The sequence below is a fragment of the Heterocephalus glaber genome, unplaced genomic scaffold (assembly GCF_053883595.1).
Source record: "Heterocephalus glaber isolate CG9 unplaced genomic scaffold, H.glaber_assembly_v1.0 deba00001531, whole genome shotgun sequence".
Lineage (NCBI taxonomy): Eukaryota > Metazoa > Chordata > Mammalia > Rodentia > Bathyergidae > Heterocephalus > Heterocephalus glaber.
The window spans coordinates 24,475,313-24,590,272 of record NW_028258329.1 but is presented as its reverse complement, the minus strand read 5'-3'; the positions used below and the strand labels follow the sequence as shown (position 1 = coordinate 24,590,272).

At 40.7% G+C, this 114,960-nt stretch overlaps 1 long non-coding RNA gene and 2 pseudogenes across 1 annotated transcript; 2 read left to right on the top strand and 1 right to left on the bottom strand.

Moving 5' to 3' along the window:
- The first annotated feature begins 17,295 nt into the window (after positions 1–17,295).
- Positions 17,296–21,890, top strand: LOC147824915 (speckle-type POZ protein pseudogene; annotated as a pseudogene).
- A 10,935-nt stretch (positions 21,891–32,825) lies between these two features.
- LOC110347468 (uncharacterized) lies at positions 32,826–50,488 on the bottom strand. The gene is made up of 3 exons (XR_015441801.1): positions 50,324–50,488; positions 43,732–43,800; positions 32,826–43,592 (listed from the first exon to the last, which is right to left on the bottom strand). It is a non-coding gene; the product is annotated as an uncharacterized LOC110347468 (long non-coding RNA).
- An 86-nt stretch (positions 50,489–50,574) lies between these two features.
- On the top strand, positions 50,575–74,642 carry LOC147824914 (speckle-type POZ protein pseudogene; annotated as a pseudogene).
- The last annotated feature ends 40,318 nt before the right edge of the window (positions 74,643–114,960 follow it).

Here is a 114,960-nt window from a genome sequence, read left to right as displayed (position 1 = left end):
AAGTAGTACCCAATGTTTTGTTATGAATCATATGTATTTATTTAATATAAATGTTTTCATTACATTATACAAAAAACAAGTCTCATGACAATGGTTAAAATGGTTGCAAGAAAGACAGAAGGTACACTGGGTAGAAAATGTTTTACCCATTATCAAAAAGTCTTTGTTTAATGAGGACTCTGTAGAGCTTTAAACATTATGAATTGCACTTCCATGGAATGTGAATAGAATTCAATATCATCTTTGTTTATTTTGGCATCTTTATTAAGACTTTAGTAGACATAAAACTTTTTGTACAATAATATTTCAGAGCCGGGGACTTAGCTCAGTGGCACCATGCCTGCCTTGCAAGTGCAAGGTTGTGAGTTCAATCCCTGGTACCAAAAAATAAATAAAATAAATAAAAATAAGGGCTGGGGATTTAGCTCAGTGGTTCTGCCCCCTGCCTTGCAAGTGCAAGGTCCCGAGTTCAATCCCCGGTACAAAAAAAAAAAAAAAAAAAAAATTTCAGGAAGTGTAGAGCCTATTTGGGAAGACAAGGACTGGACTCAATTCTATGACCTTTAACATGCCTCTCAGTACTCTTTTAACTGAAGCATTTGTCTGTAATTCTACTCTCCTCTGCCCCCTTTGATCTTTCTCAGGTCAAGGTCTGATGACTTGAATCTCTCCTCTGTGGTCTGGTATTTCTCTCTTTCTCCATTTATTTACCAGAGAAAAATCATTTGTCATTTGATTTTTTCCATGTCCACAGTTTAATCCCACCTTCATTACAGCCCGTATTATGAAGTACCTTAGTCTATGTTCATCTGCCTTTGCATTTAAATATTGAACAGTAAAGAAATAATCTGGTTTATTTCTATCACCCATGAAAGCTTTTTAAGGTCCTAGCACAGGAACTATTGTAGAATAAATGCTTGAGTGCTGTATCAAATTTATTAGGAATGCACAATATTGGGGAGAAAAATGGTTGCACTTGATAGAACAATGACACAGTGCATGCTACATGGCCTGTATGCAACCTTCCTAAATGTGTTCACATCCTGAATATTCTACAATGTGAAAACTGAGGCACAGCAAAAATGTCACTGTCCAAATGGACAAAGCTGTCTCCAGATTCATGCTGATGTCCATAGATAAGGAGACTATGGCACATAGTCCAGAAAACCCCCCAAACAGTTCTGCCCAATCAGAGATAATGTCAAGGGGAAGGTGAGGACTGTGTTTTTCTCTTAAGGCATCTGTGCCTAATCATTTTCTTGTAGTGAGTCTCAGTTTTTCCTACTGTTATGTGAGGTTGACCAAATGACCGCTATCAGATATGACATGATATTAGGTCCTTCTTGGGATTTTAAGTATCCAAAGAACCAAACTCCTGCTTTGGTCAGAAAAGAAAAGTGTCACCATTGAGACCTGGGGAAGTTCTTTCTCTAGCCTAATGTCTGTCTCTTTTCATAGAAAGAGAAACCCAGGGAAAGCAACAAGAAATTGATTTTGAAGATGGTGTATAGAGTCTCCATCAATAACAAATCATTGCATTCTGCTTTCCACGGACAAAAAGAATTAGGTGTGTAAGGATCCTCCATGATACTGCCTAATACCCACCTCCACTCCATACCTGAACCTGGGTCCTTGGTGCTTTTGCTGTCTGGTCTCTGTGCTCCTGAATTATTAATAAATTATGAGTTCATAGACCAACTTTTTATTGACCAACAAATTGCATTTCCCTCTCAGGCCTTTGACAGATTTTTGTGGATGTGAGGAAATACATCACACACACACACACACACACACACACACACACATATTAGTAACAGGGATTGAACATGGGACCTTGCACTTGCAAGGCAGGTGGCAGAACCACTGAGTTAAATCCCTGGCCCCCTGGGCATATTCTGTTTTGCCTTAAATCCATTAATATAGCAGTAGAGGACTATCTAAAACTTAGAGAAATCACAATGAAATCCCCCTTATTCCACCTAGCATGGCCATCAACCTGAATGGTGCTGAAACATTTTACGAGGCTTCTACAGGCACAAGAAGGATAAAATTTTCAGAGCCTTCCTGCTCCTTCGTGATCTACATTCTGACAATAGTTAATGATGCCTTCTGTTCTGGCCCAGTATACCCACATGCCTTTCGTTCAGATTGCTTTCTCTGGCATCAATGTGGGTTTTTTTAGCATTGCCTAGAAAATTCCTTTGTGTAATTCAAGCTCTTCCAAATAAAATGCCACCTCTTTCATTGAAGTGGTTAGTTTCACTCTCCTTTCTTTCACGTTCTCACAGCATCTTGTCCTGTTTTCCCATAATGTCACCACTGTGAGTTTTATGCTCATTTGTTTTGGAAATATTGTACCTGCTGAGAAACAGTATGAACTAAGAACAAAGCTCCTTTCTGCCTTCAGCTTCTCAGGGCTCAGATTGAGAAATTCTCTTATGCTGAGCATGAAAGCTTGGAACAAAGTGTGATAAAGTAAGCCAGGTGTCCATAGAGGTTCAGTAATGTTGAAAAACCATACCAAAGAGTGAGAGAATGTGTCTGGAATGGTAATGTTTAAATGAGACCTGAAGCATGTGTATTTATGATTCGTGTGAAGTAGTGACATGGAGAATTAATTTCCAGATAGACGAGAAAGCATGTGAATTTTTGGATACATGCAGATGGAACTGTCATGATGCTACACATTCAGGGTTATTAGAGTATTATCCCTGAAAGCACGGTCATACACATCTTCACGTTACTGTGGATGGTCTTCTTGGGTTCTTCTGTAACCACTCCTACAAGTGAAATTGGTAATTAATAAAGGAGGGCTCCATCAGCTTTCAAAATAGTGTGTAACATGACTCCAGGGGTCTGTACCGATGGGTTTCTTTTTTAAGCATGTGTCCATGGCCAGATGCCTGTTGGAATTGTTCGTTCTGCCTGCATGGAGGAGAATGGAGATACATAAGGACTTCAGACTGTAAGCTCTGCATGCCCAGTAGTTTCCTCTTCACAGGTTGGAATTTTCCACCTTTCAACACTAATATTCCTGGAAGGAAAATATTATGTGGAGTCATGTGATAATCTTGTTTACAATTGGTTGGCTAGAGAGATGTACAGGATATTTGTAAAGCACACTTCTAGGTATGTCTGGTTGAGTCATGGTAGTGTGACCTGATGGACCAAATCTGGCTCCTGGACCCGCCTCTGAGGCTCCTTCCCTACTCTCTGGTTCCTGGCTTTCATAAAGTAGTTACTCTTTTTCTCCAATTGTGTTTACCATGATGTTTCTGCATTGGAAGAAGTCAAACCCAGACTGCAATCTCTGAAACTATTGGACATTCTTGTTATTGTTGTGTTTGCAGGACTGGAGACCAAAGGACAGGCCTTGCCTATGCTAGGCAAGCGCTGTATTATTGAGCACCGGCGCCCCCGCCCCCCGGTCGCATATTTGTGTTGAGGTTTGGGGATATTCTGGGTTTGGTTGTGCTTTCAAGAGAGGGTCTCATTATATAGTCCAGGCTAGCCTCCAACTCACTCTCCTCCTGCTTCAGCCCCCACAATTGCTGGGATTGCAGGCTTGCGCCACCACATCCAGCTTTTGAGTTTCATGCATATGCCAATTTTTTTTCCTGTCAACTCATGTGTGGCGCTCATTAAGAGATATGTGAAACTCTCGCTCCACCTAGAGCCTAAATCTGTCAACGCGGCAGTGGTTCCTCCCTCCCAGCCTTCTAGGCGTGGCTGAGACACAGCAGGCACTGTGTAAGGGAGCTGACGCAGCAGCGCAGCCCAGTGGCGCCATCAGATGGTGCAGGCAGGAAACCCTTGTAAGTCTTGCAAAGTGGGAGGGAACAGAAGTTTTCGAGGTGGCTGTGGTTTCTTTCTCTCCACGGTAGCGTGGACACAAGCATAGCGTGCTGTGGTGGACTTTTCAGAGAGGTGATGCCCTCCACGCTTTTGCCAAAGAGCTCATCCTGAGCAAAATCAAGGAGTTAACTCCAAAGTCGGGCAAAATTTGCTCTCTGCCTGCAACCTTTAGTCCTTGGCTGGCAAGAAGGGGTCAGTCAAGCTAGAGTTTCGTACTGGCTAATGAGCATATTTTTCTGTGCTTGTTTCTTCTCTTTAGATTCTCTTCATTTTTTAATGGTAGGTCTTATATCTTATATCCTAATTAAAGTAATTTATTATTTCTAGACGCTCTCTTGGCAGATCTATGGGATTGTTTACATTATCAGGTTGGTGATAGGCTGTTTTATTTGTTCCTTTTCAGTTTGGTTTTCTTATTGCACTGGCCAAAATCTCCAATGCAGTATTGAGTAGGAGTGGTAAGAGCAGATTTCCTTGCATTCTTGTCTTAGGGGGAAAACTTTCCATCTTTTACCATTGGGTAATATTGGTTGTAGGTATTTTTGGTAGATGCCCTTTATCAGGTTATGGATGTTTCCCCCTTTTTTTGTATTTGATGATTTTTCATCATGAATGCTATCAGATTTTTCCCGTTGCTATTTCTGCATCCCTTAAGACAATTATCTGTTTCTTCTTTAGATTCGTTGAAATGCCATGGAGTGTGTGGTGCATGTAGGGTTCCTACTGCAGATTGTAAAAAGAATTTATCAATAATATAATACAGGAAAATATAGGAAATATTATAAATAATATAGGAAAAGAATCAAGACACAGCAAGAGAGCAGGAGAAGAGTCTGAGAGAGAGGACCGCACCCTGAGGGTGAAATGCTGAGATTTTTATATTTGATTTTAATGTGATGAGGGGATCTTTTAGCATCATCTATCCCAGGAATGCTTGCATCAGGTCACAGTGGTCCATCCGTCTCAGTCCTAAGGATAGCAGGCACTGTTTGAAGACCGACATAATATTTTTGTATGACAGGGTCCTTGCCCTTGGCGTTGCTAGAAGCAGTCCTCTGTAAAACTGACAAATATGTAAAGATTGACTAGTTAGTGGTCAAGAGGATCAGAATAACATATATAAATATATTATATTGGGATGAGGAGAGATGGGATTAAGATGGGTTAGGCAATTAGATCACTAGGAGAGTATGCATAGTTTTTATGTGTAGCTTACCAGGTAGAAATTTGTTTCTACGACTAGCTCACCCCTCAGCCACATGCAGTGTAGCTCTAAAGAAACACTGGTAAAATAACCATGATTCTCCACAGCATGGTGAACTCCATTGATTAGTTTTCAAATGCTGATCTACCTGATATTGTTAGGATAATTCCCACTTGGTCATTGTGTATTCTTTTTTATATTGCTAGATTCAATTTATTAAATTTTTAAGAGTTTTCACATCTATTTTTCTGACGGATATTGGTCTGTAGTTTAAATTTTCTGGGAACTTTTTGTCTTTTTAAAAAATCAAGATCTTGATGTGCAGTTCAGGCTGGATTTGAGTTCACTATGTAGCTCAAGCTGTTCTCAAACTCAGAATAATCCTCCTGCCTCAGCCTTTCAAGTGCTGAGATAACAGGCCTGTGCCCCCACAACCAGATATTTGTCTTAATTTTTTAAAACCGAGTAATATTTTTTTAAAAAACACTGAGTAATATTAGGATGAGTTGGAAACTATTTCCTCCTCTTAAACATTTTATAAGACTTTGTGTAAAACTGGTATCATTCCTTCCTTAAATGTTTGGTAAAATTCACTAGTGAAAGCATTTGAACTTGAAGTTAATGGGGAGGTTTACCTTGTTTAATTTATTTAATAGGTATGTTGCTTTTTAGCATATCAATTTCTTATGCGATCTTTGGTAGTTTTTTTCTTTCAGGAAATGTATTCATTTTATCAAAGTTATTGAATTTATTGGGCTTAAATTGTTTATAATCTTCCCTCATCCCCTTGGCTTTTTAAAGTCTGTAGAGTCTTTGTGACATCTCAGTTGTCAGTTTTAAAACATATTCCTTTGTTGGCATGGAAAATACTTTCTTTGAATCCACTTAATTTCACTCAAATTTGTTTTGTGGCTCAGATTATGCATCTGTCTTTGAAAATATTCTTTCTAAGTATTCAGTTGGAGAAGAGGAAAGGGATGAGTGGAGGGAGGAAAAGAGGGTGAAATTAATCAAAGTATACACTAATTAAAAATCATATTCTTCAACGTGTATTTGAAACTAGTTGATATTGTTCTGTTGTTGTGGAGTGACTTGTAAAATTTTCTTTTTTTCTATTAAATTATTATTATTTTTTTAAGCATTCATATGGGGACATTTATAGACTGTGCCCATTCTTTTTTTTTTCCCCCCATTAACTTTATTGGTACATTTTAGGTATAAAATACAGTTACATTCATCATTGGGATCTTGTACCATTACATGAGTCTCTTGGTTCTTATTTTTTTTCCTCTTCCCTTGCCCTCCCTTCACCCCCTCCACCCTTCCCTATTTGCAAAGACCTTGTTTCCATTTTTTTCCTCTTCTCATATTTTTTTGCTTTCCCTTTTTTCCCTTCCCCTACCCCTCCCAATTCCCCTGCTCTTTTAGACCTTTTCTTCCTGTTACACAATATCAGTTATACATTTTTAAAATTACAATATTAAGATCTAGGAGACATTACCATAGATTTTGCAGAATTTAAAAGGATATAGAAAGCATATTACAAAAATCTTTTTTGAAATAAATTTGACAACTTCTAAGAAGTAACTTAGAAGACAAATTAATGAAACTAACTCTGGAGGAAATATAAAATTTGAATAGCACCTATTAAAGAAAGTATATTCCTAGCTTGAAAACCTACCTATATGACAAGAGCAGGCTCATACACATTTTAACTGATAAATTATATCAAACATTTAAAGCAGAAAAAAGAAGGAATACTTCTCCCCTCATTTTAGGAACTCAACATTGTGCTAATCCTAAAACTGGATAAAGATAATAGAAGAAAAAAGTATGAACATAGATAGAAATTTGTTTAACAAAACAAACTCTTAGAAGTCAGATCTGGCAGTATGTAGAAAGTGGTTTTATTTTATTTTATTTATTTATTTTGGTACCAGGGATCGAACTCGGGTCCTTGCACTTGCGCAGTAGGCAGCGAAATCACTGAGCTAAATCCCCAGCCCAAGAGAGTGGTTTTATTATAGGGATGGCAGTGTTGGTTCAGCACTGGAAGATCCACCCCCAAAAGTCATCATTTTAACAGAGGAAAGGAGAAAGCCATATGATCCTGTCACTAGTTGGAGAAAGAGTATTGGACTAAATTCTACAGCTGTTCATGGTAAAAGCTATCAGGAGACTAGAAGTAGAACAGAGCCTTCTCAACAGATCAAAGACATGTACTCCATACTTCCAACGAAAACTCCTTCTATGAATGGAGATGATACAATGCTTTCTCCCTAAAGTGGGGAACAAGGGCATATATGCCTACTCTTCATCTGTCCATTAGACTTTGAAACATAGGTCTAAACCAAAATAGTCTGGCAATAAAATGACACAACTAGGATAGGATTGGCACGGCAGGAGCAAAATCTTTATAAGTAGATGAAATGATCATCTACAGGGAAAATACTAAGAAATCTCTAGGAGCCCCTAGAACTTGTACTTGAATTTAGCAGGATTAGAAAACACAAGGTATGTATAAAAATTCAGGTCTGTGTGTACTTGCTATAAATGAAGAACTGGATATTGAAATTTTAAAGTTATGTAGGAGTACAAAGGACCCAGAAAAGCCAAAAACAAAAACAAAAACAAAAACAAAAACAGTGTTGGAAGACGTTTAGCACCCAATTTTAAGACTTCTTCTAAAGCTACAGTAATCAAGGCAGTGTGGGTGTAAGGAAAGACATATAGATCATTTGAATAAAACAGAGAATCTAGAAATAGAACCACACATATATGGTCTACTGAGTTTTGCAAGATTATTTAACATTAGCATTTTATAGAATATAAACTCGATTCAAGAGCCGAGGAAGAGATAGTGTCTTCAGCAAATGGCACTAGAACACCTGGTATCCGCATATAAAAAATTAACCTCAACCCTTGTTTTCCATACATGAAAATAACTTGAAGGGATCTATAAACCTAAATAAGAAAGCCTAAAAGTGTAAAACTTTAAGAAGAAATTATAAGGGAAAATATTTATGAATTCAGGGTAGGCAAGAACTACCTAGGATACAAAAAACATGATGTATAAAAGAAAAAAATTGATAAATGAGATTCCATCAAAATTTAGAATTTAAATGACATCATTAAAATGAAAAGTAGTCCTTAAACAGACCATTTTTACAATGAATATAACCTATGAGCAGAATATATAAAGAATTCTTAGAGCTCATTAATAGACAACCCAATTAAAATGTAGACATAAGAAGATGATAAATAGCCAGTATAGCACAAGGAATGGTGTGCAATTCTAGAATCAGAAAAATACTAATCAGTACAATAATAAGATTGAATTATACACTCATTAGGGAGATGAAGTCAAAAGTTTTAAAAGCCTTGTCATGACTTTTTCTTTTTGTTGGATTCTTCCCCTTTCCGTTTAATTTGTCAATTAATGGATTCATTCTGCTGGGTTTCCTGGGGTTGTGATCCTCATTGTCTTTTCCTAGGGTATTGTCTAAAATTTTTTGGAGTGCCAGTTTGGTATTCATGACGTTCTTGAAGTGCTCTTTGTCATGAAAGTATCATATTTCTCCATCAATTTTGAAAGATAGTTTTGCAGGGTACATCAGTCTGGGTTGGAGGCTGTTTTCCTTTAGGGCTTGAAATACATCACTCCAAGCTCTTCTTGCCTTGAGGGTTTGCATTGAGAAGTCTGCTGTGATTCTGATAGGCTTTCCTTTGTATGTGATTTGTTTCTTTTCTCTCACTGTGTGTAGAATTTTATTCTTCTGTTGGATTTCTGGAGTCCTAACTATTATATGCCTATGTGTAGATTTTTTTTGATTACGGCTACCTGGAGTCCTATATGCCTCACTTATCTGTATGTCAAGTTCTTTTCCCTCCTTGGGAAGTTTTCTGCCATCACTTCTAGAAGTGAAGAGTTTTTTTATGTCATCTGCACTCTCTCCTCTTTCTTCATTGACTCCAATCAGTCTTATGTTATTCTTCTTTGCATCGTCTAGCAGCTAGCTGCTGGATTGATTTCTCATGTTCCCTTACAATTTTAAAGCAATTTTTCTTTTCCTGGTCACTAATTGCAATCTTATCTTCTATATGTGAAATTCTATCCTCACATTGGTTTATTCTGCTGTGCAGACTTTCCATGGAGTTTTTAATCTCTTGGAAATCTGTTTGTATCTGTTTTATGGATTCCATTTGTTTCCTATGTTGGGATTCCATCATGTTCCTCAGATTCTCTATTTTTTTATCTGTGTCCTCTCTAGATTTATTAATCATGTCTTGCACCATGCGCAAAATCTTTGCTGTTATCTGAGTAATTATTTCTGATTTCATTTTTCCCAGATCCTCTTTTGTTGCCAGTTCAGAGAGTCCAGGTGGTTGAGTATCAGAGTGTTCCATCTCGTTTCCCTTTGGGGTTGCTGTAGGTGATCTGGAAGTCTGTTTTTGAGGCTTGTTTATGTGTCTTCTCATTTCCACGGGGGGAGGGGTGTGCTTCTGGTGCCCACATGGCTCACCTTCTCTGCCCTAGGAGCTTGGGATGGCAGTGGGGGAGCTTCCTTCCGAGTGCTGGGACCAGCTCACCTTCTCTGCCCTAGGAGCCTGGGATGGAGACAGGGGAGCTTCCTTCCGTGTGCTGGGATCCGCTCACCTTCTTGGCCCTAGGAGCCTGGGATGGCAGCAGGGGAGCTTCCTTCTGGGTGCTGGGACTGGCTGAGCTTCACTGCCCTAGGAGCCTGGGATGGAGGCGGGGAGCTTCCTTCCGGGTGCTGGGACCGGCTGAGCTTCTCTCAACTGTGCCCATTCTTAAGGTTCATATATATAGCTCTGTAGGGAATGGGGAAGGGGATGTTACCAGGACTTCTGCCTTGGGTCCTGGCCTCCTGTGAGTCACCACAGCACAAGGCCTTTTTCTTTTCTTCTTCTTTTTTTTTTTTTTTTTGGTACCGGGGATCGAACTCGGGTCCTTGCGCTTGTGCAGGAGGCAGCGAAACCACTGAGCTAAATCCCCAGCCCCTTTAAAGTAAACTACTTTTTTTTTTTTTTTTGGTACTGGGGATCGAACTCGGGACCTTGTGCTTGTGAGGCAGGCGACAGAACCACTGAGCTAAATCCCTGGCCTCCTTTTTCTATTAAATTAAAAGAGGAGCCAGGTGTGGTGGCACATGCCTATAATCACAGCACTTGGGAGACTGAGGCAGGAGGATTGAGGCCAGCCTGGGATATGTAGTGAGTTCAGTGCCACCCTGAACTACATAACAAGACCCTGCCTCCAAAACAAAACAAAACAAAAAGCAAAAAAGAGGGATATTGAAATCTCTTACTATAATTGTGTATTTTTCCATTTTATGTCTATCAGGGTCTCTCTCTCTCTCTCTCTCCTGCTTCTTCTTTTCAGGTGCATAATGTCTAGGGATGTTATGAGCTTATGGTGAATGGACACTTTTCTCATGAAATGACGTGTTTCTACTAAGATAGTCTTTGCTCAAAAATCTGCTTTGCCTTTTTCTAATATTATCACTCCAGCTGCCCTGATTAGTGTTAGTGTTGCATCAGGCAGGTGGTCTTTGAGGGGCTAGGGGCCTTCAATGACCTCCTCTCTCCCCCGACCCCCGGTATTTCTGGATGCCTCACCTCCACTCTGGTGAAGAATAGGGAAGTGAGTCAGAGCCAAATGCACCCAGCAGAGAATGAGGAACTCAGCCTCCCCAAAGCAGAGGTTGGAAGTGAAAGTAATGTGAGGCAAAAGTTTATTTATAAGGTTGTGAATGCAAGGAACAGCTGCCAGACAGGAAGCAAATTTCCCAAAGGTCAGAGGACCACAGTATTCATAATTATAGGGGTATGCTGTTTTCTAAAAATAACTGTTTCACTGATTGTACAGCAATCAGGGTCTTAGCCTTTGTTTCTGGGTTGAGGAAAGGTCAGGGGGCTAAGGGGCACATAGTGAGTACATGTAATAATTACACAAAAGCTAGCTTCCTCAAGTACATAGCATACAAAAAGCTTGTGGTAAGTACATAACCATCAGCCACCCAGGTCATGTCCTCTACCATCCCTACCTACACTCCCTTCTAATTGTCCCTACATAAGCATCTACTCTTTTAGCTAAATTTGTGCTTTCATAATCAAGTGGATTCTCTGTTTACTTAAGTATAGAAAGAATCATGGAAATACAACAGTATTAAGCAAAGACTACAATAAAAATTATTCATGGCACAAACAATTATGACAAATCTAGTAGGTATTCCTTGTTTAACAACAGAGTTATGGTCCTGTGACTAGGTCATTAATTGAATTGGTTGCTAAATGAGGACTTGTATAGAGTATGTATATTTCAATATTCAGAACAAAGACATAGTCAAAGGAAACTGGATAACTTTGCTTTTATTTGCATAACTTTGACATCCAGAACTGTAATGTAAAACAGAACATAAAGCTACACTACTGTACTGTACAGCACACTCAGCAAAAAGTACCACACTGTATAAACAAGGTGCACTGTCCAAAAAAAGACACTGAGGCTCTATAAACAAGGTGTACAGAACTGTATTTTTAAAAGACAGTTGTAAGTCCAAGTGGTGAGTCATAAGCCTGAACAGCACCCCTCAGTTGCAGGTCTCAATAGTCATTAAACAGGTAGATCATTGAAAGAGGAATATCTGTAGTGCATACTAAAGTGGGTAGATGTTTGAAGAGAAATGGGTGACTTATGTAGTCTCAAAGAAGCTCCCAATGATACCTATTAATTCCAAAGGAGAAAATAGTAACTGTATTGCAGAACCCTGTGAAACACCACCATAAACAAGATATCAATAGTGATAGCACCAGTAATAGAAGTTAGTGACGCTATGTATGTCTTCACACAGCATGTGGGGGAGGGCACTTTATCTCTGGGATGTCCTTGCCAAAATGTATAACCCTACTGTAATAAGAGAAAACTGGACAGACCAAAGGGGATGCTCTATCAAAAGATAAAGAAAGACCAAAGAAAAGTTAGACTACGGGAGGCTTAGAGGCCATGACAAGTAGAGATAATGTGGGGTCCCAGATTGGAATCTGGAAAAAAAAAAGGATCATTAGTGGGAAAACAGATGAAATCCAAATGAATCTTCCGTGTAGTAATGTTGTATAAATGTCAGTTTCCTAATTTTAATTTTTTTTGTCATAGGTATGGTTAGAAGCTAGGTGAAGGGTTTACAGGAAATTTACACTATTTTTCCAGCATTTGCCTAACTCTAAAATTATTTCAAAGGAAAAGTTTAAGATAAAACTAATACGTAAAGTGTTCTGTGTAGACAGCATAGTTGGATGTTGTGGGGATATTTTTGATCCCCTGTGATAATCTCTGCCTTTTAATTGACTGGTAACATGGTTTTATTTATTTATTTAGCAAATTAATTTTATTGGTACATTTTAGGTATACAATATAATGACATTCATCATTGGAAATCTGCACCTTTGCATAATCTCTCTTGGTTCTTATTTTTTCCCCCTCCCCCTGCCCTCCCTTCAACCCCTCCATCCCTCCCTATTTACAAAGACTTTGTTTCCATTGTTTCATTTTCTCATATTAATTCCATTCCCTTCTTTCCTTTCCCCTACCCCTACCCCTCCCATTTCCCCTTCCCCTTTGCCCCTTTTCTTTCTATTTCATATTATCTTTATATCCTATAGTCCTTATTTGCACTTTCAGTTTCTCACACTGGAGAAATTATTCGGCATTTACACGTGTGTCATATTTATTTCACTTAAGAGTATTGCCTCAATAACTGTCTCTAATTTCTCATTTTTTATGGCTGAGTAGTACTCCATTTTATTTAAAAAACCACATTTTCTTTATCCACTCTGTAGTTGATGGGCAATTGGGCTGCTTCTAAGTTGTAGGTATTACAAATTGTGCTGCTATGTACATGGGTGCACATATATCACTGCAGTATGATTCTTTTTAATTCTTTTGGTAAGATCCCCAGCAGGGGAATAGCTGGGTCAAATGGTACCTCTAGTCCTAGTTCTTTGAGGTATCTCCATACTGATTTCCACAGTGGTTACACCAGTCTACACTCCCACCAGTAGTGGAGCAGTGTTCCTTTTTCCCCACAGCCTACCAGCATTTGTTATTGGTTGATTTCATGATAGCAGCCATTCTTTGTGGGGTGAGGTGGAATCTCGGCTTCACACTCACAGCTTTACACACTGCCCTCTCGGGGACACACTGCCTGGCCTCCCATGCCTTCTGAAATCTGGGTGGAAGCCTTCTGACCCCACAAATCTTGCATTCTGCATGTGCCTTAAACCAGCACCACGTGGATGATGCCAAGGTCTGCTGCCAGGTGAAGCAGTAGCTAATCTCCCTCTCCCTTGGCTGTAGGGGTTCAGTGCCTGGATGGCTGAGCACTTTGAATCCAGTTCTGAGCAACAAATTCTTTGGACCACCACTATTCTGGAACAGGGTGCTCTGGGGCTTTCTTCTCAAAGCAAAATCTTTCACTTCTGCAATTTTGAGGCTGCAAAGGGTGGAGTCCTGTTTCTTGAGATGCCCTCAAGGCATCTTTTCTATTCTCCTGTTCCTACTCAGCAATCAAGATCTACTCTGCTCTATCTTTGCAGTCCACAGTTTTATTGGAGCTTAGTTTCTGGCCAAACTCAAAACATTTTAAATCATTCTGCTGGGCTCTTTGCTTGATTCTCAACATAAATCTGGCTAAAAGCCCTCAGCAGCAGCCATGCCACCACCTCAACATTAGAGTGCTGTGTAATTTTTTCTGCCACATTATAGTCCAGCCCCCTTAATCTCAGTCTCAGGCAAAGTCTCTGGACACGAGCAAAATGCAAACAAACTTTCTGCCGAGGCATAACACACATTGTCTGGAGTCCAACAGCCAATGAATGTAGTCCTTCTTTCCAGCAGAAACTTCCCAAGCCTGGTCTTTACCAGAAGAATTTCTATCAGCATTCTGGTCTTTTGAGAATTTCTAGCAGCATTCTGGTCTTTTGAGCTCTGACCAGAATCTCCCATCAAGTATAGCCTGAGGAATTCCAGCTCTACTTTTCCAGCTGGCATCTCTGAATTGTTTCAAACTCTTCCCACAAGTCAGCTCCAAAGGCTCCTAAACCACATGGCCAGGTATATTTACAGCAATGACCCTACTTCTCTGGTACCAAATTATGGCTTAATTACTTTTCTTGTTGCTGAGACAAAATACTCAACACCCACAAGTTAAGGTAGGAAAGGTTTATTTAGCTGACAGTTTGTAGAGGCTTCAGTCCATAGTCAGCTGGCTCCAAGCCAGGGTGGCATGACAGACAGGCACCATCGAGAAGAAACAGTTCATGGTAAGCAGAATATAGCAAGGCAACAAGGGACTGTAACAAACAGCGTGGAGGGATGAGACCACCTGAGCAGGCTAATGAAAGTAAAGTGGTACAGACTTTATTCACCTTGGCAGAGGTGTACTGACATCAAGCAAGAGGCTGCCAGCCCCAAACAAAAAAAGGTAGGAAGCTTTATAGGGTATTGGAAGAGAGGTCTGGCATGTCTATCCCATGGGGTATCCATAGGGGTCAGAGCAAATATTTGTGGTCGGATCCATGTAGTGATCGAGGCAGATATATGGATATTTTCAGGTGACTTGGCATCGAAAAGTTGCTGTACATTATAGTTACCTCTATGTGGGGAACATCCCATCCTGTGTTCTGTGTTCTATCTGTTCTGAAATGGCATGGCATCGGGTGGAGACATTACCTGCATCAGCTGCCTGTTTTGTTGGGGTTTTTTTTGTGTGTATCTTGTCAGACTATAACTTGGAATTAAAGAACATATTCATTAACCATTTCATGACCAGGTCAATCCCAACAGGGACAACCACAGCTCTTTCTACTCCTTATATCTTATCCAGGCTACTTAGGATGGGTAGCACTCACACCCTTAATCCTAGTGCCCTTGATCCTAGCATTGCACCATGAATCAATCCCAGGGTCACATATTCTAGATCCAGCCACCCCTGAAAAAGCCCCACCTGTGACTGCATAAGGCTTTAGGGGGACATCTAAACACAAGCCATAACAGGGTTTGTCCATAGGAAGTGCTCCTCTGTTGCTGGAAGCAGATCCCCTTTTCTTCTTCTAATGTCTGTGGGATCTCCAGTTCTCTTATTTGATTCCTGGTATTGCTAATTTGCGTTTCTCTTACCCCCCGGCCCCCATTTAGTTAGATCTTTATCAATTTTACAGATCTTTTTAAAAAGAAGCAGCTTTTCTACTCAACTGATTTCCAAAACTGTCACTTACTATCTTTGTTTTGTCTTAGTTATTTTTCTCATTGCTGAGACAAAATGCCAAACACCCAAAATTAAAGAAGGAAAAATTTACTGTAGCTCACAGTTTGGAGAGGTTTCAGTTCATAGTTGCCTGGCTCCAAGGCAGAGTGGCATGGCAAAGGAGAGAAAGTACACAGCAGGAAGAAGGCAGCAAGACAGCAAGGCAATAAGCATCAAAGTGGCGAAGCAGCAAGCAGCAAACTTCAACAGCAGCCCTCTTTCTGTTCCTTCTGTTTTATCCAGGCTACATGCCCTTAGGGTGGGTAGCACTCACACCCAGGGTGGTTCCCACTATCCACACCCAGAACTAGGTCAAACCAATCAGTGGACTAATCTAGTAACCACACACCCTTAATCTCAGCATCACACACTTAATCCCAGCATCACACACACTCTAGATTCAGCCACCTCTGAAAAGCTCCACCTATGACAGTATGAGGGTTTTGGGGGACATCTAGATACAAGCCATAATGTTTCCATGATCTAATTTCCTTTTTCTACTACTGGGAGTTGAACCCAGGGCTTTCTCATCAAGCCACAACCCCAGCCCTTTAAAAAATTCTTTATTTTGAGACAGGGTCTCATTGAGTTGTTAAATTGCTCAGTTTAGGTTTAAACTTGGAAGCCTCCTGAGTGCTGAGACTACAGTCACGTGTCACCATGGCTAGCTTTCCCCCTCTAATTTTGTGTGTGTGTGTCACAATCGAACTCAGGACCTTGCACTTTCGAGTCAGGCAGTGGCACCACTGAGCTAAATCCCCAGACCCCTCTAATTTTTTTTAAAGTGTAATCTTACACATTTTAACCTAGACTTTTCTTCTTTTCTAATGTAAGAGTATAAAGCTATAATGTTCTCTCCTACGCACTTATTTAACTGTATTCTGTAGTTTTTGATATCTTTTTTAAATCTTTGACTTCAAAACATGTTTCAGTTTCCTTTATAATTACCTCTTTGACCTCTGAGTTACTTAGAAGAGCAATGTTTAATTTCAAAATATTTGGGACTTTCACAGCTATTTTTTGTTATCAATTTCTAATTTAATGATGATAACATACTCTGTATGATTTCAATCTAAGTTTATTGAAGTTTGTTTTATGACCCAGAATAAAAATGAGATATTCTGTACACTCAAAAAAGTTGCACTTTTTGGAGCACTCTGTAAATATCAAGTACTTCAGGTTGTTTGATGATGTTATTCCAATCTTCTATACACTAACTGATTCTTTGATCTAGTTTTTCAGTGTTGTAATTATCTACTATAATTGTTGATGTTTCTCATTTCCCTTTCAGTTTTTGCTTCATATATAACAAACCCTTACTCTTAGGACTATTATATCTTCTTAATGTTGTGACCTCTTAATTATCATAAAATGTCTCACTGAGCATTGTGGGATACTCCTGTACTCCCAGCACTCAGGATGCCGAGGCAGGAGGATCACTGCAAGTTGGAACTCAGCCTGGGCTACATAGTGAGTTTAAGATCAGCCTGAACTACCTAGCAAGACCCCGACTCAAAAATTAACAAAAAGTCCCATACATTTTATAATTAGCACATTTGAACATACGCGATTTCTTATAACAAAACTATAGTAGATAGGTCCATGAGATTTCTCATAACAAACATATAGAGCACACATAGTCTTCAGATTAAAGATAACGTTTTCTAAGAGATAATAAAGTTCTTTTGCAGGGTTAAACATCAGAATATCTCAGATAAATTTCTTATAAACAAACTAGTCAGGACTCAATTTCATGATGACAATGTATAAGATGAGTAAGAAAGGATATTTGTCCTAACCTAGCAAGTGTTAATCTTAGTGTCTTTGAAACGAAAATGGCCTGGGTTATGCTGATTTTTATGACAAGATATAATGCTTAATGCATTGTTTTCTCAGAAGACTTATGTCAATTTTTCTCCATTCTCTCAACAGGTGAATATTTCTTTAACACGATACAATATATTTACCTCAGTTCCCCAAATTAACATCATGCCTACTGGAAAAAATCTAGAGCTATTCTATTAAAGAAAGAAATGAGGTAAGAGTGTTTTCTGTCATTATCATTAAATATCTTTACTGAAAGTACTAGCCAGTGCAACTAGATATGGCAAAGTAGAGGTAGAAAACTTGGAAAGAAGTGGGTAAAACTCTCACTATTTCAATGATATGATACTTCAGCTCTTTAGTTTTAGAAACTAAAGAATTTGGCGGGCCGGGGATCTAGCTCAGTGGTTTTGCCGCCTGCTGCACAAGCACAACACAAGGACTTGAGTTTGATCCCCGGTTCCAAAACAAAAAACAAAAACAAAAATAGAGTTTTTGGGCCAGGGATTTAGCTCAGTGGTTTCACTGCCTGCTGCGCAAGTGCAAGCACCCAAGTTCGATCCCCGGTACCAAAAAACTAAAAACTTAAAAAAAAAAAAAGAATTTGGCAAGTTAGTAAGGCAATGAAATAAAATAGTAATATGAAGAAAATGACCCTCTCACTTATAAACAATCTACCATGGATAATAAATCCATTCAGATTAGCCAGTTATAGGCCACTGCTGAAAGACAGCCTGGATATGGTGAACTGGATCCTGATGCTATTGAGTGCATCTCTCAAAGTGGACATTTTCAGACTTCAAATACTCCTTACAGATAGCCTTGTGGTCAGACCTCCTCTTTCTACCACCTAACCCTGCCCTGCTTCCATAGAAATTCAGAAGTAGAGTAGCTGGACATGGTGGCCATACCTATAATCCCAGCACTCCAGAGGCTGAGGCAGGATGATTACTGTGAATTCAAGGCCAGCCTGGACTACATAGCAAGACCTTGATTAAAAAATACTACATAAGTAGATAGATAGATAGATAGATAGATAAGAAATTCAGAAGTAGCAAAACAGACCCTTTCTTTAAATATATAGAAAAGACAGGTGGTGTGATATTTAACTGATTCTATCAATTTGAGTCTAGACACCTAACTAAATTGGATCAGCGCAGGGTGGGAAGACCCACCCTAGGGTGGATTGTTGCCTGAAAGGTATAAAAGGGAAGCCAAGAAGGAAGAGTTGCTTCTGTTTCTTTCGAGGAGATTCAGTCTTAACCTGTATCTTGGACGTATCTCCTGACTTCCAGCACAGACCATTTCTCCTCCTGATGCTCACACGGGATGCAGCATTGAGGGCCAGGCTTTTAAGTGGGTCTTTTGGGTCTCCAGTGTGCTGACGGCCCTTTTGCACTAACCCACATTTGACCCTTTGGGCAGCCACTATAAGTCAATCTTGTAAATTCTTATATATTTGTATATTTTGCATTAAATCTGTTTCTCTAGTAAGCACTGACTGATGTAGGTAGGGATGTTTCAGGTAGGGTACTTTGGGGTACAAGAAACAGAATCCCTGATTTAGGCTGACTTAGCAAAGATAAAAATAGTTATTGAGCCCTTGCACGAGCAGCACTATTTTAGCTTACTTAATCTTTATGATATTTCTATTAGAAAATAATAAAGACAACTATTAGAAATCCCTATGAGATGTTCAGATAGATGGTGAGCTCCAGGAATGATGTCACCAAGGACATCTTTGTGTCACTTTTAGCTGTCTTCAACTAAGACAAGCTTCCTTTTCCCTTAGCTATAGTTCTTTGGCTGCTGTTCTTCACTGCATGGTGACAGACCTGTGTCAGTGAGGGCAAGGGCCCAAATCAAGAAATCTTCTAGAAGGCTTGCTGTGAATGCTGAGTATGCAAATAAGGGACCCAGATCCCTCCCTTCCCAACTTTAGTTGCTCCCTGGTCCCCTGTTCTGGCCTCAAAAAAATGCAGCAGTATTCACTGAAGAGGCTGGAGCGGGGAAGAGGACCTACCAGTCCTGGTTGCATTCTTATTGGAGTGGAGAATGGTGTTTTGATAGCTCCAGAGGACACTGGAAAAAAACTGTCCCAATCCATTGTGGTGCAAGGGGGAGCAAAGGGCAGAAAGGCGGAGGGACAGACAGTTGCTGGATAAGTCACAACCTCCTATGGTCAGAGCAGGGACAAAAGAGAGACAGTCACTTTGGGTCAGATCCTCAGCAAAGCCTCTACCCTTTCATGCTCCAAGCTCCTTGTAGGGGAAAATATGCTGCTATAGGCTGAAGATGGAGCTGGAAAAATGAGCTTAGTAAGACCCATATCACAAGGGTCTCAATAATTTTTCAGTGGGCACCATTTCTCTGAAGGATACTCTAGTTACATGTGTCACAGCCTTGGACTGCTTTGGAATCTTAATGGCAATGGGCAGGTATTGTTAGAAAACCTGGTGACCGAGCCAGGCAGGGTGGCACATTTCTCTAATCCCAACATTCTTGGAGGTTTAGGCAGGAGGACTGCAAGTTTCAGCTGAACCTAAGCAGTCTAGTGAGTTAGTGGGGCTCTATCTCTAAAAAAAAAAAGACTGGAGTCAGTGTGAAGGCCCAGAGTTCAGTCTCCAGTATCAGCAAAAAGCAAAACAAAATCCACTGTAGTTTAACATCACCAAAAAGATTTTCCTTTTTTTTGTTTTGGAGACAGGGTCTTGCTGTGTAGTTGAGCCTAGCCTTGAACTTACAGCACCTCCTGCCTCAGCCTCCTGAGTGCAGAGATTACAGGCATGCACCACCATGCTTGGGAAAAAGGAAACTTTTTAAAGGAGATATTTCTCCCAGTGATTGACAAATTACTCAGATGCTTCTGATATACTAGCAAGTCTTGGTAAAGCAAGTTCTAAATAATTCTTTTTTTAAAAATCTACAAATTAGGCTGTCTGCCTCCTGACTGCGATGCCACCCTTCCTGTCTTGGAGCTGCTAACTGGACTGAAATCTCTACAAATTGGTGACGAAAGAACAGAAATCTTTGTCGTGTGATTTTGGAGACCCTGTTTAACTTGCAAACTGGCGATGTCGAGATTTCCAAGCACTCCACCTCCGGCAGAAATGTCAAATGGCCCTGTAGCTGAGACCTGGTGCAATACACAGATCAAAGTAGTGAAATTCTCCTACCTCTGGACCATTGATAACATTAGCTTTTGCCTAGATGAAATGAGTGGAAACATTCAAAGTTCAACCTTTTCATCTGGAGCTAATGATGAACTGAAATGGCGTTTAGGAGCAAACCCGAAATCGCTCCATGAAGAAAGCAAGGGTTACCTATCCTTTTACTTGTTACTGCTCAGGTGTCCAAAGAGGGAAGTTTGGGTAAAATTCAAATTCTCCATTCTGAATGCCAAGGGAGAGGAAATCGAAGGTATGGAGAGTGGACGAGCTTGTAGATTTGTGCAAGGCAAAGGCTGGGGACTCAGAAGATTCATCGGTAGAGATTTTCTTTGGAGTAAGGCCAAAGAGCTTCTCCCTGATGACAAGCTTACCCTCTTCTGCGAGATGAACATGGTACAAGATTCTGTCAACATTTCTGGCCAGAATACCATGAATGTGGTAAAGGTTCCTAAGTGCCGGTTGGCAGATGAGCTAGGAGGGCTGTGGGAGAATTCCCGGCTCACAGACTGCTGCTTGTGTGTGGCTGGCCAGGAATTTCAGGCTCACAAAGCAATCTTAGCAGCCCGTTCTCCAGTTTTTAATGCCATGTTTGAACGTGAAATGGAGAAGAGCAAAAAGAATCGAGTTGAGATCAGTGATGTGGAGCCTGAAGTTTTTAAGGAAATGATGCGGTTCATTTACACTGGGAAGGCACCAAATCTTGACAGAATGGCACACGATCTGCTGGCAGCTGCTGACAAGTATGCCCTGGAGCGCCTGAAGGTCATGTGTGAGGACTCGCTCTGCAGCAACCTCTCTGTGGAGAATGCCTCGGAGATCCTCATCCTGGCTGACCTCCACAGTGCAGATCACTTGAAAACCCAGGCAGTGGATTTCATCACCTATCATGTTTCCGACATCCTGGAGACCTCCGGGTGGAAGTCCCTCGTGGCGTCACACCCTCACTTGGTGGCCGAAGCCTATCACTTTCTGGCTTCAGTGAAGTGTCCTTTCCTGGGGCCCCCATGCAAGCGCCTGAAGCAGTCCTAAGATCCCACCTGTCCTAAGACTCCATTTATTTTCCCAAAGTGGCAGCCACTGTTGGTCCTACTGAACACTGGGTAGACAGGGCAATCTGAAGCTTTCACTTGGCTGTGGGGAAAGACTGCATTGTGGCCCTGTAGGGATAGATGGGACCCCCTTGGTAAAGCCAGAAAAAAGACACTGGCCTTTAGAATTTAGGAGAAGAGTAACTTCTTCAATGTCCTGAGAATGTAATTTATAGGCAATCAGCCATCTTGCTTTTGTGACATTGTCCACCCTAATTGTTGCAATATTGAACCCAAACCCCGGGCAGGGAGAGAGACCAACCAATGGGGTGGGACTGCCCTCAGACGGAGGGACCACAATCGCAACCCCATATATATAGGACCCCTGGCCTTCCTCAATGGTCACTGAGCCCATTTCTCCAGTGGCTTTGTATCTCTCCCTCTCTTTTTTTTTTCTGTAAATAAACTCTACTCTTGCTTTGCACTCTTGTCTGACTCCTCTTCCTCTTTCTATGTTGGAGAGAGAGACAAGCCTGGGAAAATTTGAGGGTGGGCTGGAGACCCAGACCCACCCAGAGATGCCACATCCCAGACTTTAAAATGGCACTATGTGGGCCGGGGATTAATCTCAGTGGTTCTGGCACCTGCCGCGCAAGCACAAGGTCCCGAGTTCGATCCCTGGTACCAAAGTCAAAACCAAAAAAAAACCAAATAAAAAATGGCACTAAATAACTTAGGGGATGGGGGAAGAGAAGGGCCCAGCACTTGGGGCTGCTGGACCAAAAGAAAACTCTGTTGCATTTCCATGCTCCCTTTGGCCTGGGTGAGTCTGACACTAGGGTGCAGTCTAGGTACCAGACCAGCACATCCCAGCAGTGGTACTGGGAGAAACTGCCTGCCTCTTGACAGGGAAGACTCCCCCTCCACCAGGTGCCTGGAGCAAAAGAGAGGGAAAAAAGAAAAAGATCAGTTTTAAGAGAAGGGAAAAGGAAAGAAGAAAGATTCTTTGCAGAATCAGTTTGTGGATTCCAGGAGTGTTTATGTTGAAAGAAACAAATTTTAGTCCTTCCAACTGTGCTAAAACTTGGATGTTTGAGAAAATGTCTTATCACCATACTAGTATCAGAAGAGCTCTCACTGTTAGCACTTAGTGCTTGCAAGAGCAGAATATACCCTTTTATGCCCTCATTAGTAAGAAGTGACAAGTGAAAGTAAAAGGGGAAGATGAGTGTTCTGATGGCCGTAGCTTTTGCAAAATTCTCTATTGGTGTTGAAAACCGGAAAAAATAATTCACCCAGAATTCATATGTCTTGACAATAACTATGTGAAGGACCCTAGTTAGCAAGACAGACTCCATATTGCTGCTTGACCCACCTGCCTGCCCTTTAGATGAACTCAGAAGGAGGAAGCTTAGAAACCTCCTCCCCCTAGAAGGTCCCTTTAGAAATAACAATTAATCAACTATTGTTTTACAAATGTTCTAACAGCAGGACATTCCGCTTCTGTACCCTTTGCTTGCTTTGCTAGTTCTATCCCATAGGGGGGCCTAGAAACTGTTGGCCTCAAAGGTATATAAAACGTGTTTGTCAACCCCCAGTCGAGGCTCCAGGCCGATGTTCGGCTTGGGTCCCGGCCGGTAATAGACTCCTGTGTGGATTTAATATTGGCCTCTGGTTGGTTCTCTCTCGCTGGGTGTAACATTATGGTTCTTAAATAGTGTAGGAAATGTTTTGGGGGGCATTTTCCCCTTCTGGTTTTATTTCTCTTTCCTTCCCTTTTCTTTAAAAAACCCCAGAATACAACAACAACAACAACAACAACAACAACACCCAAAAAGCAAACAAGCAAAGAAAACAAAATGGAACACACAAAACAAAAGTGAAGAGAAGAAAAATGGAAATTTTATCATTAAATGCTGTGTGGAAAAAAAATTGCAGCCCAGATTGCTCAGCTGTCCATACCTTACTCACTGCCTATGTAGGAGCCAGCTCTCTTCCTTCTGATCACCCCCTCCTCCTGCAGGGGAGAACTTCCAAACGTTAATTTTTCTTTGTGAAAATGTAAATAATTACTATTTTTTAAAAAAATCTACAAATTAAAAAATACAGGGTTCAATCCTTAGCACAAACAAACAAACAAACAAAAACCTGACAAATTAAAAAATTCCTCCTGGTGAAAGAAATGGAGCAGAGTGGATTAGAGACTTCCGAGAATATGTAGAGCCAGGGGAAGACTTCTCAGCTTCTTCTCAGAGTACAGGTATGTGTCACAGCGTCTCAGGGTCAAGTGGGTCTTTCCTTTCATTTTTTAAAAAACAGAATTAAAACTAAAGCACAAATTTACGGCAAGAAAAGCTTTAATTGCAAAGCTAGAGGGAAGCCAGGAAAGGTTGGTGGCTGGAGGGGGTACACTGTGATGCGGGGGCCAGATTGGCCCACTTGCAAGGGGGGAGGCCAGCTTTCAAGTCTTAGCGGGTGGGCTGGGGTGCACTGGGGGTACATCCAGACTAAAAACCATAGCACTCTGAGTGAAAGTGACCAGTGCATCAAACTCTGATAGTGTTCTTAGCATATTCTATGGTGTGGTGCCACATTTATGTTGGTGTGCAAAATCCAACAATTGATTATGTTCCTTTTGATAGACCTAAGATAATTTTTTCATAATTTTAATAGCCATACCTAACGTAAGCTTCAACTTTCATATCATCATAATACCCAAATCACATATTTTCTGCCCTTCCTTAGATGTTTTTATGTTTTGAATAGTCTTTAGAATATGATCACTTGGTTGTATTTCAGTTCTGTAAATTTTGAGATTTCTAACATCCAAAGCTGTACTTTCTTATGCAAAATGGAATGCAAATAGTACTCCTGTATAATGTGAAATGAGTTTTCTCCTATACAGCTCCTTTTACAAAAATAGGCAGCTGCACACACAAACATATACACAAAGACATAAAGTGTAGTTGGTCTGAAAAAACTCTAGCTCCTTAACTCCACTTTTGAACAAAAAGGTGGAGGGAAATTTACACTATTCATGAAACTGAATAAATGCTTTTATTTGGTACCTTGAAAGCTCCTCCTTCCATGGAGAGAAAGGTAGGTGCTGCAGGAAAATCTTGAACTGTTTTCCATGTAATTCTCTTTCCACACAAATGCCTGGTAAGCCAGGCTTCTGGCATGACTGATCGATGGTGATGGTGGGAAACTGCTGCTTCCACCTCCAGGCCCACCCCGAGAGGTACTGTTACAGTTGAACAGGCCAAAACTAGTCCAGGTTCTTGTGCAGGACAAGGAAAGAATTGCCAAGCATATACCTCATACTAAGTGGTAAGTAGCTATGTGACTCCAGGTGCCTGCCATTCTGTCTCTCACTGGTGTCAATGATCTGTCACCTTGGGCATCACAACCTCCTAAGTTTAAATGTGGAAATCAGTAGGGTGGTATTGTGTTTATAGTTAAATGAAGGAAAGGGAATGGCTCCATCCACTTCCCTGTTTCTAACTGTACTACCACCACTACCAACACCTGGGCCTCCTGGAAGCTAGTTTGTGTGTCTGTTTTATTAAACTATTGAAAAAAGTAACGGGATGCCTTCACTTGTAGCTCAAGGATGAGTGGCACGCCACATTGGATAACACAGACCTATTTGGTGTCTTAGCAGAGCCTCTTTGGACCTGTGGTGAGGCCACTACAGGCCTTCCAAGCGCAGTTGGTGGCTTCTTTGCTAAAAAGGACTGTAAATTCATAAGAAATGCTTGTTCATCTTCTGCCATAATTTTTTTCTTATGCATGAACATTCAAACGGGTGATATCTTCAATATTATCTTCTGCTCTTAATGTTTGAAAAACAGCCCCACATAACCTGGACCACCACAGACAGAGACAGTCCTTTCCTGGAGATGGGACCATCCCTCAGCCATAAGGATTCCAGAGCTGACACCAGGCTGAGATAATGACATCAGTACATTTCTTCGGGGCATTCATACTTCAATTTGACGAAATTGAGAACAAGGGCATTGGGAGCAAGAGCGCAGGGAGCATACCTGTGGGAGGGGGCGCGCTGGGAGCATGCGCGTGGGAGGGGTCGCGCTTGGCCACTGGAATGCCCCTCCCCTCTAACGGTGGCCCTTAACAGTACCCCTAAGGCCAGCGAGCTAGTCCTGAGGCTGCGCCCTGGAGTGACCCACGGCCTCTTAATAGAGACTGGGAGAAAATGGCCCAGCACAAGAGGAAGAAGCGCGAAGAGGCGCGTCCGGAGCCCATCCCGCGCCTGGGGAGCCCGAGGCTGAGGAGGACCCTTGCGGAAGGAGGTCCCGGGAGCCCAGACCGCCTCGCGGGCTCCTGCCCTGCGTCCTGGCTGCCTCTCTTGGACGGACATGATGTTGCTCTCTATGTGGAACAGACGGTATGTTCCTGGGCATTGATACCTATTCACTGCCATCTTGCTGTAGAGTAAAATAGCTAGAATTGTAGACTTTTAAAAATCTAAGCACTGGAAGGTTTTTCCTTCTCCATTTATAGCCCCTGTTTTCTGTAGCTTGAGAGAGAACTCCAATGTTGCTGTCTCAGTGAAACCATTTGTGAGCTAGGCCTTTGATTAGGCAGCTGCTGACACGAATGGGGATGTGGATGAATGTATCTAATGCAACTTACCGTCTTGGTTTCCACCGTGTGTCGGTTGGCTGGTGTCCTGGTGTGAGAACGAGTCTGCACGTGTGGTATGGTGATGATGCATGAGGAGTCCCGTGTAGATTTTACCAACTGTGTAATGATGCCCACAGACACATTCCTTAGTCAGAACCAACATGGCTTGGAAACCATTTTCCCAAATCCAAGCTTCAGCACTCTGGGGTCTATCACAGGGAGGACACTGGATGAGTATTGTTAAGTGATGACTGACCATGGCAGTGTTTCCGAAGCTCAGAAGAGGGAATTCATACTTCAGGGTGGAAGTGAGAAATGATCAAAGACTTTCAGGAAAAGGTGGGGTTTGAACTGAGACAGAGCACTAAGCTTTGGATGTGTGGAGCCGGTGCCAACAAGTATTAGGGGCTGGCAGAACTGCAAGATGGAAGTCAGCAGTGTCCCTCATGAGAACAGACAGGCTGGAGGAAAGTTTCTGAAGGGGGAGGAAGTAGGAAGCAGGAAGCAGGTTGAGAGATTGTTTGAACCAGTCCTAGAGAGCCTAATTCATGGCTGGGAGCAGGGCATTGAACCTCGTTCTGTAGGAAGGCACTAATTGGTTCTTCCCTTTTAAAAATCACATAAATCACTTTAAGTTCAGTGGCATTTAATACATAAAATAATTTTTAAATGGGAGAGCAACTTGATCAGAAGTGGGGTTCACAATGAATTAGGCAACAGTGCATAAGTGGATTGGAAATTGACTGAGAAAGGAGAGAGACAGCATGGTTGGAAACCCAGTACTAGAATCCAGGGTGCAGTGGTATAAAGGAGGGTTGTAACAGTAGGGATGGAGAGGAGAGGACAGACGTGAGAGTCGATGGAGAGAGATTGCGAAGCCTAGATAGATGGCAAGGTAGAAAAAGAAAGAAAGGGAAGAGAAAGGAGGAGAAAGGTCATTCAGGAATGAAGATTATAGATTTGGAAATTATCTTTGTAAAAGTGGCAGTGAAGTTTTAAGATTGGATGAGATTGTCAAGGGTTACCAATATGGAGAGAAAAGGTAAATATACTTTGGGAAAACATTTAAGCTTTAATAGATGAATGGAAAAATCAGATTAAGTGTGTAATATGTGAATATTTAGAAAAAGAAAACCAGGAGAGTTGGTATGACAGTAGATTAGAGAGAAAAGTACAAGAATCTGATCAAATGATGCAGGAAGGTCGAAAAGCTTAAAAATCAAGGGAGGCCATTGATTTTGATAATGAAAATGTTGTTGGTCATTTTGAGAGAGTTATGGAATCTTGTAAGAAAGAAATAGGCCAAGAATCTTGTCACTGAACGGAAGAGAGAGGGAAGGGCTGTTGGCTCATTAGAAGACTTTTAGGTGCTAGGAGAAGGAAAGACTGAAAGGAAGGGTTCAGGGGAGGGAGTGAGATGGAGGAATCAAGAAAGGGAAGATTTGAAGGAGCAAAGTCTAGAACATCTGGGTTGGGATAGTGAAGGCCCAGCTTGAAGCTAAGTGTGAAAAGAGGAGAGATGCTCTCTCTTCTGAGGTGGTGAATACAAAAGCAAGGATAACTGTATAGAGAAATGTTTGGAGAAATACAGAAGTGGATCTAAAAGAAGTGAAGAGAGCTTGTTCTCATCGGTTTTGTTTTAGTAAAGTAAGAAACTGGATCACGCCCTGAGGTGAGCTGCTGGAGATGGGAGTGGGGTGCAGGGTGAGGAGCCAGAGGTGGGAGCAGGGATTGAGAATGTGGTGCTGAGGATGGGAAAGGGGTCCAGAGCAGTTGCTTTCAGTAAAACAGTTCTTGTGATAAATACTTCATGCATGAGAGACATTAGCATTTCTCTCTCTCTCTCTGTCTCTGTCTCTCTTTCTCTTTCTGAGTTAGGAATGTACTAATGGAGGGGTTGTGAGAGTCAAAATTTTTTTTGAGGGGCCGGGGATTTAGCTCAGTGGTTTCGCCGCCTGCTGCGCAAGTGCAAAGACCCGAGTTCGATCCCTGGTACCAAAAAAAATGTTTGAGGATCATTGAGAAGATAGCATATTGGTTTTTTCTATTTAAGTATTATATGTAAGAATTTTTCCAGTATATATAATTTTCAGAGAGAAATACTGTGTACTAGGATGGTTGAGGGAGACAGTTTCTGGTATTCTATTTCTTACAATTAATGAAGCCATAGCAGAGACACATCTTTTTCGAGTTCAGAGATGTTTTAATTTTAATTTCTGAGTGGTTCCAACGTGTATTGGATGTCATCCTAGGGCTGAGAGCACTTGCCTGGCATGGGCCAGGCCCTGAGGTCCCAGAACTACCGAAAATAATTTCTTTCCTTTGAAGACGCAGTGAGTAAGCCATTTAAGTTTACAAGCCACACACTGATTCTTCATCTTCCTTTATTTATTTTAGTATATGTGCTGCTGAAGCAAGCACTATCTTCCTTTATTTATTGTCACAACCTTTTTTTTTTTTTTTTTTTGGTACTGGGGATGGAACTCAGGACCTTATGCTTGTGAGGCAGGCAAAGGCACCACTGAGCTAAAGCCCCGGCCCATATCACAACCTTTTAAGGATAGTAAAGATCATTTTTAGCTTACAGTCAGTGAGCTTATAGTCAGTGGACTATAGGTTACCCATCCCAAAATAAAACAAGTAAATCTGACAAGTGTTTGAAATGAGCCCAGGTGTGAATTTACAGGTGTGAATTGCTGTGTTTAGCTAGAGGTCCCAGAGAGATATGTCACCTGGCTACCCGGATAGACGACTTTAGGAATAAGAAGAATGTTTGGGTCTGAGTATAGACTTGGACCAACTCATCTCTATGTAGATGATCCGTGGAGCTAAGGAAGTGGAAGAAGCTCCCTAAAGAGAATATACAGACCGAGAGGAGAAGAGGGCAGATGACACAGGTGAAAGAGATCCAGTGTTGAAGGAAGGGTGAGTAAACAAGAGAGGTTATACGGCAGACTGGAAGGAGTGGCCAGGGAGGCAAGAGGGTCTCCAGGCCTTCAGGTCTTGGCTCCAACCAGTTAGAAGCGAGGAACTTTCGGTAAGTTACTTAAGTTTCTATAATTTGTTTTATGTCAGTTCATTTCCTCTATTTTGTCTGAGAATTATGAGAAATAATGATTATAAAACAAACAAGAAGTTCTGTACACACAATCTTATATATGGGATATATACGTATTAAGGTTCTAGCTCTCTATAATAATGGATCCTGTAACTCAGTCATCTTGTGCAAACTAAAGGTGCTTCTTTTTTTTAGTACTAGGCATTAAACTCAGAACTTTGTGCTTGCCAGGCACTTGCAGTGCTACTGAGCCACATCCTTGTCCCCTAAAGCTGCTTCTTGAGGTCAGAGTCTTTATCTTACTCATGCCAGAGCCTCGAAAAGATAAAAATAATGCAATAGGTTTCTCTTGGGAGTCACCAACTAGCTCTACAGATAGTTCCAGACACGGAGCAATGGCAGCAACACCTTCGTTAATGTGAAACCCCAACAATTATATCTCAGCATAAGAATACTGCATTAGGAGAAAGTATAAATGTAACTAAATAATGCTTTATAGGGGCTGACGATGTGGCTCTGTGGTAGATCCATTACCCAGCATGCACAGGGCCCTGGGTGTTTCATCCAAAGCAACAGACTCAACCACGCACCCACCCAGCCACACACTCTCACACTGTATATATGGGTAAACATTATTGAAAAAACCCTCTCTCTTTCCCTCTCTGTCTCTCTCTCTTCCTTCATATCTGAGGTACAGCCTTTGAATTCTCTTTCCTGAAAGTCTCTTTACTTAGGGTAAGCCACTTCCCCTTCGCTGTCCTGTGGTTGTTGTTTTGAACTCCTTCCTTCTTTTCTTCACTCTTCCAACTGGTACTTACAGTCTTCCAAATGTGGAGCTGGGGATACAGTGAGGCATGAGACCCAGAGAGAATCTAGACTGAAGTGCCAGGCTGTTGGTTAAAAAATTTTTATAGTGGGGATTGAACCCAGGCTACATTTGCACTTGCAGTCCTCCTGCCTCAGCCTTCCAGAGTGCGGGGTTTATAGATATATACCACAATGCCTGGCATGTTAAAAATTATTTTATGTTCACAAATTATGTATTTTATTTAGAAAATGTTTAAAATAGAATAAATTATAAAACTATGAAAGGGAGCATAAGTATTACATGGTTTTTTTTTCTGTAGGACTCAATTAGGAGATCTAATTTCAATACTGTGCTACTTTTTTCAACCATGGAGACGTTTGTTCCCTATAAAATATTTTTATATTTATATATCTGTAAAATAATTTGTAAGAGATAGAGGGGTTATATAAGAACAAGGAAATATAATTATTCAAACAATATATAGTTGCATATTACTTGTGATTTTGCAGTATTTGAGAGAACCTTATGTTTTGAGTTGGTATTTGCATTGTGTTGATCTAATTTGAAATCATTAGAATTTTTTTCTTTTTTAAAAATTAATTTTATTGGTACATTTTAGGTATACAATATAATGACATTCATCGTTGGAAATTTGCACCTTTACATAATCTTTCTTGCTTCTAATTTTTTCCCCATTCCCCTGCCCTCCCTTCAACCCTTCCATCCCTCCCTATTTACAAGGATTGTGATTCCATTTTTTCATTTTCTCATATTAATTCCATTCCCTTCTTTCCTTTCCCCTACTCCTCCCATTTCCCCTTCCCCTTTGCCCCCTTTTTTTCCTATTTCACATTATCTGTTATACCTTTTAGTCTTCATTTACACTTTCAGTTTCTCACTCTAAGAAAATATTCGGTATTTACATGCGTGTGTCCTATTTATTTCACTTAAGAGTATCGCCTCAATGTGCATCTATTTAGCTATAAATGTCTCTAATTTCTCTTTTTTTATGGGTGAGTAGTACTACATTGTATAAAAACCCCCACCTTTTCTTTGTCCAGTCTCCAGTTGATGGGCATTTGGGTTGCTTCCAACTTTTAGCTATTACAAACTGTGCCATTATAAACATGGGTGCACATATATCACTGTGGTATGATTCTTTTAATTCTTTTGGGAAGATACCCAGCAGTGGAATAGCGGGGTCAAATGGGACTTCCAGCCCTAGTTCTTTGAGGTGTCTCCATACTGATTTCCAAGGTGGTTGCACCAGTCTACACTCCCACCAGCAGTGGAGGAGGGTTCCTCTTTCCCCACAGCCCCGCCAGTATTTGTTATTGGTTGATTTCATGATAGCAGCCATTCTTTCTGGGGTGAGGTGGAATCTCAGCATTGTTTTCATTTGTATCTCCCGAATGACCAGTGATGTTGAACATTTTTCATGTGTTTATTTTCTATTTCTACTTCTTTTTCTGAGAAATGTCTGTTCATTTCAGATGCCCATTTTTGGACTGGGTCGTTCAATTTGGGAGGTCTGATTTTTTAAAGTTCTTTATAGATTCTAGATATTGTGTGGGGAATAGCAGGTGAAAATTTTTTCCCACATTGTGGGTTGTCTCTTCACACTGATGGTGGTTTCACTTGCTGTGCAGAAGCTTTTTAATATGAAGAGATCCCACTTGTTGATTGTTTGTGCTAGTTCATGGGCAGCTGAGGTTTTGTTCATAAAATCTTTTCCTACACCAGTGTCTTCAGGAGTTCTACCTAACCTCTCTTCCAGCCGGTTCAGTGTTGCTGTTTTAATATTTAGATATTTAATCCATTTCAATTTTAGTTTAGTGCATGATGAGAGATATAGGTCTAGTTTTAATCTTTGGCAAGTTGAAACCCAATTTTTCCAGCATCATTTATTAAAGAGGCTATCTTTCCTCCAGTGAAGGTGTTTGGCTCCTTGGTCGAAGATGAGGTGGCTGAGTGTGTCTGGAGTTGTTTCTGCATCTTCTAATCTGTTCCACTTGTCCTCAGGTCTGTTTCTTTGCCAGTACCATGCTGTTTTTATCACAGTAGCTTTGTAGTATAGTTTCAGGTTGGGGATTGTGATACCCTCTACCATGTCTCTGTTGCCTAGAATTGCTTTTGCTATTCTAGGTCTCTTGTTCCAAATGAATTTTTGAATTGTTTTCTCAAGGTCTGTGAAGTATGCTGCTGGGATTTCAATTGGAATTGCAGTGAAGCTATACGGCAGTTCTGGAAGTATGGCCATTTTCACTATGTTGATTCTTCCTACCCAGGAGCAAGGGATGTCTTTCCATTTTCTGATATTGTCTTCAATCTCTTTTCAGAGTGCTACAGTTTTCAGAGAAGAGGTCTTTCATTTCTTTTGTTAGGTTGATTCCTAGGTATTTCAGTGTTTTGGATGCTATTGTGAAAGGAATTGTTTGCCCTATTTCTGTCTCAGTGAGTCTGTTGTTCGTGTAGAGGAAAGCTACTGATTTTTGTGTGTTGACCTTGTATCCAGCTACTCTACTGAATTTGGTTATTAAGTCTAGAAGACTTTGGTGGAGTTCTTGGGGGTGTTCTACATAGAGTATCATGTCATCTGCAAATAATGACAATTTGACTTCTTCATTTCCTATCTTAATCCCTTTTATTTCTTTCTCTTGTCTAATTGCTGTGGCTAATGTTTCCAGAACTATATTGAACAGGAGTGGTGATAGTGGACATCCTTATCTTGTTCCTGATTTTAGTGTGAAGGATTTCAGTTTTTGACCATTTAGTATGATATTGGCTGTTGGTTTTTCATAGATGGCTTTTATCAGATTGAGGTAGAGACAGTCTATTCCAATTTTTTTGTAGGGTTTTTATCATAAATGCTTGTTGGATTTTGTTGAATGCTTTTTCTGTATCTATGGAGATGATCATATGGATTTTGGCTTTGGCTCTATTGATATAGTATAGTGTATTACATTTATTAATTTGCATATGTTGAACCATCCCTGTATCCCTGGGATGAATTCCACTTGGTCAGGGTGTATGATCTTCTTGATGATCTTCTGCCTTCTATTTCCCAGTATGTTATTAAGGATTTTTGCATCTATGTTCATGAGTGAGGTTGGCCTATAGTTGTCTTCTTAAGTTCAGTCTTTCTCTGCTTTGGGGATCAAGGTGATGCTTGCTTGCAGGAATGAATTCAGGAGTATTGCTTCCCTTTCAGTTTCACTGAAGAGTTTAAACAGTAGTGGCACTAGTTCCTCTCTAAATGTCTTATAGAATTCAGCAGTGAAGCCATCAGGATCCAGGCATTTCTTAGTTGGTAAGTTTGTAATTACATTTTCAATTTCATTGATTGATATTGGGTTGTTTACAATTTTTAGATCTTCTTCATTCAACTTTGGTAATTCATATGTATTTAGGAATCTGTCCATTTCTTCTGTGTTTTCCATCTAATTGGTGTATAGGTTCTTGAAGTAGGTACTGATGATCCTCTGGATTTCTGCTGGGTCTGTTGTCATTTCATCTTTTTCGTTCCTAATTGCATGGATTTGGGCCTTTTCTTTCCTTTTTCTGATAAGGTTGCCTAAGGGTTTGTCAATTTTGTTTATTCTTTCGAAGAACCAACTCTTGGCTTCATTGATTTTTTGCATCGTTCTCTTAGTTTCCATTGCATTGATTTCTGCTCTGATCTTTATAATTTCCTCCCTTGTATGAGCTTTGGCTTTGTCCTGCTCTTCTTTTTCTAGAAGCTTGAGGTTCAACATCAGTTTGTTTAATTGGGCTCACGCTGTGTTCCTAATATGAGTGTTCACTGCTATGAATTTCCCTTGTAAGACTGCTTTCATTGTGTCCCATAGATTCCAATATGTTGTATTGGCATTGTCATTTAATCTTAGGAACTGTCTGATTTCTTCTTTAATTTCTTCTGTGACCCATTAGTTATTCAGAAGTGTGTTGTTCAATTTCCATGTGTTTATGAAATCCTTGCAGTTTCTTCTGCTGTTGATCTCCAATTTCATCAAACTATGGTGTGATAATATACAGGGGATAATTTCAATTCCTTTGCGTTTACTTAAACATGTTCTATGAGCGGGTATGTGGTCTATTTTCAAGAATGACCCGTGTGCAACTGAAAAGAATGTGTGCTCTGATTTTGTGGGGTGGAACACTGTGTCAACATCTATTAAGTGCATTTGTTCAAGAGTTTGATTGAGTTCTAATATTTCATTGCTAATATTTTGTTTAGTTTATCTATTTGTGACAGTGGAGTATTGAGGTCCCCCACTACTATTGTATTAGTGCTTATTTGATTTTTCATGCCTGTTAGTATTTGTTTTATATAGTTGGGTGGACTAATGTTTGGTGCATAGATATTTATGATTGTCATCTGTTCCTCTTGGATTGTCCCCTTTACAAGGATGTAGTTTCCTTCTTTGTCTCTCCTAATCAGTGTTGGTTTGAAATCCACTTGATCTGCAGAGAGGATAGCTACTCCTGCTTTTTTTCAGGTTCCTGTCGCATGGAGTATTGTTTTCCACCCTTTAACTTTCAGGCTATGAGTTTTCTTTTTGAATTAAGTGTGTTTATTGTATGCAGCATATTGTTGAATCTTGCTTCTTGACCCATTCTGCCAGTTTATTTCTTTTGATTGATGAATTGAGACCATTAACATTGATGGTTAAAACTGATAAGTATTGACTTATCCTTGTCATGAGTTTTTCTTTTTGTGGGATTCTCCCCCCTTTGTGGTTAATTTCTTGTCATGCCCGATGGATTCATTCTGCTGGGCTTCCTGGGGTTGTGATCCTCTTTGTGTTTTCCTAGGATATTTTCTAAAATTCTTTGGAGTGCTGGTTTGGTATTCATGAAGTTCCTCAGTTGCTCTTTGTCATGAAAGTATCTCATTTCTCCATCAATTTTGAAAAATAGTTTTGTAGGGTACCTCAATCTGGTTGGAGGTTGTTTTCCTTTAGTGCTTGAAGTACGTCACTCCAAGCTCTTCTTGCCTTGAGGGTTTGCATTGAGAAGTCTGCTGTGATTCTGATGGGCTTTCCTTTGTATGTGATTTGTTTCTTTTCTCTAACTGCTTGTGGAATTTTGATCTCCGTTGGGTTTCTGGAGCCCTAACTATTATGTGCCTATGTGTAGATTTTTTTTTGATCAGGGCTAGTTGGAGTCCTATATGCCTCACTTACCTGTATGTCAAGTTCTTTTCTGCTGCTTGGGAAGTTTTCTGCCATCATGTCTGTGAACAGTTTTTTTTTTATATCATCTAGTATTATGGGTACAATCTCTGCTGTTATCTGAGAAATTATTTCTGATTTCATTTTTTCCAGATCCTTTTTTTTTTTGCCTCTTCAGGGAGTCCAGGTGGTTGAATATCAGAGTGTTCCATCTTGTTTCCCTTTGGGGTTGCTTTAGGTGATCTGGAAGTCTGGTTTAGAGACTTGTTTACATGTCTTCTCATTTCAACATGGTGCTTGGGGTGCTGCTGGTGCCTGTGTGGCTCACCTCCTTAGTGCTGGGGGTGGCTCTGCTTCTCGGCTTGGGGGTGATGGTATGGTGGCCTGGAAGGCTCCTCCTCAGCGCTGGGGGCGGCTCTCAACAAAGTCACTATTATTGAAGTCTCCTATGAGTTTGTAGAGGTTTCAGTCCATTATCAGCTGGCTCCAAGGCAGCATGGCCGAGGGGCAACAGTTCATGGTGGTAGAAATAACAAAAGCAACAAGAGACTGAAATCATTAGAATTTAAAATATATGAAGTATCTTGCCTGGTTTTTAGTGAATACTTATGTATAACATAGTTTTGTAGAAGAAAGGAAACACTGTACTTCAGGAGTCAGATGGTTTGCATTATTTCCTAAGTCTTGGAAGTGGTTGGCATCCTCACCATACACATTCTGTCACTTTTCCAGAGCTTAGGTAACTTATCCAAGATTCCACACTCCACCTGATGAAGCTGAGGCCCCAACCCAGAATACTGGGGATTGAACCCAGGGCCATTTCACTGAGTGGTACATACCTAAGCTGGGCTCAAACTTGTGATCTTTTGCCCTCAGCCTCCCAGGGTGCTGAGATTACAGGAATGTACCACCATGCATGTCTACATTTCTCTTTAAAAGAACAAAGAAGGAAAAAATCAGCTGGGCATGATGGTGCACACCTGTAATCTCAGCACTCAGGAAGCTGAGGCAGGGGGATCATCCTGAGTTTGAGGGCAGCCTGGGCTACATGGTGAGTTCAAGGACAGCCTGAACTACACAGTGATACCCTGTCTCGAAAAAAAGCCAACATCCATCTATCTATCTATCTATCTATCTATCTATCTATCTATCTATCTTTTTGCATTGTGGTAAGGATCTGGCCTCTTAACAGGTTTTTAAACATTACAGCTCAGTATTATTAAGAAAATGTTGTGCAATAAATTTCTAGAATGCATTCATCCTCCATAGATGAGACTTTAGCCCTTACACTTCTCCAGGGTTGGAAGCAGGCCCTGACCACCACCTTGTTTCTTTCTATCTTATCTTGATGCAGAATGCTAAATTCAAAGTAGAAATTAACCTACTAATTCATCCACCAACAAGAGCTCATAGAAACTTATGTAGAATATGATGTATTCACTGGACAAAAATATTGCATATGTGTAAACCATATGTCCAACTGCTAGATACTGAGAACATGGCAGTGAGAGAGAGAGAGAGTCCAATTTCTACCTTTCAGAAGCAGAATTCATAGTGTACAGTGCCACAGGATACATTGGGTAGAAGTCTTTATGTATTGCTAGTGGGTTAATTCTAAAATCAGATAAGGACATAATAAAAACTATGCCTCAAATGTTTTCAGTGTATTATTTCAACTTAAAGCAAACAAATCCCTTGTCATTTAATAATCTGTTGACATAAAGCAAAAGCCTTGTGTTTGAGTATGTGTCTTAGTTACTTTTCTCACTGCTGAGACAAAATACTTGTCATCCAAAGTTAAGGGAGGAAAGGTTTATTTCTGCTCACAGTTTGTAGAAATTTCACTCCACCGTTGGCTGGCTCCATGGCAGGGTGGCATGGCAGAGCAGCATCACAGAGGAGAAACAGTTCTTGGCAGGCGGAAGACAACTAAGCAGTGAAGCAGCAACGGCAGCAACCAAGCCTGTCTTTATATTTTATCCAAGCTACCTGACCTTTGGGTGGTGCCTCCAACACCAGGGTAGGGCACCCTTAATCTCAGCAATACACGCCCCATATCTAGCCACCTCTGAACAATCCCACCTATGACCACATAGGGTTTTGGTGAAACATCTAGTCATAAGCTAAAACAGTATGTTAGACAAGTGGTGGTATCAATTAACTTTTTTTTGCTATTTTAATTCATCTTCCAAGTTTTACAATTTGAGTTTCTTAGAATAGTAAATTTTAAGACCCCTGCATAGAAATGAGTGTTAATTCTTTTTTTTCAAATTAAGTTTATTGGTACATTTTAGATATACAATACAGTTACATTCATCATTGGGATCTTGTACCTTTACATGATGTATCTTGGTTTTTATTTTTCCCCATTCCCCTGCCCTCCCTTCACCCCCTCCACCCTTCCCCATTTATAAAGGCTTTGTTTCCATTTTTTTCCTTTTCTCACATTTTTTCTTTTCCCTTCTTTCCTTTCTCCTACCCCTCCCACTTCTCCTACTCCTTTAGACCTCTTCTTCCTATTTCACAATATCAATTACACATTTTTTTTTTTTTTGGTACCGGGGATTGAACTTGGTTCCTTGGCTTGAGAGGCAGGTGGCGGAACCACTGAGCTAAATCCCTGTCCCCTCAATTACACATTTTGATCCTCATTTACACTTTTAGTTTTTCACACCAGAGAAACTATTCGGTATTTACACATGTGTGTCCATTGAGTATGGCCTCAATGTGCATTCACTTAGCTCCAGATGTCTCTAGTTTCTCATTCTTTGTGGCTGAGTAGTACTCTATTTTATTAAAAAAAAAAAAACAAAACACCCCACGTCTTCTTGATCCAGTCTCTAGTTGATGGGGAATTGGGCTGTTTCTAAGTTTTAGCTATTACAAACTGTGCCACTATAAACATGGGTGCACATACATCACTGTGGTATGATTCTTTTAATTCTTTTGGGAAGATACCTGGCAGAGGAATAGCTGGGTCAAATGGGACCTCTAATCATAATTTTTTGAGGTATCTCCATATTGATTTACACAGTGGTTGCACCAGTCTTCACTCCCACCAGCAATAAAGACGGGTTCCTTTCTTCCCACGACCCCGCCAGCATGAGATCCCAGTTGCTGATTCTTTGTGCTACTTCCTGTGCTACTGAGGATTTGTTCATAAAGTCTTTTCCTATGCCAATGTCTTTGAGAATTCCACCTAACTTATCTTCCAGCAAGTTTAGTGTTTCTGTTTTAATATTTAGATCTTTAATCCACTTCAATTTTAGTTTAGTGCATGGTGAAAGATAGGGGTCTAACTTTAATCTTTGGCAAGTTGAAATCCAGTTCTTCTAACACCATTTATTAAAGAGGCTATCTGTCCTCCAGTAGTGTTCATTCTTCTGAGAATTTTTGATACAAAATTTTATCAAAGTCTGGCCCACATGTCTTAGAAATAGTCTTCAAGTATACATGAATATTTAACATTTACATTATGTGCATCACATTGCTTAAATTATAGTCCTTACATGAGTGACTTCCAGTTGCTTCCATTTTATTTTTTTGGTACTGGGGATCGAACTCAGGACCTTGCGCTTGCACAGCAGGCAGCAGGACCGCTGAGCTAAATCCCGAGCCCTCCAGTTGTCTTTCAAATTTACAGTTAACCCTTGTAAAGATGTATTGCATGCACTCAGAGGTGACATTGCCTATTTGTGCCACCTGGGCTTGTTACACGTGAACTCCTGGTGTTTGCAAATGCCCCAGGTGACACCAATTCATGTATTGCTGTGGACTAGTGTTGAGCTCAAAGCCCAGGATGTCTGGGTCATCATACCTGCTGGACCAGACTGTGAGTCTGGCCAGAGAATTCCCACAGCCCCAATCCCTGCCTTCTTGGTTGCTGCTGGAGCTTCCTGGTTCCATAGAGTTGCACTTGTTCTGGACTTGGAAGTTGGTCACTCTTACTCAGTGGCCCGATGTGAGGAGATCCAGAATGGAGCATTGCCTGGCTTTGAGAAGTAGGATCCGGTGGGGCTGGAGTGAAAGTTCCCAGAAGAAGCCAATCCCTCTGTTAGGCGAATGATGTTTGCCACTGTGGACTGGATGTGAACCCAGACTTTCACTCACCTCAAGCCACCCATGTGATGTGGATGCCACCTCCCCACGAAAGATTTGCATAACCGTTCCTGGTGCTTTAGATGTATATTTTAACCATGATTCTCAGGTAATTTTTACATCTAAAACACAGCTATGTAGATTACAAGTTAAGTTTCTTAAAATTTGCTTCAACTTGTTGTGGTTGCCAAGGCTGTGTTTTTAGTTATTTTAACATAGAGTTAGAGCATAGAGTTAAGGTAGTCTGAAAATTACTGTGTAAAAATTGATCTCCATTTAACAGTTTAGGCTACAGGCTTTAGATGACTATACTTTAACAAATCAATATATATGTGTTCATCTATGGTTTGCAAGGATTCAACAGTTTTTGAAAAATAATTATTTTTTGGTTAAGAGTTGATGTACTATGACTGTTTTCCAAACTGTGGTTTTGATGGACCATTCATATATGTGTCATGAAAAGTGCATAGCATTTGGAAAATACTGAGTTACATAAATTGTGAGTTACATAAAGTGTGTGTGTGCGTGTGTGTCTAAACTGATTTCTAAATGATACTTCTCAGTTTAGCCAGTTATATCTCCACTGTTTTTGCTGGACAAATTTTTTAGGTTAAGTTTATAAGAATTTCAGAAATTTAAGAAGTCTGAGATTATCAGTGAGATTTCTCACTGAATGAAGTAATGATCAGTGTCTTCTGTAAACTCTCAGGGAACCCACTACACTACACTTACTTATCCTTGGCAGATTCACCTTCTGTGAAAATCAGTTGTGTGTGTGCCTTCTTTCATTTATTCCTTTCTTCCTTCCTTCCCTTTTTCTTTCTTTCAACTATAAATTTGAGGTACACAAATGTCTACATCTACTCTTGCATACATTTAAAAGTATACCCCCACTGGAAAAAGAGATCAAGCCCTACTTATCTCTAACCACTTAGCGCCCTCCCACGTGAGTATTTGAGGTGCTCCTGTGGTATCTGATTGAAGGGAGGTCAATTCTGCATCCTAGGGAGGCTAAAGCCTGAGAGAGGAGCAGCCTAAGTCCTGATGTGTTATCTGCCTGGCAAGTTTATTTGGGGGCTGCATTTGTGTTTGGCTGTCTCCTCCCTGTCCAGATTTCCATGTTTGTTCAATATATTTCCTCCTCTGAAAGAGTATGGTAAAAGAAGTTCCCCATTCCTACCTATCAACCTTCATTTTCAGTTAAATTACTAGGAAAATAGTATTTTTTGACTGATTAATTGGGTGATGTCAGTCTAGACAGACAAGGGTTTCATAGAATGCAGTGTGGTACTTAGAATAGTTAGCATTGTATCCTTGAATGCATATGCTATACTTTTTACCTAATCAAAAGTAACTTTTGTTTGATCAAATGTAAGATTGCCAAGTGCCTAATGAATACTTTGTGATAATATTACAAAACAATATGAACGTTTTTGCTTTTGAAAAATTACCTACAATTGAATATGGAATTATCAAAAACCCACTACAACTTTTATAAAAAGGATAGTTGCCATTTTATTTTTACAAAAATATCTGCATTTCTTTTTTGATATTCTAAAAGATCATATGGTCTTCAGAGGTAAAAGTTGTTGGTTACCAATATAGGTTCATATTGCAGAGTGGGAAATTTAATCTTCATCTGTAATAATTCATCTGCATTCCAGAATTAGTTCTTAATTTGTTGTTTTAAAAGTTTTTCCTAAAATTTTTCCATAATTGTTACCTTATTTCTTCACCAACACTTATTCTGTCCCTCACTATTTTCTGAAACATAAAAGCAGTGATATTTATAACCTGTAGCTAGGTATAGGGAATAAACACCTGGAGGCATAAAGGGCAGTTGTCCTGTTCTATTTTCTGGCCTTCTGCTGGAGTATTTAATTTTGAATGCCAATCTTATTTACAGAGATATAGGCTTTTATATTTAAAATATTTTATTTAATAATCAATTATATATCATTATTTCTAAAATGGTAACTTTGATTGCTTTTAGCTAGGAAATTCTATGGCTGGAGCATTTAGAATTTTTTTGGTTAAATTGATTTCAAAATGAATTGTATTTTGTTGTCTTATATCAAAGGTAAGGGGATCTTTAAGGTTTTGCCATTTTGCAGGCAGTCTTTTTTGTTTTTTAGCTAGTGTGTGTCTTCATAGCAAAACTCACTGACCCCATTTATCTCTCCTAAGGATCTCCAACAATTATGAAAAACGTTACACTGCCCTGTGGCTTGCTGATGTTGCTTTTATATTTCCCTGGAAATTTGCTCCCTTTGTACTTTTTACACAGGTAAGATGATTTTCAACATTGACAAACCTTGCTAGTTTTTCTAAGAAAAGTATTAGGCACAGTCCTTCCAGGCTATCTTTTTCTATACAGACTCAACTGTATAAAGAGGTTTCAAACCAGAAGACACATTAGAGGGCTGAGGATTTAGCTCAGTGCCACTCTACCTGCCTTGCAAACAGAAGCTCCTGATTATGATCCCCAGTACAAAAAAAATCAGGGAAGCAAGGGGTTTTGCTGACTCCCTCTCCCCAAGAAGATACACTGAGTCTCATTCTCCCCACTCTCCTGTGGACTGTGGGGAGGAGGCAGAGTACTCAAGGAGCCAGGAAGCATTGGAACCTCTGGTACTGCCAGAGGAAGAGGCCTGCCCAGTTGAAATAGTCAGTGATGACTATTTGAATTAGCACTGATGAGGCAGTGATGGGGAGAGAGGACCACAGAGAGTGGCCACACCTGGAAGAGGGATGTGCAGACAGGGACTGGGGTGGGGCAGGGCTCCACTCAGAGTGGAACCCCAGGGTTGGATCACCTGGCTATTCATGGAAAGTCAAGGGGCTGGAGGTTGTCTGCAGATGAGAGCAGTCAGGAAAAGGGAGGCTGTGATGCCTAGGATGGCCCTTCCAAGGATCAGAAGGGGGTCTTCTAAGCTATAGCAAAGGGGCTCTTGAGAATTAGGAGAGGGGTCAGGGACTAAAGATGCCAACACCCAGAGAAGCTATGTCTGGGGAAGACGGTGGCCTGCATTCAGATACCAGAGGCCCCGGGCTGAGGAAGGTGCACACATCCAGCCTGCCAGAAAAAACCCAGGAGCTGAAGGCAGATGGTCCCCAGAACTAAGGGGGAATAGTTGGGGGAATGTCATGTGGGAGCTTCCCACAAAGACAGCCATGGAAGAAGGACTGTGGGGTAGGACCTCTCTCCTCCCTAAGCCGTGCCATAGTGAGAGCCTGGCTCAAGGGAAAAGGAGCTCAATCTGTTAGTTACCTGAGGTTCTTGCACCAGGCCAGGCATCTCTTGAACACAGTCTGCTGTGTGAAGAGAACAGAGCATCACCTTGGGGACTGGCACAGGGTTTCTCATGGGGCAAGCAGACGAGGAGTATAACTGGGCCTGCCTGGCAAAAGGTTCAGCATGAGGCCGAGGGCAGACAAATGAGCAGAGGGTGGAGGAGGACATTCACTTGACAGGGGACATGGGCTCAACCCTCAGAATCCTGGAGGAACTACTGAGTTAGAGGCTGGGTAGCAGCAAATACCTGCATTATTAGGAGCTTTGAACATACCATGGTGGCCTCATGACATATGAATATATCACTTTCAAACTCAGAAAGCATGAGGGTTCTTTTCTCCTCTGAGATACACATTTGGGAATGAAGGTGTCCCGGTCACACATTTAGGGCTGAAACCATCTGCACTGAGAAGAGTCAGCAAGAGTTCTGTTGAACAGGAAGGTGCTGTAACCAGGCTTTCTGATCACAATGGGGGAACATTTTAACACATGTGTAAGTTGTGTCATTTCCATGTCCCTGAGGATGGATGGGGCCAGAGTCCTCTGGGAAGGAGAGCTCCTGCCTCACAGTGACCTCCCTTTGATGGGAAAAGGAAGTAATTGCACTTTTCTTCTGTTCTTAAAGAACCTTGTTGGAGGTGCAGTCTGAGGTCTGCTTACCTAACAGCCTGGTTCCTGGTGGTGCTCAAGCAGCACTGACCATAGATGCTTCCTCTCAGGGTCATTTGGAGTCCATATGGGAACTCCATGAGCCCTATGCACTGAGGGCCCAGACCAGGTTGCCCAGTGCCTCCTGTGATTTCTTCCTAGACCCAAATAATCATTCCCACTTTCTTTTTTTGGCCAGGGGACTGAGGTGAGAGCTGGGGGTTTACCGTATAGGCTAAGTAAAAAAACCCAGACATGTCCTCCTCCTCATAGTTCTCCACTTCTATGGACCAGTCTTTCTGCTTCTTCTGGCCAGAGGCAGGAAGTAGAGTGCTAATCGAGGGACTGGATCAAAAAGACCCAGCAGGTCCATCTGCCACTCATCTTCTGACTCCCACAGCCTCTCTTCCTTTTCCGGCCAGAGGCCTAAGGACAGAAGTTGGATGCCATCAACAGACCTGAGGAAAGAAACCAGGTTCACTATGAAACCTCACTCTTTGGAATTCAGCCTTTGATCATCTAAGCACAATGTCCCCTTCCCAAGCACAAAACGTTTTCCATTGTCATCTCCTTCAGAGTCATTTTTGCAAATTTTACCTTTGCTGTTCTCCATCTGCTTTCAGTTCTCCTTGCAGGGTCCATTGTTCCCTTCCTTCCAAACTCCACCTGTTGTAGACACATTGTCACAGGTGTGTGAAAGGCAGCTCTACTTGAGTCTCTGCTTCCCCTGTGCATCCTGGGAACACATGTTCTAACCCCTCCTTCCTACCAGCCCCACAGATTTTTGACTGATGGGGCTCTCCTTGTCCCACATCCTGTCTTTTCCTATTCCCTTCCCCGGTATGGAAATAATGATGGGAATGTGTTCTGGGAAAGGGGCAATCCATTGAAACTGTCATTGTGCCAACCTGGTAGAATGAACTCACCCAGCTCTAAGAACTAGCAGGGCAGGAGGTGAAACCATCTCATATAAGCACTATGTCTCTGTGGTCCATCACTGGCCAAAATATAATATGTAGCACGTGAATGTCTATTGCTTCTGTTGTACAGCCAGCCCTCTATGCATCTATGGAATTGTTTCCTCCACCTGAAGAGAAACTCTACCCCATGAAACCATGGATGCCCAGTCTCTTCTCACAGCCTCTGGGAAGCAGTGTTCTCCCATTGTCCCTATGAATGGACAGCGCTGGGATCCTTGTATGCCTAGCAGTCCTGTGGACTCAGACCACGTGTGTCTTTGGTGTCTGCCTTCTTCCTCTTAGCACAATGTCCTCAGGGTCCCTTGAGAGTGCAGGATGTCAGAGTGCCGTCCTTTCTGAGGAAGGTATAACTGTCTACTGTGTAGATAGATGACAGATATTGTCATAGCCATTTATTCATAATGGGACATTCGGGTGAATTCCACACTGGGATTCTAAATTTTGCTTTAATCCATTTCTGGTATCTGTTGATGTTAAGGCTGTCTGTTCTTTAGGCTCTGTGTGAAGGTTACTTGGTACTTTCATCCCTGGACATGTCTTCCAGCAACCCACACAAGGCATAGACTTCATCATGCAGAATTCTGCCTTCAGGGATCTTTGGCCTCTCTTCCCAGGGCCCTAGGACTTTCCTCAAACAAGTTAAAAGAGGCCTAGTGTCCTGGCCCATGATGTAATAGTAGCACTCAAGAAGCTGAGGCAGGAGGATGGCTGAGAGTTTGAGGCCACAATCACTATGTATCTCAGGCTGTCCTCAAACTTCTCACATCTGTCCATCCTCACCCTCCTGAGGGATGATATTACATAGATGTGCCATTCACCCCAGCTAGGAATCGGAGAACTTAGATGATATACCAAAAGTCCACATGATACAGGAGTTTCTCTGTGGCATAGCCATAGTATGTAGTGGTGGATCCTGTGGGAGGTGGGACCTACCAGGAGGGAATGAGGTCATTGGGGCTGTGCCCTTCAAGGCTCAGCAGGACCTTTTCCCTGGCCTCTTCCTCTCACTGGCTTCCTGGCAGCCAGGAGTTGAGAAGATTTGCTCTTTAACCTGTTCCCATCATGCCCTGTTGCCTTGGCACAGAACCAGAAGCAAAGCAGCAAAAGTTCCTCTTTTTAAGTGTCTGCTTCCAGTAAGAGAAAGCTAATGTATGCACTAACTTGGTAACTTAAATTCTTTTTTCAAGACTGTACAGACAGATTGATGTTGGGAACATATTCAGGATAGGAAGAGCCTGAATGTAAATCAGAGCACATTAATGATGATGAGCAGGGTGTCTCTAAGAGATTAATATTTAGATCTTTAATCCACTTCAATTTTAGTTTAGTGCATGGTGAAAGATAGGGGTCTAGTTTTAATCTTTGGCAAGTTGAAATCCAGTTCTTCCAACACCATTTATTAAAGAGGCTATCTTTCCTCCAATAAGGATATCACCGCACAGTTTTAAGAGAAGCATGGCTGCAGGCACTGATCTACCTAAGATAGGACTCTGGCCATGCTGACGTCACCTCACTGGTGAGTAGAATAGGATACTCAGGTCCTGGATGCTGGCATATCCTTATCCTGAGGGCCAGAAATGACCAAGGCTGTAGCATCAGCAGTTGACATGTAAGAACAAAGACACCACAGCTGATGAAGAGACAGACCCAAGTCCTGCCAAGGCTGCTTCTGTCCAGACATCAAAATCAGCAACTACTAAACTTGTAGAAACAATGCAAAATCAGAATCAGTGGAATAAGTGAATGAAGTGGCTGAAATACAAACTTCCTTACAATCTTCTGGGTAACAGCTTGAAGAAAAGAAATGACATAAAATTTTTCAGCATAGTAATAATTCTATAATAACTTCAATTATTAACTCACTCAAAATTCCAAAGAGTTTTAACCAAGTAACACTGTGCTTAGTGATGTGATGGTAAAGCCAGAGAGCACCCAAAAATCCATATTGTGGCTAGCTCTGAGTGTAGTTAGATGAAATCAAACTAGAAGCAAACATAGTTGATGTGTTCACCAGCATGATTCTATGGAACTTTATGCATATGTTAAATGTAAAAGAAATAATTTGTCTAAATTTGTTTTGCTTCTTCAGATCCAGTCCACTAGTTCTAGGAATATCAAATTCTTATGGATAAACAAATGAAAAAACTTCTAAATTCTTTAAGCAATCTCTCTCTCTCTCTCTCTCTCTCTCTCTCTCTCTCTCTCTCATAAACAACATGCATCAAATGAAGCAATGGGGAAGAAATTCACAAGAGAATACCCTCAGAATGTTAAACATATTCCTGAGCTTACACCCCACTCTCATTGTGCTCTATTCATCCAGAGTGTGTCACTCTCAGGTGGTGAGAAAAACACGCAAAACCAGGAAATTTAAATGGGGAACTTCCACAAATGCTTCTCAGCCTTCTTTCCAGAGGCTTAATTCTGAAAAGATATCACAACTCACCCATTCATTGAAGGTAGACCTGTGGCTTTTCTAAATTTCACTTAAAAATCCAAATATGTGTTTTTTGCTGAACACTAAGAAATTCTCCACCAGTAACAGGTGGGCCCAAAGTTCAATGCTCACACCGCCCAGAGTTACCACAGTCTGTCAAATTCAGAGCCCAGTTCTAATATGCAGCAACAAAATCAGATTCCAAAAATAACTGTCTTGAAGTGGCATATTACAATAAGAGATATTTATACTTTTCAGGGCACAAATTACAATTTTCTAAACATAAAGACAAATAGTTGGTGATGTTTAATTTAACCCTACATTGTGATCTTGTAAGAAGTGATTATAAACGTTCCACCATAGCTGGGCTTTGTTTTCCATACCTGTATTCACACCACTCTCACAGGCTCAACTCCCAGCTCAAGTTCAACTCCCAGCTTACACATTATCAAGACTCAGTACCAAAACTAAATAATAATACTAAAAAATGAAAAATGGATGTGATGTAGCGCAGAACAAATGACCTGAATTCAGTCAGAAATGCTCTTCCTATGACACTTAGATAATGCTGTTCACTTAAGTTTTTTTCCCATAACAATTCCAGACATAATTTTCTAAGTTCCAATTTGGCCTCATAAGACATTAGGTTAATGGATACTTGTAACAAAAGTCTTATTAGTCTAACTTTAACTAAATTTCTTAGTATTTTTCAGGCTTGTGACCTCTGAATCACATTCAACACAAGCCAGCATAAGACGACAAAATGGTAAATTACAAAAATTAATCTAGGAAGCCACTAAAGAATAAGAGAACAAGAAACTACAGTCCAGCAGCTACTGCACAACGCTAAAAAGACCAACCAAAGCTACCTGGAGGCAGAGAAAAGCTACAACATAACACAGGTGCAATTATTTTTACTGAAATTATCCCAGAAAGTTTCCCAAATATGACAAAAAATTTCAAAATACAAGTGAGGTTTCTAGAACACCAAACAACTGTGATGAAAAAAATGCTCAGCAAGATATGTTCCTTCTAAATTGCCAATTATCCAATAAAAAGATCTTTCAAAGCCATCACAGAAAAGCATTAAATCACATATAAAGATAAATCCATTACAATTATAGCAGACTTCTCAACAAAAAAACTTAAAGGCCAGTAGAACTTGGAGTGAAGTATTTCAAGCCCAGAGAGCAAATAGCTTCCAACCTAGTTAACATACCCTAAGGACATTTCATGAAAAAGACCAGAAGAGATATATGACTATGGAACCAGCACTCCAGGAAATACTCAAGAATATCCTACGCAGAAACTATGAGGTCAGTAAAACTAAAAATTCCAATAATATGAAAACATCAAGAAAGGTCAATGCATAAACAACAACAAAACAACAAACACAAAAGATAGGAACATTAAAAACAAAGGAGTCATCACCAAAAATGAGTAAATGATAGTAAATAATCACATCTCAGTAACATCTATATTAAAAGCCTCAACTCTCCAATTAAAGACACAGATTGGAAAACTGGATCAAAAACTGAGTTTAACAGTCTGTTGCATGAAAGAATTTCAACTAATCCAAAGAGAAAATCATAGACTAAAAATCAAAGGATGGAAAATGGTATTTCAAGACCAAGACCAAGACCCCCCCCCCCCAAGCAGCAGTAACAATTTTAATCTTAGATATGGGAAACTTCAAGTTAAAACTGTTAGAACAGACAAAGAAGGTACTACATACTAGTTAGGGGAACAATCCAAGAAGAGACAGTGTTTATAAATATTCATACACTAGAGCACCTATCTTCATAAAAGGAACACTGTGGAACAAAAAAGATCAAATAAAGAGTAACACAATTATAGTGGGAAATCTTAACACCTCACTTGCACAAAGAGATAGATTAAAGAAAAAAATCAAGAAAGAAATATCAGAACTGAGTCACAACCTTGAACATAGGGACTTAATAGATGTGTACAGAATATTCAACCCCACTACAACAGAGTATACTTTCTTTTCGGCAACACATAGTACTTTCTCCAAGATAGAGCTCCTAGGAGTCCAGAAAGCCTGATTAAATAAATATAAAAAACATCACAATCAGCCCATGTGTACCATCAGACTAGTGTGCAATGAAAATACCAATCAACCACAGAAGAAATCACAGATGATGTAGAAGCACCTGGAAGATTAATTACACACTACTAAACAACCAATGGGTCACACAGAAATCAGGAAGAAATTTAATAATTTCTGGAAGTTTAATGAACTTCCTGTAAAACCCAACAGAAGCTCTGGGACACTATGAAAACAGATCTAAGAGAAAAGATTTTTTGCAATCAATGCTGACATAATAAATAACCTTATGCTCAAATAAATAAACTTATGAGACACTGTAAAATACTGGAGAAACAATAATTCAGGGCCAAGTTGAAATTAACAAGAAAAATTATGAAGATTAGAGTGAAAATCAATGAAATTGAGATGAAAAAAATACAGAGTTAATGAATTGAAGATCCGGTTTTTTGCAAGAATAAACAAGATAAGCCTTTAGTGAAACTTTCCAAAAGAGAGAAAATATTCACACCTTTGCATTTAAAAATGAAAAAAGCAAAATCATAACAAACAGCACCAAAATGCAGAAGATAGTAACTGCTATGAAAAATTGTATTCCAACAAACTAGAAAATTTTGAAGAAACAGACAGGTTTCTAGACTCATATAAATTACTAAAGATAACCCAAGAAAAAAACAAATATGCCGAACAACTCAATAACATGCAATGGAATCAAGACAGTTACAAACAATTTACCAAATAAAAAAATCCCAGGACCTGATGGATTCACTGCTGCATTCCACAAAGACTTTAAGGATGTGATGCCACCTATACTTAAGCTCTTCAAAGAAATTGAAAGGTGTGGAGTGCTTTCAAATTATTTATAGCAATACAGAAATTTTCAAACCCTTAAGCTTAAAACACCCAGGCTCTTATTTGCTCCTATTTGTCCAGAAACAAGTGGACCCAAAACCCCTCCCAATAGGTGATACTTTATACTTAAACCACAATGTAAGCAATCACACACACACACACACACACACTGTGTATATATATATATATATATATATATATATATATATATATATATATATATATATCTCTCCTGTTAGCTTTAGTGTTCACAATGTATGTTCTTTCTGTTAGCCCTAAAGTCCTGTTACATACATCCTGTTAGCCTTTGGGTTCTCATAGCACTTATCAACACCTAGTGTGACTTTGGCAATATGGGGAAATATTGGGAATTTGGTAATTCACTGTGAATATAAAAAGGCAGAGGTCAAAGGAGATACCTTATGGGTATGAGACCCTGCATCGCAGACGTTAGTAAGTGTCAGATCCTCCAGATCTGCTACTAAAAGTAATGAGACCAGGGACCCAGCACATCACAGCTGCACGCAGCTCCAACCCTTACCTGAACGAGGGTCTCCGCACACCCACACCCACCCCCACCCCCCACTCCAGACTGGTGTAGCTGAGGCTGTGCCTGGGGCCACAATTAGACGGCACTGTGGGCTCGAGTGTCACAGTGGGGACAGGATGCAGGGAACCAGGAATTAACCATGACCCAGCTCAAGGAAAAAGGGACTAAAGCACCAAAGACCAGAATTTCAGAGTCTGGAGCTAAGCAGGGAGGCTGTAGTTCCCCGTAGCTGATTTTGGCCACTTCCTTTTAGACCTTATCCCGATTCCATCCCATTCCCGGCTTCTGTCCTACAACATCACCATTGCGTGGCTTCAGGGTCTCTCAGAGTCCTTCCCACGCAGCGTGCAACCAGTAGAAGTCCCAGAAGGTGGTCTAGCAAGATGGGAGGCTCTCGGCAAAGTGCTCCGAGCCTGCACTCCAGCGTCACGACCCCGGAAGAACCCTCCTATATTGGCCCACCTGATTGGGCAGTTCGTACGGCCCGCCTCCTTATCGCTGATTGGCTCCAGCTCCATTGCCCTCCCTCTGAGCCAATAGGGGAGAATCAACTGTCGCGTGCATGGATAGAGCTCAACTGTTAGATTGTAAGCCACGGACTTCTGGATGAGGCTCTTTCCCACGACGGCGACCTCGCCTCGCCTAACAGTAATTGGATTTAAGTATTTACTCCAGGCTTTCCAGAGCTGCCCCTGTTTTCTTAATGGACTTAGTGTGCTCTTTCTGAGAATGGGGTCACTTTTATGCTCAGAAGGTTCGATGGTCGGTGTCCTATAGAAGAATCAACCCCCTGATCTAAGAAAACATCGTTGAGTGCAGGTCAGGACAGGACAAAATGGAATGGGCAGAGGGTTGGTTGTTTGACAGGTCAATACCTGGGAATCAATCAGCAGGCTTCACAGTCAGTATTTGTACACTCTTTCAGTCTATTCATTTTCAGCTAAGACAATGAATATATGTTCCCCCAAGGAATACAATTCTTTTTATTGTGTAAATGAAGAAGTTAGAGTTAAATGATAGCAATATTCTGCAAAAGGGTAAAGATGAAAGAAAAGCAAACATCCCAACTCCCTTAGACAAGCTTCATACTTCACCCAGGGTTGACCACCTATAATTTTGAGTTCCTACAAAGCAAATATAAAAGTTAAATGACACAGTGCTCTTTTCCATGCTGATAAAATGATTTTTATCTTTATCAGTCCCCAGTTTCTTGGGTTTTTTTTTCTTTTGAGTTCCGGGGATAGAGCTCAGGACCTTGCACTTGAGAGGCAGGCGGGCGCCATGCCACTGAGCTAAATCCACGGGCCTGTAGTCCCTACTTTTTTTTTTTTTTCGAGGAGCTACAGTCCCAAAACCATAGACAAAAATTGCATACAGGAGAGAAAAAGAGTATTTAAGAGACAGTTCAAGAGGTCATCAAAGGCAATCCATAGTATCGGCACAGTGTGATGGCAAGTTTAACCTCAGAGTCAGCCCAGAGCAATATACGTCCAAATGCAATTCTATTCCCCTCTTCCCATGTCTTCTCCAAAAGTGGGCATGAGTTTCAACATGGTCATGACTCTTCATTTACTTCTTATACCTGATTGCTTTCAAATCATTTTTTTTTAACCTTTATCCAACACTTCAGTCTTTAGTGTAGTTTTGTACTCACTGAGCTTCTCCTCTGGCAAAATCAACAAACCCATGAGATTTTCTGGGACATTTTTCACTTATGTGGCTCTTCTGCATGTTTAGGCTTGGTTTTAAATATGTATGCTGAATATCAAAATTATCCCTCCAACAACAGTGTTAAAGTTTGAAGCCTGCATCCAATGCCCTGTAATCATACACACAGAAAGTGAGTACTTCCAACATGCAGGACCTTGTCTGCACATTAGATTCCAGAACCAGCCTATGGACCTTTTGAGGTACATTCTGATTAGCCCTGGTTTTCTTGATGAAGCAGCTAAAGGTGGAGAAATTAAATAATGTCCCAAGTCCTCATAGCTAGTGGTAGACTGAAATGTATGTTTGTCTCCAAATAGGGTATTCAGTCTTTGCAGTGGGCTGTCTACTCCACATGGAGATTTAATTCTTTAATATATTATCCCTCCCTAAATGATTTTTGTGCACTCAACTTGAACCTTCTATCAATCTCACTCCCAAGGTGGTTGCTTTCTTACACATCTTGAATGGGAATAATTGCTTATTTCTTAATTTCTTATTCAGCTCAAGAAAAGGAGTTCTCCAGTCTATTACCCATTCCTATGTCAGAATTTCACACATAGCAAAATTAATAAAGAAAGAAAATATACTCTACAAATTTTGAGGCTGGAAAGTACAAGAACATGGCACAAGAATCTAGTAAAACCCTTTGTGCTGCGTGACATATTATTGAATGCCAAGTAACAAGTGGGTACTGTTTATATAAGAAGCCTACTTCACTTATAAGTCCCCCACTTTTGTATTAATAACATCACTCCATTCGTTAAAGCAAAATACTCATGTGCCCATCACCTTGTAACTATCCCTTATCTCAACTGTGTATCGCAAAATATTCAGTTCCAAAAACAGGAAGTTTAGAGGGTATATTGAATCTCACACTGGATTACTGATTTGAAATCTGACTTGAGCCAGGAGGAAATGCACAGTACACGGATGTCTACACTTACCCCTGAATCTCCATACCCCTAGACACAGAAGCTTCAGTGCCAGTCTCCATTTTAGTGCTTTATTGTAGGTGGCCTAAGTAGTACCCAATGTTTTGTTATGAATCATATGTATTTATTTAATGTAAATGTTTCTCATTACATTATACAAAAAACAAGTCTCATGACAATGGTAAAATGGTTGCAAGAAAGACAGAAGGTAAACTGGGTAGAAATGTTTTACCCATTATCAAAAAGTCTTTGTTAATGAGGACTCTGTAGAGCTTTAAACATTATGAATTGCACTTCCATGGAATGTGAATAGAATTCAATATCATCTTTGTTTATTTTGGCATCTTTATTAAGACTTTAGTAGACATAAAACTTTTTGTACAATAATATTTCAGAGCCGGGGACTTAGCTCAGTGGCACCATGCCTGCCTTGCAAGTGCAAGGTTGTGAGTTCAATCCCTGGTACCAAAAAATAAATAAAATAAATAAAAATAAGGGCTGGGGATTTAGCTCAGTGGTTCTGCCCCCTGCCTTGCAAGTGCAAGGTCCCGAGTTCAATCCCCGGTACAAAAAAAAAAAAAAAAAAAAAAAATTTCAGGAAGTGTAGAGCCTATTTGGGAAGACAAGGACTGGACTCAATTCTATGACCTTTAACATGCCTCTCAGTACTCTTTTAACTGAAGCATTTGTCTGTAATTCTACTCTCCTCTGCCCCCTTTTGATCTTTCTCAGGTCAAGGTCTGATGACTTGAATCTCTCCTCTGTGGTCTGGTATTTCTCTCTTTCTCCATTTATTTACCAGAGAAAAATCATTTGTCATTTGATTTTTTCCATGTCCACAGTTTAATCCCACCTTCATTACAGCCCGTATTATGAAGTACCTTAGTCTATGTTCATCTGCCTTTGCATTTAAATATTGAACAGTAAAGAAATAATCTGGTTTATTTCTATCACCCATGAAAGCTTTTTAAGGTCCTAGCACAGGAACTATTGTAGAATAAATGCTTGAGTGCTGTATCAAATTTATTAGGAATGCACAATATTGGGGAGAAAAATGGTTGCACTTGATAGAACAATGACACAGTGCATGCTACATGGCCTGTATGCAACCTTCCTAAATGTGTTCACATCCTGAATATTCTACAATGTGAAAACTGAGGCACAGCAAAAATGTCACTGTCCAAATGGACAAAGCTGTCTCCAGATTCATGCTGATGTCCATAGATAAGGAGACTATGGCACATAGTCCAGAAAACCCCCCAAACAGTTCTGCCCAATCAGAGATAATGTCAAGGGGAAGGTGAGGACTGTGTTTTTCTCTTAAGGCATCTGTGCCTAATCATTTTCTTGTAGTGAGTCTCAGTTTTTCCTACTGTTATGTGAGGTTGACCAAATGACCGCTATCAGATATGACATGATATTAGGTCCTTCTTGGGATTTTAAGTATCCAAAGAACCAAACTCCTGCTTTGGTCAGAAAAGAAAAGTGTCACCATTGAGACCTGGGGAAGTTCTTTCTCTAGCCTAATGTCTGTCTCTTTTCATAGAAAGAGAAACCCAGGGAAAGCAACAAGAAATTGATTTTGAAGATGGTGTATAGAGTCTCCATCAATAACAAATCATTGCATTCTGCTTTCCACGGACAAAAAGAATTAGGTGTGTAAGGATCCTCCATGATACTGCCTAATACCCACCTCCACTCCATACCTGAACCTGGGTCCTTGGTGCTTTTGCTGTCTGGTCTCTGTGCTCCTGAATTATTAATAAATTATGAGTTCATAGACCAACTTTTTATTGACCAACAAATTGCATTTCCCTCTCAGGCCTTTGACAGATTTTTGTGGATGTGAGGAAATACATCACACACACACACACACACACACACACACACACATATTAGTAACAGGGATTGAACATGGGACCTTGCACTTGCAAGGCAGGTGGCAGAACCACTGAGTTAAATCCCTGGCCCCCTGGGCATATTCTGTTTTGCCTTAAATCCATTAATATAGCAGTAGAGGACTATCTAAAACTTAGAGAAATCACAATGAAATCCCCCTTATTCCACCTAGCATGGCCATCAACCTGAATGGTGCTGAAACATTTTACGAGGCTTCTACAGGCACAAGAAGGATAAAATTTTCAGAGCCTTCCTGCTCCTTCGTGATCTACATTCTGACAATAGTTAATGATGCCTTCTGTTCTGGCCCAGTATACCCACATGCCTTTCGTTCAGATTGCTTTCTCTGGCATCAATGTGGGTTTTTTTAGCATTGCCTAGAAAATTCCTTTGTGTAATTCAAGCTCTTCCAAATAAAATGCCACCTCTTTCATTGAAGTGGTTAGTTTCACTCTCCTTTCTTTCACGTTCTCACAGCATCTTGTCCTGTTTTCCCATAATGTCACCACTGTGAGTTTTATGCTCATTTGTTTTGGAAATATTGTACCTGCTGAGAAACAGTATGAACTAAGAACAAAGCTCCTTTCTGCCTTCAGCTTCTCAGGGCTCAGATTGAGAAATTCTCTTATGCTGAGCATGAAAGCTTGGAACAAAGTGTGATAAAGTAAGCCAGGTGTCCATAGAGGTTCAGTAATGTTGAAAAACCATACCAAAGAGTGAGAGAATGTGTCTGGAATGGTAATGTTTAAATGAGACCTGAAGCATGTGTATTTATGATTCGTGTGAAGTAGTGACATGGAGAATTAATTTCCAGATAGACGAGAAAGCATGTGAATTTTTGGATACATGCAGATGGAACTGTCATGATGCTACACATTCAGGGTTATTAGAGTATTATCCCTGAAAGCACGGTCATACACATCTTCACGTTACTGTGGATGGTCTTCTTGGGTTCTTCTGTAACCACTCCTACAAGTGAAATTGGTAATTAATAAAGGAGGGCTCCATCAGCTTTCAAAATAGTGTGTAACATGACTCCAGGGGTCTGTACCGATGGGTTTCTTTTTTAAGCATGTGTCCATGGCCAGATGCCTGTTGGAATTGTTCGTTCTGCCTGCATGGAGGAGAATGGAGATACATAAGGACTTCAGACTGTAAGCTCTGCATGCCCAGTAGTTTCCTCTTCACAGGTTGGAATTTTCCACCTTTCAACACTAATATTCCTGGAAGGAAAATATTATGTGGAGTCATGTGATAATCTTGTTTACAATTGGTTGGCTAGAGAGATGTACAGGATATTTGTAAAGCACACTTCTAGGTATGTCTGGTTGAGTCATGGTAGTGTGACCTGATGGACCAAATCTGGCTCCTGGACCCGCCTCTGAGGCTCCTTCCCTACTCTCTGGTTCCTGGCTTTCATAAAGTAGTTACTCTTTTTCTCCAATTGTGTTTACCATGATGTTTCTGCATTGGAAGAAGTCAAACCCAGACTGCAATCTCTGAAACTATTGGACATTCTTGTTATTGTTGTGTTTGCAGGACTGGAGACCAAAGGACAGGCCTTGCCTATGCTAGGCAAGCGCTGTATTATTGAGCACCGGCGCCCCCGCCCCCCGGTCGCATATTTGTGTTGAGGTTTGGGGATATTCTGGGTTTGGTTGTGCTTTCAAGAGAGGGTCTCATTATATAGTCCAGGCTAGCCTCCAACTCACTCTCCTCCTGCTTCAGCCCCCACAATTGCTGGGATTGCAGGCTTGCGCCACCACATCCAGCTTTTGAGTTTCATGCATATGCCAATTTTTTTTCCTGTCAACTCATGTGTGGCGCTCATTAAGAGATATGTGAAACTCTCGCTCCACCTAGAGCCTAAATCTGTCAACGCGGCAGTGGTTCCTCCCTCCCAGCCTTCTAGGCGTGGCTGAGACACAGCAGGCACTGTGTAAGGGAGCTGACGCAGCAGCGCAGCCCAGTGGCGCCATCAGATGGTGCAGGCAGGAAACCCTTGTAAGTCTTGCAAAGTGGGAGGGAACAGAAGTTTTCGAGGTGGCTGTGGTTTCTTTCTCTCCACGGTAGCGTGGACACAAGCATAGCGTGCTGTGGTGGACTTTTCAGAGAGGTGATGCCCTCCACGCTTTTGCCAAAGAGCTCATCCTGAGCAAAATCAAGGAGTTAACTCCAAAGTCGGGCAAAATTTGCTCTCTGCCTGCAACCTTTAGTCCTTGGCTGGCAAGAAGGGGTCAGTCAAGCTAGAGTTTCGTACTGGCTAATGAGCATATTTTTCTGTGCTTGTTTCTTCTCTTTAGATTCTCTTCATTTTTTAATGGTAGGTCTTATATCTTATATCCTAATTAAAGTAATTTATTATTTCTAGACGCTCTCTTGGCAGATCTATGGGATTGTTTACATTATCAGGTTGGTGATAGGCTGTTTTATTTGTTCCTTTTCAGTTTGGTTTTCTTATTGCACTGGCCAAAATCTCCAATGCAGTATTGAGTAGGAGTGGTAAGAGCAGATTTCCTTGCATTCTTGTCTTAGGGGGAAAACTTTCCATCTTTTACCATTGGGTAATATTGGTTGTAGGTATTTTTGGTAGATGCCCTTTATCAGGTTATGGATGTTTCCCCCTTTTTTTGTATTTGATGATTTTTCATCATGAATGCTATCAGATTTTTCCCGTTGCTATTTCTGCATCCCTTAAGACAATTATCTGTTTCTTCTTTAGATTCGTTGAAATGCCATGGAGTGTGTGGTGCATGTAGGGTTCCTACTGCAGATTGTAAAAAGAATTTATCAATAATATAATACAGGAAAATATAGGAAATATTATAAATAATATAGGAAAAGAATCAAGACACAGCAAGAGAGCAGGAGAAGAGTCTGAGAGAGAGGACCGCACCCTGAGGGTGAAATGCTGAGATTTTTATATTTGATTTTAATGTGATGAGGGGATCTTTTAGCATCATCTATCCCAGGAATGCTTGCATCAGGTCACAGTGGTCCATCCGTCTCAGTCCTAAGGATAGCAGGCACTGTTTGAAGACCGACATAATATTTTTGTATGACAGGGTCCTTGCCCTTGGCGTTGCTAGAAGCAGTCCTCTGTAAAACTGACAAATATGTAAAGATTGACTAGTTAGTGGTCAAGAGGATCAGAATAACATATATAAATATATTATATTGGGATGAGGAGAGATGGGATTAAGATGGGTTAGGCAATTAGATCACTAGGAGAGTATGCATAGTTTTTATGTGTAGCTTACCAGGTAGAAATTTGTTTCTACGACTAGCTCACCCCTCAGCCACATGCAGTGTAGCTCTAAAGAAACACTGGTAAAATAACCATGATTCTCCACAGCATGGTGAACTCCATTGATTAGTTTTCAAATGCTGATCTACCTGATATTGTTAGGATAATTCCCACTTGGTCATTGTGTATTCTTTTTTATATTGCTAGATTCAATTTATTAAATTTTTAAGAGTTTTCACATCTATTTTTCTGACGGATATTGGTCTGTAGTTTAAATTTTCTGGGAACTTTTTGTCTTTTTAAAAAATCAAGATCTTGATGTGCAGTTCAGGCTGGATTTGAGTTCACTATGTAGCTCAAGCTGTTCTCAAACTCAGAATAATCCTCCTGCCTCAGCCTTTCAAGTGCTGAGATAACAGGCCTGTGCCCCCACAACCAGATATTTGTCTTAATTTTTTAAAACCGAGTAATATTTTTTTAAAAAACACTGAGTAATATTAGGATGAGTTGGAAACTATTTCCTCCTCTTAAACATTTTATAAGACTTTGTGTAAAACTGGTATCATTCCTTCCTTAAATGTTTGGTAAAATTCACTAGTGAAAGCATTTGAACTTGAAGTTAATGGGGAGGTTTACCTTGTTTAATTTATTTAATAGGTATGTTGCTTTTTAGCATATCAATTTCTTATGCGATCTTTGGTAGTTTTTTTCTTTCAGGAAATGTATTCATTTTATCAAAGTTATTGAATTTATTGGGCTTAAATTGTTTATAATCTTCCCTCATCCCCTTGGCTTTTTAAAGTCTGTAGAGTCTTTGTGACATCTCAGTTGTCAGTTTTAAAACATATTCCTTTGTTGGCATGGAAAATACTTTCTTTGAATCCACTTAATTTCACTCAAATTTGTTTTGTGGCTCAGATTATGCATCTGTCTTTGAAAATATTCTTTCTAAGTATTCAGTTGGAGAAGAGGAAAGGGATGAGTGGAGGGAGGAAAAGAGGGTGAAATTAATCAAAGTATACACTAATTAAAAATCATATTCTTCAACGTGTATTTGAAACTAGTTGATATTGTTCTGTTGTTGTGGAGTGACTTGTAAAATTTTCTTTTTTTCTATTAAATTATTATTATTTTTTTAAGCATTCATATGGGGACATTTATAGACTGTGCCCATTCTTTTTTTTTCCCCCCCATTAACTTTATTGGTACATTTTAGGTATAAAATACAGTTACATTCATCATTGGGATCTTGTACCATTACATGAGTCTCTTGGTTCTTATTTTTTTTCCTCTTCCCTTGCCCTCCCTTCACCCCCTCCACCCTTCCCTATTTGCAAAGACCTTGTTTCCATTTTTTTCCTCTTCTCATATTTTTTTGCTTTCCCTTTTTTCCCTTCCCCTACCCCTCCCAATTCCCCTGCTCTTTTAGACCTTTTCTTCCTGTTACACAATATCAGTTATACATTTTTAAAATTACAATATTAAGATCTAGGAGACATTACCATAGATTTTGCAGAATTTAAAAGGATATAGAAAGCATATTACAAAAATCTTTTTTGAAATAAATTTGACAACTTCTAAGAAGTAACTTAGAAGACAAATTAATGAAACTAACTCTGGAGGAAATATAAAATTTGAATAGCACCTATTAAAGAAAGTATATTCCTAGCTTGAAAACCTACCTATATGACAAGAGCAGGCTCATACACATTTTAACTGATAAATTATATCAAACATTTAAAGCAGAAAAAAGAAGGAATACTTCTCCCCTCATTTTAGGAACTCAACATTGTGCTAATCCTAAAACTGGATAAAGATAATAGAAGAAAAAAGTATGAACATAGATAGAAATTTGTTTAACAAAACAAACTCTTAGAAGTCAGATCTGGCAGTATGTAGAAAGTGGTTTTATTTTATTTTATTTATTTATTTTGGTACCAGGGATCGAACTCGGGTCCTTGCACTTGCGCAGTAGGCAGCGAAATCACTGAGCTAAATCCCCAGCCCAAGAGAGTGGTTTTATTATAGGGATGGCAGTGTTGGTTCAGCACTGGAAGATCCACCCCCAAAAGTCATCATTTTAACAGAGGAAAGGAGAAAGCCATATGATCCTGTCACTAGTTGGAGAAAGAGTATTGGACTAAATTCTACAGCTGTTCATGGTAAAAGCTATCAGGAGACTAGAAGTAGAACAGAGCCTTCTCAACAGATCAAAGACATGTACTCCATACTTCCAACGAAAACTCCTTCTATGAATGGAGATGATACAATGCTTTCTCCCTAAAGTGGGGAACAAGGGCATATATGCCTACTCTTCATCTGTCCATTAGACTTTGAAACATAGGTCTAAACCAAAATAGTCTGGCAATAAAATGACACAACTAGGATAGGATTGGCACGGCAGGAGCAAAATCTTTATAAGTAGATGAAATGATCATCTACAGGGAAAATACTAAGAAATCTCTAGGAGCCCCTAGAACTTGTACTTGAATTTAGCAGGATTAGAAAACACAAGGTATGTATAAAAATTCAGGTCTGTGTGTACTTGCTATAAATGAAGAACTGGATATTGAAATTTTAAAGTTATGTAGGAGTACAAAGGACCCAGAAAAGCCAAAAACAAAAACAAAAACAAAAACAAAAACAGTGTTGGAAGACGTTTAGCACCCAATTTTAAGACTTCTTCTAAAGCTACAGTAATCAAGGCAGTGTGGGTGTAAGGAAAGACATATAGATCATTTGAATAAAACAGAGAATCTAGAAATAGAACCACACATATATGGTCTACTGAGTTTTGCAAGATTATTTAACATTAGCATTTTATAGAATATAAACTCGATTCAAGAGCCGAGGAAGAGATAGTGTCTTCAGCAAATGGCACTAGAACACCTGGTATCCGCATATAAAAAATTAACCTCAACCCTTGTTTTCCATACATGAAAATAACTTGAAGGGATCTATAAACCTAAATAAGAAAGCCTAAAAGTGTAAAACTTTAAGAAGAAATTATAAGGGAAAATATTTATGAATTCAGGGTAGGCAAGAACTACCTAGGATACAAAAAACATGATGTATAAAAGAAAAAAATTGATAAATGAGATTCCATCAAAATTTAGAATTTAAATGACATCATTAAAATGAAAAGTAGTCCTTAAACAGACCATTTTTACAATGAATATAACCTATGAGCAGAATATATAAAGAATTCTTAGAGCTCATTAATAGACAACCCAATTAAAATGTAGACATAAGAAGATGATAAATAGCCAGTATAGCACAAGGAATGGTGTGCAATTCTAGAATCAGAAAAATACTAATCAGTACAATAATAAGATTGAATTATACACTCATTAGGGAGATGAAGTCAAAAGTTTTAAAAGCCTTGTCATGACTTTTTCTTTTTGTTGGATTCTTCCCCTTTCCGTTTAATTTGTCAATTAATGGATTCATTCTGCTGGGTTTCCTGGGGTTGTGATCCTCATTGTCTTTTCCTAGGGTATTGTCTAAAATTTTTTGGAGTGCCAGTTTGGTATTCATGACGTTCTTGAAGTGCTCTTTGTCATGAAAGTATCATATTTCTCCATCAATTTTGAAAGATAGTTTTGCAGGGTACATCAGTCTGGGTTGGAGGCTGTTTTCCTTTAGGGCTTGAAATACATCACTCCAAGCTCTTCTTGCCTTGAGGGTTTGCATTGAGAAGTCTGCTGTGATTCTGATAGGCTTTCCTTTGTATGTGATTTGTTTCTTTTCTCTCACTGTGTGTAGAATTTTATTCTTCTGTTGGATTTCTGGAGTCCTAACTATTATATGCCTATGTGTAGATTTTTTTTGATTACGGCTACCTGGAGTCCTATATGCCTCACTTATCTGTATGTCAAGTTCTTTTCCCCTCCTTGGGAAGTTTTCTGCCATCACTTCTAGAAGTGAAGAGTTTTTTTATGTCATCTGCACTCTCTCCTCTTTCTTCATTGACTCCAATCAGTCTTATGTTATTCTTCTTTGCATCGTCTAGCAGCTAGCTGCTGGATTGATTTCTCATGTTCCCTTACAATTTTAAAGCAATTTTTCTTTTCCTGGTCACTAATTGCAATCTTATCTTCTATATGTGAAATTCTATCCTCACATTGGTTTATTCTGCTGTGCAGACTTTCCATGGAGTTTTTAATCTCTTGGAAATCTGTTTGTATCTGTTTTATGGATTCCATTTGTTTCCTATGTTGGGATTCCATCATGTTCCTCAGATTCTCTATTTTTTTATCTGTGTCCTCTCTAGATTTATTAATCATGTCTTGCACCATGCGCAAAATCTTTGCTGTTATCTGAGTAATTATTTCTGATTTCATTTTTCCCAGATCCTCTTTTGTTGCCAGTTCAGAGAGTCCAGGTGGTTGAGTATCAGAGTGTTCCATCTCGTTTCCCTTTGGGGTTGCTGTAGGTGATCTGGAAGTCTGTTTTTGAGGCTTGTTTATGTGTCTTCTCATTTCCACGGGGGGAGGGGTGTGCTTCTGGTGCCCACATGGCTCACCTTCTCTGCCCTAGGAGCTTGGGATGGCAGTGGGGGAGCTTCCTTCCGAGTGCTGGGACCAGCTCACCTTCTCTGCCCTAGGAGCCTGGGATGGAGACAGGGGAGCTTCCTTCCGTGTGCTGGGATCCGCTCACCTTCTTGGCCCTAGGAGCCTGGGATGGCAGCAGGGGAGCTTCCTTCTGGGTGCTGGGACTGGCTGAGCTTCACTGCCCTAGGAGCCTGGGATGGAGGCGGGGAGCTTCCTTCCGGGTGCTGGGACCGGCTGAGCTTCTCTCAACTGTGCCCATTCTTAAGGTTCATATATATAGCTCTGTAGGGAATGGGGAAGGGGATGTTACCAGGACTTCTGCCTTGGGTCCTGGCCTCCTGTGAGTCACCACAGCACAAGGCCTTTTTCTTTTCTTCTTCTTTTTTTTTTTTTTTTTGGTACCGGGGATCGAACTCGGGTCCTTGCGCTTGTGCAGGAGGCAGCGAAACCACTGAGCTAAATCCCCAGCCCCTTTAAAGTAAACTACTTTTTTTTTTTTTTTTGGTACTGGGGATCGAACTCGGGACCTTGTGCTTGTGAGGCAGGCGACAGAACCACTGAGCTAAATCCCTGGCCTCCTTTTTCTATTAAATTAAAAGAGGAGCCAGGTGTGGTGGCACATGCCTATAATCACAGCACTTGGGAGACTGAGGCAGGAGGATTGAGGCCAGCCTGGGATATGTAGTGAGTTCAGTGCCACCCTGAACTACATAACAAGACCCTGCCTCCAAAACAAAACAAAACAAAAAGCAAAAAAGAGGGATATTGAAATCTCTTACTATAATTGTGTATTTTTCCATTTTATGTCTATCAGGGTCTCTCTCTCTCTCTCTCTCCTGCTTCTTCTTTTCAGGTGCATAATGTCTAGGGATGTTATGAGCTTATGGTGAATGGACACTTTTCTCATGAAATGACGTGTTTCTACTAAGATAGTCTTTGCTCAAAAATCTGCTTTGCCTTTTTCTAATATTATCACTCCAGCTGCCCTGATTAGTGTTAGTGTTGCATCAGGCAGGTGGTCTTTGAGGGGCTAGGGGCCTTCAATGACCTCCTCTCTCCCCCGACCCCCGGTATTTCTGGATGCCTCACCTCCACTCTGGTGAAGAATAGGGAAGTGAGTCAGAGCCAAATGCACCCAGCAGAGAATGAGGAACTCAGCCTCCCCAAAGCAGAGGTTGGAAGTGAAAGTAATGTGAGGCAAAAGTTTATTTATAAGGTTGTGAATGCAAGGAACAGCTGCCAGACAGGAAGCAAATTTCCCAAAGGTCAGAGGACCACAGTATTCATAATTATAGGGGTATGCTGTTTTCTAAAAATAACTGTTTCACTGATTGTACAGCAATCAGGGTCTTAGCCTTTGTTTCTGGGTTGAGGAAAGGTCAGGGGGCTAAGGGGCACATAGTGAGTACATGTAATAATTACACAAAAGCTAGCTTCCTCAAGTACATAGCATACAAAAAGCTTGTGGTAAGTACATAACCATCAGCCACCCAGGTCATGTCCTCTACCATCCCTACCTACACTCCCTTCTAATTGTCCCTACATAAGCATCTACTCTTTTAGCTAAATTTGTGCTTTCATAATCAAGTGGATTCTCTGTTTACTTAAGTATAGAAAGAATCATGGAAATACAACAGTATTAAGCAAAGACTACAATAAAAATTATTCATGGCACAAACAATTATGACAAATCTAGTAGGTATTCCTTGTTTAACAACAGAGTTATGGTCCTGTGACTAGGTCATTAATTGAATTGGTTGCTAAATGAGGACTTGTATAGAGTATGTATATTTCAATATTCAGAACAAAGACATAGTCAAAGGAAACTGGATAACTTTGCTTTTATTTGCATAACTTTGACATCCAGAACTGTAATGTAAAACAGAACATAAAGCTACACTACTGTACTGTACAGCACACTCAGCAAAAAGTACCACACTGTATAAACAAGGTGCACTGTCCAAAAAAAGACACTGAGGCTCTATAAACAAGGTGTACAGAACTGTATTTTTAAAAGACAGTTGTAAGTCCAAGTGGTGAGTCATAAGCCTGAACAGCACCCCTCAGTTGCAGGTCTCAATAGTCATTAAACAGGTAGATCATTGAAAGAGGAATATCTGTAGTGCATACTAAAGTGGGTAGATGTTTGAAGAGAAATGGGTGACTTATGTAGTCTCAAAGAAGCTCCCAATGATACCTATTAATTCCAAAGGAGAAAATAGTAACTGTATTGCAGAACCCTGTGAAACACCACCATAAACAAGATATCAATAGTGATAGCACCAGTAATAGAAGTTAGTGACGCTATGTATGTCTTCACACAGCATGTGGGGGAGGGCACTTTATCTCTGGGATGTCCTTGCCAAAATGTATAACCCTACTGTAATAAGAGAAAACTGGACAGACCAAAGGGGATGCTCTATCAAAAGATAAAGAAAGACCAAAGAAAAGTTAGACTACGGGAGGCTTAGAGGCCATGACAAGTAGAGATAATGTGGGGTCCCAGATTGGAATCTGGAAAAAAAAAAGGATCATTAGTGGGAAAACAGATGAAATCCAAATGAATCTTCCGTGTAGTAATGTTGTATAAATGTCAGTTTCCTAATTTTAATTTTTTTTGTCATAGGTATGGTTAGAAGCTAGGTGAAGGGTTTACAGGAAATTTACACTATTTTTCCAGCATTTGCCTAACTCTAAAATTATTTCAAAGGAAAAGTTTAAGATAAAACTAATACGTAAAGTGTTCTGTGTAGACAGCATAGTTGGATGTTGTGGGGATATTTTTGATCCCCTGTGATAATCTCTGCCTTTTAATTGACTGGTAACATGGTTTTATTTATTTATTTAGCAAATTAATTTTATTGGTACATTTTAGGTATACAATATAATGACATTCATCATTGGAAATCTGCACCTTTGCATAATCTCTCTTGGTTCTTATTTTTTCCCCCTCCCCCTGCCCTCCCTTCAACCCCTCCATCCCTCCCTATTTACAAAGACTTTGTTTCCATTGTTTCATTTTCTCATATTAATTCCATTCCCTTCTTTCCTTTCCCCTACCCCTACCCCTCCCATTTCCCCTTCCCCTTTGCCCCTTTTCTTTCTATTTCATATTATCTTTATATCCTATAGTCCTTATTTGCACTTTCAGTTTCTCACACTGGAGAAATTATTCGGCATTTACACGTGTGTCATATTTATTTCACTTAAGAGTATTGCCTCAATAACTGTCTCTAATTTCTCATTTTTTATGGCTGAGTAGTACTCCATTTTATTTAAAAAACCACATTTTCTTTATCCACTCTGTAGTTGATGGGCAATTGGGCTGCTTCTAAGTTGTAGGTATTACAAATTGTGCTGCTATGTACATGGGTGCACATATATCACTGCAGTATGATTCTTTTAATTCTTTTGGTAAGATCCCCAGCAGGGGAATAGCTGGGTCAAATGGTACCTCTAGTCCTAGTTCTTTGAGGTATCTCCATACTGATTTCCACAGTGGTTACACCAGTCTACACTCCCACCAGTAGTGGAGCAGTGTTCCTTTTTCCCCACAGCCTACCAGCATTTGTTATTGGTTGATTTCATGATAGCAGCCATTCTTTGTGGGGTGAGGTGGAATCTCGGCTTCACACTCACAGCTTTACACACTGCCCTCTCGGGGACACACTGCCTGGCCTCCCATGCCTTCTGAAATCTGGGTGGAAGCCTTCTGACCCCACAAATCTTGCATTCTGCATGTGCCTTAAACCAGCACCACGTGGATGATGCCAAGGTCTGCTGCCAGGTGAAGCAGTAGCTAATCTCCCTCTCCCTTGGCTGTAGGGGTTCAGTGCCTGGATGGCTGAGCACTTTGAATCCAGTTCTGAGCAACAAATTCTTTGGACCACCACTATTCTGGAACAGGGTGCTCTGGGGCTTTCTTCTCAAAGCAAAATCTTTCACTTCTGCAATTTTGAGGCTGCAAAGGGTGGAGTCCTGTTTCTTGAGATGCCCTCAAGGCATCTTTTCTATTCTCCTGTTCCTACTCAGCAATCAAGATCTACTCTGCTCTATCTTTGCAGTCCACAGTTTTATTGGAGCTTAGTTTCTGGCCAAACTCAAAACATTTTAAATCATTCTGCTGGGCTCTTTGCTTGATTCTCAACATAAATCTGGCTAAAAGCCCTCAGCAGCAGCCATGCCACCACCTCAACATTAGAGTGCTGTGTAATTTTTTCTGCCACATTATAGTCCAGCCCCCTTAATCTCAGTCTCAGGCAAAGTCTCTGGACACGAGCAAAATGCAAACAAACTTTCTGCCGAGGCATAACACACATTGTCTGGAGTCCAACAGCCAATGAATGTAGTCCTTCTTTCCAGCAGAAACTTCCCAAGCCTGGTCTTTACCAGAAGAATTTCTATCAGCATTCTGGTCTTTTGAGAATTTCTAGCAGCATTCTGGTCTTTTGAGCTCTGACCAGAATCTCCCATCAAGTATAGCCTGAGGAATTCCAGCTCTACTTTTCCAGCTGGCATCTCTGAATTGTTTCAAACTCTTCCCACAAGTCAGCTCCAAAGGCTCCTAAACCACATGGCCAGGTATATTTACAGCAATGACCCTACTTCTCTGGTACCAAATTATGGCTTAATTACTTTTCTTGTTGCTGAGACAAAATACTCAACACCCACAAGTTAAGGTAGGAAAGGTTTATTTAGCTGACAGTTTGTAGAGGCTTCAGTCCATAGTCAGCTGGCTCCAAGCCAGGGTGGCATGACAGACAGGCACCATCGAGAAGAAACAGTTCATGGTAAGCAGAATATAGCAAGGCAACAAGGGACTGTAACAAACAGCGTGGAGGGATGAGACCACCTGAGCAGGCTAATGAAAGTAAAGTGGTACAGACTTTATTCACCTTGGCAGAGGTGTACTGACATCAAGCAAGAGGCTGCCAGCCCCAAACAAAAAAAGGTAGGAAGCTTTATAGGGTATTGGAAGAGAGGTCTGGCATGTCTATCCCATGGGGTATCCATAGGGGTCAGAGCAAATATTTGTGGTCGGATCCATGTAGTGATCGAGGCAGATATATGGATATTTTCAGGTGACTTGGCATCGAAAAGTTGCTGTACATTATAGTTACCTCTATGTGGGGAACATCCCATCCTGTGTTCTGTGTTCTATCTGTTCTGAAATGGCATGGCATCGGGTGGAGACATTACCTGCATCAGCTGCCTGTTTTGTTGGGGTTTTTTTTGTGTGTATCTTGTCAGACTATAACTTGGAATTAAAGAACATATTCATTAACCATTTCATGACCAGGTCAATCCCAACAGGGACAACCACAGCTCTTTCTACTCCTTATATCTTATCCAGGCTACTTAGGATGGGTAGCACTCACACCCTTAATCCTAGTGCCCTTGATCCTAGCATTGCACCATGAATCAATCCCAGGGTCACATATTCTAGATCCAGCCACCCCTGAAAAAGCCCCACCTGTGACTGCATAAGGCTTTAGGGGGACATCTAAACACAAGCCATAACAGGGTTTGTCCATAGGAAGTGCTCCTCTGTTGCTGGAAGCAGATCCCCTTTTCTTCTTCTAATGTCTGTGGGATCTCCAGTTCTCTTATTTGATTCCTGGTATTGCTAATTTGCGTTTCTCTTACCCCCCCGGCCCCCATTTAGTTAGATCTTTATCAATTTTACAGATCTTTTTAAAAAGAAGCAGCTTTTCTACTCAACTGATTTCCAAAACTGTCACTTACTATCTTTGTTTTGTCTTAGTTATTTTTCTCATTGCTGAGACAAAATGCCAAACACCCAAAATTAAAGAAGGAAAAATTTACTGTAGCTCACAGTTTGGAGAGGTTTCAGTTCATAGTTGCCTGGCTCCAAGGCAGAGTGGCATGGCAAAGGAGAGAAAGTACACAGCAGGAAGAAGGCAGCAAGACAGCAAGGCAATAAGCATCAAAGTGGCGAAGCAGCAAGCAGCAAACTTCAACAGCAGCCCTCTTTCTGTTCCTTCTGTTTTATCCAGGCTACATGCCCTTAGGGTGGGTAGCACTCACACCCAGGGTGGTTCCCACTATCCACACCCAGAACTAGGTCAAACCAATCAGTGGACTAATCTAGTAACCACACACCCTTAATCTCAGCATCACACACTTAATCCCAGCATCACACACACTCTAGATTCAGCCACCTCTGAAAAGCTCCACCTATGACAGTATGAGGGTTTTGGGGGACATCTAGATACAAGCCATAATGTTTCCATGATCTAATTTCCTTTTTCTACTACTGGGAGTTGAACCCAGGGCTTTCTCATCAAGCCACAACCCCAGCCCTTTAAAAAATTCTTTATTTTGAGACAGGGTCTCATTGAGTTGTTAAATTGCTCAGTTTAGGTTTAAACTTGGAAGCCTCCTGAGTGCTGAGACTACAGTCACGTGTCACCATGGCTAGCTTTCCCCCTCTAATTTTGTGTGTGTGTGTCACAATCGAACTCAGGACCTTGCACTTTCGAGTCAGGCAGTGGCACCACTGAGCTAAATCCCCAGACCCCTCTAATTTTTTTTAAAGTGTAATCTTACACATTTTAACCTAGACTTTTCTTCTTTTCTAATGTAAGAGTATAAAGCTATAATGTTCTCTCCTACGCACTTATTTAACTGTATTCTGTAGTTTTTGATATCTTTTTTAAATCTTTGACTTCAAAACATGTTTCAGTTTCCTTTATAATTACCTCTTTGACCTCTGAGTTACTTAGAAGAGCAATGTTTAATTTCAAAATATTTGGGACTTTCACAGCTATTTTTTGTTATCAATTTCTAATTTAATGATGATAACATACTCTGTATGATTTCAATCTAAGTTTATTGAAGTTTGTTTTATGACCCAGAATAAAAATGAGATATTCTGTACACTCAAAAAAGTTGCACTTTTTGGAGCACTCTGTAAATATCAAGTACTTCAGGTTGTTTGATGATGTTATTCCAATCTTCTATACACTAACTGATTCTTTGATCTAGTTTTTCAGTGTTGTAATTATCTACTATAATTGTTGATGTTTCTCATTTCCCTTTCAGTTTTTGCTTCATATATAACAAACCCTTACTCTTAGGACTATTATATCTTCTTAATGTTGTGACCTCTTAATTATCATAAAATGTCTCACTGAGCATTGTGGGATACTCCTGTACTCCCAGCACTCAGGATGCCGAGGCAGGAGGATCACTGCAAGTTGGAACTCAGCCTGGGCTACATAGTGAGTTTAAGATCAGCCTGAACTACCTAGCAAGACCCCGACTCAAAAATTAACAAAAAGTCCCATACATTTTATAATTAGCACATTTGAACATACGCGATTTCTTATAACAAAACTATAGTAGATAGGTCCATGAGATTTCTCATAACAAACATATAGAGCACACATAGTCTTCAGATTAAAGATAACGTTTTCTAAGAGATAATAAAGTTCTTTTGCAGGGTTAAACATCAGAATATCTCAGATAAATTTCTTATAAACAAACTAGTCAGGACTCAATTTCATGATGACAATGTATAAGATGAGTAAGAAAGGATATTTGTCCTAACCTAGCAAGTGTTAATCTTAGTGTCTTTGAAACGAAAATGGCCTGGGTTATGCTGATTTTTATGACAAGATATAATGCTTAATGCATTGTTTTCTCAGAAGACTTATGTCAATTTTTCTCCATTCTCTCAACAGGTGAATATTTCTTTAACACGATACAATATATTTACCTCAGTTCCCCAAATTAACATCATGCCTACTGGAAAAAATCTAGAGCTATTCTATTAAAGAAAGAAATGAGGTAAGAGTGTTTTCTGTCATTATCATTAAATATCTTTACTGAAAGTACTAGCCAGTGCAACTAGATATGGCAAAGTAGAGGTAGAAAACTTGGAAAGAAGTGGGTAAAACTCTCACTATTTCAATGATATGATACTTCAGCTCTTTAGTTTTAGAAACTAAAGAATTTGGCGGGCCGGGGATCTAGCTCAGTGGTTTTGCCGCCTGCTGCACAAGCACAACACAAGGACTTGAGTTTGATCCCCGGTTCCAAAACAAAAAACAAAAACAAAAATAGAGTTTTTGGGCCAGGGATTTAGCTCAGTGGTTTCACTGCCTGCTGCGCAAGTGCAAGCACCCAAGTTCGATCCCCGGTACCAAAAAACTAAAAACTTAAAAAAAAAAAAAGAATTTGGCAAGTTAGTAAGGCAATGAAATAAAATAGTAATATGAAGAAAATGACCCTCTCACTTATAAACAATCTACCATGGATAATAAATCCATTCAGATTAGCCAGTTATAGGCCACTGCTGAAAGACAGCCTGGATATGGTGAACTGGATCCTGATGCTATTGAGTGCATCTCTCAAAGTGGACATTTTCAGACTTCAAATACTCCTTACAGATAGCCTTGTGGTCAGACCTCCTCTTTCTACCACCTAACCCTGCCCTGCTTCCATAGAAATTCAGAAGTAGAGTAGCTGGACATGGTGGCCATACCTATAATCCCAGCACTCCAGAGGCTGAGGCAGGATGATTACTGTGAATTCAAGGCCAGCCTGGACTACATAGCAAGACCTTGATTAAAAAATACTACATAAGTAGATAGATAGATAGATAGATAGATAAGAAATTCAGAAGTAGCAAAACAGACCCTTTCTTTAAATATATAGAAAAGACAGGTGGTGTGATATTTAACTGATTCTATCAATTTGAGTCTAGACACCTAACTAAATTGGATCAGCGCAGGGTGGGAAGACCCACCCTAGGGTGGATTGTTGCCTGAAAGGTATAAAAGGGAAGCCAAGAAGGAAGAGTTGCTTCTGTTTCTTTCGAGGAGATTCAGTCTTAACCTGTATCTTGGACGTATCTCCTGACTTCCAGCACAGACCATTTCTCCTCCTGATGCTCACACGGGATGCAGCATTGAGGGCCAGGCTTTTAAGTGGGTCTTTTGGGTCTCCAGTGTGCTGACGGCCCTTTTGCACTAACCCACATTTGACCCTTTGGGCAGCCACTATAAGTCAATCTTGTAAATTCTTATATATTTGTATATTTTGCATTAAATCTGTTTCTCTAGTAAGCACTGACTGATGTAGGTAGGGATGTTTCAGGTAGGGTACTTTGGGGTACAAGAAACAGAATCCCTGATTTAGGCTGACTTAGCAAAGATAAAAATAGTTATTGAGCCCTTGCACGAGCAGCACTATTTTAGCTTACTTAATCTTTATGATATTTCTATTAGAAAATAATAAAGACAACTATTAGAAATCCCTATGAGATGTTCAGATAGATGGTGAGCTCCAGGAATGATGTCACCAAGGACATCTTTGTGTCACTTTTAGCTGTCTTCAACTAAGACAAGCTTCCTTTTCCCTTAGCTATAGTTCTTTGGCTGCTGTTCTTCACTGCATGGTGACAGACCTGTGTCAGTGAGGGCAAGGGCCCAAATCAAGAAATCTTCTAGAAGGCTTGCTGTGAATGCTGAGTATGCAAATAAGGGACCCAGATCCCTCCCTTCCCAACTTTAGTTGCTCCCTGGTCCCCTGTTCTGGCCTCAAAAAAATGCAGCAGTATTCACTGAAGAGGCTGGAGCGGGGAAGAGGACCTACCAGTCCTGGTTGCATTCTTATTGGAGTGGAGAATGGTGTTTTGATAGCTCCAGAGGACACTGGAAAAAAACTGTCCCAATCCATTGTGGTGCAAGGGGGAGCAAAGGGCAGAAAGGCGGAGGGACAGACAGTTGCTGGATAAGTCACAACCTCCTATGGTCAGAGCAGGGACAAAAGAGAGACAGTCACTTTGGGTCAGATCCTCAGCAAAGCCTCTACCCTTTCATGCTCCAAGCTCCTTGTAGGGGAAAATATGCTGCTATAGGCTGAAGATGGAGCTGGAAAAATGAGCTTAGTAAGACCCATATCACAAGGGTCTCAATAATTTTTCAGTGGGCACCATTTCTCTGAAGGATACTCTAGTTACATGTGTCACAGCCTTGGACTGCTTTGGAATCTTAATGGCAATGGGCAGGTATTGTTAGAAAACCTGGTGACCGAGCCAGGCAGGGTGGCACATTTCTCTAATCCCAACATTCTTGGAGGTTTAGGCAGGAGGACTGCAAGTTTCAGCTGAACCTAAGCAGTCTAGTGAGTTAGTGGGGCTCTATCTCTAAAAAAAAAAAGACTGGAGTCAGTGTGAAGGCCCAGAGTTCAGTCTCCAGTATCAGCAAAAAGCAAAACAAAATCCACTGTAGTTTAACATCACCAAAAAGATTTTCCTTTTTTTTGTTTTGGAGACAGGGTCTTGCTGTGTAGTTGAGCCTAGCCTTGAACTTACAGCACCTCCTGCCTCAGCCTCCTGAGTGCAGAGATTACAGGCATGCACCACCATGCTTGGGAAAAAGGAAACTTTTTAAAGGAGATATTTCTCCCAGTGATTGACAAATTACTCAGATGCTTCTGATATACTAGCAAGTCTTGGTAAAGCAAGTTCTAAATAATTCTTTTTTTAAAAATCTACAAATTAGGCTGTCTGCCTCCTGACTGCGATGCCACCCTTCCTGTCTTGGAGCTGCTAACTGGACTGAAATCTCTACAAATTGGTGACGAAAGAACAGAAATCTTTGTCGTGTGATTTTGGAGACCCTGTTTAACTTGCAAACTGGCGATGTCGAGATTTCCAAGCACTCCACCTCCGGCAGAAATGTCAAATGGCCCTGTAGCTGAGACCTGGTGCAATACACAGATCAAAGTAGTGAAATTCTCCTACCTCTGGACCATTGATAACATTAGCTTTTGCCTAGATGAAATGAGTGGAAACATTCAAAGTTCAACCTTTTCATCTGGAGCTAATGATGAACTGAAATGGCGTTTAGGAGCAAACCCGAAATCGCTCCATGAAGAAAGCAAGGGTTACCTATCCTTTTACTTGTTACTGCTCAGGTGTCCAAAGAGGGAAGTTTGGGTAAAATTCAAATTCTCCATTCTGAATGCCAAGGGAGAGGAAATCGAAGGTATGGAGAGTGGACGAGCTTGTAGATTTGTGCAAGGCAAAGGCTGGGGACTCAGAAGATTCATCGGTAGAGATTTTCTTTGGAGTAAGGCCAAAGAGCTTCTCCCTGATGACAAGCTTACCCTCTTCTGCGAGATGAACATGGTACAAGATTCTGTCAACATTTCTGGCCAGAATACCATGAATGTGGTAAAGGTTCCTAAGTGCCGGTTGGCAGATGAGCTAGGAGGGCTGTGGGAGAATTCCCGGCTCACAGACTGCTGCTTGTGTGTGGCTGGCCAGGAATTTCAGGCTCACAAAGCAATCTTAGCAGCCCGTTCTCCAGTTTTTAATGCCATGTTTGAACGTGAAATGGAGAAGAGCAAAAAGAATCGAGTTGAGATCAGTGATGTGGAGCCTGAAGTTTTTAAGGAAATGATGCGGTTCATTTACACTGGGAAGGCACCAAATCTTGACAGAATGGCACACGATCTGCTGGCAGCTGCTGACAAGTATGCCCTGGAGCGCCTGAAGGTCATGTGTGAGGACTCGCTCTGCAGCAACCTCTCTGTGGAGAATGCCTCGGAGATCCTCATCCTGGCTGACCTCCACAGTGCAGATCACTTGAAAACCCAGGCAGTGGATTTCATCACCTATCATGTTTCCGACATCCTGGAGACCTCCGGGTGGAAGTCCCTCGTGGCGTCACACCCTCACTTGGTGGCCGAAGCCTATCACTTTCTGGCTTCAGTGAAGTGTCCTTTCCTGGGGCCCCCATGCAAGCGCCTGAAGCAGTCCTAAGATCCCACCTGTCCTAAGACTCCATTTATTTTCCCAAAGTGGCAGCCACTGTTGGTCCTACTGAACACTGGGTAGACAGGGCAATCTGAAGCTTTCACTTGGCTGTGGGGAAAGACTGCATTGTGGCCCTGTAGGGATAGATGGGACCCCCTTGGTAAAGCCAGAAAAAAGACACTGGCCTTTAGAATTTAGGAGAAGAGTAACTTCTTCAATGTCCTGAGAATGTAATTTATAGGCAATCAGCCATCTTGCTTTTGTGACATTGTCCACCCTAATTGTTGCAATATTGAACCCAAACCCCGGGCAGGGAGAGAGACCAACCAATGGGGTGGGACTGCCCTCAGACGGAGGGACCACAATCGCAACCCCATATATATAGGACCCCTGGCCTTCCTCAATGGTCACTGAGCCCATTTCTCCAGTGGCTTTGTATCTCTCCCTCTCTTTTTTTTTTCTGTAAATAAACTCTACTCTTGCTTTGCACTCTTGTCTGACTCCTCTTCCTCTTTCTATGTTGGAGAGAGAGACAAGCCTGGGAAAATTTGAGGGTGGGCTGGAGACCCAGACCCACCCAGAGATGCCACATCCCAGACTTTAAAATGGCACTATGTGGGCCGGGGATTAATCTCAGTGGTTCTGGCACCTGCCGCGCAAGCACAAGGTCCCGAGTTCGATCCCTGGTACCAAAGTCAAAACCAAAAAAAAACCAAATAAAAAATGGCACTAAATAACTTAGGGGATGGGGGAAGAGAAGGGCCCAGCACTTGGGGCTGCTGGACCAAAAGAAAACTCTGTTGCATTTCCATGCTCCCTTTGGCCTGGGTGAGTCTGACACTAGGGTGCAGTCTAGGTACCAGACCAGCACATCCCAGCAGTGGTACTGGGAGAAACTGCCTGCCTCTTGACAGGGAAGACTCCCCCTCCACCAGGTGCCTGGAGCAAAAGAGAGGGAAAAAAGAAAAAGATCAGTTTTAAGAGAAGGGAAAAGGAAAGAAGAAAGATTCTTTGCAGAATCAGTTTGTGGATTCCAGGAGTGTTTATGTTGAAAGAAACAAATTTTAGTCCTTCCAACTGTGCTAAAACTTGGATGTTTGAGAAAATGTCTTATCACCATACTAGTATCAGAAGAGCTCTCACTGTTAGCACTTAGTGCTTGCAAGAGCAGAATATACCCTTTTATGCCCTCATTAGTAAGAAGTGACAAGTGAAAGTAAAAGGGGAAGATGAGTGTTCTGATGGCCGTAGCTTTTGCAAAATTCTCTATTGGTGTTGAAAACCGGAAAAAATAATTCACCCAGAATTCATATGTCTTGACAATAACTATGTGAAGGACCCTAGTTAGCAAGACAGACTCCATATTGCTGCTTGACCCACCTGCCTGCCCTTTAGATGAACTCAGAAGGAGGAAGCTTAGAAACCTCCTCCCCCTAGAAGGTCCCTTTAGAAATAACAATTAATCAACTATTGTTTTACAAATGTTCTAACAGCAGGACATTCCGCTTCTGTACCCTTTGCTTGCTTTGCTAGTTCTATCCCATAGGGGGGCCTAGAAACTGTTGGCCTCAAAGGTATATAAAACGTGTTTGTCAACCCCCAGTCGAGGCTCCAGGCCGATGTTCGGCTTGGGTCCCGGCCGGTAATAGACTCCTGTGTGGATTTAATATTGGCCTCTGGTTGGTTCTCTCTCGCTGGGTGTAACATTATGGTTCTTAAATAGTGTAGGAAATGTTTTGGGGGGCATTTTCCCCTTCTGGTTTTATTTCTCTTTCCTTCCCTTTTCTTTAAAAAACCCCAGAATACAACAACAACAACAACAACAACAACACCCAAAAAGCAAACAAGCAAAGAAAACAAAATGGAACACACAAAACAAAAGTGAAGAGAAGAAAAATGGAAATTTTATCATTAAATGCTGTGTGGAAAAAAAATTGCAGCCCAGATTGCTCAGCTGTCCATACCTTACTCACTGCCTATGTAGGAGCCAGCTCTCTTCCTTCTGATCACCCCCTCCTCCTGCAGGGGAGAACTTCCAAACGTTAATTTTTCTTTGTGAAAATGTAAATAATTACTATTTTTTAAAAAAATCTACAAATTAAAAAATACAGGGTTCAATCCTTAGCACAAACAAACAAACAAACAAAAACCTGACAAATTAAAAAATTCCTCCTGGTGAAAGAAATGGAGCAGAGTGGATTAGAGACTTCCGAGAATATGTAGAGCCAGGGGAAGACTTCTCAGCTTCTTCTCAGAGTACAGGTATGTGTCACAGCGTCTCAGGGTCAAGTGGGTCTTTCCTTTCATTTTTTAAAAAACAGAATTAAAACTAAAGCACAAATTTACGGCAAGAAAAGCTTTAATTGCAAAGCTAGAGGGAAGCCAGGAAAGGTTGGTGGCTGGAGGGGGTACACTGTGATGCGGGGGCCAGATTGGCCCACTTGCAAGGGGGGAGGCCAGCTTTCAAGTCTTAGCGGGTGGGCTGGGGTGCACTGGGGGTACATCCAGACTAAAAACCATAGCACTCTGAGTGAAAGTGACCAGTGCATCAAACTCTGATAGTGTTCTTAGCATATTCTATGGTGTGGTGCCACATTTATGTTGGTGTGCAAAATCCAACAATTGATTATGTTCCTTTTGATAGACCTAAGATAATTTTTTCATAATTTTAATAGCCATACCTAACGTAAGCTTCAACTTTCATATCATCATAATACCCAAATCACATATTTTCTGCCCTTCCTTAGATGTTTTTATGTTTTGAATAGTCTTTAGAATATGATCACTTGGTTGTATTTCAGTTCTGTAAATTTTGAGATTTCTAACATCCAAAGCTGTACTTTCTTATGCAAAATGGAATGCAAATAGTACTCCTGTATAATGTGAAATGAGTTTTCTCCTATACAGCTCCTTTTACAAAAATAGGCAGCTGCACACACAAACATATACACAAAGACATAAAGTGTAGTTGGTCTGAAAAAACTCTAGCTCCTTAACTCCACTTTTGAACAAAAAGGTGGAGGGAAATTTACACTATTCATGAAACTGAATAAATGCTTTTATTTGGTACCTTGAAAGCTCCTCCTTCCATGGAGAGAAAGGTAGGTGCTGCAGGAAAATCTTGAACTGTTTTCCATGTAATTCTCTTTCCACACAAATGCCTGGTAAGCCAGGCTTCTGGCATGACTGATCGATGGTGATGGTGGGAAACTGCTGCTTCCACCTCCAGGCCCACCCCGAGAGGTACTGTTACAGTTGAACAGGCCAAAACTAGTCCAGGTTCTTGTGCAGGACAAGGAAAGAATTGCCAAGCATATACCTCATACTAAGTGGTAAGTAGCTATGTGACTCCAGGTGCCTGCCATTCTGTCTCTCACTGGTGTCAATGATCTGTCACCTTGGGCATCACAACCTCCTAAGTTTAAATGTGGAAATCAGTAGGGTGGTATTGTGTTTATAGTTAAATGAAGGAAAGGGAATGGCTCCATCCACTTCCCTGTTTCTAACTGTACTACCACCACTACCAACACCTGGGCCTCCTGGAAGCTAGTTTGTGTGTCTGTTTTATTAAACTATTGAAAAAAGTAACGGGATGCCTTCACTTGTAGCTCAAGGATGAGTGGCACGCCACATTGGATAACACAGACCTATTTGGTGTCTTAGCAGAGCCTCTTTGGACCTGTGGTGAGGCCACTACAGGCCTTCCAAGCGCAGTTGGTGGCTTCTTTGCTAAAAAGGACTGTAAATTCATAAGAAATGCTTGTTCATCTTCTGCCATAATTTTTTTCTTATGCATGAACATTCAAACGGGTGATATCTTCAATATTATCTTCTGCTCTTAATGTTTGAAAAACAGCCCCACATAACCTGGACCACCACAGACAGAGACAGTCCTTTCCTGGAGATGGGACCATCCCTCAGCCATAAGGATTCCAGAGCTGACACCAGGCTGAGATAATGACATCAGTACATTTCTTCGGGGCATTCATACTTCAATTTGACGAAATTGAGAACAAGGGCATTGGGAGCAAGAGCGCAGGGAGCATACCTGTGGGAGGGGGCGCGCTGGGAGCATGCGCGTGGGAGGGGTCGCGCTTGGCCACTGGAATGCCCCTCCCCTCTAACGGTGGCCCTTAACAGTACCCCTAAGGCCAGCGAGCTAGTCCTGAGGCTGCGCCCTGGAGTGACCCACGGCCTCTTAATAGAGACTGGGAGAAAATGGCCCAGCACAAGAGGAAGAAGCGCGAAGAGGCGCGTCCGGAGCCCATCCCGCGCCTGGGGAGCCCGAGGCTGAGGAGGACCCTTGCGGAAGGAGGTCCCGGGAGCCCAGACCGCCTCGCGGGCTCCTGCCCTGCGTCCTGGCTGCCTCTCTTGGACGGACATGATGTTGCTCTCTATGTGGAACAGACGGTATGTTCCTGGGCATTGATACCTATTCACTGCCATCTTGCTGTAGAGTAAAATAGCTAGAATTGTAGACTTTTAAAAATCTAAGCACTGGAAGGTTTTTCCTTCTCCATTTATAGCCCCTGTTTTCTGTAGCTTGAGAGAGAACTCCAATGTTGCTGTCTCAGTGAAACCATTTGTGAGCTAGGCCTTTGATTAGGCAGCTGCTGACACGAATGGGGATGTGGATGAATGTATCTAATGCAACTTACCGTCTTGGTTTCCACCGTGTGTCGGTTGGCTGGTGTCCTGGTGTGAGAACGAGTCTGCACGTGTGGTATGGTGATGATGCATGAGGAGTCCCGTGTAGATTTTACCAACTGTGTAATGATGCCCACAGACACATTCCTTAGTCAGAACCAACATGGCTTGGAAACCATTTTCCCAAATCCAAGCTTCAGCACTCTGGGGTCTATCACAGGGAGGACACTGGATGAGTATTGTTAAGTGATGACTGACCATGGCAGTGTTTCCGAAGCTCAGAAGAGGGAATTCATACTTCAGGGTGGAAGTGAGAAATGATCAAAGACTTTCAGGAAAAGGTGGGGTTTGAACTGAGACAGAGCACTAAGCTTTGGATGTGTGGAGCCGGTGCCAACAAGTATTAGGGGCTGGCAGAACTGCAAGATGGAAGTCAGCAGTGTCCCTCATGAGAACAGACAGGCTGGAGGAAAGTTTCTGAAGGGGGAGGAAGTAGGAAGCAGGAAGCAGGTTGAGAGATTGTTTGAACCAGTCCTAGAGAGCCTAATTCATGGCTGGGAGCAGGGCATTGAACCTCGTTCTGTAGGAAGGCACTAATTGGTTCTTCCCTTTTAAAAATCACATAAATCACTTTAAGTTCAGTGGCATTTAATACATAAAATAATTTTTAAATGGGAGAGCAACTTGATCAGAAGTGGGGTTCACAATGAATTAGGCAACAGTGCATAAGTGGATTGGAAATTGACTGAGAAAGGAGAGAGACAGCATGGTTGGAAACCCAGTACTAGAATCCAGGGTGCAGTGGTATAAAGGAGGGTTGTAACAGTAGGGATGGAGAGGAGAGGACAGACGTGAGAGTCGATGGAGAGAGATTGCGAAGCCTAGATAGATGGCAAGGTAGAAAAAGAAAGAAAGGGAAGAGAAAGGAGGAGAAAGGTCATTCAGGAATGAAGATTATAGATTTGGAAATTATCTTTGTAAAAGTGGCAGTGAAGTTTTAAGATTGGATGAGATTGTCAAGGGTTACCAATATGGAGAGAAAAGGTAAATATACTTTGGGAAAACATTTAAGCTTTAATAGATGAATGGAAAAATCAGATTAAGTGTGTAATATGTGAATATTTAGAAAAAGAAAACCAGGAGAGTTGGTATGACAGTAGATTAGAGAGAAAAGTACAAGAATCTGATCAAATGATGCAGGAAGGTCGAAAAGCTTAAAAATCAAGGGAGGCCATTGATTTTGATAATGAAAATGTTGTTGGTCATTTTGAGAGAGTTATGGAATCTTGTAAGAAAGAAATAGGCCAAGAATCTTGTCACTGAACGGAAGAGAGAGGGAAGGGCTGTTGGCTCATTAGAAGACTTTTAGGTGCTAGGAGAAGGAAAGACTGAAAGGAAGGGTTCAGGGGAGGGAGTGAGATGGAGGAATCAAGAAAGGGAAGATTTGAAGGAGCAAAGTCTAGAACATCTGGGTTGGGATAGTGAAGGCCCAGCTTGAAGCTAAGTGTGAAAAGAGGAGAGATGCTCTCTCTTCTGAGGTGGTGAATACAAAAGCAAGGATAACTGTATAGAGAAATGTTTGGAGAAATACAGAAGTGGATCTAAAAGAAGTGAAGAGAGCTTGTTCTCATCGGTTTTGTTTTAGTAAAGTAAGAAACTGGATCACGCCCTGAGGTGAGCTGCTGGAGATGGGAGTGGGGTGCAGGGTGAGGAGCCAGAGGTGGGAGCAGGGATTGAGAATGTGGTGCTGAGGATGGGAAAGGGGTCCAGAGCAGTTGCTTTCAGTAAAACAGTTCTTGTGATAAATACTTCATGCATGAGAGACATTAGCATTTCTCTCTCTCTCTCTGTCTCTGTCTCTCTTTCTCTTTCTGAGTTAGGAATGTACTAATGGAGGGGTTGTGAGAGTCAAAATTTTTTTTGAGGGGCCGGGGATTTAGCTCAGTGGTTTCGCCGCCTGCTGCGCAAGTGCAAAGACCCGAGTTCGATCCCTGGTACCAAAAAAAATGTTTGAGGATCATTGAGAAGATAGCATATTGGTTTTTTCTATTTAAGTATTATATGTAAGAATTTTTCCAGTATATATAATTTTCAGAGAGAAATACTGTGTACTAGGATGGTTGAGGGAGACAGTTTCTGGTATTCTATTTCTTACAATTAATGAAGCCATAGCAGAGACACATCTTTTTCGAGTTCAGAGATGTTTTAATTTTAATTTCTGAGTGGTTCCAACGTGTATTGGATGTCATCCTAGGGCTGAGAGCACTTGCCTGGCATGGGCCAGGCCCTGAGGTCCCAGAACTACCGAAAATAATTTCTTTCCTTTGAAGACGCAGTGAGTAAGCCATTTAAGTTTACAAGCCACACACTGATTCTTCATCTTCCTTTATTTATTTTAGTATATGTGCTGCTGAAGCAAGCACTATCTTCCTTTATTTATTGTCACAACCTTTTTTTTTTTTTTTTTTTGGTACTGGGGATGGAACTCAGGACCTTATGCTTGTGAGGCAGGCAAAGGCACCACTGAGCTAAAGCCCTGGCCCATATCACAACCTTTTAAGGATAGTAAAGATCATTTTTAGCTTACAGTCAGTGAGCTTATAGTCAGTGGACTATAGGTTACCCATCCCAAAATAAAACAAGTAAATCTGACAAGTGTTTGAAATGAGCCCAGGTGTGAATTTACAGGTGTGAATTGCTGTGTTTAGCTAGAGGTCCCAGAGAGATATGTCACCTGGCTACCCGGATAGACGACTTTAGGAATAAGAAGAATGTTTGGGTCTGAGTATAGACTTGGACCAACTCATCTCTATGTAGATGATCCGTGGAGCTAAGGAAGTGGAAGAAGCTCCCTAAAGAGAATATACAGACCGAGAGGAGAAGAGGGCAGATGACACAGGTGAAAGAGATCCAGTGTTGAAGGAAGGGTGAGTAAACAAGAGAGGTTATACGGCAGACTGGAAGGAGTGGCCAGGGAGGCAAGAGGGTCTCCAGGCCTTCAGGTCTTGGCTCCAACCAGTTAGAAGCGAGGAACTTTCGGTAAGTTACTTAAGTTTCTATAATTTGTTTTATGTCAGTTCATTTCCTCTATTTTGTCTGAGAATTATGAGAAATAATGATTATAAAACAAACAAGAAGTTCTGTACACACAATCTTATATATGGGATATATACGTATTAAGGTTCTAGCTCTCTATAATAATGGATCCTGTAACTCAGTCATCTTGTGCAAACTAAAGGTGCTTCTTTTTTTTAGTACTAGGCATTAAACTCAGAACTTTGTGCTTGCCAGGCACTTGCAGTGCTACTGAGCCACATCCTTGTCCCCTAAAGCTGCTTCTTGAGGTCAGAGTCTTTATCTTACTCATGCCAGAGCCTCGAAAAGATAAAAATAATGCAATAGGTTTCTCTTGGGAGTCACCAACTAGCTCTACAGATAGTTCCAGACACGGAGCAATGGCAGCAACACCTTCGTTAATGTGAAACCCCAACAATTATATCTCAGCATAAGAATACTGCATTAGGAGAAAGTATAAATGTAACTAAATAATGCTTTATAGGGGCTGACGATGTGGCTCTGTGGTAGATCCATTACCCAGCATGCACAGGGCCCTGGGTGTTTCATCCAAAGCAACAGACTCAACCACGCACCCACCCAGCCACACACTCTCACACTGTATATATGGGTAAACATTATTGAAAAAACCCTCTCTCTTTCCCTCTCTGTCTCTCTCTCTTCCTTCATATCTGAGGTACAGCCTTTGAATTCTCTTTCCTGAAAGTCTCTTTACTTAGGGTAAGCCACTTCCCCTTCGCTGTCCTGTGGTTGTTGTTTTGAACTCCTTCCTTCTTTTCTTCACTCTTCCAACTGGTACTTACAGTCTTCCAAATGTGGAGCTGGGGATACAGTGAGGCATGAGACCCAGAGAGAATCTAGACTGAAGTGCCAGGCTGTTGGTTAAAAAATTTTTATAGTGGGGATTGAACCCAGGCTACATTTGCACTTGCAGTCCTCCTGCCTCAGCCTTCCAGAGTGCGGGGTTTATAGATATATACCACAATGCCTGGCATGTTAAAAATTATTTTATGTTCACAAATTATGTATTTTATTTAGAAAATGTTTAAAATAGAATAAATTATAAAACTATGAAAGGGAGCATAAGTATTACATGGTTTTTTTTTCCTGTAGGACTCAATTAGGAGATCTAATTTCAATACTGTGCTACTTTTTTCAACCATGGAGACGTTTGTTCCCTATAAAATATTTTTATATTTATATATCTGTAAAATAATTTGTAAGAGATAGAGGGGTTATATAAGAACAAGGAAATATAATTATTCAAACAATATATAGTTGCATATTACTTGTGATTTTGCAGTATTTGAGAGAACCTTATGTTTTGAGTTGGTATTTGCATTGTGTTGATCTAATTTGAAATCATTAGAATTTTTTTCTTTTTTAAAAATTAATTTTATTGGTACATTTTAGGTATACAATATAATGACATTCATCGTTGGAAATTTGCACCTTTACATAATCTTTCTTGCTTCTAATTTTTTCCCCATTCCCCTGCCCTCCCTTCAACCCTTCCATCCCTCCCTATTTACAAGGATTGTGATTCCATTTTTTCATTTTCTCATATTAATTCCATTCCCTTCTTTCCTTTCCCCTACTCCTCCCATTTCCCCTTCCCCTTTGCCCCCTTTTTTTCCTATTTCACATTATCTGTTATACCTTTTAGTCTTCATTTACACTTTCAGTTTCTCACTCTAAGAAAATATTCGGTATTTACATGCGTGTGTCCTATTTATTTCACTTAAGAGTATCGCCTCAATGTGCATCTATTTAGCTATAAATGTCTCTAATTTCTCTTTTTTTATGGGTGAGTAGTACTACATTGTATAAAAACCCCCACCTTTTCTTTGTCCAGTCTCCAGTTGATGGGCATTTGGGTTGCTTCCAACTTTTAGCTATTACAAACTGTGCCATTATAAACATGGGTGCACATATATCACTGTGGTATGATTCTTTTAATTCTTTTGGGAAGATACCCAGCAGTGGAATAGCGGGGTCAAATGGGACTTCCAGCCCTAGTTCTTTGAGGTGTCTCCATACTGATTTCCAAGGTGGTTGCACCAGTCTACACTCCCACCAGCAGTGGAGGAGGGTTCCTCTTTCCCCACAGCCCCGCCAGTATTTGTTATTGGTTGATTTCATGATAGCAGCCATTCTTTCTGGGGTGAGGTGGAATCTCAGCATTGTTTTCATTTGTATCTCCCGAATGACCAGTGATGTTGAACATTTTTCATGTGTTTATTTTCTATTTCTACTTCTTTTTCTGAGAAATGTCTGTTCATTTCAGATGCCCATTTTTGGACTGGGTCGTTCAATTTGGGAGGTCTGATTTTTTAAAGTTCTTTATAGATTCTAGATATTGTGTGGGGAATAGCAGGTGAAAATTTTTTCCCACATTGTGGGTTGTCTCTTCACACTGATGGTGGTTTCACTTGCTGTGCAGAAGCTTTTTAATATGAAGAGATCCCACTTGTTGATTGTTTGTGCTAGTTCATGGGCAGCTGAGGTTTTGTTCATAAAATCTTTTCCTACACCAGTGTCTTCAGGAGTTCTACCTAACCTCTCTTCCAGCCGGTTCAGTGTTGCTGTTTTAATATTTAGATATTTAATCCATTTCAATTTTAGTTTAGTGCATGATGAGAGATATAGGTCTAGTTTTAATCTTTGGCAAGTTGAAACCCAATTTTTCCAGCATCATTTATTAAAGAGGCTATCTTTCCTCCAGTGAAGGTGTTTGGCTCCTTGGTCGAAGATGAGGTGGCTGAGTGTGTCTGGAGTTGTTTCTGCATCTTCTAATCTGTTCCACTTGTCCTCAGGTCTGTTTCTTTGCCAGTACCATGCTGTTTTTATCACAGTAGCTTTGTAGTATAGTTTCAGGTTGGGGATTGTGATACCCTCTACCATGTCTCTGTTGCCTAGAATTGCTTTTGCTATTCTAGGTCTCTTGTTCCAAATGAATTTTTGAATTGTTTTCTCAAGGTCTGTGAAGTATGCTGCTGGGATTTCAATTGGAATTGCAGTGAAGCTATACGGCAGTTCTGGAAGTATGGCCATTTTCACTATGTTGATTCTTCCTACCCAGGAGCAAGGGATGTCTTTCCATTTTCTGATATTGTCTTCAATCTCTTTTCAGAGTGCTACAGTTTTCAGAGAAGAGGTCTTTCATTTCTTTTGTTAGGTTGATTCCTAGGTATTTCAGTGTTTTGGATGCTATTGTGAAAGGAATTGTTTGCCCTATTTCTGTCTCAGTGAGTCTGTTGTTCGTGTAGAGGAAAGCTACTGATTTTTGTGTGTTGACCTTGTATCCAGCTACTCTACTGAATTTGGTTATTAAGTCTAGAAGACTTTGGTGGAGTTCTTGGGGGTGTTCTACATAGAGTATCATGTCATCTGCAAATAATGACAATTTGACTTCTTCATTTCCTATCTTAATCCCTTTTATTTCTTTCTCTTGTCTAATTGCTGTGGCTAATGTTTCCAGAACTATATTGAACAGGAGTGGTGATAGTGGACATCCTTATCTTGTTCCTGATTTTAGTGTGAAGGATTTCAGTTTTTGACCATTTAGTATGATATTGGCTGTTGGTTTTTCATAGATGGCTTTTATCAGATTGAGGTAGAGACAGTCTATTCCAATTTTTTTGTAGGGTTTTTATCATAAATGCTTGTTGGATTTTGTTGAATGCTTTTTCTGTATCTATGGAGATGATCATATGGATTTTGGCTTTGGCTCTATTGATATAGTATAGTGTATTACATTTATTAATTTGCATATGTTGAACCATCCCTGTATCCCTGGGATGAATTCCACTTGGTCAGGGTGTATGATCTTCTTGATGATCTTCTGCCTTCTATTTCCCAGTATGTTATTAAGGATTTTTGCATCTATGTTCATGAGTGAGGTTGGCCTATAGTTGTCTTCTTAAGTTCAGTCTTTCTCTGCTTTGGGGATCAAGGTGATGCTTGCTTGCAGGAATGAATTCAGGAGTATTGCTTCCCTTTCAGTTTCACTGAAGAGTTTAAACAGTAGTGGCACTAGTTCCTCTCTAAATGTCTTATAGAATTCAGCAGTGAAGCCATCAGGATCCAGGCATTTCTTAGTTGGTAAGTTTGTAATTACATTTTCAATTTCATTGATTGATATTGGGTTGTTTACAATTTTTAGATCTTCTTCATTCAACTTTGGTAATTCATATGTATTTAGGAATCTGTCCATTTCTTCTGTGTTTTCCATCTAATTGGTGTATAGGTTCTTGAAGTAGGTACTGATGATCCTCTGGATTTCTGCTGGGTCGGTTGTCATTTCATCTTTTTCGTTCCTAATTGCATGGATTTGGGCCTTTTCTTTCCTTTTTCTGATAAGGTTGCCTAAGGGTTTGTCAATTTTGTTTATTCTTTCGAAGAACCAACTCTTGGCTTCATTGATTTTTTGCATCGTTCTCTTAGTTTCCATTGCATTGATTTCTGCTCTGATCTTTATAATTTCCTCCCTTGTATGAGCTTTGGCTTTGTCCTGCTCTTCTTTTTCTAGAAGCTTGAGGTTCAACATCAGTTTGTTTAATTGGGCTCACGCTGTGTTCCTAATATGAGTGTTCACTGCTATGAATTTCCCTTGTAAGACTGCTTTCATTGTGTCCCATAGATTCCAATATGTTGTATTGGCATTGTCATTTAATCTTAGGAACTGTCTGATTTCTTCTTTAATTTCTTCTGTGACCCATTAGTTATTCAGAAGTGTGTTGTTCAATTTCCATGTGTTTATGAAATCCTTGCAGTTTCTTCTGCTGTTGATCTCCAATTTCATCAAACTATGGTGTGATAATATACAGGGGATAATTTCAATTCCTTTGCGTTTACTTAAACATGTTCTATGAGCGGGTATGTGGTCTATTTTCAAGAATGACCCGTGTGCAACTGAAAAGAATGTGTGCTCTGATTTTGTGGGGTGGAACACTGTGTCAACATCTATTAAGTGCATTTGTTCAAGAGTTTGATTGAGTTCTAATATTTCATTGCTAATATTTTGTTTAGTTTATCTATTTGTGACAGTGGAGTATTGAGGTCCCCCACTACTATTGTATTAGTGCTTATTTGATTTTTCATGCCTGTTAGTATTTGTTTTATATAGTTGGGTGGACTAATGTTTGGTGCATAGATATTTATGATTGTCATCTGTTCCTCTTGGATTGTCCCCTTTACAAGGATGTAGTTTCCTTCTTTGTCTCTCCTAATCAGTGTTGGTTTGAAATCCACTTGATCTGCAGAGAGGATAGCTACTCCTGCTTTTTTTCAGGTTCCTGTCGCATGGAGTATTGTTTTCCACCCTTTAACTTTCAGGCTATGAGTTTTCTTTTTGAATTAAGTGTGTTTATTGTATGCAGCATATTGTTGAATCTTGCTTCTTGACCCATTCTGCCAGTTTATTTCTTTTGATTGATGAATTGAGACCATTAACATTGATGGTTAAAACTGATAAGTATTGACTTATCCTTGTCATGAGTTTTTCTTTTTGTGGGATTCTCCCCCCTTCGTGGTTAATTTCTGGTCATGCCCGATGGATTCATTCTGCTGGGCTTCCTGGGGTTGTGATCCTCTTTGTGTTTTCCTAGGATATTTTCTAAAATTCTTTGGAGTGCTGGTTTGGTATTCATGAAGTTCCTCAGTTGCTCTTTGTCATGAAAGTATCTCATTTCTCCATCAATTTTGAAAAATAGTTTTGTAGGGTACCTCAATCTGGTTGGAGGTTGTTTTCCTTTAGTGCTTGAAGTACGTCACTCCAAGCTCTTCTTGCCTTGAGGGTTTGCATTGAGAAGTCTGCTGTGATTCTGATGGGCTTTCCTTTGTATGTGATTTGTTTCTTTTCTCTAACTGCTTGTAGAATTTTGATCTCCGTTGGGTTTCTGGAGCCCTAACTATTATGTGCCTATGTGTAGATTTTTTTTTGATCAGGGCTAGTTGGAGTCCTATATGCCTCACTTACCTGTATGTCAAGTTCTTTTCTGCTGCTTGGGAAGTTTTCTGCCATCATGTCTGTGAACAGTTTTTTTTTTATATCATCTAGTATTATGGGTACAATCTCTGCTGTTATCTGAGAAATTATTTCTGATTTCATTTTTTCCAGATCCTTTTTTTTTTGCCTCTTCAGGGAGTCCAGGTGGTTGAATATCAGAGTGTTCCATCTTGTTTCCCTTTGGGGTTGCTTTAGGTGATCTGGAAGTCTGGTTTAGAGACTTGTTTACATGTCTTCTCATTTCAACATGGTGCTTGGGGTGCTGCTGGTGCCTGTGTGGCTCACCTCCTTAGTGCTGGGGGTGGCTCTGCTTCTCGGCTTGGGGGTGATGGTATGGTGGCCTGGAAGGCTCCTCCTCAGCGCTGGGGGCGGCTCTCAACAAAGTCACTATTATTGAAGTCTCCTATGAGTTTGTAGAGGTTTCAGTCCATTATCAGCTGGCTCCAAGGCAGCATGGCCGAGGGGCAACAGTTCATGGTGGTAGAAATAACAAAAGCAACAAGAGACTGAAATCATTAGAATTTAAAATATATGAAGTATCTTGCCTGGTTTTTAGTGAATACTTATGTATAACATAGTTTTGTAGAAGAAAGGAAACACTGTACTTCAGGAGTCAGATGGTTTGCATTATTTCCTAAGTCTTGGAAGTGGTTGGCATCCTCACCATACACATTCTGTCACTTTTCCAGAGCTTAGGTAACTTATCCAAGATTCCACACTCCACCTGATGAAGCTGAGGCCCCAACCCAGAATACTGGGGATTGAACCCAGGGCCATTTCACTGAGTGGTACATACCTAAGCTGGGCTCAAACTTGTGATCTTTTGCCCTCAGCCTCCCAGGGTGCTGAGATTACAGGAATGTACCACCATGCATGTCTACATTTCTCTTTAAAAGAACAAAGAAGGAAAAAATCAGCTGGGCATGATGGTGCACACCTGTAATCTCAGCACTCAGGAAGCTGAGGCAGGGGGATCATCCTGAGTTTGAGGGCAGCCTGGGCTACATGGTGAGTTCAAGGACAGCCTGAACTACACAGTGATACCCTGTCTCGAAAAAAAGCCAACATCTATCTATCTATCTATCTATCTATCTATCTATCTATCTATCTATCTTTTTGCATTGTGGTAAGGATCTGGCCTCTTAACAGGTTTTTAAACATTACAGCTCAGTATTATTAAGAAAATGTTGTGCAATAAATTTCTAGAATGCATTCATCCTCCATAGATGAGACTTTAGCCCTTACACTTCTCCAGGGTTGGAAGCAGGCCCTGACCACCACCTTGTTTCTTTCTATCTTATCTTGATGCAGAATGCTAAATTCAAAGTAGAAATTAACCTACTAATTCATCCACCAACAAGAGCTCATAGAAACTTATGTAGAATATGATGTATTCACTGGACAAAAATATTGCATATGTGTAAACCATATGTCCAACTGCTAGATACTGAGAACATGGCAGTGAGAGAGAGAGAGAGTCCAATTTCTACCTTTCAGAAGCAGAATTCATAGTGTACAGTGCCACAGGATACATTGGGTAGAAGTCTTTATGTATTGCTAGTGGGTTAATTCTAAAATCAGATAAGGACATAATAAAAACTATGCCTCAAATGTTTTCAGTGTATTATTTCAACTTAAAGCAAACAAATCCCTTGTCATTTAATAATCTGTTGACATAAAGCAAAAGCCTTGTGTTTGAGTATGTGTCTTAGTTACTTTTCTCACTGCTGAGACAAAATACTTGTCATCCAAAGTTAAGGGAGGAAAGGTTTATTTCTGCTCACAGTTTGTAGAAATTTCACTCCACCGTTGGCTGGCTCCATGGCAGGGTGGCATGGCAGAGCAGCATCACAGAGGAGAAACAGTTCTTGGCAGGCGGAAGACAACTAAGCAGTGAAGCAGCAACGGCAGCAACCAAGCCTGTCTTTATATTTTATCCAAGCTACCTGACCTTTGGGTGGTGCCTCCAACACCAGGGTAGGGCACCCTTAATCTCAGCAATACACGCCCCATATCTAGCCACCTCTGAACAATCCCACCTATGACCACATAGGGTTTTGGTGAAACATCTAGTCATAAGCTAAAACAGTATGTTAGACAAGTGGTGGTATCAATTAACTTTTTTTTGCTATTTTAATTCATCTTCCAAGTTTTACAATTTGAGTTTCTTAGAACAGTAAATTTTAAGACCCCTGCATAGAAATGAGTGTTAATTCTTTTTTTTCAAATTAAGTTTATTGGTACATTTTAGATATACAATAGTTACATTCATCATTGGGATCTTGTACCTTTACATGATGTATCTTGGTTTTTATCTTTCCCCATTCCCCTGCCCTCCCTTCACCCCCTCCACCCTTCCCTATTTATAAAGGCTTTGTTTCCATTTTTTTCCTTTTCTCACATTTTTTCTTTTCCCTTCTTTCCTTTCTCCTACCCCTCCCACTTCTCCTACTCCTTTAGACCTCTTCTTCCTATTTCACAATATCAATTACACATTTTTTTTTTTTTGGTACCGGGGATTGAACTTGGTTCCTTGGCTTGAGAGGCAGGTGGCGGAACCACTGAGCTAAATCCCTGTCCCCTCAATTACACATTTTGATCCTCATTTACACTTTTAGTTTTTCACACCAGAGAAACTATTCGGTATTTACACATGTGTGTCCATTGAGTATGGCCTCAATGTGCATTCACTTAGCTCCAGATGTCTCTAGTTTCTCATTCTTTGTGGCTGAGTAGTACTCTATTTTATTAAAAAAAAAACAAAAAAAAACACCCCACGTCTTCTCGATCCAGTCTCTAGTTGATGGGCAATTGGGCTGTTTCTAAGTTTTAGCTATTACAAACTGTGCCACTATAAACATGGGTGCACATACATCACTGTGGTATGATTCTTTTAATTCTTTTGGGAAGATACCTGGCAGAGGAATAGCTGGGTCAAATGGGACCTCTAATCATAATTTTTTGAGGTATCTCCATATTGATTTACACAGTGGTTGCACCAGTCTTCACTCCCACCAGCAATAAAGACGGGTTCCTTTCTTCCCACGACCCCGCCAGCATGAGATCCCAGTTGCTGATTCTTTGTGCTACTTCCTGTGCTACTGAGGATTTGTTCATAAAGTCTTTTCCTATGCCAATGTCTTTGAGAATTCCACCTAACTTATCTTCCAGCAAGTTTAGTGTTTCTGTTTTAATATTTAGATCTTTAATCCACTTCAATTTTAGTTTAGTGCATGGTGAAAGATAGGGGTCTAACTTTAATCTTTGGCAAGTTGAAATCCAGTTCTTCTAACACCATTTATTAAAGAGGCTATCTGTCCTCCAGTAGTGTTCATTCTTCTGAGAATTTTTGATACAAAATTTTATCAAAGTCTGGCCCACATGTCTTAGAAATAGTCTTCAAGTATACATGAATATTTAACATTTACATTATGTGCATCACATTGCTTAAATTATAGTCCTTACATGAGTGACTCTAATTGCTTCCAGTTGTCTTGTATTTTATTTTTTTGGTACTGGGGATCGAACTCAGGACCTTGCGCTTGCACAGCAGGCAGCAGGACCACTGAGCTAAATCCCGAGCCCTCCAGTTGTCTTTCAAATTTACAGTTAACCCTTGTAAAGATGTATTGCATGCACTCAGAGGTGACATTGCCTATTTGTGCCACCTGGGCTTGTTACACGTGAACTCCTGGTGTTTGCAAATGCCCCAGGTGACACCAATTCATGTATTGCTGTGGACTAGTGTTGAGCTCAAAGCCCAGGATGTCTGGGTCATCATACCTGCTGGACCAGACTGTGAGTCTGGCCAGAGAATTCCCACAGCCCCAATCCCTGCCTTCTTGGTTGCTGCTGGAGCTTCCTGGTTCCATAGAGTTGCACTTGTTCTGGACTTGGAAGTTGGTCACTCTTACTCAGTGGCCCGATGTGAGGAGATCCAGAATGGAGCATTGCCTGGCTTTGAGAAGTAGGATCCGGTGGGGCTGGAGTGAAAGTTCCCAGAAGAAGCCAATCCCTCTGTTAGGCGAATGATGTTTGCCACTGTGGACTGGATGTGAACCCAGACTTTCACTCACCTCAAGCCACCCATGTGATGTGGATGCCACCTCCCCACGAAAGATTTGCATAACCGTTCCTGGTGCTTTAGATGTATATTTTAACCATGATTCTCAGGTAATTTTTACATCTAAAACACAGCTATGTAGATTACAAGTTAAGTTTCTTAAAATTTGCTTCAACTTGTTGTGGTTGCCAAGGCTGTGTTTTTAGTTATTTTAACAATAAACTGAGCATAGAGTTAAGGTAGTCTGAAAATTACTGTGTAAAAATTGATCTCCATTTAACAGTTTAGGCTACAGGCTTTAGATGACTATACTTTAACAAATCAATATATATGTGTTCATCTATGGTTTGCAAGGATTCAACAGTTTTTGAAAAATAATTATTTTTTGGTTAAGAGTTGATGTACTATGACTGTTTTCCAAACTGTGGTTTTGATGGACCATTCATATATGTGTCATGAAAAGTGCATAGCATTTGGAAAATACTGAGTTACATAAATTGTGAGTTACATAAAGTGTGTGTGTGTGTGTGTGTGTGTGTGTGTGTCTAAACTGATTTCTAAATGATACTTCTCAGTTTAGCCAGTTATATCTCCACTGTTTTTGTTGGACAAATTTTTTAGGTTAAGTTTATAAGAATTTCAGAAATTTAAGAAGTCTGAGATTATCAGTGAGATTTCTCACTGAATGAAGTAATGATCAGTGTCTTCTGTAAACTCTCAGGGAACCCACTACACTGCACTTACTTATCCTTGGCAGATTCACCTTCTGTGAAAATCAGTTGTGTGTGTGCCTTCTTTCATTTATTCCTTTCTTCCTTCCTTCCCTTTTTCTTTCTTTCAACTATAAATTTGAGGTACACAAATGTCTACATCTACTCTTGCATATATTTAAAAGTATACCCCCACTGGAAAAAGAGATCAAGCCCTACTTATCTCTAACCACTTAGCGCCCTCCCACGTGAGTATTTGAGGTGCTCCTGTGGTATCTGATTGAAGGGAGGTCAATTCTGCATCCTAGGGAGGCTAAAGCCTGAGAGAGGAGCAGCCTAAGTCCTGATGTGTTATCTGCCTGGCAAGTTTATTTGGGGGCTGCATTTGTGTTTGGCTGTCTCCTCCCTGTCCAGATTTCCATGTTTGTTCAATATATTTCCTCCTCTGAAAGAGTATGGTAAAAGAAGTTCCCCATTCCTACCTATCAACCTTCATTTTCAGTTAAATTACTAGGAAAATAGTATTTTTTGACTGATTAATTGGGTGATGTCAGTCTAGACAGACAAGGGTTTCATAGAATGCAGTGTGGTACTTAGAATAGTTAGCATTGTATCCTTGAATGCATATGCTATACTTTTTACCTAATCAAAAGTAACTTTTGTTTGATCAAATGTAAGATTGCCAAGTGCCTAATGAATACTTTGTGATAATATTACAAAACAATATGAACGTTTTTGCTTTTGAAAAATTACCTACAATTGAATATGGAATTATCAAAAACCCACTACAACTTTTATAAAAAGGATAGTTGCCATTTTATTTTTACAAAAATATTTGCATTTCTTTTTTGATATTCTAAAAGATCATATGGTCTTCAGAGGTAAAAGTTGTTGGTTACCAATATAGTTTCATATTGCAGAGTGGGAAATTTAATCTTCATCTGTAATAATTCATCTGCATTCCAGAATTAGTTCTTAATTTGTTGTTTTAAAAGTTTTTCCTAAAATTTTTCCATAATTGTTACCTTATTTCTTCACCAACACTTATTCTGTCCCTCACTATTTTCTGAAACATAAAAGCAGTGATATTTATAACCTGTAGCTAGGTATAGGGAATAAACACCTGGAGGCATAAAGGGCAGTTGTCCTGTTCTATTTTCTGGCCTTCTGCTGGAGTATTTAATTTTGAATGCCAATCTTATTTACAGAGATATAGGCTTTTATATTTAAAATATTTTATTTAATAATCAATTATATATCATTATTTCTAAAATGGTAACTTTGATTGCTTTTAGCTAGGAAATTCTATGGCTGGAGCATTTAGAATTTTTTTGGTTAAATTGATTTCAAAATGAATTGTATTTTGTTGTCTTATATCAAAGGTAAGGGGATCTTTAAGGTTTTGCCATTTTGCAGGCAGTCTTTTTTGTTTTTTAGCTAGTGTGTGTCTTCATAGCAAAACTCACTGACCCCATTTATCTCTCCTAAGGATCTCCAACAATTATGAAAAACGTTACACTGCCCTGTGGCTTGCTGATGTTGCTTTTATATTTCCCTGGAAATTTGCTCCCTTTGTACTTTTTACACAGGTAAGATGATTTTCAACATTGACAAACCTTGCTAGTTTTTCTAAGAAAAGTATTAGGCACAGTCCTTCCAGGCTATCTTTTTCTATACAGACTCAACTGTATAAAGAGGTTTCAAACCAGAAGACACATTAGAGGGCTGAGGATTTAGCTCAGTGCCACTCTACCTGCCTTGCAAACAGAAGCTCCTGATTATGATCCCCAGTACAAAAAAAATCAGGGAAGCAAGGGGTTTTGCTGACTCCCTCTCCCCAAGAAGATACACTGAGTCTCATTCTCCCCACTCTCCTGTGGACTGTGGGGAGGAGGCAGAGTACTCAAGGAGCCAGGAAGCATTGGAACCTCTGGTACTGCCAGAGGAAGAGGCCTGCCCAGTTGAAATAGTCAGTGATGACTATTTGAATTAGCACTGATGAGGCAGTGATGGGGAGAGAGGACCACAGAGAGTGGCCACACCTGGAAGAGGGATGTGCAGACAGGGACTGGGGTGGGGCAGGGCTCCACTCAGAGTGGAACCCCAGGGTTGGATCACCTGGCTATTCATGGAAAGTCAAGGGGCTGGAGGTTGTCTGCAGATGAGAGCAGTCAGGAAAAGGGAGGCTGTGATGCCTAGGATGGCCCTTCCAAGGATCAGAAGGGGGTCTTCTAAGCTATAGCAAAGGGGCTCTTGAGAATTAGGAGAGGGGTCAGGGACTAAAGATGCCAACACCCAGAGAAGCTATGTCTGGGGAAGACGGTGGCCTGCATTCAGATACCAGAGGCCCCGGGCTGAGGAAGGTGCACACATCCAGCCTGCCAGAAAAAACCCAGGAGCTGAAGGCAGATGGTCCCCAGAACTAAGGGGGAATAGTTGGGGGAATGTCATGTGGGAGCTTCCCACAAAGACAGCCATGGAAGAAGGACTGTGGGGTAGGACCTCTCTCCTCCCTAAGCCGTGCCATAGTGAGAGCCTGGCTCAAGGGAAAAGGAGCTCAATCTGTTAGTTACCTGAGGTTCTTGCACCAGGCCAGGCATCTCTTGAACACAGTCTGCTGTGTGAAGAGAACAGAGCATCACCTTGGGGACTGGCACAGGGTTTCTCATGGGGCAAGCAGACGAGGAGTATAACTGGGCCTGCCTGGCAAAAGGTTCAGCATGAGGCCGAGGGCAGACAAATGAGCAGAGGGTGGAGGAGGACATTCACTTGACAGGGGACATGGGCTCAACCCTCAGAATCCTGGAGGAACTACTGAGTTAGAGGCTGGGTAGCAGCAAATACCTGCATTATTAGGAGCTTTGAACATACCATGGTGGCCTCATGACATATGAATATATCACTTTCAAACTCAGAAAGCATGAGGGTTCTTTTCTCCTCTGAGATACACATTTGGGAGTGAAGGTGTCCCGGTCACACATTTAGGGCTGAAACCATTTGCACTGAAAAGAGTCAGCAAGAGTTCTGTTGAACAGGAAGGTGCTGTAACCAGGCTTTCTGATCACAATGGGGGAACATTTTAACACATGTGTAAGTTGTGTCATTTCCATGTCCCTGAGGATGGATGGGGCCAGAGTCCTCTGGGAAGGAGAGCTCCTGCCTCACAGTGACCTCCCTTTGATGGGAAAAGGAAGTAATTGCACTTTTCTTCTGTTCTTAAAGAACCTTGTTGGAGGTGCAGTCTGAGGTCTGCTTACCTAACAGCCTGGTTCCTGGTGGTGCTCAAGCAGCACTGACCATAGATGCTTCCTCTCAGGGTCATTTGGAGTCCATATGGGAACTCCATGAGCCCTATGCACTGAGGGCCCAGACCAGGTTGCCCAGTGCCTCCTGTGATTTCTTCCTAGACCCAAATAATCATTCCCACTTTCTTTTTTTGGCCAGGGGACTGAGGTGAGAGCTGGGGGTTTACCGTATAGGCTAAGTAAAAAAACCCAGACATGTCCTCCTCCTCATAGTTCTCCACTTCTATGGACCAGTCTTTCTGCTTCTTCTGGCCAGAGGCAGGAAGTAGAGTGCTAATCGAGGGACTGGATCAAAAAGACCCAGCAGGTCCATCTGCCACTCATCTTCTGACTCCCACAGCCTCTCTTCCTTTTCCGGCCAGAGGCCTAAGGACAGAAGTTGGATGCCATCAACAGACCTGAGGAAAGAAACCAGGTTCACTATGAAACCTCACTCTTTGGAATTCAGCCTTTGATCATCTAAGCACAATGTCCCCTTCCCAAGCACAAAACGTTTTCCATTGTCATCTCCTTCAGAGTCATTTTTGCAAATTTTACCTTTGCTGTTCTCCATCTGCTTTCAGTTCTCCTTGCAGGGTCCATTGTTCCCTTCCTTCCAAACTCCACCTGTTGTAGACACATTGTCACAGGTGTGTGAAAGGCAGCTCTACTTGAGTCTCTGCTTCCCCTGTGCATCCTGGGAACACATGTTCTAACCCCTCCTTCCTACCAGCCCCACAGATTTTTGACTGATGGGGCTCTCCTTGTCCCACATCCTGTCTTTTCCTATTCCCTTCCCCGGTATGGAAATAATGATGGGAATGTGTTCTGGGAAAGGGGCAATCCATTGAAACTGTCATTGTGCCAACCTGGTAGAATGAACTCACCCAGCTCTAAGAACTAGCAGGGCAGGAGGTGAAACCATCTCATATAAGCACTATGTCTCTGTGGTCCATCACTGGCCAAAATATAATATGTAGCACGTGAATGTCTATTGCTTCTGTTGTACAGCCAGCCCTCTATGCATCTATGGAATTGTTTCCTCCACCTGAAGAGAAACTCTACCCCATGAAACCATGGATGCCCAGTCTCTTCTCACAGCCTCTGGGAAGCAGTGTTCTCCCATTGTCCCTATGAATGGACAGCGCTGGGATCCTTGTATGCCTAGCAGTCCTGTGGACTCAGACCACGTGTGTCTTTGGTGTCTGCCTTCTTCCTCTTAGCACAATGTCCTCAGGGTCCCTTGAGAGTGCAGGATGTCAGAGTGCCGTCCTTTCTGAGGAAGGTATAACTGTCTACTGTGTAGATAGATGACAGATATTGTCATAGCCATTTATTCATAATGGGACATTCGGGTGAATTCCACACTGGGATTCTAAATTTTGCTTTAATCCATTTCTGGTATCTGTTGATGTTAAGGCTGTCTGTTCTTTAGGCTCTGTGTGAAGGTTACTTGGTACTTTCATCCCTGGACATGTCTTCCAGCAACCCGCACAAGGCATAGACTTCATCATGCAGAATTCTGCCTTCAGGGATCTTTGGCCTCTCTTCCCAGGGCCCTAGGACTTTCCTCAAACAAGTTAAAAGAGGCCTAGTGTCCTGGCCCATGATGTAATAGTAGCACTCAAGAAGCTGAGGCAGGAGGATGGCTGAGAGTTTGAGGCCACAATCACTATGTATCTCAGGCTGTCCTCAAACTTCTCACATCTGTCCATCCTCACCCTCCTGAGGGATGATATTACATAGATGTGCCATTCACCCCAGCTAGGAATCGGAGAACTTAGATGATATACCAAAAGCCCACATGATACAGGAGTTTCTCTGTGGCATAGCCATAGTATGTAGTGGTGGATCCTGTGGGAGGTGGGACCTACCAGGAGGGAATGAGGTCATTGGGGCTGTGCCCTTCAAGGCTCAGCAGGACCTTTTCCCTGGCCTCTTCCTCTCACTGGCTTCCTGGCAGCCAGGAGTTGAGAAGATTTGCTCTTTAACCTGTTCCCATCATGCCCTGTTGCCTTGGCACAGAACCAGAAGCAAAGCAGCAAAAGTTCCTCTTTTTAAGTGTCTGTTTCCAGTAGGAGAAAGCTAATGTATGCACTAACTTGGTAACTTAAATTCTTTTTTCAAGACTGTACAGACAGATTGATGTTGGGAACATATTCAGGATAGGAAGAGCCTGAATGTAAATCAGAGCACATTAATGATGATGAGCAGGGTGTCTCTAAGAGATTCTCAGCAGAAAATGTCACCTCCTACAAAGAAAGATTTTCGCCATGTTTTCCTGATGGACTAATAGTTGGAAGAAAGAAAGGAGGATGATATTCTACTGCGATGGTAAGCATGTCTTTGCTTTTGGACAAGAATTACTGTCCAGAGACTTGTGTCATTAATGAAATGTTTTTTTCTAGAGCTTTTCCTCATCTTGAAAATGTGGCTGGCCACAGTATGTATCTAAATCATAAATTTCTGCAGAGTATAAGTGGGTTGCTGCATTTTCACCAAAGTTAAGAGTTAAGAAATTTGACTCAAGTATTGTGGCTAGGCCTGTAATATGGGCACCCTGGAAAGCTGAGTAAGGAAGATCACAACTTTAGGTGAGCCTGGAAACTCAGTGACTTACAGAGATCCTGTCACAAAAAGAAAAAAGAGCTTGGGACCTAACTCAGGGTGTGGGCCTTGGACTCTATTGTGTTGCAATAAAAAAGGGGAAAATGTGTGGGCAAATATCAGTGACATTTTGGACACAAAACTAAGCAGTCTTCCCTGACACTATCACAAGGGGAGGTGAGAAGACAGTTCATCTTTATATTCTCTCCAGAAGAGATGCATGGCCTCTGTCTTCTTTAACATGTTTCTCTTGCCACCACCCACCAGCACTTTTTCATGTTAGATATGTGAGTGAAGCTGAGTTAAAGAATGACAGCTCAGTGTTCACAATGAAAAAGGAAGGACAGTATGATTTATATTTGTAAGTGTTTGGGGGTACTACCACCTGGGTATAAGTAGAATTCATGTATGACAGATAAAAATCTCTCTTAAAAGATAAAATATTTATTTATCTATGCCACTTAAAATACTTAACACAAAACATGATAAACAACAGGGTTATAGATACTTATTAAATGTGTAATATTTCTATGGTCAATATTGACAATAAACCAGTAAGCTTTTTTATTATATATTAAAGGAATCTATGACAACACTGTGGCTCTAATATTCTATTTTAAGTAATTCCTTCCCAATCTGATATTTTACAGGTAATCTCCAAATGTTATCAAGTATACAGGGTACAATACATATAAAAATACATATAAAAATAGCAGATGTCCAACTTGTAGTTCAGGGGAAACTTGAAAGAGGAATGTAAAAGGTAGAAGGTGATGGGAAACCAGTTCCTCCTTTCCCCCAGTAACTTCCCCAGCTCCAACAAGTGTGCCGTGGTGATTCTACTTCATTATTCCCCTGGGCCCAGAGGTCTGGAAGGAAGAGAAGAGACAATGTCAGACTTCATGAGGGTATTTTTCTAAGAGAGGAGATTGACACTCAAATGTCAATCCCAACTATAGTTTCAATGAACTTACAAATCCTATCTCTAACCCTTCTGTCTTCAACATGGACCTGAGTGATCACTGCCAGTTGTGGTTCTTGGCAGACTGGGTGAGTATGCAGTACTCTACCTGGATCCTCTGGGATCCAGGCCATGATCTTTCCTGAATATGGCCTCTCTGGCTGGGGCTGCCTGAAGCTCCTGGTCCCTCCCCTTAGTTCGTGGGAACCTATTTATTCTAACTTGAAGGACTCCCCTTCTGATGCAAGTGACCTCAATGCCCTGTCTCAAAGAGACTTTTGGAGGTGCCATCCTGGACACCATGGCTTCCCTTCTAACTTCTCCCAACATGAATGCTCTCATTTGCAGTCAACTTCCAACCCACTTAATTTCTCCGAATACGCAGCCCACCTGACACTGGGGTCTCTTCTCTGAGTGGAGCCCTGTTGCCCCCTCCCAGTCCCTTTTGACACATCCCTCCTCTTCTATGTGTGCCTGCTCTCTGATTAACCTCATATCTCCCCATCAGTACCTCCTGGCCATGGTTATTTCATACTTCAGCCACGCTGGACTCTTCCCCTGGCAGTACCAGAGGATCCATTTCTTCCTGGCCCTGTGAGTTCTATGCCTCCCCTGAGAGTCTTTGATGGTCACCTTGGTGGATAGGGTATGAAGACTCTCACCTGTCCTCCTGATTTAAACCATGCTGCACTGCTAACTGTGGAAAATGAGCCTCACACTACAAGTTTCCTTCTTTTAGTAAAATTTACAATCTAACATCAATATCAGTTAAAGAATGAAACCAGGAGAAACAGAGCCCCCAGAGAGCACAGGTCACAAGAGTGACATGAGGCCTTGAGCCCACAGACCCAAAGGGCAGCCATTTCGGACCCTTCTGATGATCTCCTTCCTTAGCAGTACCAAATGTCTTTTTTATCCCTGTCCTCTGGGTTTCAAAGACTGATGTCCCAAGCATGCTCTTCTTACAGGGCATCAAATGAGTATAACATGCTCCCTGATGTTCTTTCTGACAAGTCATTCCACAAGCCATGAGCAAGACCTATCTGTGTTTCCAGATCATCTTTCCTAAAGATGGGCCAACATTTCACTTGCATCATGACTACTACATTGATAATTATTTCACCTAGATCCAGGTTGGAGATCTCCCCAGGAATTCACCCACTGTATAATCTCTCTGTCACCCAACCAGCTCATCATCTCGATGTTTCTTTCTTTTCCTTCATTGCTCCTTCCAAACACAATTGTATCTGTGTACATTGGTTTCTGCCCATGTGTCTTCATACATTGAAGCTGAATAAAACTCTGAATGGTCAAGTTGGTTAAATCACCCAAACTATGATGGTCATGGTGGTGCACACTTGCAATCCCACCCAATCCAGAAGCTGCAGGGCAAAGATTGTTTGAATCCAGGGGCTCAAGACCAACAGTTCAATGTCAAAGATGAGACCCTGTTTTACAACAAACAAATGTGGGCACGCTTGTGCACCCCTGTAATTAATGTGCCCTGGGAGACTGAGGTAGAATAATGGAAAAGTTGAGCCATCCTGGGCGACGTACAATATAGCAAGACATTTCCAAAAGCAAAATAAAAAATGGACTGCAGATTTAGATCACCAAGAAAACTGTTGGGTTCAGTCCCAGGACTTGAAACAAAACAAAACTCCCAAACTGCAGACATCCTTCCCTGATCTGCCATCTCCTCCATTCCAACAGTAGTTTCATCAAGTCCCATTATGATAAGACATTTTGGATTCTTTTTTTTTTTTTTTTTTTTTGGTATTGGGGATTGAACTTGGGTCCTTGTGCTTGCAAGGCAGGTGATGGAACCACTAAGCTAAATCCCCAGCCCATGGATTCTTAATTCCTCATGGCTCACTTCCTTTACCTAAGCTTCTTTGGGGGAAAAACTGTTGAGGGCTGGTTCTTGAGAAATTATCCATGCATTCTTAAAGCAATCCCTTGACTGGTTTTCATTCTGCAGGTGGCTTCTGTTACAACACTGAGTCTATGAGGGACTCTCTATGGCCTTTGTCTACCGATAAAGCTGCCATTCATTCCTTCATTCATTTGTTCAACAAAACCTACTGTGATGCATCCCATGTCAGGGATGGTAAAGCAGTGGGAACATACATGTGGGAAATGGCGGACTTCGTGTGTTCTCTGAGCCAAGCCCAGTACTGGCTATTGAGGAGGAGAGGGATGGACACAGAAATATACCAAGGTCACGCTCCCCCAGATGCTCCTCATGTGGTCAGCACACAGGTATTGGCCATGAGGACAAGCTGCAGAGAAGAGGTATAGTGGTGTCAATTTTATTTGGTGCCAGGGACAGCAGTCTACCTCAAGCTTTGCACAGGGGTTCTTTCTTCAGGCCCAAGGTCACAGGCCCATTCATATTGGCCCTGCCAAGCCCTGGCCTCTCCACAGATACCTGACTAGCACCAGCATGGGGTAAGGCAGATGGGACCCTGAGTGGACAGAGCCACTAGTTCTTATTCAGAGCTGATGTGGGGTCAGCTCCTTGCTGGTTGTGTCCCTAACCAGCAACCTGCTTTCTTGCCCAGGTACCTGGCCAATGACATCGAGGAGAATGATGAACTTCAGAAACTACACATGTTCTTCTTCCTCTATGGGAGGAACATGGCCCAGATTCCAAAGTTCTACAAGCTTTGTTTTTATTTCTATATGCCTCACTTATCTGTATGTCCAATTCTCCATCTCTGTCTGGGGAGTTTTCTACTATTACTTCTGTGAACAGTTTTTTTAATGTCAACTGTACTTTCTCCTGTTCTTTTGTGGACTCCAATCAGTCTTATATTCTTCTTTGCATCATCTAGCAGCTGCTGGATTGATTTCTCATGGTCCCTTACTATCTTTAAGAAATCTCTGTTTTCATGGTCCTTAACCGCAATCCTGTCTTCTATATCTGATATTCTGTCTTCAGATTCTCTTAGTCTTCTGTACATGCTTTCAGTGGAGTTTTTAATCTCCTGAATATCTGTTTGAATCTGTTTCATGGATTCCATTTCTTTCTTATGTTGGACGATCATGGTTTCCATCTCTTTCTTATGCTGGGCATTCATGGCTTCTAGCATGTTTCTGATCTCATCTATTTTCTTATCTGTTTCTGTTCTAGAGGCTCTAATCATGTCTTTCACTCTGCTCACCATTTCTGTTTTTTTTTTTTTTTGTACCGGGGATCAAACTCGAGTCCTTGTGCTTGCGCAGCAGGCGATGAAACCACTGAGCTAAATCCCTGGCCCAACCATTTCTGTATTTATCTGGGAGATTATTTCTGCTTTGAATTTTTCTAGATCCTCATGCATCTGTTTTGTTACTTCCTGTGCTATCAGTTGAGGGTGTACAGGTGGTTGATTATCAGATTTTTCCACCTCATTTCCCCAGAATCCGCCTTTTCTGGGGTGGAAGCCTGAGTTTGTGCCTTGCTTAAATGTCTTCTCATTTTTGTTTGTGTTACTGTCCTTGGTTTAATTCCTGGATTGATATTTCAAAATTGCTTAATGTATGTATCTTTGTTGCTTGTGTTTAAAACCCTTGTGGAATGACTGCTTTTCAGAGGTGTCTTCCAGATATAGCTGGTCTTTAAGTTTTGAGACTCTATTGACTCTGAGGCTATTTCATTTTCATTATACCAGGAAGGACAACTGATTAGATCACTCACAACATCTTAGCCCAAATGATACAATCAACAACACCATAAGCGGAGTGCGGGATGGAGCAGGTGCTCCAAGCCACGCCTGGATCCTCACTGTGCTGTGGGCGGAGCCTGGAATGGAACCCCTTCCTTGCTTTTGTATCCCAAGGCTAGTCTCCCTCTGTGCTGGATTGGACCCATTTCTGCCTTCTTGGAGACCTTGTTCCATAAAGTCTCCCCTTTCCATTGAGTTCTAAAGTTTCCCTCTTCTACTGTCTCTTCATTCTTCAACAGATTGTTATACTCACCTATTTTTCCATTTTAAAATAAGAAAATTTCCTTAGCCATCACATCTCTGTTTGTGTCCTACCCCCTCTCCCTTCCAGCCAGATGTTTTGGCAGAGAAGCCCTCAGTTTCCTCCTTGGCCTTCTCACTGGTGTTGTTCACTTCCTTCCTCCCTGCCTGCTCTCCAGCTTGCTCAACGAATCCCCAGTTACCAAGGTGCCATAGCCAATGTTTGTCCCTTTGTGTGTTCCTGTCCTCCTGGCAGCATATGACTGTGCATTAGGATGTTATCTACTGAGTGCTTACTGACCAGCCACTGTGCCAGGCAGTGTGCCATTGCCAAGAAGCAAGACTTGTCAACATTATCATGGACTCATCTATTCAGCCATTCCTGGTGAAATCTTGTCCCTTCACTTCCACTGCTCACCTTTGCCAGCTTCACTTAGTGTCACTTCAATCTTCCTATTTTCTTTTTGGGTACCGGGGATCGAACTTGGGTCCTTGTGCTTGCGAGGCAGGCGGTGGGACCACTGAGCTAAATCCCCGGCCCCCAATCTTCCTATTTTCAAAACTCCTTCCTTCCTGTCCCCATTCCCTTGTTTATATACATCTTCTTAAGGCAACCAGCCCTATACCCATGACTTCAGTTACTTTGTATATCCTTTGATAAAAAATAACTTTACCCATTGTTTTCTTTTATCAGTTTTATTGTAACAAGAAACCTCATTTGCTACAAGTATAGATCCCAACTTACTCCATGAAAGTAATCACTAAAAATAGCAATACTCTTAGCATGTACTTTAAGGACATTTCCCCAATTTCTCTCTCTCTCTCTGTCTCTGTCTCTTTCTCTCTCATCTCTATTTCTGTCTCTCCCCATCTACGTTGGAGTCAGATGGATCTGTGCTTGTATCCTATGTTCAGCACAGTCCATGACCTCAGAGAACTGGACTGTGTAAGCCCTTTTTTTCTCTTCTACCCAGAGTCTTTGAGGCTTGGGACTATTTCACTTAGACAGTACTTAATGGAAACATTTAAAATCCACATGAAAACATTGTTCTCCCTTAAAACAAAACCTAGTATTCACTGTCACTTCCCTCAAGTTTGGCTTCTTCCTTACTTTCATATAATTGGGTTAAGATGCTTGTGTTAATCCATACTACTCAGGATCCAGACACTTCCAGCCTCGCCCTGAGCAGTCATGTGATCTTGCTAAAGTTACTTCTGCCTTTCAGTCTTCTTTTGTACAGTCTGTGAAATTTAAAATGGAATTGTATTTGAGGCTTATGTGAGTACCTCAGTTAGAACAGCACCAAGTACATAGTACTTGCTAAATGTTAACTGTTCTCTGTCTTCTTTATCAAATCAGGACCTTGGAGCCCCATTTAACAATTCTTCAATTTTGTAGGAAAAACCTCTGTTTTATGAGTTATTAGTAAAAGAAAGAAAATCTAGAAACTGCTGCTGTGGAAGGGACAAACAGTAGAGAGAAGAAAAGTTGGATAAAGCTGGTGGGGCAGTATGGCTCCCGGTTTAAGTGGAGATTTATGGTGTCCTGGGTCTCATTTAAGACACACAGCCAAAACTATTTATTGAGAGTAGGACCAGAGCTCCAAGTTTCAGGTAAAAATGAACACTTGCTTGAAAGAGAGTAGAGGAAATTAGGTACAGAAACAGTCAACAATTTGGATACAACTAAGATCTATGAGAAAATGAAAGGGCTATGACTTGGAGAAGCTGAGTTGCCCATGGAACCAGGTCCATACTAACTGGGGCTTTCTATAAAGTTTGTTGATCCAGAGCACCTGTAGTGTTACAATAGCCAGAGAAGCTCCAGGCAGCCGCTGAAGGTTGGAAACAGGGATCATAGACCCGGTGTGTGAAGGGTAGTATGAGACAATGGAAAACCTTGGCTGTGGGTCTCAATCTCATGTGAGCCACTGTGACATCCATGAGATAGGAAAGAGAGAGATAAAGCCACAGAGATAGCGGCTTGAGAGAAACTGAATCTTAGGCTGATCCAAGCTGCTCTGGTCAGCAAAGACAAAGGACCCCAAGGACAACCAGTGTTTATTCATTACAAGCATGGGAGGGAGGGAGGGTGAACCTGTTGATAACAGTTTATCACAGGCAGGACTATAGAATCAGGGCACTATCATATCTTTGCTGAAGAGCAAAAGTGGTTAATTCATAGGGAAGCATTTAGTCGGAGTCAGTTGACCTTGGCTGGAAGTGAACTCAGCCAAGCTCTGCTACTTCCAATGTAACACAGCCAAACTATGGAGGGGCAAGAAGTTTGTGCCACTTATAGCCTGCCAATACTGGGCAGAGGTGTCTGGTACATCTCCTCCTTCCTGTTTTGGAAACAGCAGCAGTTGCAGCAGCACCATTCGAGGCTGCATGGTATTTAGTCATCAGTTGGTTTTAGATCCTCCATTGCCTGACAAGTCTGTTTGTCTCTGGGTCTCAGCAGCAGGTGGTGCATTGTGTCTGGTGAATGGTGCAGGTCTGAATTTCTTCTGTATTTGAGCACAAGCATACTCTGGCCCCTATGCTATTAATTGTATTGAGCCATTTTACCTTTCATTTAGGACATCTTTTGACCATGCTTGTGTCTAGAACATGTCTGTAGATTTATCTTTGTATCAGTTGAGCGTATTTACTTTCCACAAGTGGATTTAAAAATTTTTACATGAAGGTAACAAGAGAAGGTAACAAAATCTAATTGAGCTCGTGGAGATAGTTGTAGTTTCCTTTTATGTTTATGTAATTGTGTTTTTAGGGAATGGTGAGTATGCCCAACGATGGCTTGTCCCTGTGGATTTTGAGGACCTGTAATATGTGTAACTGACTTAGCTGTCTATAATGTTTTATGAGAAAGGGTGCAGTTTCAACCCACCTGCTTCAAGCTGAGAAGTGTTGATGTGTGAAAGACTGAAGTTAAAAACTTCTTTGAGGGAACTAATTTAGTAGACCTTAAATGAAAGTTATGTTGTAATTTACCAATTACAAACTGTCTTTATGAAGTCAACTTGGTGGATTTTGGTAAAAAAGTTCTAATATATATGTTGTTGATATTATCTGTATGATCACTTGGAGTTTGGCAGTGTATAGGCAGAAATAAACAAGGTCTTTAAAGAAATTAGATCATGTATAGTTAAAGTATAATCACTAAAATAAAAACGTGTTTGGGAAAAAAGCCATCTTTAGAAACTTCTTTTAAGGGACTAAAATAGCAATTGGAATTTTTTGGCTCTTAGACCCCTCCACCAATGGAAATTAATTATAAGTCCAATATTTTGTCATTTTTTTGGTAATTTGAGCTGTAAAAATATTAAAAGTTTAATATTATTTTAAAAATTTGAGCTAAAAATTTAAAAACATAAATTTTATCATAGGTTTATCTAATGACCCGTAATAGTGGTTAGCCACCAGTGTATCTGGAAACTGCCAGTAGGGGTTAGCAATTGGAGCCTTTTAAGAAGTCTAGCCACATCATTATGGCCTTGACTTTACATATCTTTTAGTTATATTTATTTTGAGGGGGGTACCAGTGATCAAACTCAGGGCATTGCACTTGCGAGGGAGGTGCGGTACCACTGAACTTAATCTCCAGCCCCTAGTTAGACTATTTTACTGGGTGTTTAAGACTAAGTTAAGGTGAGACCTGTATTAAATAAAATCAATCTCTTGCTATCTGTCAAGGTCAATTAAGTCTCCTCAGGCATAACTTGGAACCATGCATAGAGTCTCTCAGATCCTGTCAATGTCAGCTGTCAGGATGTGTCACAGCCTTACTTGACCATGTTGCTTTCATGTGAAAGCATGGGAGATTTTTCCTTCCAGGTGACATTCCTTTGGCAAACTGTACATTGTTGATTCTTATCTTTTTGGTGTCCAACAATCTCCCAGCTCAGGAGGTTGGGTGACTTACCAAAGTTGTAGGATATCGTAGAAAAAGTTCTCTTATATCCTGTGTTTTTCTTTTTTACCTTGGAGTGCCAGGGCCAAAATATTGGCTGGCTTCCTAGTCCAGTTACCTTTCTGGTCCTGGTCTCTAAGCTTTAGTTGTTGAACACCCAGAAGAGAAGATCAATAACATTAGCATTGCAAAAGGAGTAATATACTTAAGTATTATAATTTTAGCTGGATATCAAACACCTTGAAATATAAAAATGGTTAGAGGACCGATATTTTTATCAATAATGGTTGTTCTAGTAGTTGAATTCCTGTAGAATGTTAACAGAAAAAACTTTAAATCAAGGGCCACATACAATATTTTAGCATGACAATGAGGGTGATATCATTTTTATAACACACATAAATTTCTCTCAGTATAAAATAGCCACTGTTAAGCATAGTCATCCCTCCCCCAAAACACAACACCTCTTACCTAAGTTGTTATCTCTTAATAGGATGCCATCTAAGGAAAATGTAACAGCCTATAAGTGTACCTGTTATTATAAGTAGCTGGAGCATAAGAGAAAGATAAATACCTAAATGAAAAGGAGGTTATTACCATAAACAATATGTTGGAAGACCTATACAGTCAGAAGGCATGAATACCTTTAGTACATCAGAAAAGTAGCAATAATAAATATCACAATTATATGAAACCTCATATCCTTTAATTTATTTTGGTACCAAAAGCATCTTTTTTTTGGATACTGGGAATCAAACTCAGTACCTTGAGCTTGTAAGGTGGGCAGCAGAACCACTGAGCTAAATCCCCAGCCCACAAAACCATCTTTTAAATAAAACCTTTATTGTTTATGTCACAGAAAATGTAACTTTTTGAAAATGACCAATGTAAACATATCACAATAATATGTGCAGCAATGCTTACTGGGGCAAGACTTTTATAAGGCTATGAAAACTACTGGCATCATCCCAGTGAACAAAAGCTGGAAAATATGCCCAGGTGGCCACTCCTTTATTCACCAAGGGGAGTCCTGTTAAGTAGCCTCTCCAAACCTAAGGATTTAATTACCTTGACCACAATTTTTTCTGTTGTTCTTATAAACATTTATTTTTCCTCCAAATTTATTGTGCTTTTCTATAATGATGTGAAAAGTCTTCATTTCCCTTTTCCCAAGTGTTGAAGTTCAAAAAGTCAGGTCTTAACCACAGACTAATCTTCATCTCTTCAACGTCTTACATGTTGATTTAGTTTCATATGTATTTATATTTGACCACAATTTTTAGTAACCTATTAAAATCATATTGTAACAACTAGTACATTATTTTAACCAATAAGTTTTTGAATTATTATGTATAGACAGCAGTATGCATTACATTTATAAAATCAATCTTGACATCATTATGATCAGCTAGGAACCTGGGGGAAAAAGGCATGTCTTTAACCTTAATAACTTTTATCTATAAGCCAATTTAAATGATACGCATATATCTTCTAAGTGAAAACTTCAAATGGAAAAAAATTATTGAGCTCAACGAAAGAAACTATGATTGGACAGACAGAAGACTTTCTTCTGTGAGTCCCACTTTGCCCTCTCATCATGGGGAGCTGTGGCTCTTAATTCTCCCACAGGAAAACACAAGGATGTTAAAAAATTCTCCCTTATCATTGCAGCCTTTCCTATGACATGGAAAAAGTGAGTGAGAGGAAACAGCAGTAGTTGGCAGTGTTATCTGAGGAGGTGGTGGGGTTAAATTGCTCTCCTCTTTGGGAGGGGCTGAAGCAGCTGGAGGTTCAGGAAAGACAGTCACCAAAAGAGCAGGTGGGGGAGAGAATAGTGTCAGGAGGGGTTCAGGCTGAAAGGAAACACTCTTCTTGAGCAAGAGTCAGCTGACAGTTGGAAATATCAGTCATGATTGCACAGTCCAGTATGGTCACTGTATCCACTTCAGCCACCATAACCATGGGCGAGACATGACCAAGGCCACCACAGGTGCCATCTTAACTGAGAGCACAACCATGTTGAAGGTGATGAAACCTGCCTCTAGTGCAGGTAGAGCCATGGGATTGACTGTGGCCCACCGAGTGGGCTAAAGTGCAGGAGCTATCGCCCAAGGAGCAATTGATGTTGTACTTGCAGGTGCTGCTGCCTCTGAAATGGCTAGAATCATTTCAGGCACCATCATAGCTAAGGGCACAGCTGTTTATTCTGAGCTAATTGGAGCAGAGTTAAAACCAAGAGAAGTAAACTGCAAGAAAGTAAAGTTTGAGAAGAAAGAGGATAACCTCTTCAGTGAACAAATGTCAAGCATACGGTAAGACGCTACTTTTGCCCTTCCAGGATAAGGCTGAAAACAACTGCTATTTTATGTGATATATTATAGACAGTATTGAGGGGAAGTCATACATTGGTTTCCATGTTTTCACTTTCCGTATAATATTCACTTCACTTTTACTGTGTGATTATACATTTTCCTTTTAATGTCACAGTATAATTGAGAGCATGCAGACTTCCTGTTCACCCATTTTGCCACCTCTTTATCAGTACAATAGACCACATGATTAAGAAGTAGTCATGGATTTCTACTTATATTTCCATATTATTTTGTGCCTTTCCTCATGTTCTACAGAACATGTTTTAAAGAGAAATGATAGGACTTAGGTTACAATTAGAGTATCATGTCAACACACTTTTAAAATCATATGTATACATACAAACATATATATGTGTATATATATATATATATATATATAGTGAGAGAAAGAGGAGAGAATTCAATCATCACTTTGACCTTATTCCCTACATCCTTGTAACCAAGTGAGCCTCACAACCAGATTAAAGATTTATGATGTTCTCAGAAATTTTCAACTAGTCAAAACTTTTTCATCCTAATATGAAAATCCATGCAAACATAATCCTCTGTTATTTCCTAGAACTTTAGCCAGGGTGTTCCACTACCATACATTTCTCATGTCCTGCTTCCTTCAGGAGGAGAATCAGACCAGTCGGAATTTTCTGCAATCATATTTCTTTTTCTTCATGTTTGGTGAAATCTTTTTTATTGGTGTTAAAAAAGAACCATACATGACCAAATTTTTAAATTGTTTACCTCAGTATTTAAGGAAAGAAGGCTCAATAATTCTTGAAGAATTCCAACACAATAGAAAGCGGGGGGTTCTTACCTGCATTTCCACTTGTGTACATTTTTTTTATCGAGCTAGTCTTTTCTGGTTAGCATTGGTGTGTTTCTCCATTTCATCAAGAACTGTGGGCCTCTTGCAGGTACAGCATAGGATGCAATACAAGCTTTCCTGTGCCCCTCTTCAGGGGAAAGGAACTGAGCTCTTGCTGCACTGAAATTCCTGGAAGCATCCTGAACCACCTACTGGTAATCTATGAAAATATTGTGCTGAAAATACATTACTAAAATATAGTGAGTCTTTAGACAATTTGAAAGTAATCTACTTCAAATTTTGAGCTTGAAATGAGTGTGCTAACCTAACTGAACATAGTATGAACTGCACATTCATTTTGCTCTAACAAAGGCTGAAAAGTAAATGTTCCAAGAGCGACATGGGCCACAGAATTTCCCACACTGTCTTCTCCTCTAATGTTAGATACCAGTGCAAGCAGCAAGAGCTCAGTGCCCAGCCAGAAACTGGTTCTTAGAGCTATGTGCTGTTACATGCTGGTAAGTAAGCTGTGCTGTAATGTAGAACTAGAAAATACTTGTTATTTACTCAGGAAAGTCTGTTTAGTGGCGGCACAGATTTGCAATAAGTTAACTTGTCTTTTTAGCTAAATTTCTCACCTGGTCCAGTTTGTTTTATACTTTTCTTCTGTATAAAGAGAGTTTCTCATCTTTTAGTTTAAAAAAAAAAGGTATAACTAATTTTTTGGCTTTTACTTAATGGAATTCAACTTGGCAGATGATTTATTTTTAAAATTAGAATTTTACTTCATTTTTATATTGGTAATCCATCAGATAATTAGTAGCCCCCTTTACTGTTCTATGGCACTTGTATCATGATTCATCAGTTCTCTTTTTTTTAATTTCTTAGTGGCTGCTCAGAAGATATACAACAACTTTATCCATGTAAGTAAATAGTTGGAAAGATAAGAACCCAAGAGTTTGAGCCAAAGCATGTCTGCCATGATTTCTAAACAGTATAATTAAGACCCCATAGTGTTGCCATGAACTTCTTTTTCTGCAGTTTGTAAATCTCTTGTATTTTCCTACAATGTGATTCAGTTTACTCAGGAAAGTCTTTGACTTAATAATGTCCATTTTTTTAAGGGTTGGTGGTATTTAAGTTCCATTACAGTAATGTGGATATAGTGTAAACATCTACCTGAAATCTTTTGCCTTAACTTTTCTAGCCTTTTTAAAAATCAAGGTAAACTAATACATCAATATTTAGGACTATGGTATCTGTTGTTTCTGTGTTATAATAGGTGAATGTTTAGCTGCCTCTTTCCTCAGTGACCTTTCCCACCACTCCCATTTTCTGGACATGTATCACATTTTAAAATTTAAATCACCCATTGGTATTTACATTATGCCTGTTGTTCACTGCTGAGTCATGTAATGGTCTCTCACTATGCTGCCTCTTTGTACACCTTAATTCTATCTTTTAAGTATTTCTGAACTCTAAGTACTTCTGCACTTCTCTTGGATGATAAGCAGCGTTCGATCACAAAGCCAAGCGAGCACAGTAAGTAACCCCAGCTAGTCTTCCTGTTTTCATGTTCTTCTTTTTCTATATGGGGAATTAATTTCCTATCTTCACTTGGACTGTTTTCTCACGGCTGTTTACCCCTGGAATGTTGTAACATCTGTCACATGCTGAGCAAGCCACTCTCTAGGTCCTACAACACATCTGTTTCATTTTGCTCCTGAAAGCAGCCCTCCTAGGTCTCTGTCACCCTAGGTGAGCAAGGCTGGCTTTTCCTTAGGCCTGCTGCCTGGCTCTTTCTCTGGGATGCCTCCTGGAGGTCATCTGGGTCTCACACAACTGCTCTCTTGTGCTTGGTCCTCTCTGTCCTGGATTCTTCTGTTTCCTCTGTCTTGCTGCACTCCCATTTTGCTGGAGAACATTTTCCTGGAAAGGGAACATGGATGGTTTTAGAGATCTAGGCTGTCAGGCAAAACCTCCTGTTGGATAAAACATAGATTTCTAGGGTGAAGTTAATTTTCACAAAGCTCTTCTCATTTCTAGTGTTGCTCTGAAATTGATTGCCATCATATTATACATTGTAAATAATCAGTTCTGGTCATTTTCCTTCCATCTGTTCTCCTGGAGCTTTTAGTATCTTCTTCTATCTCTGGGATGCTAGAAGAACACAATAGGTTTGTTATTGACTTTTTCATCTTATAGAGGGGGGTGTTAAGTCTGCAGACTGCCTCCTCCTCTTTAATTTAATATTTGATGTTTTCTTTAGTTTTTGCTAATAGTCTGGGCATTCAAATGTTGTGCCTGTCAGACCAGTATTTCTTCACTAATATCAAATTTCCACCCCTTCTCATTTTATTATTTATCCATTGTTTCTGCTTCATAGGCGTTCCTTGACTTTGTGCTTCCAACCTTGCCTTGAAAGTTTTTCAAGTTTTGTTTCGTTTTGTTTTGTTTTGTTTTGTTGGTGTCGGGGATTGAACTCAGGACCTTGCGCTTGTGAGGCAAGCATGGTGCCACTGAACTACATCCTGGGCCTTAATAGTTTTAATTTACTCCTGAATTTCTTGCACTCTCACAAATTCCTTTGTCCCTGTGGCATTGACTGCTCTTGGTGGACAGTTCCCTGAAATGTATGGTCATCCCTGGCATTCTCTGGTTGGAAATACCACATGTGTGCAAGACTTTTTCTATAGAATATCTCTACTCGTTGTCAAGGCTAATTTTTTTATATTATATAAGTGAAGATTGTTTTCACGGTTAAATGATTTAGTGTATATAAAGCAAGTTATTACAAAATTGTAAAATAATTTTCTTAACATGGTGTTTTTAAAATACTCTGAAAATGGTTCCACCACCTGCCTCACAAGCACAAGGACCCAAGTTTGATTCCCCCCCAGTACCAAAAAAAACCTCTGAAAAGTATATGAAAATGATACACATTTTGTCACATTAAGCCAGAATAATAGACAGTCATAATAAGCCAGTACATTCAGAATTTTTATTTTGTGTTGGTTATAAATATTTATGATTTTGAGGTATTAATGGGGTTTTGGGGGGGGGTTGGGGGGGTTGGTTCTGGGGATCGAACTTGGGTCCTTGCACTTGCACAGCAGGCAGCAAAACCACTGAGCTAAATCCCCGGCCCAAGGTATTACTGTTAATAGCTATCTTTTAAAAATGGGAAATAAGGCATGGGTTCCTTTCTTTCTCTTTTTCTTTTCTTCCTTTCTTTCTTAAATTCTTCCTATGAATTCCACTGTGGACTAGTTGCATTCACATGGATGTTCTGTGTATTGTTCCGCTTAACAGACGTGAATTCATCATGTTGTTGTTCTCATGCTCACATCCTTAAAATGGTTCTCTTTGCCCACCAATCTCAGAGTCTTCGTTTTGGTGCAGTGGAGTCATGACTTGTAAGGTCGTTAGGTCTCAAACTCGTGAAGCACAAAATTAGGCATGCTCAAAGTAATCCTTTAAAAGCTCTTAAATTGCCTTTAATGATTTGAATCCCTGTGGAGTGATATGTAGGTCTGACTATATCATGCTTATAATAAGTACGGTATGTAATAAAACTGCCTACTATACTGCCAGTTAAAAAAAGAATGTTTTAAACATAATTTATATTTCAGAAGTCTCAAAAAATTCATTGTCATCTCTCTAGTACTACTGCAGATGAGAATTGCTAATGAATTGTATCAGTAGTAAGTTTTGTCTTCCAGATGCCAAAGGATTTTTAAATAATAATTTGTAAACATGGGTTGAACTCCCTAACTTGTTCTAAATTCTGTGCTCAACAGCCAGAGGTAAAAGCAGTAGGAGTCTTTCCTTCTCTGGAGAAGCTCAGTTTCTTAGCAGGGTGACACTGTGCAAACAACTGATGTCCTGTAATTAAAAAGGGAAATGTTTTTTCAGGGGAAAGTTTTACAATGTGGCTGCTGACAGAGGTATCCCAGAAGGTAGATGGGGTCAAATCTGTGGGACAGAGAGGAAGAAAAAGGGATTGTAGGCAGAGCAGTATGAGTGAGAAAAGAATGCATCCCGATGTATGTCAGAGAGCTTGGAGAATAACATGAATAAAACCTTGAGTGGCTGAGCCTTTCCATGGGAGTAATGGAATGGGAGTCCACCTAAAAATGAACTGAAAGGTAGATTCCCAAAGTTGTTTCTGACATCTGTTGTAGATATGAGAGAATCTTAAAAGTAGTGACTGTGCACTCTTGGAAAGGGAAGAGGCCCAGAGAGACTTATGGCCCTGGCTTGTTAGTGACCCAGCTTCCCTGCCACAGAATCCTTTGACCCTGAAACATTTCCTCCATCACACTAATACACTTAGTGTCAGTTAATTAGTCAATTAAGTAGTAAGCTTTTGTTTGCTATAGTAAACTGCTAATGTGGTGCCGGTATTATTTAAGC